Source organism: Colossoma macropomum, unplaced genomic scaffold, assembly GCF_904425465.1.
Source record: "Colossoma macropomum unplaced genomic scaffold, Colossoma_macropomum, whole genome shotgun sequence".
Lineage (NCBI taxonomy): Eukaryota > Metazoa > Chordata > Actinopteri > Characiformes > Serrasalmidae > Colossoma > Colossoma macropomum.
The window spans coordinates 18,414,038-18,558,027 of record NW_023494794.1 but is presented as its reverse complement, the minus strand read 5'-3'; the positions used below and the strand labels follow the sequence as shown (position 1 = coordinate 18,558,027).

Here is a 143,990-nt window from a genome sequence, read left to right as displayed (position 1 = left end):
TTCACGTCTCATATCTCGCACTCCTGCATTGCTTTATGAAGTGCTCTTAAGGACATGAGCGAAGATAATTTATATTTTATTCCGTTTCGTATTTAATACGCTCACCAAAATTTCAGCTTCGGCGGTTTCAGCAGGCAGGATCCAACTGATTTAGCCAAAATTTCATATATATATATATTTATATCGTGGTGAATTTTATGAGGAGGGCGAATACTTTCTGCCTTGTATTTATTATATTCAGAAACCGCTTTCGGCCTGTTTTTATCCTGCTGTCTGACACGGTCTCGGGTTCAGAGACTGATTCGCCCTCTGTATATCCAAATATCCATTAAATAAAAAAGAAAAGCGCCGTGTGGTGTCACTTTCATCATTTAAATCTGTTACAGACCATTTTTCATTTTGCCCTTTATTGATAAGTTTTTCTTTTCCAACAAAATTTAATTTTCCCTCCGAGATTACGGCCATTAAAATGTTAAGATTTGCCAAAACGGAAGGATTTATTTGGCGCACCGAACAGACCCATGGTCAGATTTTTTTTTCCTGCTTCTTTTTTCCCCATTTTTTCTCTCTTTTTTCGCAGTTTTCTGCGAGTCAAAATGTGGACTTAGACTATTTTGTACCCCCCTCATTTTAAGGCCAGTATTCGTGGATTTTTATTATTTTATGTTATTTATTATTTTTCGTCCTGTGCTGCTGTTCCACAGTGTGGAGACAGAAGAGCGCTGAAGTGGTTAAACGGAGCCGGTGGAGAGTAAAGTAGGCTACAACGAACCACAGCACCGGACTCAGTCAGGGAAGCAGGCAGTCTGTTAGGATAAATGGCGAGATTAGATTGCCCTCATGTCCTGGCACAACGCCTAATGAGGACTTAGTTGCTCATAAACCTGAAACCCGACATATGAGGCCGCAGTAAATCTATAAAAGTGCTTCACTCCGATCACTCCTCCAGCTCCTGCTCGGGTATTTTTAAATAGATCTCTTCGTTTACCTCAGGTCTAAATGCTAGGCTGTCAGCCGTGGCTCCCAGAAATAGGCGCAAAATAATAAAATAAATGAGCTGTTATGGGTAACCGTTAGACTGTCAGAGAAATAGGAATATAAAACTTAAATCTGCTCTTGATAATTTCTGTTGTAGCACTTTCTTAAAAGGCGCCAGGTAAACATAAAGAGCCACTGTCAGTAAAAAAAAAAAGATTGGAAAAATGAGCTGGAGTCACTCGGTGATGTTTTCGGTATGATGTGCTGAGTCTGTGCCCAGCTTAGCCTCCAAACCTCGTGGCTTGTTTCTGTAGCTCACTGCCGTGCCAGATACACACACACACACACACACACACACACACACACACACACACACACACATCAGCTTTCCAGCCTCTCCGATAAGCTTCAGAAATCTCACACACAGCCATCCATCAGCCCCCATATGCGTTACTGCTGACACAAATCACTTTTATTGGAATTAAAAAGAATGACAGGGAAATAAACACAAAGCAGTTGAAGTGGAGGTGATACATCGAAATGACTTCGTCGTTGTTGTTTTTAGCTGGTGTGAACATTATGTGGCTCAGTCGCGTAGCTCATAAATCTGAACACTCATATCTCAACTTCACAAGGTGACACGTACCACAACCGGCTATATTTCATACACATGATTGTATACCGCCAAGAGAAAAGCGTATTTGAAACCGATATGGTGCTTAGCTCTCTCAATATCTATGCTATGCTACTTATTTAGAAGGATTAAAAAATAGATGTATTGCTAGGTTTTAAGGTATACATGAATCTTCGATAAAATACCTTTAAAATGACAACCAAAAAAATATTAGGGGAGTAGAAAAGGTTCTAATTGCTTCTGGACTCCTCTACGTTTTTCTTGTGGCTCCCTATGTCTACATATTAGATATCACCAAACTAGCTATTGGATTTAAATATGCTGTAAACATGAAACCCCTAAAAGTGTTGAAGATTTATACACAATTTAATTTGCAATTAATAAATTATGTCAATGAAAATGTTGAGTAAATATTGCTAGGAACTTGAGCTGATACTACATGAAAGCTTGTTATATAGAAAAGCAGTGGAACTATAAAGATTTTCTGTTCTCCCCTTCAGACACGATTTGAAATTGAAATCGGAGCAAACAAGCCATATAAAATCACAAACCCTGATTGTTTTCGCAATTACAGCAGAGACATTGGGCCAAACAGTAGTTTGTGAAATCAAAAATGTCACTCATTCTATGAAATGACTAGGCAAAGAGGATATATAACAGGTCTTTAGCAGGAGAGATATGCTGAGATGTTCAACAAACGTCGTCCGAACCAACAAAAAGAACAAAAAAAAGGCATTCTTTTGAAAAAGCTGTGAACTCTTAGGCATGCAAGACTGAAACAATATGAAATCAACACGCATAACATTAGGCAGTGCCATATATCTTCAGCATCAAGTTACAAACTGACATACTTCCGTGACTTTGGACATAGATTGCATACCTGAGCTGCAGGACTAACCTAAATTGGGGATTTAAAAGAAAATCATCAGCCTTGTTCTTCCTGAGGGAATATTCATTTTGGAAAGAGTGATTCCCCTGAAAGTCAATATTGTTTTTGAAAGAGATTGCTTTTTGATATCAGTGCTTATTTCTTTTTGAATTGATGGAAGAATTACGCTATTGCCAAGTACTACAAACCTCAAAACGGCTTATAAATAATTTCAACAACGACAACAGATAATTATTTACGTTCGGATAAATTAAGATTTGTGCAGGTTGTATTCTGATGTGATAATAGATTATAGCCTTGTGTAAATGGAAAATAATGTGCTCAATCAGGTTTTCAGTGTCGATTAACATCAATCCTGAAAAGGACACGAGAAGAGGACCCGTTTTAGCTATTCTTCGAAAAAGGAGGCCCACACAAAAAGCCAACTGTCATTTAGGCCATGACAGAATCACAGTGCATATTTATTTGACTTTGAGTTGGAGCTGAAAAAGTGGAAGTTTGTGCTGCAGCTGTTGATGGACTTGTCAGTTTGTAACGAAAAAGTAAATGATTGGTTAACGTAACGTGCAATAGTATACACCCCTCCCCCATCCAAAAACATAAAAAAGAAAAACATTCGATCAGAAAACATTCCAACTTAAATTCCACTCTCTGTTAGAGCACTATCAATTCTACTTGCAGGGCCATCATCTTTGTCAGGCTACCAAGCTTCAGCTCAGGCGCTGGCCTCCTGTTTAAGGCGTTGACTGCGAGCCTTGTACACCTCAATCAGAAGGTCTTTGACGTACTGGATCTCCCGCTCCACCGACTCCGCCTTGTCCCGAAGTTCTCGATTTCTCCCCTCTAGGCCATGAAGCTGCTCCTCCAGTGAGTCTAACTCTGCTCTCTTCCTTTGGCGGTACCTGTTGAAGAAGGGTTTGTCAAAAATCAGTATGTTAAAAGATTGCTGTCACTGATTAGTCACGCTCTCAGTTCCCTATTTGTAGTACCTGCGAGGGTGTGGCCAATGTTGTCTACGTCAACTTTTATTTAGTCTGATGCAAGCAAGAGGTGTTTAGTTATGTCATACCCATCTTATACCTCCATGCACTGAAATTCTGATGTTTTCTAGCTTGCAGAATTAACAGTGTCTAGAAGTGTGTGATCTAATTTTGTCACCTAACACTAGTTACTGTTGGCTTTACTAGAAATCGTACAAAAACCTGGCAATTTCACAAGACTAGGCGGCAATAATATACCTATGAGCTGCGGTCTTGTTCTGATCTCTCTTCTTCTGCTTGCGTTCTCCGTGATTGGTTTCCATAAGGGGGACTTCCAGCTCTGGTTTCACAATGCAGGGTTCCTCCTTCAAGGAACGGACTCCTCTGGGACAAGGAGCGCCCATTTCGTGTCCGTGTCTGTCACCATTCAAGCAGTCAGGGCCTTGACCCTGCAGAAAGCCGCAATGATAGTCGCTGTGTTGACGATGCATCTCCACACTTTCTGCTTTCACAGGCTCGTTGATGGCCCCTAGGAAGTTATGGTAGGCCTCTTCTTGGGGTGTTCCTTGGATAAAGCAACCTTCATTGGACTCGGTCTTCCAGGGGATGCCAGCCTTGACCATGTCGTTGATGCCGGCCTTGCCTTCGCTCATCATCTCAATCTCTGAACCTCCACCCATTCCATTTAGGTTGACTTCCCTGACACCATACATCATCATGTCATCTTTCTTGTGGGGGACTTGGATGGGCCCGCTAAAGCCATAGCCGCCACTAACAACTTTGCTTATACCGACGGCCTCCTCTGTGTAGCGGCAATTCTTCTCTTCTTTGGGTAAAATGGCGCACCTTCTGATCTCCACCGCACTGCCCAGGCAGTACCCTTTGCCCACCACCCGTTCATCCTCTATACAGCTGTAGCTTCCACCAAGCGCAACAGCTGAGTTACCTGAGGTATTTCCTTTGGAACTCCAGATGCTATTCTCATAGCCTTCACTCACCCTCACCCCATCGGAAACTCTCTTGCGGCCGCAGACGTTGCCATTGGGGCGGTTGCAACTGTAAGGGGCGTGTCTAGGAATCTTGGAACGGCCAATGGGACCCCCACAAAAGCTCAGCAGGTCTAGTTCCCCAGTTGCTAGGGTAACAAGTAGGGGGCTAGATTCTGATTGGCTAGAAGCAGAATAGGATGCATAGGGCAACTGGTAGTATGATGGGGGACCCATTGGTGGTGGCCCTTTGTCGCATTTGCCCAGTTTGGAGGCTTTCTCTGGAAGCGGGTCAGACAGGAAGTAATCCTCCAGCTGAGCAAGCTCTTCCTGCAGCAGAGAGGTCATGACCTCCAAATCAGAGGGCACCTGGTTGTCATGCTGGAGGGGCGAAGGGGGAAGGGATGCATTGGGGGAGGGAGAGGAGTGAGGGGTTGGGAGGTATGAGGAGAAATCCACTTCTTCCGTCATCCAGTCACTGAGACCATCACCTATTTGGAAAAGAGAAAATTGGAAAAAAAGTAAATCTAATGCATTTCATAAACAGCGAAACAGTAATTCACAAGCAAAAAATTACCGAAAACAATCGACCGCCTTTGCGCTATTTAATGTTTCGTATTTCGGAATTTTGTTAAAATTGATAATGGGTGATCGATAGAATTCGTAAATGCAAAACGTTAAAAATGATAGCATTATTGTAGCTCCAATCAGTTCAAATGTAGACCACAAACAATTTAAAACAGACACACATTGGTAGTTTTACTCACTGTTCAAGGAGGAGGAAATGTGCTGCAGTGCGGTGCCCACCTGAAACTGGGAAAAATAAAAAACTGTACTCACTGCAACTCACCAATTAAGTGCTGGCTCTCCTCTGGCCCCTCCCCTCTGCGCCTCTCCAATTGGCTGTGGTTAGCCTGTGGGTGAGAGAGAGCGAGGGGGTCTGCCGGGCAGCCAAGTAGAGTCTTCCAAATGGGTGCTGACATTGCCATCATCCTGTCCGTTGGTCCTGTGATTCAAACGGCCGAGTTTATGGTGCACGATATTGTAGTTTGAGAGTTGAGCCACAGAAAACAGGGCTGGGTGAGCATTATGAAACCTAAAAAAAAGGAGGAGAGATCGATCAGAAAAGACTGTCCAAAAGCATCACTTAATGTAGAACGAGCAAAATGTGAGTGCACCGTGCTTTTTTTTTTTTCATGATTCTGAATGAACTGTCAAAAGTGAAGAAAAGAAAAAAAAAACAACAGTTAAGAGCAAACCCCTGCTTTTGAAGTGCTTTCCTTTTCCGACCTATATTATTTCGTTCTCGGTGCTCAAAAAAAAGCCTGTGACAACCTAAAAACAGTAAGCGCTCTTGGAGAATGAAAAGTCGCAAATTGATGAAGTAAATGATACTACGTCCACTGCCTTTCAGCATCACTCTGGAAACATCTGTGACTGTCAGGGGACCAATTTAGACTATCACTAGACCTGTTCCATCCATCTCAGTCTCCTGTGCCCACTTAGGAGTCTCAGCTGAGCTCCCAGTGAACCAAGCGGACGCTCATTCACTGCCAAATAAACTCGCAGCTCTAACCAAGACAGAGACATATACACCTACTTTCACCACCACTGCTGTTATCAGCACAACAAATCACTAAACCACCACAACAATAAAACAATTAGCCAAAAATGGTCATTAAAGCCTGGTATTAGTGGAATAACAAAACAGCTTTTGCTGCCTCCAAAGGCTTCTAACAGCCACAGCACACTCTAAAGTGGAGTGTGTTTTTTTGGGGGGGTTTGCAGTCCAATCTCAAACTCAAAACAACAGGCTCCATTGTTACCCACCACGCTTGGCACGGCTCTGCAAACTGCCCAAAAGCCCCAACAGCAGGAAGAGTCCAAAAACACAGCATTGTTACAAGCCTTATTACAACCAGTGTAAAATCTCTGCAGACATATGGCAGGTGCATAAGCCACAGAGCTGTATGTACTGAGACTCGAGGCACACGTGGGATGCAGCCAATGACGTAATGCAAGGTGTCAGTTCGTCCAGAAAGAGCTAAAACTGCTTCTCCCTTTGTTGCAGACCTACTCGGTGTCTTGCCAATACTTGAGGGAAAACTAGCAGAAAATCCATCTACTTGTTCATCTGAAACAGGTACTGCCACTTTAAAACAGCACACCAGCCAAGCAAACTTTGTTCTTAAGAAAAAATGACATGCAAAGACAATATCAGCTCAGTTCTTACAGCCAAGGTGTTCATTCTCATTGTTTTCAGAACCAGTTTAATAAGCTTTACGTAACATGTATGACAGTCTGTGAAAACCTGAATATGGACGCTACTGTGTCGTTACTATGTCATAAAAATAGATAACGACGCTGACAGCCAAATATTCTGCTAAAATGCTCAAAAATAACCGCTGCACTTGTAAGTAACGGGAACCAAAAGTCGCACACTGCAAGTTGCTGAACAGCGCCATATCGGTAGCAACAGTTGAATGAAGTGGTAGGAAAGTAGCGGAAACTTTCCTGACAGTCTGAAACAAAGCTCGAGCTATATAATAACTGGTTTGCTGTAGGTGACAACAGACGTACAGCAGCTCAGGAGAGCACAGGTACAGCACAAAAGCGAACACAGACTGGAAAACACGCCAGAAAAAGTCTAAGAGAAAAGTAAGAAGCGAGGTTCACTTACTCCATTATTGCTGAAAATGTGGTTGAGGTTTTTGGGGTGCGTTGCAAAAGCAAAGCACGGCGCTTTGTTGAGGACGGACGAAGACGAGCGAGTTTAAAAAGCCATGTTCTCCTGCGGAGTGTCCCTCTCCTGCTTCTTGCTTTGTTGTGACGGAGTTGATGACTGAGAATCGGGCTAATTGAGCGAAAGCATCGTGGGTCATCCACACCTAGCAACCGGCTGCGTCACGCGGTCACGGCGCCGTAGATTCCTCCGCCCCTGCACGCGAATGCGCGTGGTCCTTATTGGCGAAAAGGAAAAGTGGTAAACAACAACGCCCACACAGACAACTCAGACACGGACCGTACGTTTGCAGAGTCCAGAACTGTCTCGCTTCCACGACCAGTTAAATCACAAGCGTCTAGTCCACGCTGTCAGACATGATTTGAAAACTTATGCTAAACTGCTGGTTACTTCCATCAGTGGGACTGGTGAAAAGTATAAACACGCTAATCATATGCTAAGACTGTTTATTCATTCACTGTTTATTCAGCGAGACGCGCGGATTATCATGCCGTGCGTGGTTTCAAAGGGACTATTTAATTTCCAACATCGAGGAAGAACACTTTTTGCTACCCAGGAGATGCGTGGCTATTGTTGCAGGTTAGTTGCATCAGCGACGTAAAGCTGCTCGCCGATTCGCTGGCGGCAGGGAACCTGCCTCGCCGCCATTGGCTGCGTGCCTGATCTTCTCTTATCTGATTGGCTGTCGGCGGTCAGACGTTTCACCTTCAGTGTTTTGGGGGGTTTTTTTCTATCGTTTTTTTCTCTTTTCATTTTACCGCTCTCAGTGCACATGTTCCACGTAAACATCCCGAGAGTAAATCAACAGTGGCAAAGTTTTTCTGTACGGATACAGCTGAACTTTGTCAAAGTTTGATACGAATGGGGGGGATGTTTAATGTACTTGATTTCGAGGACCTGTGTCCTGCCGGTAACCTCATTCAGCCACGCGGCGTTCATTCTCATAGCAACCTTTTCATTCATTTCAATATTGACCGAGGTTACAGTTTCAAGGTTTATCTTTCAAGGTGATCGACCTCCCCGAGGTCACTGTTTTTGTATTCGTGGACTGTTTCATGGGCCTACAAACCTATTCACTTGTAAAGGTTAATCATTACCCGTACAAGGCTGTTGCAGCTTATCCTAGAACGATTGCAAGGAGAAAGGGACAAGCTAATGACCCAAATGGACCAGTTCCAGTTTGGGGGATATTCTTTTTTTTTCTGGTGTGTAACAGGTGGAATCCTTAAAGCCCACGCATCAGCATCTCTACGGCCGCCTTCTGTCCTCTTTAACCCCGAAATAATCTTGCGGAGCATAAACACTGTCTGGATAGAGACAGAACTAATGCTGCCAATGTGGGACACGACAAGGGCCACACAAGCCAAATTTCTGAGGTGATCTACACAACAGTATGGTTTTCATTTTTGCGTTATACTAACGCACAGAGCAGATTCACATGTCATCATTATTACACTAGGTAATGGGGCACTTTAAAGGGGAACTCCAACAATCTTTCAGAATTTCTGCATAATTGAATGGTTAACATGTCAACAAAATCAGAGTGGTTTGGTGTGAAATGCTTTGTTCCAGAAAAACTTTGGAGTCAGAATTGTTCATACTGGTGGCGATGGGAGCCAGACATCTGAGGAGTTAGCTCCCTCCCAGAAAGTTATAACACAAAATGGTTATAAATACACTGCCTGGTGTCTGAGACATTGCTTTACAGTAGTTCTGGGATAAAGTTTTGGTTTAAATTGTATTTTAAACAGTTTAAATCCATGCGTGGCGGAGGGATGCCTGCAGGGCGATGTAAGGCAAAATAGTCCCCAAATAAAACATATATCTTTTAGATTTATGACTATTTTACCATCATCAACATTACATATAAAACTCAGAAGATGCATGTAGTTTCACTGGTGATTTTCTGTAGTAAATAAAATGGCTATATTTGCATTGTAGACATCGGGACACCTGGTTCCTATCACTACCACTGTGAAGAAATCAGAGCCTCCAAGTTTCTCTGCAAATGAACCATTTCACATCAAACCACTCTAAATGACATTCTTTACATCTCAGCCACTGAATTATTCACGAATTTTGAAAAATCGGTGGAATTCCCCTTTAAGAAGCTCTGTTTATCCTAAGTTCAGATGGTGCTTACTACTGCAGACTGTTCTTTTTAAATGAGCAAAAGCAAACAGTAGGAAAGTGAATCAAAGCTTCATCATTCAGAAGCAATGACTCGCATGTCCCATATGACCTAACACACTGCCCCACATTACCTGATGTCCCATAATACACGAATAGCAGCCCTAATGCTGTTCCCGTGAACCACCCAACGTCGCTTTTCTTGTCTGCACTGGCTTAAAAACATTGCAAGTGTATCATTGACAACGAGAGTGAAGTTGGCTTCCTATTCGTCTGCATGTTTTTCGAATTTTCCGTTCCACCTTAAATGGTGCAGCAGTTACATTCTGGCGCCTGGAACTGCTGCACCATTTAAGGTGGAACGGGTAAATTCGAATAAGAAGCTGACTTTGTTAATAGTAGTTGTAATGTGTCTGGAGCAGTTTTCCCCTCACCACGTGTGTGTGTGTGTGTGTGTGTGTGTGTGTGTTTGTGTGTGTGTGTCCGGTTGAACGGGTGCTGGTCCCAAACAGTGACGCGAGGCACATTACGTCCGAATCAAGCCCCCATCTCATTAACTGCTTATCATTCCGGTTAATGACAGCCACGCAAAGAATCAATCTTTTGTTTTTTCCCCCGTCTCAGCAAATCCTAAAGCTGATTGAAGGAGCGCCGTCTTCCTGTTGCTATAGTAATAGTGAACACTGCCCCCTATTTTAGACGCGTTTCCTGGTTGCTGTTGCCATGGGATTTGCAGCGCGCGCTCTGGCGCTCCCTCTCGCGGCCTGTGTGCGTGTTTTGAACACAGTCTTGTCTCTCACATTGTGCAAAGTGACACTCCTCTGAAAAGTTGCTTCGCCCATTAAACAGGCAAGTTTGCGGTGTGCAGGCTTATGATAACACAGACACTTGATGTAGTTTTGTCCGAGTAATCGGGGTTTAATTACACTGTAGTATTAATTTACACTGAGGGCGATCCAAAGCAGGTAATACTGCTCGAGTATTTTTTTTTCTTTAAAAATCAGCAAAAAGGCTGAAAATGTATGAAAGCCCGTTTTCACCACTGGAAAAAAATGTATTGTAATTAAGTAAGTCATAATTTTGAGGAAGTTTTCTATAATTATGACGTAGAATCTCATTATAATAAGATCCCATCTCATAATTATGACTTTGCATCTCATAATTGACTTACCTTCTCAGAAATATGACAGTATCTCATAATTATAATAAATTATTATGAGATAGCAAGTCATAATAATGAGGTGGTATGTCATAATTATGAGATATTATGTCATAATAATGGAGAACTGTCTCATTATTATGACTCACTAAATGGCTATATATTTCATATGTTATATACTCCAGTGGTGGAAATGGGCTTCCATTGAGAAGGTGAACCTAGTGTATGACTTTCTACAGGGGAATTCCACCAATATTTCAAATTCTGCATAATTAAATGGATGAGGTATTGTGTCATTCAGGATCTCTGATGTAAAAGGAGAACCATTAGAATAGAAACATGATCGTTTTGCGTTCTAATGAGAACTTGATATATGGTTGCCATTAGAGACAACCTATTTTCCTGTAGGACACCTTTAGATTCCATTAGGAAACCATCAGATGCATCTGGAATCAGTCCTAGGGCACCTGTTAAACCACTGGAATCCATAACACTGTAATATCAACCCATCAGGAAAACAAAAAAGAACATTACTGACTATTGGACACCACCATAAACCTACAGAAACTTTTATTGGTCTCTATGATTTTTTTGTCAGCAGGGTATGATTTGAATGAAATGGTGCATTACAGAGAATCTCACCATCTCTGATATCTTTACAGTGGTTGTGATGTTTACAGTGCAGATATAGCCACTTTATTTACTCTCTCAAACAACCACTGAACCTACACGTGTATAGAGAGTTTTACTTGTATACAGTAGTAAATTGGCAATAAAACTGAAAAAAAGGTTCTTTTGGGATTCTTTTGCCGTACAACACCCTACATGTACAACTCTGCCATAAATTTGTTTTAAAAATATGATTTATGCCAAAACCTTATCTCAAAATGATTGTAAAACAATTTCTGTGGCATCAGGCAGCATATTTATAAACATTTCATGTAACTTTGTTTGAAGTATAAACACAATGCAGACTAAAGACATAGCTTTTTGAACAATTCCTTTCAAAATTGTATTTTGTCAATAAAACACAGTGGAATGTTATATAAAAAACTTTGAAATTTACTTTCCGGCAGTATTTGTATAGGTCCTTTTGGATGTGTTCAAATAGGATGTTATTTGTTTTGTCCTTTGGCCCTCGGCCCACCACAAACATTACACAAGACAAGAATTTTGTCCACCCCTGTTTTAGAGATATTGAACTCTTCAGACGTCTGGTTCCTATCACCACCACTGTGAACAGTTCTGACTTTCTAAGTTTCTCTATAACAAAGCATTTCACATCAAACCACTCTAAATGACCGTTTATTTTAAAAATATATATCTTTGCCATTTAATTAGGCAGAACAGTTTTTAAAAATCAGTGGAACACTGATTTGTTACACTGGTTTGACTAAACACAATGTGGTCAGCATTAAAGGTCGCTATTTAGGCTCAGGAGCTCATGAAAAACAAGTGGAATACTCTGAATTTAGGGAAGGGGCAGTGTGTTATAGGCCCTGACAAAGACTTTCTTTTATTCATTTTCTAACTCAAAATGACTACTTTTTGTGAATGAATCAGCCCGTTTACAGAATTTTCATTCACTTATTTTAAAAGAATGCTCTAGTGTGCACCAGAGAGTTTTTTTGAAATGTCTACACACTACATGTCTTTCAAAATCCCAAAATCGCTATGATGCTTTCACTATCTGATATGTATTACTTGGAATATGTTAGTTTGTCAATATAGAGTTCATTAAGCAGAGACGAGGCTCACGTATGCAGTGTGCCTGACCCCCAAATCTTGCTGTATCACGAAAATAAACAGGAGCTATCTAGCATTTGAGTTTGCCAGAATGGAGCCGGAGCAACTTTATGTTCTAGACATTTCTGCATTTACTTAAAGTGCATTCAGACTTGGCAGTTTTGGTTAGATTAACATGAATCAGGGTGCAATTGCTCTGCTAAAGTGGTTCGTTAGAGCAAGTGAGGACGCTGCCATCCGAACCAAATAAGTGGACTGAGACCCCCTAAGCAGGTCAGTCTCGGTTCACTTTGAACTTTGTTGCGGATGGTTTGAAATATGAATGCAGTACAGACCAAAGACATCTAATTGGACCAAAGACAGAATGGGCCATTGTCTCCTCTCATCATAACTTCTTTGGTTTGTGGAAAAGGCGAATTTCTTTAGACACATGCCTGTGATTTATCACCTCTTCATTAACCCTGAATCGGTAATTACAGAACAGATAGTTCTGTTTTTAAAACGAAGGTGAGGCACGTTTGAAGTCATTATTAAATACTTGATATTCATACATGTACATTCATAAATTATACCATGTATTAAGGCGCCAAGGTTTCTCTGTTGTGTAAAAGCAGTAAGCCACTCAAGGCTGTTACAAGGATTTCACCCTGCTTTGCATCGTGCAAAACCACAGCAACACAGCAGTCTCCTAGCATTTTGCTGTAATATTACAAGACAGATAAAACAAGACATAAATGAAACCAACAAGCCTGGATAGAACAGAGAACAGCATGATTGAGTAAGTTCATTGGACATTATCACAGTTATTGTATATCATAAAATCTGCACAGTCGGTTATGACCTTTTACTTGTGTAAACTTACGTTTACATCATTTGTACATCATATAAGTATGTTAGTGTGAGTGCTAAGCAAACCAAAACTAAAATGCTATGTATCATTTTCAGTTTTGGTAAAAAAAAATTACCCTTAATAGTTCTAGCGCTATCCATTCTTGACAAAGGTGATAACATACCTGTGGACCATTCTCAACACTGCCCTACAGAACAGGACAAAGCAGTGTTACTGGGTTTTTTAAACACTGTGAACCCTCACTGTCCACTCTTTTTGATGCACTTTGTTGGTCGACCTTGTAGATGTAAAGTCAGAGATGAAACTTCACCTGTTGCTGGACTATTCTCAGTCCTGCAGTGACACTGAGCTGTGTGTGATCCACTCTATGCAGCACACACACACTCACTAATATAGTACTACCAGTGTACCATGACAGTGTCACTGCAGTGCTGAGAATGATCCACCACCTAAATAATACCTGCTTAGTGGTGGTCCTGACCAATGATGAATGGGGTAAAGGGGGCTTTCTGGTACATATTTGAAGTGTTTTAAAGTCAGGGATAGAAACAGGCTGGCTCAGATTTCCAAAACATATGAAAAACATATAGTTGTTTCACTCTGCTCTATAGTGAGAGCATAAAGCAAAGTGTATGTTGAACACACTTTAGGTTCAACCTAGAGCCCATTCAGCCAATGAAAAGTCACAGTGCTGCAGTAGGTCCACCCACCCTGTCACCATGGTAACAACTGTCAGTATGCTGTGTGTTTGGAACGTGAAGGCAGCAAAGAAACTCCACAATCTGTAATAAAAGTGATATTTTGCTTTCTATTTATCTTTAAACCACGGTGGAAAGCTTTGGATTTGTGTGTTCTGTCACCAGTTACTGATAGTTTGTATCTTACAACAACAACAAAAAATCCCAGAGTTCCGGCCATAAAACCTGCCCATTTACACATCACCTTTATTTGTAGATAATGACTTCTACAACTCAGTGTCCCTCTTGTTTGGTCACTTTAGAGGGGCGGCCTGACCCAGGCAGTATGGCTGTAGTTTTAAGATGAACTGAACTGAGCTCCAAAATGTTTTCAGATGTTCTTGTATCCTTCCTCAGATGTTCTTGTATCCTTCCTTCTCAGTGATTAGATCCCCGACTCGTTTTGAATGCTCTTTTGTTTCATTTTGATATATTCAGTGTTCACTATACTGTTGCTCCTCACAAAATGAGAGTGTGTTTATCCTCATGAAGTCGTTATAAGCAGGCTTTCTACCCGTTTTTTACACAGGTGCTGACCATCAACAAAATGAGTGAGTGGCAATGTAATATACTGCATGTGGTCAAAGTTAATTTTTACAAAGTATATGAATGTGATTTAAGTCACACAACTTTGGTTTTGAATTTTTAGTTGGATTTCTTTTTAATTGCTGTTGACAGACTTTAATACTTTCCTGTTGATTTGATGTGATGTATATTGTTTTCTATACAACATCCTCTACAGAGAACACACTTCTTCACATTTTAATGCACAATAACTATGTATTTGCTAAATTTAACATATTTTGAAAAATAAAACACAAAATGTGGCCTGTACAAAAGTTATAGCACATTTTATATTTCACTTTATTTATTTAATATATTTTTCCTGTTTTCCAGTGTGTTAAACCCAGCAAATAAACTGTAATTGTTTATAGGAATTGTAATATTGAAGTGTGTTCTCTGTTGAAGATGTGGAAAGTTATTTTCACTTAGAAAATCTGTGTTATTTGACTTGGAGTGTTCAAACATTTGCAAACAACTGTATTGCAGTGAGCAATAAAAAAGTCTTGGACACTTCAGCAAAATTGTTTATCTTGGCAGCAAATGTGTTTATGCTTGTAAATGCACCATATAACATTAGAACACATTCAAACAAACATTTATGCAGCAGAAAGTAACAAGAAGTCAGAGGAATTGTAGTTCCCCAAATCTCTGGACATCCTTAGCCATTGCATGGACTTCAAACCTATTGTGTGAACTTCAAATCCATCACCAGCACACCAGATTTAACATAATGACAATTGATTGAGCCAAGCCTGAATCCACCCCAGACTTGTCACACCATGTCTTTGGTTGGGAACTATGTAGTGAGTGAAGCTACAGAGGATATATGGTGGCCCCTCTCTATGAGTTTGCATGGTCCACTGCTTTGTGGCTGAGCTATTGTTGCTCCTAGACGCTAATTCTGTTTCACAATAATTATTATGTTAATTATTATTATATAATAGCAATAAACAGATACAGACAAAAATAGTGGTGTTGTATTATATATATAAATATGATCTTGGGGCCCTCATGTGGCACTGCATTAAAAACAGACATGATTCTGTGGTGGAAATTACTTTATGGACTCAGAAATACTTCCAAAGTTTACTGTCTGTGAACAGAGTTTGTCACTGCATGCAGTTAAAACTCTAACATGCAAAGAAGACAGGATCCGAAATGCCGCCACCTTTTCTGGGCCCAAGCTCATTTACTATGGACTGAGGTAAAGTGGACAGGAGTCCTGTGGTCCAACGAATCAAAATTTTAAATAATTTTTGGAAAAAACGGGCGCTGTGTCCTTCTGGCTAAAGAGAAGAGGGACCATCCAGCTTGTTATTAGCACACAGTTCAAAAGTCAATATCCGTGATGATACAGGGGTGCATTAGTGCACATGGCATGGGTGACTGACGACACCACTAATGCTGAAAGATACATACAGGTTTTGTAGCAACAAATGCTGCCATCCAGACGACGTCTTTTCTAGGGAAGGCCTTGCTTAGTTTAGCAAAATAATGCCAAACCACATTCTGCACATATTACAACAGCATGGCTCAGTAGTAAAAGAGTCCGATAGCTAAACTGGCCAGCCTGCAGTCCAGACCAGTCAACCACTGAAAACATTTGGCACATTATGAAAATATGATAAAGGAGACCCCAAACTGTAAAGCAGATGAATTCAAGCAAGAATGGGAAAACATTTCACTTTCAAAACTACAGCAGTCAGTCTTCTCAGAAACCAAACACTTACACGCTGTTGTGAAAAGTAGAGGTGATGCAACACAGTGGTAAACATGCCCCTGTTCCAGCTTTTTTGAAATGCATTGCTGGTATCAAATTCAAAATGGGCAAATATTTTTAAAGAAACAATAAAATTTCTCAGTTTCAACATTTGATATGTTGTCTTTGTTCTATTTTCAATTAAATACAGGGTAAATGATTCGCACAGTGTCTCAACTTTTTTTTAATGGGGTAGAAAGTATTGATGGATATTAAGCTGATATCAGCTGAAAATGTTGGATTGGCTTTCAGAGGGGAAAAAAGATAATCAATACTCTCACCTTAGCGTCACTGCTGGACTGAGAACAGTCCACCAACCAAAAATATCCAGCTGACAGCGTCCTGTGGGCAGCATCCTGTGACCACTGATGAAGGACTAGAGGATGACCAACACAAACTGTGTAGGAACAGATGAGCTATCATCACTGACTTTACATCTACAAGGTGGACCAACAAGGTAGGAGTGTCTAATAGAGTGGACAGTGAGTGTTTAAAAACTCCAGCAGCACTGCTGTGTCTGATCTACTCGTACCAGCACAACACACACTAACACACCACCACATCAGGGTCACTGCAGTGCTGAAAATGATCCACCACCCAAATCATACCTTCTCTGCAATGGTCCTGTGGGGGTCCTGACCACTGGAAAACAGGGTGAAAGGGGACTAACAAAGTATGCAGAGAAATAGATGGACAACAGTCTGTAATTATAGAACTGCAAAGTGCTCCTATACAGTAAGTGGAGCTGATAAAATGGACAAAGAGTGTAAAAACAAGGAAGTGTATGTATTGCTAACTCTGATTGGTACGTTGGCAGATCTGATGTCACCTACACCAAATTTAGTCCTGCCCAGCTCAAATCTAACTGAAGAAAATGGCAGAAAAACTAACAGAATAGGCCAACATTTTTATAGACCATATTTTATTAGTAAAAATCTCTCAAAAACTTTAGATAATATGAGAAAATAAAGAAAATAAATATACATGGGCCTTAAATAACACACACTCACATTGAGATATTGACAGCTAGGCACTAAAGCCTGCTTTTTCTGAAGGGTCATGCTTCAGTTAAACACAACTACGCAGGAAGCAGCGAGTAATGGTTTATCATTGCTGAGAAAGGTAACAGGAACATTTACACATCAGTGATTACAAATCTCTTCAGGATCCCGTGGGTATTGTGTTTGATGATGATAGTGCAATTCCAAATGAAGGGATTTAATCAACTGGAGTTCCCTTAAGGACATCCTGTGATCAGTTCGTAGGGAACATAAGGACACTGTACAAGTCCCACTGGTGACATCCTTTCTTAATAAAAACAACATGTGGCCACAGTTTACTTAAGTTGTGGAAATGGTGTCCTAAAGCATGGTTATTTAAAGCTGCACTTTGTGAGTATTTTATTTTTGTTCAAATTAAAAGAAATAGGATTATTGATTCAGGAGGGGAAAAAAAAACACAAAAATATGGTCAAAAATATGGTTAAAAGTCAGAGGTGTCAAGTTGGAATTTGCAGGATTTTTTAAGGCCACATCACACGTCTTCATGAATTAACATCACACACACGGGCTCAAAAACAGGAGGTACTGCACAATGTTTAGGTCTCAAAAGCAAAATCAACATTATACTGATGAAGATATGATGACAACGATTTCTTAAGCAATCTTTACAATAGAATGCAGCCAGTATACAGTGCCCATCACCTGATTTCTTCTATATGTGCTAATTTGTCACACTTAAATGTTTCAGAGCATCCAACTAATTTTAAGATAAAGACAATGCGAGTAAACACAAAATCACTTCATTTATTGAAGATAAAGATTTATTCAAAATCTATATCACCCATGTGAAAAATGTAATTTCCTCCTAAACTTGGTAATAACTGGTTGTCGCACACTTAGCAGTAACAACTGCAATTAAATGATTGTAAAAACTTAAGATGAGTCTTTCACATCATTGTGGAGGCATTTTGGCCCACTATTCTTTGCAGAATTGTTTTAATTTGACTACATTGGAGGGTTTTCGAGCGTGAAATGGCCGTTTAAGGTCTTAGAGATAGGATTCAAGTCAGGACTTTGACTGGACCACTCCAAAAATGTTGTTTCTTTTGAGCCACTGAGCAGTGAACTTGCTTGTGTGCTTCAGATCATTGTCCTGCTTCATAACCCAAATGCGCTTGAGCTTTAGGTCACAAACTGACAGGGGAACATTCTTATGCAGGATTTTATGAAGAAGAATTCATGGTTACATCAGTTATAACAAGTCGTCCAGGTGCTGCAGAAACAAAGCAGCCCCACACCATCACACTACTACCATCATGCTTCACTGTTGGTGTGATGTTGTTATGGTGGAATGCAGTGTTAGCTTTACGCCAGATGTAACAGGACCCTTGCCTTCCAAAAAGTTTCACCTTTGACTGATGAGTCCACAGAATATTGTCCCAAAAGTCTTGGGGGTCGTCTAGATGTTTTTTTGCAAATGAGAGATGAGAATTTGTGTTTTTTTTGGTCAGCAGTGATTTGCGCCTTGCACTCTCCCATCGATGCCATTTTCGCACAGTGTCTTTCTTATTGTGGAATTGTATATATTGACCTTAACTGAGGCAAGTGAGGCCTGCAGTTCTTTAGTTGTTTGTCTGGGTTCTTTTGTGACCTCCTGGATGAGTTGCCGATGTGCTCTAGGTGAAATTTTGGTGAGCTGGCCACTCCTGGGAGGGTCACCACTGTTTCAAGTTTTTTCCATTGTGGATAATGGCTCTCACTGTGGTTTACTGGAGTCCCAGAGCCTTAGCAATGGCTTTGTAACCCTTTTACAGACTGGTAGATTTCAGTTACTGTTTCGCATCTGTGTTTGAATCTCTTTAGAACGTGGTATCAGCTGCTTCACATTGCCAGACAGGTTCTGTTTAGGTGATGTTTAAATTCAACAGGTCTGGCAGTAATCATGCCTTGGTCTGGCTAGTGAAATTAAACCTAGTAGCCCATTTAATTTGGTTAACTAGTTGATTTAGTAGCTGAGGGGGCAATTACTTTTTCACATAGGTCCAGGTAGGGCTGAACAGCATTTTTCCTTCAATAAATGTAATGACCATTTGAAAACAGCATTTTGTGTTCACTTAGGTTGTCATTGTCTGATATTAAAAGGCGTTTGTTGGTTTGCAAATATGCAAAAATAGAAGAAATTAGGAAGGGGCAAATACATTACATTTGAAACATTAATTATTCATCTGTTAACCATCTGATTTGCTGTAACTTAAAAAAAACTAAGCGCTAATTATTGTTTGTCATTGAGACTGCATAGCAGAGTGCCATCCTGCAGGGAAGTGACAGCGAGATGTTTTATCAGGGAAATGAAACTGTACTGTAGTAAATAAATCTGTGAATAAAAGCATATTTTTTCTGAGAGCAGTTCACTCAACCACACTGAGTTGTGTGCATCTAGTCTACAAATTTGATATGAATTCAGTTGATCAAAGAAGATGAGGGTGAGTGCACAACAGACTGTTGTTTTCTACTAAATTATGTGTAAATGCTGCTTTTTTGCAGGTTATAAACTGTGAATTTATTCCATTTCACATGGAACTGCGGGATTACCTTGGAGGTACACAAATAGACTAAGGAGTAGCAGATTTCCAGACCTACAGAAAAACTGCCTGTTCATATCTATATTCCTGCCTGTTTATAACACATTATCTGTTCATTACTAATAATTTATTTGTATCCAGTTACATTTCCAATATGTATGTATGAACATATATATATATATATATATATATATATATATATGTGTGTGTGTGTGTGTGTGTGTGTATATATATATATACATATGGATTGTTCTAATGAATTAGTTCAAACTGTTGTCCCACAGTAAAAAAAACAAAAAAAAACATTTGAAATACAATTAAGTATTCAGACTTTAGATATTTACAAGGACTGTGTCATGATCTGTTTATACCTAAAGCATAAAAACTTCTTCTACACACACACACACACGCACATCTTCTAAGCCGCTTATCCTTCTGGGTCGCGGGGGGATCTGGAGCCTATCCCAGCAGTCATTGGGTGGAAGGCAGGATACACACTGGACAGGTCACCAGTCCATCACAGGGCAAACAGACAGACATATACATTCACACACACACTCACACCTAGGGGCAATTTAGCATGTCCAGTTAGCCTGACTGCATGTCTTTGGACTGGAGAAACCCAGAGATAACCCACGCAGACACGGGGAGAACATGCAAACTCCACACAGAAAGGACCCCGGTCACCCAGTGCATAAAAACTTACAAAATCATAAATTAAAGAGGACTTTCTATTGAGAGGCATCTGTCCCAAACCCTAACCCCTAAATTTCTATTTCCAAAAATAATACTTACTTAAAAGTTTTTTTGATTTATTTTAAATTTAACAGATTTAAATTCATCATAAGTTTCATTTTTTAAATATACAAACTTTTATTTATTTTATTAAAAAATGCTTAGAGATGTAGTCCCTAGGCAGAGCCTTATCTCAGCCACACCCCTGCATTTTAGAGCAGGAAGTGATACAGCATTCCTGTCCCTCACGGCCACACAGTGAGCAGTTAGATCCTGTTGTTTTGAAGTAAATGTGAAAAGTATTATGATTTTGTGTGTGTTTTTGAGTTATGTGCGAAATATCCCTGGTATTTGGGGGGTCCCATGTCGGCTGGCTTCTCCAGCATTGGCTGGCAGCGAACTGTTTGGTTTAACAATTCTTTTTTTTTGGGAATGCTCTTCTACAGTTTGGTAATGCGCTCTTCCACACATTAACCGAGATCTTACACATCTCCCCATTTGTCTTTGGTTTGAGAAATGAGTAATGATTCACTCTTTCAACCAATCTTTTGTTCTGGGCAAATGGTTAGAAAATATTTAAACTTTTCGTTTTTAGCCATTTAGCTCCATTTACTCCCATTCATTGAGGACTCGCTGGCAGGTGCACTCTGGCATATTGCAGTCCTGTTCTTGATATAATGGGGGAAACAGGAAGAGGCCAGGCTCCTCATAAACCGGCTCTGGTTTTTCAGAGGTATCCCGGATATAGTTACAGTTGCTTGGCTACGAAGGACCAATTGGGTGAACCAATTTGTTATAGCCCCACCCTGAAGCAGACCAGTGCAGCATCTCTAGGCAGAAAGAAGACAGAAGCTTGCTGATTGTAGGTGAAGCAGGCCAAAGAATGGCCTCAATCACCAACTGTTCAAAAGCAGAAATTTCTTCTTAAAACCAATGTTTTCTTATTTGGGGGTTGTTCTTGGGTAAGAACAGTATCTACACACACTCAAGAGCACAAAAGGAACAGTTCTGCAGTTTTAGAACACGTTTGGAATCTGACACACACTTTTTCTTAGGATCTTTCTCAAGAACAAATTTAAGAAAAACTTGCTAAGATATTGGTGAATGAGGCCCAGTGGCTTTGCCTGAATGTGTATTTAAGCGTCTATTTTTCTCCTAACAGACAAAGTGAGTTTATTTTCAGGGAGCCCCCAGAATTTTGACTGAAACATTCAAGGAGGCCAAGAGGTTAATGAGGTGGTTGTGGACCCTCCAGGACCCCCTGTTTTCCGCACTTTGCATGTGGTTTCTGTTTTGTATACCCCCTATAGCGCCGCTCAGTGCGGATGAGAAAGGCGCTTTTGTTTATACCAGCTCGCGCTCTGCTCTTTGTCATGTGACCTTCCTGCCTATCTCCCGGATCAAAGCGATGTTAGTGTGATACTGTAAACCCCCCCACCACCCTTTCTCCCCCCTCCAAACCCTCCGTGTCTCTCGTAAGGCGGCTGAGCCTCGCAGTGGTAAAAGTGAGGCCCTGATGCAATCTTCGTGACCGCGGTCGTAACGCGCGCGGCGGTGAGATAATAACGGCGCGTTGAAGAGCACCAGCTCTCCCAGGAAAAGCGCTGACTCTCCCAGCTCACCGCGCGTTAATTGGTCCGCGGGGGCGCCGTGTTTGCGCAGAGCGTGAGAGAAAAGTCAGCACACACACTCAGACGGGTACCTCAATCACTGTGTGCAGAGACGGCTAGTAACTAGTTCCGTTTACTCAGTTCCAGCTACTTTCCTACACTACATGCTTTTTGATAGGCGTGTACTTTTCTGAGTACTTTCACATGATAATACCTTTACCTCTGCTCCACTGCAGGACCACCGGTGGGATTTTACTCTCACTTCCAATATAGTCCTTTAGTTCTTTCTGTTCTGTTGGATCAGCGCTTGGATGATCACATGCGTCTAAAATCCAAAAAGTGAATTTTTGGCTTTTTAATTTTTCCCTTCTTTATAAGTGAACTTTAAGCCTTAAGGCTCCAAAAAATGTTAATTGAATTGAAAAATTGAAAATATATATATATATATATATATATATATATATATATATATATATATTAATATATATATATATATATATATATATATATATATATATATTTACAGCTTTAAATTGCCCCCGAACCCATTTAGTTCACAGCTCACACAGCCCATGCATAGAAACTACTACCAAACCAGCCTAATTAAAATACCTTGTTTTTGTGATGTAATAAAAAGCAACAGATATCCACCCATACAGTAGTTTAGCCCTGCCCGTTCACGCTGAAGTTATAAGGAAGGTTTCAGCCCGAATGAGATGCGCAGTACAGGACAGCCAATCAGAACAAAGATCATTTACATAAATCAGTCTTAAATGCACGGTAAGAAAAACAGCCTGTTGAATTTTATGGGATAAAGAGAAGTTGGGAAAAAAGTCATGTTAAAATCAATTATGATTGTTTTGGGTACAAAAAGACATCATAGGTGGACCTCAGGGCAAAAAAAAAACAAAACAAGAAAAATGATGAGGGTTCTTTGAGATGTTTTCTACAAGTGACCACTCGACCGCTTTGCTGGGGGAAACGAACATGGAGTCAGACAATGCTGGTCAGCAGAATCCGTAACAGAATGTGTAACTTCCTAACGTGTGTGAACACGAACATCATTTTTACATACAACAATTCAGTAGTTTTTGGAACACAGAAAAGCATAAAATATTTAAAAACTGGTGTTATATTGTTAAGCACTTGACCTCGAGTTATAGGACTTTATAACAGTGCCTTATGTACATCTATGACCATAGTGAGCACAAATAGCTCCACTCAGCTCACCAATCAGCACTCAGGAACACTAATGTCAACAAATCAGCAGTAAGTAGCAGGAATGCCAACCAATAAGCACTTAGTAGCAGTACTGCTAACCAATCAGCAGTCAGTAGCAGTAATGTTAACCAATCAGCACTTAGTAGCAATAGTACTAAACAATCAGCAGTCAGTAGCAGTAATGTTAACCAATCAGCAATTAGTAGCAATAGTACTGAACAATCAGCACTCAGTAGCAGTAACAACCAATCAGCACTCAGTAGCAGTAATATTAACCAGTGAGCACTCAGTAACAATAACAACCAATCAGCACTCAGTAGCAGTAATACTAAACAGTCAGCACTCAGTAACAGTAACAACCAATCAGCACTCAGTAGCAGTAACAACCAATCAGGATGGAGTGCAGTTTAAGTTGCACAGTTTATATTTTCCACCTTCCAATGCATTATAACATCAATAAAACCACCATAACTACACTTTATCGTGGAATGTAATTATTAACATTGCATTATTTTTTCATGCTTGAAAAGGTTACAGGTTATGAAAAATGTACATTTTAGTGTTCTACAACACTCACTCAGCCCTGTAAGCTGAACACATTCAACACTATGGAAAATCTGTAAAGCTCCAAAGGTCTCAGATTCAACAGGAATTTGCATCATCCAAATTTCCTGAAGATCATGGGAAGAGGAAGAAAAGTCACTCTTTTTTCTTTGCTGTCAGTGATATTGCAATATTGACTCACGTGGACACTTTGAAAGCACAACCCTGCTGTCCAAATTATAGACTTAAAGTAAGTTATTCATTTAAAAACTAAATCAATACAATGTCCTTGATGTCCTCATGCCTTTTGTGTGGATGATAGTTAACCACATTTTGTGTATTTGCTAATTCTATGCTAATTCTGTGCTTTTTCACTGAAAATGTTTCAGTTTTAAGAGTTACAAGGGCTAAATGGCACCCCAGTCATGAAATCACCTCCTCAAAAAACTTCTGTTCTTATGCTGATATATGGTGAATGCAGTAAGAAGCAGGCGTGCTCAAAGGCAGGAAGGTAGCTCTCCAGGACCAGGGTTGGATACCACTGTTCTAGTCATTATGGGATAACAGAAAAGATTAGTTAAAAGTTACAACCCCATTTCCAAAAAAGTTGGAACGCTGTGCAAAATGTAAATAAAAACAAAATGCAATGATGTGCAAATGATTTAAACCATATATTACATTGAAAATAGTACAAAGACAACAAATCAAATGTTGAAACTAAGAAATTTTATTGTTTTTTTGAAAAATATATGCCTATTTTGCATTTTATGCCAACAACACGTTCCAAAAAAGTTGGGATGGGGGCAACAAAAGCCTGGTAAAGTTGTGTAATGCTAAAAAAAAACCTGGTGGTTAATTGGCAACAGGTCAGTAACATGATTAAGTATAAAAAGAGCATCCCAGAGAGGCTGAGTGTTTCAGAAGTAAAGATGAGGAGGAGTTCACCACTCTGTAAAAGACTGCATGATCAAATGGTGCAACATTTCAAGAATAATGTTTCTCAATGTAAAATAGCAAAGAACTTTGTCTTTTCATCATGTACAGTACATAATATCCTTTAAGGATTCAGAGAATCTGAAGAAAACTCTGTATGTAAATGACAAGTCTGACAAACAGTATTTGCTGGCTATGATCTTTGGACCCTCAGGCAGCACTGCATTTAAAACATGATTCTGTAGAGGAAATCACTGCATGGGCTGAGGATCACTTCTGAAAACCACTGTCTGTAAAAACAGTTGCTGCATCCACAGAAGCAAGTTAAAACTCTAAAATGCAAATAAGAAACTGTACATAAACAGGATCCAGAAATGCTGCCGCCTTCTCTGGGCCCGAGTACATATAAAATGGACTGAGGTGAAGTGGAAAAGTTGTCCTGTCGTCCGACAAATCAACATTTGAAATTGTTTTTGGAAATCATGGACACTGTGTCCTCTGGGCTAAAGACCACTCAGCTTGTTATCAGTGCACAGTTCAAAAGCCAGTATTCATGATGGTATAGGGGAGCATTAGTGCACATGGCATGGGTGGTGTGTACATCTGTGAAGGCACCATTAATGCTGAATGATATTTATAAGTTTTGACAACATATGCTGCCATCCAGGTGACGTTTTTTCCAGAAAAGGCCTTGATTATTTCAGCAAGAAAATGTCAAACCACATTCTACCTGTATTACAACAGCATTGCTCCGTATTAAAAGAGTCTGGGTGCTAAACTGGCCTGCCTACAATTGGTTTCCTCAGTTCCCAAATGCTTACAGAGTGGTGATGAAACACAGTGGTAAACATGCCCCTGTCCCAACTTTTTTGGAACGTGCTGTTGGCATTGAATTAAAAATGGGCATATAATTTTCAAAACAATAAAAATTCTCAGTTTCAATTTGATATGTTGTCTTTGTAGTATTTTCCTTTAAAAATATGGTTTACATGATTTGCATATTATTGCATTGTACTTTTATTTACATTCTGCACAGCATCCCAACTTTTTTGGAAATGAGATTGTATTAAAATAGAATTGAATAGCAAGAAATTTGTTGTGTGTCTTCAGTTTAGGAAATGGGTCAAATTTCACTTTTCCTTCTAAACTCTTGGAATACTGGTTGAGTAACTGAAAACTCCCCCACACAACATTATGGCATAAACTCTGACATGTTGTTAGAGGTGCCCAGGCCTCGTTAAAGGTGCCATAGAATGCATTTATTCAGTATTTTTAAATTATTCTCTGATGTCTACATAGAAGGTATGTGACTTTGGCCAGGGTGAAAAAAATGCCCAGATGTGGTTTTACACACCCATTCACAACCCTAGAATTTGGCCCTAGAATGAAACAAGCTGTTTTCCTTTTTTTGGTGGGCTCATAAGTAATTCCATGAGCTCTGCTCTGATTTGCTGGTTTACAGCAAGGTATCAACTTCTCAAATTAGACACAGGCAGGAAAATTAAATGAACCTCTGTGTAAATAAGCTAGCTTGGTCATCATATTATTTAGTTAGCAATGCTAGTTAGTTACTTGGAGGTAGCTATTAGCTAACATTACCTATACTAGCTCCCTGCTTTCAATCTCGTTGTTAGCTGACTACGAAACTTTTTTCTGGCTTCAACTGTCGAAAAGTAAATAAAATCACACAGCATGAGCAATATAGTTGTAAAAAAAGTCTCCTTATTCTATGCTAATGTAAATATAGTTTTCCATTCTATGGCACTGTTAACGTTCCTAGGCTATGATTGGACTGATAATAAGTGGGGGCGTGGTTTGGCGAAAAGTGTGTTATGATTGGTTTGCTTCGATATGAAAGGCCATCATATTAGTTTAGAAATATAAGGTTTTATTCTATTATACATTTGTGCAGAAAGGAGTAAAAACGTAGCATATTTGCTTTGAAACATAGTCGAAAAAGTAAGAAAGTAAAAGTTCTTGGGAAAAAAGTATGTACAGCAACTAAAATTTACATACTTCAGTGTCCACCACTGCAGTGGAAACTCAGTTTTTTTCACTTGTTCGCACTCAAGTTGGCTTATAGTAGCTAATTGTACTTCTCCTCAAATCATTGTTTCATCGAAGTAACACTACTTTTCCCTAAGCGTGGTTTAAGGCTACCTCCGACTGTGTGTGCATCTCTCTGCTTACTTTTAGTCTTTTTTCCCTCACAGTGTGAAACAATAGCTGATTCTGCAGCCACAGCCCAACTTCAGCCTTCAGCGTCGATTATCAGAGCTAGTCCGGATTAAAAGCGCCCTTTAGAAAGGTAAATCTCTCCTTAAGCCCTGCTGCCCATATGCTTAACCAAGTCAAACGCGCTCCTGTACACTTTCCACGGTGCTGTTTCTCCGAAGGGAAAGCTTAGCCTACCATAGGCTACATAGGGGGCGATAAATAATTGAAACGCTAAACTTCACCGAGAGCCCCCATTGGAGCCCTTTATGTGTGTATGTTTGTTTTTCTGGCCAATAAGAAGCGCAACCCTCCCTCGCCCCCCTTCTCCTTCAACTCATCATGTGTGTGAGTGAAAGTGTGGGTGAGGGAGTAAAGCACAGCACGCCAACTTCATGTATGGCACATATTAGTAGCAGTTACATCACAATTTCATCACCATCTCTCTCGGAATTCATTGTTGTCTCTAAGTTTCTCTCTCTCTCTCTCCCTCTCTCTCTCTCTCTCTTTCTCTCTCACTCTTGCACATTCGATCAAAACATCTGAAGTTTCAGAGTGACTTGATACTGTATCAAACGGCTAACCATACAATGTGTGTGTATGTTTTTTTTTTTTGGACCAACAGGGACCAGCAAGCCGAGAGAAATCTCAGCAGTATTTCTTTTGTTTCATTTTCTCTCACTCAACCAGGCTTTCTGGGGAGTTTCACTAAATAAGCACTACGTCTCCCTGCACAAACTACTCCTTTTCTTCTTCTTCCTCTTCTTCTTCTTGTTGCCCTCATAAAGCATCCACAGATCACATAATGAGTCTAACGAGTCTATTTAAACAAACACACTCCGGTTTAGGCAATTAACTAATAGCCTGCGCGGTGCAGGCAGAGGTGTAGTTTGCATGCGAGCGGTGCAGTGGTTCGGGCTCCTCGGAGAAGCAGAGAGGGGAGAATTAAAAGTTGTTTGATTGTGAGTGAAGCCCATTTGTCTCGCCGCTCCCGAGGGGTCGCACCGCTCTCGCTTTATCGTTTTTAACTCGCACAGCAAGGCGAGGGCAGATAGGCAGAGAGGAAAAGGCACTCAAGGACAACAAGCTCGCCGAGCTTTTCCCCGTGCCTAGCATTTTTTTTCTGCCATGCAGCACGGAGCGGTTAATTAGAGCGGATTCAGGCACTGTGGAACAGCAGGTAATGGCACAGGTAGTAAAATGCGAGTGTTCAGTGGGCGAATAACTGGGAGAGTTTGGGGGAGTCTCACCCAGACGTGAACTGCCCCAAAAAGCCGTAAACACAAAAGACTTTCTTACGAATTCCACGCACGAGATACTTTCTCAGGTTTCGAAACTGTGTTCCCCACCGTGAACCATTCGAACACCCCTACGGCGGACCGTACCATTTCATAACCGTTGTCACTGTAACTAGGTAAACGTTTTGGCAGTTAGCTAGCTTAGTCATTTATAATGTATGGAAGCCCGTTTCCGCCACTGGAGAAACATATATAGCCATTTAGTAAGTCATTATAATGAAAATGTTTTTCATTATTATAACTTAGTATCTCATGATAATGTCTGTCATAATTATGCCTTGGTACCTCAATGACTTAGCATCTCATAATTATGACTTAACCTACCTTCTCATGACTTAGCATCTTATAATCATGACCTATTTGCTCAAAATTATAACTTACCTGACTATAATTATGACCTAGCATCTCATAATTATGACTTGTCATCATATTATGACTTACCTATGCATAATTATGAATTAGTGTCTCATAATTATGACTTACCTGCTCATAATTATGACTTGGCATCTCATAATTATGATTTAGCATGTCATAATTATGACTTACTTGCTCAAAATTATAACTTACCTTATTATAATTATGACTTACCTTCTCATAATAATGAGAAAACTTTCTCATTGTTATGAGATAATGAATAATAATATTGAGAAAATGAGAATTTCATTATTATGAGATAATAAGTTGTGATCTCCTTACTGTGAGATAGCAAGTTACAGTAATGAGTGCTGTGTTATAATTAATTATGAGATCCTAAGACAAAATTTACAAATATGCTCCTTTGCCTGGGAAATTGCCTTAGTGCGTCTTTAAAACTCATTTAAGGGACACGGTTGGACCATAAGACCATTGTTGTACCATTGAGGGTCCATGTACATTGTTGTTTATGGTCTCTTCACTAAGCACAAGCTCACCAACACCATTGTAAGAAAAACAGCTCCAGATTGATGTTTCCACCTTTGTGTTTCACAGCACATTTAGTGCAGTCTGGTTGAAGTTCTTCTCCAGGCTCTCTCCACACAGAGTCTACCATCAGTTTAATGTGCTAAAAGTGTTTTTCGCCTGAAACACATAACCTAACCTAAAGAACATCACTAAAGTTTACCAAAGCCTTAATGGTTAAAATGTCTGAATACTTTTTGGGGCCACTGTGGGATTTTCTGCTGACTTTAGCTTGTAAACTTATCTTGATAGCCAGCTAGCCACTTGGTTGATAACCTGGTCTATAATGGAGCTAGTGTTCAGTCACCTTATACGTATAGCTAGGATCCCCGTACAATTACTATAACTGTGGGCAAAAGGAAGCGCTTAGTACACACTTGGTTCTTGAAGGGTTCTAGATTAAAAGCAGTGGTTCTATTTAGAACCTTAGCGTTTTATATAGAACCACTGTATGCTTTGCAGGGTGGAATGGTTCTTCAGATTGATGGAGGTGTTGTGTATGGTTTTATTTAGAACATTTTTAAAAACTGTATATATAACACCAAAAATAGTTTCTCTATTCTTACAAGCTTGGCATCACAACTAAATAGAATCATGAACAACACATTCTCTATCAATCTGAAGAATCATTTCACCAAACAAAGAACTATTTAAGCACTAAAATGGTTCTATATAGAAAGCAAGTTTCTAAATAGGACCATCGCCTTCACTAAAGAACCCTTAAAGAACCATTTTAAGTGTGTAAAATGGGGCACACATTATAGGCCAAAGCCATTCTTTTTATTAAGCTGCCCACTAAAATAAATTTTTCATTTAGTTTGCTGTTTGCTGTGGAGTTTTACAGTATTATACTTTTTCTCATTTAAAAATGCACAACTAAGCATCAGCTAAAATAGGAAATTGGAAGTTTCTTAAAGTGTCCTCTATTATCTGATGGTCCAGGGTACCTGGAAGTAGCCTACATTTTGCTGCATAGTTATTAATAGCCTAGTTAAATTGGCAAGCTTGCATGTGTCTTTCTCTAATGCTTGTGTGTGTGTGTGTGTGTGTGTGTGTGTGTATGTGTGTGAGTGAGTGTGTTTCTGTGTCTGGTGTTTGGATGTGTAATCCCTACTGTACTGGCGTGTACTGAGCTGCGGAGCCCCATGGTTCATTCAGTTGGGGGTGTCAGTCCCTTGAAGCAGCTTCAAAGTGGGACGTGTTTGACTCCCGTGTGGCTGCTAGTGTTATAAGATGAACTGCAATAGTGGCACTGCTCTCATAGCAGCTTAAAACGTGAGTCACTCAGTAGGTGTCGTTTTCACTTTGTGCATTGCGATGAATATACAGTCAAGTCCAAAGGCATTTAGGCTGTTTATTTAAAAAAAAAAAAAGACCTGAAGCACCTCATGAACTCACACTTTGACTCTCAGGTTGGTCACATTGAGTTATACACAGTGTGCTTCATTCTCTACGGCCTGTATCCTGGATTTTTGTAGAATTGTATAGTAGTCAAATTGAATGTTGGATGGCAGGTTACAGCACAGCACCTCACATCTTTGACAAGGCCAACTGAACAGCTTGGTGAGCATTTAAAGTAATTTTGTGGTTTTGTACTGTAACATTCAAAAAAAGAACTTAACTACTAGAAAATGAGCAGAAATTAACTGCCTGAGGTGAAATATATGTTGTGCATTGTTCACAGCAGCAGTTACATGCAGTGTCAATAATAACATAAATGAGGCTAGACTTAAATGTCTTAGGCAGCTGCATTAAAAAAACTAACTATAGCATACATTTAATAAAAGTCTTTTTAAAAAAAAAAACTTAATAAAAATTACTTGTCCGTAGAAAAAAAAGTTTCGTCTTTAAAAGAGTTCTGAGGTTGACACATCACTTCCAAGAGACCGTTGAGCCATTTCTTAGTTTCACAAGGGTCTGTTTTTGTTTTAGTGTCATTTTTGACAATCACCTAGTATCACTGCTACACATCACACAAAATAACATTTGGTGTTTGGTCATTTTGCATGTCAGTGAAATAGCCCCTCCCAGTCAAAGTAGATGGTTCACGAGTTTGATCCCTGGTGATGCTACAGCCATCCGTGGCTGGGAGTCCAAGAGAGAACAACTGGCCTCCCTCTTCCTGGGAGAATGGCCCTCCCTGTCCCTCTCCTCCCATGACCCAGTGCAGGCCTCTGTTAGCTGACAGACTGCGTTAGCGGCAGTTAGAAAAGATGCGGTGGCTGGCTTCACATGACTCAGATTCAGAGGCTTGTGTTTGCCCTCCTAGCGCTGGTGGTATCGTATGATTGGGGAAGTCCTAACTAGTGGGTGGAATTGGATATGACTAAATTGGGGAGACAATTGGACCCCCCAGAAAAAAAAAACAGAATCCAATCATGTGCAAATCATTTAAACCCTATATTAAATAAAAATAGTACAAAACCAACATATCAAATGTTGAAACTTAGAATTTTTTTTTTTAACAATGTATGCTGATTAATGAATCTGATGCCAGCAACACTTTTCAAAAAAGTTGGGATGGGGGCATGTTTACCACTGTGTTGCATCACCCTTTCTTTTAATACCACTCTGTAAGTGTGAAGACTGTAGTTTTGAAACTCGTGTTTTTCCATTCTTGCTCGATCTAGGATTTCAGCTGCTCAACAGTTCAGGGTTTCTTTTGTCATGTTTTTTTATGTTTTAATGTGGCAGATGTTTTCAATAGGTGACATGTCTGGACGCACCCGGATGCTTTTACAGTGGAGCCATGCTGTTGTAATACATGCAGAATGTGGTTTGGCATTGTCTTGCTGACATAAGTAAGGCCTTCCCTGAAAAAAGTGGCAGCATATACTGCTCCAAAACTCGTATATATCGCATTATTGGTGTCTTAACAGATCAAGTCACCCATGCCATGTGCACCCATGCCATGTGCACCCCCATACCATCATGTCACTGACCTGTTGTCAGTTAACCTAATTAGTTGAAAGATGTTCCACCAGGAGTGTGTTTTTTAGCATTACACAACTTTATCAGTGTTTTGTTGCCCCCGTCCCAACCTTTTTGAGAAGTGTTGCTAGCATCAAATTCAAGATGGGCATATATTTTTTAAAAACAATACAATTTCTCAGTTTCAACATTTGTTATGTTGTCTTTGTAAATAATTTGCACATCATTGCATTCTGTTTTTATTTACATTTTGCACAGCATCCCAACTTTTTGGAAACCACTGTAGAAATCTCTTTCAGTGACGTACTTTCAATAATGAACTTTAAAAAAACTGTTTTGAGGTGGATTTTTGGAGGCAAGCCATTTTTTAGCTGTTGAATGCAGAATAGTTCAGTCACTAGTTACAACTGGTTTACACCACACCAGTGTTTGTATGATGTATTTGCAGAATGCATACTGTGTATTGTAGTGAGAGAACACTGATGAATGAAAAAAAACAACAACAATGTAAAATTCTGTCAAATCAATGAGGCTAATTGATGGTAATGCTGTGCTACAGAACACTGCCTAACACAACAAATAGCATATAATGCTGTAGTTTTAAGCTGGAATGCCCCTTTAAGTCAAGCTTGTGAGGCTGCAGAAAAGGTAGCCTAGTAACACTTCCATGCCATGGACTCAGATTAAAGTGAATGTTTTATTCTGTTTGGTCTCAGGCCTCACAAGATCAATGTGCAAATTCAGAGTAGTGTTTTACTTGTCGACTAGGTGGCTACATAATGAGTACAACCAACTGCCACTTTAAAATAAGATGAAGATATCTAACTCACTATTGCACACTGTTTACACCATTTTCAAAAGTGCTGCAGCCTCTGATGCCCCTCCCCTTCCACTATATATGCAACAGAGTGCTGTACCATTCCAGTCATTTTTATGCAGTTCTAGCACATTATGCAGGTACACTGCATTACATTTCATTTTGTTTAGCTGCTCATGTGCTTATATCTCAGCTAAATAATCTTTTTTAACATTATAATCATAATTACTATTTTCATTTGCATACTGTTTCTCTTTTTTTGGCTGCAGAGTTTCATTAGGAGTTGGTGAAGTTCCATCAACTAGCATGAAAGACATTAACAAGTTCAAACAACATAATCTTTTGATGAAACTTAGTTTAAAATTAGCTTGTCTGCTTGTTTTCTGGATTGTTGGTTAGCCAAAAGCATGATCCAGGTGGCTGCTAAGCAGTTGAACTTTGTATGTCTGTAATAGCTGGACTTTGTAAGCTGCCTTTAGACTAAACTCACTTATTCCCAAAGTCCCGTTACTTATTCCCTGATAAGCCATGGCACAGCTCCAGCGGCTCTACACTCAGTTACACAAGACTTACTGCTGAGCCAAAGCACAACCTGTAGCATTTTTCAAAGTGTCAGTGTTGTTATTTTATTCAGAATTTAAATTTAAAATATGTTTTACACTTATCAGATGAGCCATATACAAACTCACTTCAATAGGAAAAGTGACAGCAATGATTTGCACCTTTTTGACCTGTATTCAATTAAAAACAAAGACCAAATATTTATTGTTTCAGCTGATCATCTTTATTGTGTAAATATGCTTATTCTAAATTTGATGACTGCAATGTGTTCCACAAAAATTTGGACAGGGGCACTTGGTAACACTGTGTTACATCACTCTTTCTTATAACAACATTCAGTAATTGTTTGGGAACGGAGGAGACCAATATTTGTAGTAGTGAAAGTGGATTTTTTCTCCAATTCCTGCTCGATATAACACTAAAGCAGCTCAGCAGTCTGGGGTCTCTGTCATTGTGTATTGCGCTTTATAATGCACCAAACTTTTTCAATGGGAGACTGGCCTGGACAGTAGGCAGGCCAGTCTAGCACCTGCACTATGAAGCCACACTGTTGTAAAACGTGCAGAATGTGGCCTGGCATTGTCTTGCTCAAACAAACAGGGACATCCCTGAAAAACATGGTATCTAGATGGCAGCATATGTTGCTCCAAAACTTTTAACCCCCTCAGCATTAATGGTGCCTTCACAGATGTGCAAGTTACCCACTAAAACACCCCATACCAAGACAGATGCTGGCTTTTGAACTTTGCATTGGTAACAACTGGGATGGTCTGTTTCCTCTTTGGCCCAGAGAACACGACATCCATTATTTCCAAAAACAATATGAAAGGCGAACTTATCAGACCACAGCACATTTTGCCAGTCTGTCCATCTTCCATCAGTCCATCATTGAGCTTTAGCCCAGAGAAGTCAGAGGTGTTTCTCGATGTTGTTGATATTTGGTTTCCACTTTGCTAGTAGAATCTTAACTTGCATTTGTGAATGCAATGACAAGCTGTGTTTACTAAAAAGGGTTTTCCAAAGTATTACCAAGGCCATGTGGGTGTATTCATTACAGGTGCATGCTGGTTTTCAATCTCTGAGAGATTGAATGTCACGGGCATTTAGTAAAGGTTTTCGGCTTTGCCCTTTATGCACAGAGATTTCTCTGGACTCCCTGTTGGACTATTCGTTCTCAGGGTTTTTCGCAAAGTGGCAATCCTTGACCTATCCCTCCTAAACAGTTCAGCATTTCATTATAGTATCACTAGCATCACCAATCATTATAGCATCACCTGTTTCCTATTCATCTATGGAAAGCTCCAAAACAGGTGTTTTTGATCATTCCACAAACTTTCCAGTCTTACATTACCCTGATTATAAATTTTGTGGAATGTGCCATAGGCATCAAATTTGGAATTAGTATATATTTGCTAAAATCAATAAAGATAAGGAAAATACTAAATATCTCTTACATGTGCTTCAGTTAAATACATTTTTTACATCTGTCTGGACACAATTTGCCAATAAAAAAAAATTGGCATTTAAATATGTATACAGTACTTTGAAACATGGATATTTATGATATTATATATATTTTTTCAATGTGCTTTGATGTTCATGCCATGTTGTGGTCACAGAGCACACAAGAGGACAAGTCAGCTTTATCAGCTTTGGCTCTTGGAGCCTATTGATGGTGTATAACAACAGGGGGACCAAGAATGTGATAATGCAATCAAAGCAAGCCACCATCAAGATGACTGGAATACATCAATCATGGAAATAGCCAAAACATTAGGAATGCTATGTGGTACATCATTAAGAAGAAAAAGCACCAGTGAGCTCAGCAAGGGCAAACAGGGGAAAAGAACAAAGAAGACTGCAGGTGAAAGACTGAGGAACCCTTTTAGTTGTAAAGAAAAGCCCAGTAATGGAAGTAGTTAATTCATTTGTTGATTGTTTGTGTTGTGTGTGTTTTTACAAATTGTCATTAAGGCTAGTGTACTATGTATGAGTTGTGTACTTGAATTAGATTCACTTAATTTAGTTTGTGATTGTGGTGAGTTATTCATTTGTAGCCTGCAGTATTTAAATGTTGTTTACGTATTTGTAATGCTCTTTTGCATTGTAATGCTGTTAAATGCCTAGCAGCATGTGTGCATGAACATTTTGTTAATTTGCTGTTCATTTTACCGCTAGAGACAATTTCACATGTGCATACAGTACTGTGCAAAAGTCAGAGACCACCTTCATTTATTTAATCTCCAGCCAAAACAACCATTAGGTACAAGTTAATCATTTTTCAGGAGATATTTTGGCCATTTGTATTATCCACTTGCATAAACAATTCAAAGAAAAAAATTGAAAAAACAGGATCTTCCAAAACCGGAGTTCTTATCTGAAAATTCCAGAAATGTTTCTGTCCATCCCTCCACTGTGAGAAGACAATTCAACACTGTAAGTCTGAAAGGATGTCTAGCTGTCAAGAGAACATTACTAAAAAAGAAAATACAACCCCATTTCCAAAAAAGTTGGGATGCTGTGCAAAATGTAAATAAAAATAAAATTCCTAAAAACCCTATATTTAATTGAAAATTGTACAAAAACAACGTATCAAATGTTGAAACTGAGAAATTATATTGTTTTTTGAAAAATATATGCCCATTTTGAATTTGATGCCAACAACACATTCCAAAAAAGTTGGGACAGGGGTATGTTTACCACTGTGTTTCATCACCTTTTCTTTTAACAACACGTTCGTAAACTGAGGAGACCAACTGCTGTAATTTTGAAAGTGAAATGTTTTCCCGTTCTTGGCAGCATATGTTGCCAAAACATGTATATATCGTTCAGCATTAATGGTGCCTTCACAGATGTGTACGTCACCCAAGCCACTTGCACTAGTGCACCCCTATACCATCATGAATACTGGCTTTTGAACTGTGCACTGATATCAAGCTGAGTGGTCTTTAGCCCGGAGGACACAGTGTCCATGATTTTCAAAAAGTTGATTTGTCGGACCACAGGACACTTTTCCACTTTGCCTCAGTCCATTTTAAATGAGCTTGTGCCCAGAGAAGGTGGCAGCATTCCGGGATCCTGTTTATATATGTTTTCGTCTTTGCATTTGAGAGTTTTAATTAGTATTTGTGGATGCAGCAACGAACCGTTTTCATAGACAGTGGTTTTCAGAAGTGTTTCTGAGCTCATGCAGTGATTTCTGCTATAGATCATGGCCAGCAAATACTGGCTTTTGGTCTTGTCCCTTGCATACAGAGTTTTCTCTGGTTTCTCTGAATCCTTTAATGATATTATGTACTGTAGATGATAAAAAGCCAAAGTTCTTTGCTATTTTACATCGACAAACGTTATTCTTGAATTGTTGCACCATTTGATCATGCAGTCTTTCACAGAGTGGTGAACCCCTCCTCATCTTTACTTCTGAAAGACTCTCTGAGATGCTCTTTTTATACCCAATCATGTTACTGACCTGTTGCCAATCAACCACGAGGAATTTTTTTGGCATTACACAACTTTACCAGCCTTTTGTTGCCACCCTGGAACCCAGAGCTCAACATCATTGACTGTGTTTGGGATTGCTTGGCCTTATAGCACACTGCATTCTCCATAAATGGATTTTAAAATATATGTTTTCAGCAAAACCTTACCTATAAACTATTGTAAAGCAGTATCTTAGGCATCAGGCATCATTTGTGCACATTTTGTGTAATACCTTTCTGTGAGGGAGCTTTTAGACACATTAAATGCTTTGGATCTGGTTCCCATCACCACCATTGTGAATTGTAAATTCCTCTAGTACAGCGCACTTCACAACAAATCCCTCTGAATGACTTTGTTTTACAACTATGTTTGGGATTACTTGAATCATGAGAAGCAGAAAATGCAAGCAGCTTCTAAGATTTCTTTGAAAAATTCAAATAACTCTCCTAAAAAAGAGGAAGCTGTAATAAAGGTGAAGGATGGACACAACTAAACACACCTAATGCTGAATATTTTGAAAGTTGTTGAAGCTTCTGTGTAATTTTCTGGTAAATATATGCTTCTTACTTTTTCCTGACACTGAAAAACCATTATTGTGTATTTAATGGTTGTTTTGATTGGATATTAAGTAAATAAAGGGTGGTCTCTGACTTTTGCACAGTACTCTATGCACCCTTAACTTTGACCACTACCTGTGCTGCTGCCTTTGTGAAGTAAGTTAATTCCTCTTCCTCATCCCGGTGCTCTGATAAGCACTCAAGCGTGAACCACCCCTGCAATACAGGCCTTACAAGCATTCCTAGCATTATTTATTCAGTATTATTCAGTACATCTGGTTTGTTGTGTCATTGCATCATAAATGAAATGTGCTTGATATATTAGGGGAGATTGATTTAACAAGGCTGAATGTCATACATATGCATCATGACAACAACGTGTAAGGAGCGAGAGGGGGTATGCAGCAGGAGGTTTAATGTCTGAGGGAATACGACACTATAAAAAGTTTGAGTACCACCGATCCAAGTTATTGAATAAGACAAATAATTTGAAACTCTAAAATGGAGGGGAGAGCGAGACAGAACATAACATATTTCAGTTTTTAATAATTTTGAAAGTGTTTGAGCAAGATTGTTTTTTTATACAACCAGCCTACACATCTGTGCCACACATGAATTCATACACTTTATTTCTGGTGCCTATTGTTTATGAAGAATTCAGCTGAAAGTGACAGGAGTGCAACCTTTAGAACGTACTCTATAGGTGGGGTTAACTGTAACAGAGGAGTTTGTTGTAACAGTAGCTGAAAAGCTTGGTCATTTTAATACAATATAAATTTAATACAATGCTATGTTGTTTTAACCAGACAAACTTTCCAACTTGAATGTATGAAAATATATTCATTAAAATAAATATGATTAGTAAAAATAGACTGAATTTGAGATGTATTTATTTACATAATATTTGAAGCATATTTTTTTATTAATCTGTGCATGAAAAGGTCCAAAAATGTACTGTTTTGAATTAATATGAGAGAATATGGACTTTTCTCATAGTTTACTTTAGAAGGCTTAGTTATTACACTGTGTTAGAACTAACCCTGCCGTGTGGGGGCTGTATTTTAGCATGCCCACCTCTCACTGCATGCTGTTACAGCCACCAAGAAGGTGAATAAAAATAATATAGGAGTGAATTCTGTGACTTGTACACACAATAATTGAAAATCAATTATGTTAAAAAAAAGTTAAGGTACAAAAAGTCTTTAGGGTGAATATTAGTCCAGTTGCTGTCAAAATTCACAAATGATGTTACAATGGAGATAGAAGAGCATGTATAAAAGCACAGTCAACCTGAACCTGTTTAGATACATTAAATATCCATGTTGCATTTTACCCCGTGTTAGTTTACGCCCCCCACCCCCAACTTATTAATTGTAAATGCAGTAATTGTAAAATATTGTAAAAAAGGAACTCCTCATTCCACTCCACAGTACCACAACTGAAATAAGCATGCATATATGATGGCCAATTGAGCTACCTGATCTATCTTCACTGGTGGTTTAGTGAGCAAGACAACTGTTTGAAAAGTCTTTTCTGCCCAGATACAGCCAAACGTCTTCAAGTCATTGAAATTCACCTCATGACACAGCATGGCAATGACACAAAACACACAACCCTGGCAACCAAGGAGATTTGCACGGCCACAAAGTATTGCGTTGACTAGCTAAGTGAAGTAGTCAATCTAGATCAAGTGAAGCACGTGTTTCACATGCTGAAAAAGAGCCTGAAGGCGGCGAGACCCAGCAACTAGTGGTCACTTATGAACATATCGCTACAGGCCTCGAAGTACATCACCAGAAAAAAACCTATGTACACTCACTGTATGTCCAAAAGGATCCAGACATCCCTTCTGATTACTGAATCCAGCTACTTTGCTGACACAGGCTCACCTGTGTAATTTCTGTTGAATGGGATTCTCTGGGGCAGTGGTACGTGAGCCTAAGGTCACCATGCCCAGTGCCAGGCATTGGCTAGAGGGGTATAAAGCTCCTTAGCATTCTCTGGAGTGATGGAGCTCCATAAGACACCTTAAGAATGAGCTAGAGTGCCGTTTGTGATCCAGAACTAATCATCCAACATCACTACCTGTCCTCACTAATGCTCTTGTGGTTGAATGCAGTCAGATCCTCACAGCAATATTCCAACATCTAGTGTAAAGCGTTCCAGAGGAGTAGAGGCTGTTACTGTAGCAAAGGGGGGGTCTTGACACTGTATTTACGATCCAAAATGACCAGTGAACCTACACGTGTCTTCTGAGTTTTTATATGTCATGTTGATAATGGTAAAAAAAAATGGACTTTGAAAATAATGGACTTTGAAAAAATGGACTTTGAAAAAAACTTTAAGCCAAAACTTTACCCCTACACTAATGTAAAACAGTGTCTTAGGCAGCATATTTGTACACATTTTGTTTAACCCTTTAAAGGGCCAGGGCCCATCAGCAGGCCCAAAGTTTTATTACACACTTCTATAACCTAAGAATAGCTCAGCCAGTGTGCGTTGAAGTCCCTGTACTTACCGAATAATTAGCCTTAGTATGTAATGAGCCTGGGATTTTATTGGATTAATAACTTTCTGTGAGGGAGCTTTTAGCCACATCAAATGCTTCGGACGTCTGGTTCCTATCACCACCACTGTGAATTCAGTACATTTCTCTAGAACAGAGCATTTCACATAAACCACTCTGAATGACTTTATTTACACCTCAATTAAATTATGCAAAACTGGTGGAATTCCTCTTTAAGCATGGAGTCCTTGCTGAACATTTTTGTTTAAGTACTTTTTGTGCCCCAAGACAAGGTGACTAAGTTATCGTATCATTTCTAAAAGGATGCAGTTTAGCTCCAGCAGGTGTTGAAGAACACAAAAAACATATGCTGACCGGTCATTCATTATAACCACCTCCTTGAATCTATTCTCATTGTCCATTGTATCAGCTCCACTTACTATATAGGAGCACTTTGTAATTCTACAATTACAGACTGTAGTCCATCTGTTTCTCTGCATACTTTCTTGGCCCCCTTTCACCCTGTTCTTCAATGGTCAGGACGCCCACTGGACCATCATAGAGCAGGTATTATTTGGGTGGTGGATCATTCTCAGCACTGCAGTAACATTGATGTGGTGGTGGTGTGTTAGTGTGTGTTGTGCTGGTGTGAGTAGATCAGACACAGCAGTGCTGCTGGAGTTTTTAAACACCGTGTCCACTCACTGTCCACTCAATTAGGCATCACCTTGTAGATGTAAAGTCAGAGTCAGTAGCTCATCTGTTGCTGCACTGTTGGCGTTGGTCATCCTCTAATCCTTCATCAGTGGTCACAGGACACTGTTGGCTGGATATTTTTGGTTCTCAGTCCAGCAGTGACACTGAAGTGTTTAAAACCTCCAGCCGCACTGCTGTGTCTGATCCACTCACACCAGCGCAACACTCAGTAATAATACCTGCTCTGTGGGGGTCCTGTGGGGGTCCTGACCAGTGAAGAACAGGGTAAAAGGGGTTAACAAAGTATGCAGAGAAACAGATGGACTACGGTCTGTGTTTGTAGAACTACAAAGTGCTCCTATATAGTAAGTGGAGCTGATATAATGGATGAGTGTAGAAACAAGGAGGTGGTCATGATGAAGTGGTTCGTGTGTATCTTCTTAAAAAAGACTTTTTTCTTTTAAAATTTAGAATTACTGAAATTACAAAGACCTGCTATACAGTTTTCTGTTTGCTGCACAAGCTCAGCTCTTTGTGCTGAACGCATTCGCGCGGAGTTCTGCTGCGCCGTGTTGCTAAAACTGCTCCGCTGCGAACTTTAAAGGCAGATGAAATTGTAACAAGTGATGAATTAATTGGTGAGGCTCCTCCGCCGCCGCAGACAGATGGGCTCGTTAAGAGCGCTGATGACATTTGTTAGTTGCACATTTAACTGTTGTGGTGATGGTGGAGGCGCAAAGGCGGCGAGGAAAACAAGCCCTGAGCCCCGAGGCCTCCACACGAGAGAGAGAGAGAGAGAGAGAGAGAGAGAGAGAGAGAGAGAGAGAGAGAGAGAGAGAGAGAGAGAGAGAGAGAGAGAGAGCGCCAGCCTCCCCCATCTGAAGCGCAGAGCCGAGCAGCAGCGTGAGCTGTGAAACAGCGCCCTCTAGTGGACGTTCACAGAAACTGTCACGTCTGTCACAGACTGAATTAAAATAAAAGGAAAGAAGAGCAAGTCAAAGGTAAACAGGAGCTCATATCACAGTGCTGCACATATATAATGCTGAATGCACTACTGTTGGTCCTTGCCGGGTGTGAATGCCGCACCATTTAAGGTGGAATGGATAAATTAGAATGAGAAGGGAGCGAATAGGAAACCAACTTCAGACTGTAGTTTCGCAGCAAGTGCCTCGGTTTAGACTTTGGCCAGCGTTTCCCGCCGGACTTGTGTTGTTTTCACGGGGCGTTTCCAGGTCTTTTTAACAGGCCTTTGCTGTGAATGAAGCTGAAGGCCGGACTGAAGTGAACTCTCACTCACAACTGTCATAAACTCACATGCTTAACCGAGCGCGCGGGACTCACAGCTTAATCCCAGGCAAAAACCCAGAGAAAAAACATCTTTCTTAAGACTGTCTCAAAGACATAAAGCAGATGTCAGTATTGTATTAATAAAGGATCACTGATTTCTGAGTTCCCACCTTTAAGAGAAGAGGTGAACATAAGCACTTCATTGTAAGAAGCTGTGGTGAAAAGTGTGAGTTCTCCTTCTTACACTGACTGAGTTCTGTGACAGAGAATAGAGCTGTATAAGAAAACAATGAGATTTTACACTTTTCTTATGGAAATATTACTCAGCTGAGACTGGGGTGAGATGAGTCAGACACAAAACAGCTCATCCACATGTGTGACAATATTTTAATCAAATTGAGAAAATCTTATTTCTCAGGAGCTAAATTTTACGGCTTTAGTCTCGCTCTGATTTCAAACAGGACTTAAGCATCTTTAGGACAAGTACATGAGATTAAGAGGAGATCTCATTTAGAATACTTCTTTGCTCTGGGTAATAGAGTTGTAATTGCCACTTATTCACCTGTAATTGTTATTATCCTAGATCATTTACCCTGTTAGACTAAAGACTTTTTGTTGTGGGACTCGAGGTGGAGCTGTTCTCTCTGCACTGATTTCATTTACAGAGAACACTGTTTGTGCTCTGAGGCTGAAAGTGAAAAATCGAATAAAATGCATTTGTGAATTACTGAAGAATTTACAGAAGAGAGAACTGCTGGATGGCTAATCTGTAAAAAAGTGCTGTTTTTATTCATAAAGTTTCATGAAAAGGATGTCATTCATTCAGGCCACACACAAAAAAAAAAACAAACAAATTTATGCAACACATTTCCATAGGCTGAGTAGGTTGAGTGTACATACACTTTTTTTACCACAACATAGAGTTCAATTGTTGATGGAACAATACTGATAGATTTCAGTGCAATTTATTTGGGTTTCATTGGTATTGGATTCTCTTTGGATCACTGTAAAGTTTTCATTCATTGAAATGTACTTTCATTAAATTTTGTCCATTTTACATGAACTGGTTCACTTATTTAATATCAATTTTAATATCAATTAATATCAATATCAGTTTTTGAGTGCACAGTGGAGGAAAGAATAAAAACAAAAATAACAGTAGTTTTTGTTACACATTTTATTTGGGTCTGGCATCCACACATTTATCACTGGAGCTTACAAATGTTACTATATATGACGTAAGAGTGCACTGGTGGAGTTTTGTTAGTCTATTGCTTCAGTCATAGTGGACAGGCTACTGCTATACAAGTTATACTGAGTTATTAAGAAGGCCGTAATACTCTTTTCAGTCAAATTATATATTATATTTCAATACATCTTTAAACTGATTATGCAATTAATCATGAGAACTCAACAGTGAAGTACTGCTGCATTGACACACGCCTGAAATGACAGAAGGCACGTTAGGCCGTTTTCCATAATCACTACTGTTCCACACTCACATATACATAACATTACTGCATCTGCCCATAATTTTCTCATACACCGTAATGCTGGACTTTTGAGGTTAACCTTTGGCATGACCTGCACTGTAACAACAAACACAAATAGGTAGAAAAAAATGTTGCAATGGTCCCCCACCAAACGTTTTTGAATCAGACGTACAAACCCAACAGCAAGCATACGTTTCTTATTATTTAACACAGTATAAAACATATTTAAAATATGTAAAAAAGCAGCTAATGTGCCTATTTCAGACAAACGAAGACAATATATATAACAGCATAGATTACAATAACACATGGAAAAAATGTCAGTTACTTTTCCATAGCGAACAAAAAACAAGTCTTTTCCTTACAACAGGATTTGGTAACATTAATACTCATTAATACTTGTCGTAATCACAAATTTTTCCTTTTCGTAGCTTCTATTCAGGATGGCAGTAACACACATGACATGATTTATAGTGAAATGATGTAACATGCTCTTGGCACCTGATGTTCATAAGGACTACTGTGGTCTGATTATGATATATATCGCACTGTTATTTGTCTTAATATTAATGCAAAATAAAAACTTCTTAACAGGCCCTAAGTGGTTTTAAACATTTGGCAGAGGAATCCCTTTTGTAATAATCCAAATAAAAAAATTTTCAAGGCAAAATGATAACATGGAAATGTTGGTATAGGCAGACCCAAAGTAATATATTTTTTTACATGAATGAGTAATAATAATAATAATAATAATTATAATAATAAAAAAGAGCAGGTTGTATAATAGTCTCTCTTGCGCTGCTTTGTTTCTTCTGAGCACCTTGTTATCTGCCCACAATAGCAGAACACTGTCCTCCTCCAGCCATTATGCGTCCATCCAAACTGAGTCCTGATACAGACCACATACAAGTCAATCAGTGTGGGTGAGAGCTCAAGTATAGCTGAAGTTCAGGTTTCCCTGAAAGAACCAATCGACTTGACGAGCGCTGCCCACTCTGGCGGTCTCGTGGCCAGTCTTCAGTCGTCTTTCCCTCAGGTCATAAACTGCGTGTAGCCCTCGGCACCTGTTACTATCACATCCATCCATATTCGCATGGCCTCTGGGGAAGGGGCCACCATGAAGTACAGCCGGTCGTGGGTCTTCACGCAAAAGGTCAGGGAGGGATTCGGACTCTGTTGGGACACAACAAAGAGAAAAGCGTGTGTAGGGTGAGGAGAAGTGACAGAATAACAGTAGACGGGGGGAAAAAAATGAAGCAGAGGGAAGCATGACGAAATGAACGTGAAGCTGCCTTTGATCTGCGTCTCTTTCTGCTTGCCGTAAGAAATTCTCTTTACAACGAGATGTCTGTGTTTAAACTTTCACTATAAACTCGCCGACCATCAGGACGAGATCGATGGCTCTGGCTTTGCGTGGCGTGGTAACTTATTGATGCTGATTCTAAACAGAGGGTGTAAATACAGTGCAGAGGTAAGACAGCGGGCGTTTTTACCTTTGTGGCGCTGCGTAGATGGTCATAATAGACTTCCTCGATGGCCTGGAAGTAGATGACTCCCTTTAGCTTGGTCTCATGCTTGTCTGAAAACAGAAAAGGGCTTTTAATGAATAATAGGAAAAAAAATAAGGCTTATTTGTTTTATTAAATTAATAATAATTTATTTTTACTATTATAATTTGTATCATTTTTACAAGTATGATGAGACGGTAACAAGTCTATTGCAAAGCTGTTTAAGAAACAACACAAGCTAAGAGGATAAGCAGTGGTCAATAATGCTTGTTAAATGGTTGCAGCTGTGGACAATTAATTATTTAACTGCTAATTTCCTAGTGCTGGTTTTACAAGAAAATGCTGCTCCATTCACATTTAACAAATGACTTTTATGACTTAAAGAGCCAAAAAAAAGAAAGAATAAAAGCATTTTTAAGGACATATTCGTAAACCCATAGGTTCTTGTAAGCATCTTGTAAATTCTGTATAATTTACAGCTCCTCCTATTATTGCAGTTTCCTTCAGGACTGATAAAAGTTTCTGTTTATCGACACATTCAAATGGTTTGGAGGCCACAGCTCATATAACACCTACCGCTTTGCATCTGTGCTCGCAGTGGAGATGTTTTGTTTTATTTATCGCTGACATAAATCTGTCAAAATCAGCATCGCCCCAGGGACTAAACCCAGCATTTACAGTATAAGCTATAGCACATACAGCGTGAGTCACCTAAAACCACCACTGACGCTTTTTAATGGAGTCTCAATGCCACCCACTGGAAACCATAATTCTAAGGAACTCCTCTTTTCAAGTTAAAGCCAATTTATTTTAATCTTTCAAAAAAAAATAGAGAGAGAAAAAAAAAAATCTCATAAGCACCGCGCCTGACGAATACTTCTGAAGCACCACAGTGCGCTGTAAGCTTCCTCACACCTGTATCTCTGGTTTAAACTTAATAGTTTCCTTTGAAACGGCTCCCGCCTGTTTTTTTTCCCTTTATTTTTACGATCCTGCCTCTTTTCATTATCCAAATGTGCTTAGTAATGGGCTAAATTGTTTTGGGCTTTTTTTCTGTTTTTGAAGAGTTGTAAGTCTGGTTTTGTTAGTCACGACCAAGCCGGGGGTAAATCTCCCTACCCCCTCCTCCCCACCTCCCTTGCACACCCCTCTCAAACGCAGGGCTGGAGAAAGTATTGCAGTTTATTTCATCATCATCATCACTACTACTAACATGGGGAGTGAGGGGGTGAAAAGGCTACACACATGAGCTACGTGTGTGTGTAAGATAGAGAGAGTGAAAAGCGAGAAAGGCAGGACAAGTGAAGAAAAAGAATGTATAGTGAGGAGAACGGCCAAAAACATCAGAACATGCCATGACTTCATTATAACGAGGGCGGGTCACGGGTTGCGAAGATATTGCTTGTTTTCTGCCTGCTGAAGCTCTGACATTCTCCAGTCGTTTTCGCAAATTATTCTATCGTTTAAAATGAAGCTCTATTCAAAATAATAAGAAATGAAGCGCGGCCAAAAAGTGAATCTGAACTGAATCATGCGCTTCTCTACAGTTTAATCCAAGGGCGCGCGCTTTTTCAGTGAGTTCTGCTTTAAAATTTCTCTTTTATTCAAAATATTTTATGTAACATAATATGTTTAGTATTTCTGGAATCTGGTGCATCAAATGTGATTAATGTCAAAAGTGATGCAGTAAATGGGATTTCATGACTGTCGCTCTGTTTTCAGCCACGGTGGGAGAAAACTTTATTTAATTTGACCGGGACCGGGTTCAGCAGAACATCTCCCTCTCAGAGCTACCACCTATTCACCTACCCACGTAGTAGGAGAAGGTCCTCTTTAGACGGTCAAAGACGAACCAGCGCTTCTTCCACGATTTGATCTTGCCGCCCATCTTAACCAAGTGGCCTTTGCACATTTTCTCGGTGACGATGACATAGGGGCAGGTGTCCACGCAGTGACCCGCTGACTCCACATGAGACCGCAGGTCAAACTCCTCCTTTCGGATGGGCAGGTAGCGTGTCATTGGACGAGCCTGGGAGAGGGTGGAGTTTAGATTTAGATGAGGAACAGGTTCTGTAATTTTTGGGCACACTGAAAAAAAAGATTCAGTCTTTTAACTTAAAAAGTAACCTGGCTGCCTTAAAATGTTGAGGTAATTGAAATTCTAATAGCAAGTTAACAACAACAATCTGTGCTTTACATTCTGTTAACCTATTATTTGAAGTTAATTAATTATTTAATTAAAAATTCTAAGGCAGCCTAGTAACTTCAAAAACATTAGATAATTTTTTACAATGCAGGCTTTTTAGTACACATGTAATGTGTACTGTAAGCAGGGCTGGGCAATATGACAATATTTAACATTAAATTATGTCACAATATGTCACCACACTGTTCTCTGAGCATACTGTGGATATCATCAGTAATTTGAAAGAAACACTTCCCAACTGCATGTTTAATTAGAAAGAGGGCATATTTAGGCCTGTTTAATTGAATTAAGGGCAGCACAGTGTGTGAAATGCTGAAAACAAATCACTGAATTTATATTTTTGATAATTTTTTTAAGTGGCAGTAATTAGTCTCTTACAACTTATTAGATGTCAGAAAAAAATAAATACTGTGACACGCTGCATCATGAAAATTTCTTTAAGTATGGTGATATTACATATTCATAGCCTAGTTCCAACTGGAAATGATTCTAAAAAGTTATTAACAATGTATTTTACAACACAATATTATTATCTAATAAATATTATTGTTATTGTTCTAACGTATCACTGTTGCAAATATTAAATGTGCACAATATTTATTTATTACTATTGTACTATTTATTACTAGCTGTCAGAATTACTTGATTTAAAAAAAAAAGAAATTAGATTGTACTCTTTTTGATGAATCAGCAGTGATTAGTCTGCAGTTTGTATGATGATTACGCATGTTAAACCCTCCTACTGGTCTCTCTTACAGTAAGAAACAGAACTTGATGAACACACCCATTTCTTGAGCTCCATTTTTGGCTTCTTTTAGATATTTATTTATATTTTTTCAAGATATAATCTCTTTAAAGTTGGTATAAAGTTTTTTACAGGCTACCTAGTTTATCTCTTTTTTTCATACAATGCATTGTTTTGGATTTTTTGATAGTTTATACATGGTTTGTTATCATTCAGTTAAGTCCATTGTTACTGTTTGGCCTTTAAAAACTTTACAATTTTACAATTTGTCAAAACTAATCAGTACTTGATTACTTCTTTAATTATTACTGACAGCCCTAATTACTACTTGTTGTGCGGTAATTTTCCATAACAATGTAAGTGACAAAATACATTATACAGTAAGTCCTTTTTGAAGCATGTACACATGGTGTTTTTATAGTAACATTTTTTTAAACAACCTACTCGCCGAACAGCGTTTTCCAAATTTCCATATCTGTGTGGACGGCTCGGAATACATTTGTAAGGTGTATTCATACAGCGTCCTACGGTATTGCCCTGCCCTCTGTAATTCCTCGCCTCAGCCTCCGCCCCTCCTTTTTCCTCTCGTCTTTTCATCTTTTCATCCTGTCTTCCTCTCACCATCTGTCTGAATGTCTCCTCTCATCTGCCTGCTGTGCAGAGTGGTGCAGCCCCTGCGCTCTTCCCACAGCAACCTACCCCTCACCTTCGTGTTTCCCCCCCTACCCCACCTCCACCCCCAGGATTCACAAGTTGACCTGATAAAGACTTCCCACTCCTGACTTTGGTTGCTTACTGCATACGTTCATTGACCTCCACGCTGTAGGCAGGGATAAGTCACTTAGCCATTCGATTCAATTTATTTTCCACCCCACCCCATGGCTCTTTAGATTGACTTTTTACTGATACGGTTACAGCTGTGAGTGCTCTGTCACTCTGAGATCAGTGCGCAAGCCTGTCTTTCTAAGTGCTTCCTTTTATTTGAAGCTATTAAGCAATGGAATAAAATGCCAGCTGATCTGAAAACCTGTACATACTTTTATACAGTACTATGCAAAAGTCTGAGACTGTCCTTCATTTATTTAATTTCCAGTCAATACAGCTATTAAGTAATAGAAAAGTTGTCAGTGTTCTCAGAACAATGGACAGGACTCTCCAGAGTCCAGACCTTAACATCACTGAATGTGTTTGGGATTACTTTAATCATGAAAAAGCAGAAAATGCAACCAACTGCTAAGACTGAACTTTGGAAAACTGAAAGCAAGTCTCACTAAAAGAATGGAAGCTGTAATGAAAGCAAAGGATAGACACACTAAAAAGTTTTTTTAAAAGTGAATAATACTGAGTTGCTGAGGCGTCTGTTATTTTCAGTTAACTATATGTTTTGTGCTGTTTTTTTCCAGATGGAACAATTAATCATTTGCACTTAATGGCTGTTTTGACTGGAAATTAAATAAGTGAAGGGAAGTCACTGACTATTGCACAGTACTCCACTATTCCTTTAAGTAAAATGGAATTTAAGTAATCAGTGTCTTCCTTCATTTAATTGGACCAAGGACTATTCCATCACTAGTGGAAAAAACACTTTTAGTTTAACACATTAACACATTTTAGTTAATACAGCCAATTAATATTATTCCAAATAATTGTATGCAATTTCTATTGGTCCATTCATCATGAGATGTTCATGCAATGTAAAGAGCAGCTGTCATTTTCAAATAGTTTGGAAAAAAAAGCATTTCTTGTGTCAGCAGTGATTTGAGTTTTATCTTTATAAACTAACAACTGTGATTATCAAGGTGTGCTTTTATTCAATCTTGTATTGCATTTGTCTCTATTGTATTTGTATATATTGTGTATTTTGTGCTTCGTATCTTTCCGCCCAAGGCTGCATATTCGAAACACATTTTTTTCAGCCACTTGAGATTAATGTTTTTGTATATGGTACCTGACAAATAGAATAATGATCTAAAACCAAACACAAACTCTGGACATTAAAAGAGCAAAAAGCCCTCCAACGCTTTATGTCTGAAAGAACTCTCAGGCAAGCTGCACTCTGAGGGTGCAATTGATCTCCAAGCAGCTGGTGCTCTTTCATGTCTGCTCCCTTTCATAGCCCTGTGCTGACCTGAGAACAGTGTTTCTCCCTCAGCTTGACCTCCTCCTCCACAAGCCTCTGCCGGTGCGCGGTCTCGTCCTGCAGCCTCCTCTCCACCTCCTCTCGCCTCCTCCTCTCCTCTTCCAGCAGCTGCCTCCGAGCCTGCACCTCCCTCTCCTGAGAGAGAGAGAGAGAGAGAGAGAGAGAGAGAGAGAGAGAGAGAGTGAGAAAGAGAAAGAGAGAGAGAAGGGCATTGAACTAATAGTGAGAAGATGAAACAGGCTGAAGGAGGAAAAAAATACATTTGCAAAAGCACACAGTGAGAAGTGACTGGGGATGTATGAAAAAATAATTTCACAGGAGAATGTCAATATGTGTATTACTGTAGGAGAACTTGTTAAGAGCCCGTCTTTCATGTCAGTCACCCTTTGTAGGTAAGAAACAATCTTCAATGCGGCGGAGGCAGAGGGAGTTGAGGCTCTGCTTTAAAATTCAGGAGAGAGATTATATTTCGCAGACAATTAAAGTTTAATGGGACTCACACGACTCTCCACCAGTCGGGCCTTTTCCTGCTGAGCTTCCTTCAACATCTTCTCCATCTCCTCCAGCCTCAGCCCGGCCAGGCCGCTGCCACTGAGACACAAACACATCCAGCCGCACTGTTACTGTGGGAGCTCAAAGACGAACATAAGCGCTTACGTTCAACCGGTTGTGTTTTTTTTATGCAACTGGAGCAGCTGCTAGAAGGATGTCAGACTGTTGGAAGCGCTTGTTTGAAACTAGATTTCTTTCCCCACTACAACTCATTCGGCAAGGAACAGCCAACATTTTACAACTGATCTAAGTGCTAGCGCTCAGTTAGGGTTTGTTTTACTATCTCAAACAGAGAAAGGGAAGCTGACCGTAGGTCGGGACCCGGGGCTGTAGCTCTGACATATTAAAACTTCAAAGGGGATGAAAACATTGGTGAGAAATGGAGCCAAAACCTTTTCTGAGCTCCGAATCTAACTACTAGAATTGAAAAGTAGGCTGGCATCAAGAGAACATCCTCTCACGGCTGACAAAATACCCGAATCCTCCCCTACTACGGGGGAATACATAATATGACAGTCTACCCTTGTTCCGCCTCGGGACAAGACACAACTCTGAACAGGTGAGGAATCTCTTGTCTCTTGTATGGTTGGGGGTTGTCATGGCAACAGGCTGGGCAACTTTTCAAAAGGAGAGAACCACAAAAAATGACATTTAGGGGGAAATTGGGCAGGATGACCCGTTGTCAGGGGAACAGAGGCAGACCAACGTTCCCATGGAAACTGTCTCTCACCTTTCGGGTGAACAGGCAGAGTTGTTGCCAGTGGATACGCTGGTCTCCAGGCTGTCTGAGCTTTCTAGACTCAGAGTGTCGTACGCAGGGCCGCCTGCTGAGGGCACCTGGTGGTGCAGGATGGAGTGGTGCACAATGGGACCTCCTGTGGAAGGGTAAGGGCCGGTGAGCTGGGGGTGCGAGCCCTGCGGCGCCCCCCAGTGGAACTGGGGCTCCATGTCAAGCCTCTGTTTCAGATCCATGGGGCGGATTCTGGAGTCGTCAGATGTTTGGAGCCCTGGGGAGACGCGTATAGAGAGCAGGTGAAGCTTGACAAGAGAACAAATGAGAAGTACCTATATGTATCTTGTTTATTAGAAGCTCTTTTCCAATTGCAGTACACAGTACAGCTTCAAGAGTCCTGAACCTTTATGTGTACAGGCAGCAATTAACACTCAGCATGATATACACAAGTGCTACTGTCACAAGAAAGCCTTGTAACGTTATTTTGGTTTTTATTGTGTTGTACCATTTGCCAGCTGCCTTTCACATTGTGTGAACATTTCATGACAAATGAATTGATAGACATGGTCCAAAATTACTTGGAATACATGGAAGTCTATTGGCTATGTTAAGAATATTTGTTATTTTTTCTATCAAATTACTGTTTACAGTTTTCTTATGACATTTATGACACTCTTGTGACTGGCAAGCTTTTTTACCTTTGCCCTCCAGAGCGAGTCTCTTGGTGTCTGTGTCCAGATGCGAGGTCGACAGGTCTGGCAGGCTCTGGAGGTTAAGGAACAGGGTGGTAATGAACGATAATTCTACACATGTAATTTGAAGTGAAAGATCTGCAATGACAAGCCTGACCATTATAAGATATTGGCTGCCACAGATTGAGCCAACAGCTGTCATAACATGGCCCTGCAAAAATTAGTAGTAGACAACTCTGACAGTTTGGACGCTGCAAAACACAGCATCTGTAACGACTATGACAAAATCTTTAACCAAAATGGAGGTAATATCATTAGAGGTAACATAATGCAGCCTGTAAGTAATTGTACAGTGACAACATTTGTTGTTTTGGCTCCAAAATCCAGCACATTGGATTTGAAACGCAACAATGACTATGAGGTTAAAGTACAGAATGTTGGCTTTCATTTATGGAATCACAACCTGTTTTGTACATAACCATAAGTAACTGGACAAACTAACATAAATAAAATTGTCATGTTTAGCGTTTGCCGCGCAATCAGTAACTGCCTGAATCCTGCAATCCACAGACAATCCCCCAATGTTGGGTATCTTCCCTGGTGAATTTCTGCCAGACCTGTAAATGCAGCCATTTTCACTTCCTGCTTGTTTTGGGCTTTTGTCTTTGGCCTTGTCTCCAGTAAGTGAAATGCATACCCAGTGGGGTTCAGGTTAGGTGATTGACTTGGCCAGTCAAGAACATATCACATTTTGGGTCTGAAAATATCCACAGTATATTTTGGTATGTTTCCTGGTGCAATGTTTAGAGCCGTCCACTGAGTTTTGAGGTTTTTGTTTGGATCTGGGCAGATAATGTAGTTCCATATGCTTTACAGCATGCTTTATGGCAGTCACATCATCAGTGGATCATGAGCAGTTGTTTTTTTTCTCCACACGTTACTCATTGCATCACTTTGATCTCATAACAAGAAATGCAACGAACTTTTAGAAATCAAAAACGTTTGAAAGAGAAAGCAAGCCAAAAATTCTGACCCAAAACAACAAGCATACAATGAGGTGTCAAAATCTAAGGCTATACAAATAATGTTTAAGTGAGCACTGAGTTAAGTATTCATTGTAATGTATTGTATCCCACTTATTGCAATGTATTGTATTGCACTGCGCTGTGTTTAACTCTGTTTCTTTTCTCTAGGTATTAACATGGGCTTTTGTTTCCTGCAGTATCTGAGCTCAGGACTAGATTTCTCTCCAACCTATTTGTAACTAGCAAAGATACTTTCTCTAGATAGACAAAGCACTTTTTGTAAGTCGCTCTGGATAAGAGAGTCTGCTAAATGCTGTAAATCTAAATGTAATGGTAATTGTGAAATAAAATGAGAAGTAGTGATTAAAAACACTGTTTTATTCAACAGTGCCAAAGAGCAAAGTCTAACAAGAAAATAACAGAATTCATTGCCTTGGATGTGCAATTATTCTCTGTTGTCTAGGACGTTTCATTTAGTGGCACAAGCTGTAGTCTACATACTGTAATAATTTTAGTAAGTATGTAAACTGTTTTTTTTTTTGTCAGCTTTCTGTTTTTGGCCCAGTGTTCATTTCCACTACTCATAATGGCCTGCTTTTCTGGCATCAACACTTTTTGGTTCTCATTTTAAGAGACACCAGCAGCAGCCTACACCTGTAAATGCCACTGAATCAACTCTAGACATTTTAATTTTGGGTTTGGAATATATTACTGGCTAATTTTTCTTTATTATTATCAGTATAATATTTCTATTACAACTGGAAATTAAAACCGATAACTTTATGTTCATAAAGGCAAACGCATATGGTGACTAGTCTTCTTAAATTCACAGAAATGAACGGCACAGTGGGCACACAAGGAAGACTGGGGTTTACTGGTCCAGGCAGAAATGCTACTCTTATACCAATAACAGGGTTGCTGATATGATTTCCTCCTCATGGCAACACACACAAACACAAATATTGCATGTATTACTTAAAGATAAGCAGTAATATCGGAATCATGTTGATTTCAGCAAATATTTGCTTAAAAAATTATTGCCATGGGACAGACGTTTAGATCAGAGCTATATATTTCAAACCGATATTTAATGACATACAAAAGAGCAGAATGTTTAGGTCACACTGGGCTACTGTGCTAAATTGTCTTCTAAAATGCATTTTATTCATTTTACTGCATATGTAACCTTCCAGAACAAAATTCTATTTCCTTATAATGCTAATCCCAATAAATGTTAAATTCTCTGCATCGGCACTGGGATCAGCAGATAAACACATAAAAAAACTATGTGCCCACAATTTCCATATAAGTATTATCACTAGTAAACAGATCGGTTGAAAATCAAGCATGTATATATACACTTCTGATATATCACTATTTAACTACACAAACTGCTCTCTTTACACAGTTCTGCATCTTTATTATGGGTCATGTTATGCCAGCTGCAACATCTTTTCAACCTGCAGCATCGTTGGGTAGTTCAACACGCTTTAAGGAGAAGACTAACTGGCAATTCTGTTACATCTGCCAACAGATGCCCACGTTGGCTAGTGCCGTGCTGAGTGATGGAACGAGAGGGCCATCCTACACACCCAGAGACAACGGGGCCTATTATATTATCTTGGACTCCTGGCCATGGATGGCAGTGTCGTTGCTGGAGAACGAATTTGCGTTCTCCTACTGACAGGGCGAACTTATAGTACTTTGACATTAGTAGGTGATAGAATGACAGGCAACTGGTCATTTTCTATGGGTATATTAGATTTGTAGTCACGATTTAGCAACAAAGCTGGGTTGAAATTTCTCAACCAATCGTACACAAAGAGGTCTGAGGTTCCCAGCCTCTGCTCTCTGAACTTTTTGTTCTTACTGCCATTTCGGTTCCTATTCCTAATAGTATCACACCAAAAAATGAAAGAGACACTTATAAACTTAGAATTGCGGTTCATACATTTAAAAAAAGGTGATACATCCACAGATACCTTTACATTTTCATGAAGCAGCTCAACACAGCACACGCTAACATGCAAAAACAAACGCCTAGAGCACAGTCACAAGAGACAAACTCGAAGCAACATTAGGAGATTTGACACCTGCTAATGTGACCATACACACAGGCGACTGGGCCACTTTGATGATTCATTTCATCTTGGTATTTAGCCATTATCTTAGAATTTAACACCTCTAATAGTAAAGTATACAACAATTTCAGACATTTTAAGACTTTATAAGACTTTTTAATGATTTGCAGGAACTCTGAATAAGAGTCCTTGCTGGATTCTTAACATTCAATTAGGCGAAAGTCGGTCTAAGAGCTTCTGCTAAATATGCAAATGCAAACAATTGTCATTACACTCATTTAGTTGTGTCATCACCATGTAAAAACAATCAATTATCCAGCTTTTAATCTGGTGTTTTAATCTGTTTTAAACTCACTGTACTTCTCATATGGATTGTTAATTATCCGTTATAGTTGTTGGCTCAGAAAGTCCATATTGGTGCATCACAAATCTGCACAACTGATGCAAGGACACACAGCTGGCCAAGAAACACATCAACAGACAATTATTTATTTACTTATGGTCCTGGAAATAGGACTGGCATGTAAAAAAGATTCTCTTATGGTTCAAATAACACAAAATAAAAAAACTCTCAAAACTCTAAACTCTCAAAAATCTAAAAAAACACTCCAAAACTCTCAAAAAACTTCATAATTATTTTATGTCAAAGCCAGTATGCTAGAGAACAAGGCCAGTCCTTTTACTTAAGAGACTGCAGTGAAGGACAGCAGGTTCTCTGTGTTACCTTAGTGGGGGTGTTTCTGCCCGGTGTAGCTGTGCTGGGCTGTGTGGAGCCGTTAGTCTGACAAATCCCTCCATCCTGCTTACACCTGTACATCTGAGAACACACCCATGAGAAACTCTGTCAGACTAAAGCAGCAAGATATACAGCACTATAACCACAGCGACAATCACAATCATCATGGACAACAAAGAGACAAGTGACCAAAAAGGCTTTAACTAGAAATGGCACGATATGATGCTGAGCTTGAGTAGTAGCTGATACTGATTCTTTTAAAAAAGAACCTACTAAGTTTTAAAACTGGCTTGTTTTTAACTAAAGCATTTCAAGATGGCCATCTGTTAGTGCCATGCTCAAACTGCTTAAACAAATACTTGTTACTGTTACCATGTGACCTACTTTACATTATGTTGGGCAAAGATAATAAAGATATGATAATGATATAATAATTCATTCTGATATTTCAGGCTAGATTTATTCCAGAATTGTGTTGGATTATTTCTTTCTTTCTCTAGTATCTTGCATTATATCGATACATCAGATCTGTGCCATGTCTGTCTTTAACACAACACAAAACGACACTTTCCAAGTAACAATTTTAAGAAGCTAAGGCAACTGTTAGTGGGCGATAACTCTTGTGCAAAGACAGAAAGGGACAGAGGGTGCAGGGATGGACATGAAAAAATGAAGCCACAGAGACGTAAAGCAGCAGAGTGGAGTTTACCTGCGTGGGCTTGCGTGTGGAGAAAGACTTAGCTGGCAGAGGAGGAGGACAAGCATGGCTCGGCTCTCCAGCAGCCATGATGTCCTGGTACCAGCGCTCTAAATCCAGCCTGGGGGCCAGAGGCCTGCTTCGCTCAGCCTGGGTCTTACATGCACGGCAAAGAAACGAGGGAGGAAGTAGAGAGGGAAGAAATGAAGGAGGAAATAGAATGATCGAACAGATGTAGCCGTATTTTCAGAGAGGAAAACAGATCTGCAATTGAAGACTGCAACTAGAAAACTGTAGTAGATCTTTACTAAAAGTACAAATCTCTGACTGATTCTAATTCTTTTCAAAACAATTCATTGCATCATGAAATCTAAATTTTTACCACAATACAAATTAATTATTTTTAAAACCTACTAAACACACATACAACAGGAACAGATCGTCATTATGTGACAATCAATCGCTAATCAGCAAGCCTAAAATGAAGAATGCAACCCATAAAAATATCAATTATAGACAGTTAATTCTAAAATCTGATTGGTTGAACGACGGTTAAAGCCATTGCAAAGTACTTGATATACATATACTTCTTAATGCACATATCAACTGAATGCACAAAGAAATAAAAAAGTGAAACCCAGAAAAACCCAGTTTAGATAGATGGGGCTAGGCATCAGCGTGTACATGAAGTAAACAGCTCAAAACCATATTAAACAAGCCCTACATGAGAACCAAGCTTTGACTAAACTGAGGGGCTCACAACTATAATATAAGCTTTTAAAAGCCATTGCCATCCACCATGTCTTTTTTCTCACACCACCGTGCATCACACTTTGTCTCTGAGAACATGGACAAAGTAGGTGTCTGTCTTATCGCTTGCAGATGTTTGCTTTCGATATGGTACGTTGTTGCAATTGTACTACTGTCTTCTCAAAACGTGATCACCACTATTTTTAGCTGCATACTTCATTTTTGTAGTAGGCCTGTCTAGTGGAGCCAACTGCCCATTGTGCCCTCATGCGCACAATTCAATAATGTTCCTCAACTTGAATGACATACCTACCCATTCAAATAGAATAATTTGTTGGATAATGGTTGCTCAATTAGTAATTTACTTCTCCAGAGCATACTTCATTTGACTATTGTTATAACTGATTAATAACGATGAATTATAACCTTCAAACCAGACGTCATGACGCATCAATGCATTTTTGCACCCCATTGTACTCAATATAAATGAAGCCATCGGTATCTTTTTCCCTTGTATGTATTTATGTGTATTTTTATGATGATGTTAACTAGGATGACACTAGAATTTTAGAAAGCACACAATAAATCACAGAAAACAGTATAGGAAGTAAACACACCTCAGCAGAGGGAGACTGGACTGGGCCACACTCTGATATGTGGCTACAGAAGGCGGGGTCAGCTACAATAGCTTGGAATGATTGGACAGGAGCCGTTGGGGAAGGATCGGCCTTGGGCATCCCAAAGATCTGGTTTAATTGACTAACTGTCACATACTCCTTTACACAAAGTATTGTGCACACATACACACACATACGTGCGCCCACACACACACAAACACACACACACACACAAACACCAGGATGAGAATGTGGTGAATGTGTTTTAGGTGGTAAAAAGCAGAAAAAATAGAAGGGTACTATGTTTAGAAACACCAAATAAGCAGTAAATAGACACAGGGAAAGCACTGAAAAGAAGGCAAAAGTGGCAGTAGCAAATAAAGTGAGAGATAAATGGGTTGGAAAAGTAAGTGAGAGAAAGGAAAAGAGAAAACTGAGAGAGTGGAGATCAGTCTGAGATCTTAATGAAAGATAATGAAGCAAAAAGAGAAGGAATGAGAATAAGAATTGAATACATCTGTGTATCAGTCAAAAGTTTGGATCTACCTATGGAAAGCTTTTCCCTGATTTGTACTATTTCCATATTTTCACATTAACAGTGAAGACAAACAAAACTATGAAATAACATATGAAATTACGTAGTGCCCTAAAAAGTGTGCTAAACAAATTCAAACTACAAATCTTCTACTGCGGATTCTTCAAGGAAGCCTCCCCCTTTGCCTTGAGCAGCTTTACACACTTTTGGCATTCTCTCAAGCAGCTTCATGAAAAGCCACTTGGGATACTTTTCTAACAGATTTGAAGTTCCACATATGATGAGAGCTGCTGAGGGGGTATTTAATATATTGAGAAGAAGGCATAAGTTTGGAATCACTTGTCATGTTAATAACTGCCTGAGATTTGACCACCACGTTTCAAATACGATGCATTCTGGATGTTAATTTCAATATATACTTAATTCCCAATGCTCTACAGTTTTCTCAGTCATTATATAATCATCTAGACCTCTTCATCATTCTGGACACATCTAACATTTCTGCTTTTGTCACAGCTTCCTACTAATTAGTTGGAATCTGTGAAGTTGCAGAGTAGTCACAGAATCATTTCATACATTTATCTGCATTTTTGTTTCATTTTATAGAAAAGATTGTAACTTTTAACTTCTGCTCCCAAACTTTCGAATTATACTTTCAAACTTTTGCATGCGAATGTATGTCAATGTCACTGTTTATTAGTGGTGACAATGTTAGCACATTAATAATGTGTAAACGCAATACATGATTAACGGCCAAAGTTTTTTCAATGCTGTTAGCATATTTTTCCAGCATTCCAAACTTTTGACTGCTACTGTAGAAGAGATGGGTAGGAAATGCACAGGAAGAGAAAGAGAGCTGCAAAATCATACCTCGCGAGGGGTATCTGGTGTTACAGAAAGAGAGAGGCAGGGAGTGTGAGGAGCAGGGGAGGTGGCTGGGGCTGGAATGCAACCACTGCCATACATCTTAAATACATCTGAAAGTCTGAGGTACTCCTGAACAAACACAGTACAAAATCCACTCACAAAAAAACACTAGTTCACAGGTCAGCTACCATATACTGCTGAATCTACTGTTACAGAATAGCCAACAGCAGGAACACATCAGTACATGCTCACATACACACTAGATAACACAAGCCCACCAAGGGGTGTCACAATACACATACTATTGTTAATTTTTGTAGATACAGGGGAGGAGAGACAATGCGAGCTGTGACTCAAAGTCCGTCACATTTTATGCGGTGTCACATATACTGACATAAATTTCTTCAGCTGTTCTATTAAAAAATGTTCCCTCCTAAAAGATAATTTTGAAGGAAAGTACTTGATTGTGTTAATTATGCATTCACCAAGCTTTGTTTTGTGCTCGTTTTGGCAATATACAGAACTGTCTAAAAGTCACAGATCACCCTTCATTCATTTAATCTCCAGTCAATAAGTACAGTTTGTCATTTTTCAGCACCGGGAAAAAAGAAGTAAACACATATTCATAAAAGATTGTACTGAAGCCTCAACAAATAAATATATAGCATGTCCAAAGTTCAGTCTTAGAAGTTGGTTACATTTACTTGGATCTCACAATCCAAGTAATCACAAACACATTCAGTGATATTGAGGTCTGGACTCTGGGTTGGACAGTCCATTGTTCTGAACACCAACAACTTCTTTGTTTACTTTGCCCATGTTCTTTTTTGTATATATCTTTTTCTTAGAAACGGCTGACAGCTACAGATTCTTTCATACGCGTAGCGCTGACTTGTCTCCTCACAATGGAAGGATGGACAGAAACAACTGTGGATTTTTTTCAGATCTGAGTTTCATTTTCTCCACTTTAACAAGGATGAAAGCTTTAAGTACTGTTTATCTTGTAATAGTTTTGGTGGTCTACCAGGTCTTGCATGGTTGCTAGGAGTTCCATGTTTTTCTGGCATTATTATTATTATTTTTTTTGTTCTGAAAACTCCTGGTTTTAAAATAAATGTAATTTACTTTCCTTTGACTTTCCCCTTGCTTATGCACATCTTCTCTTCTTAAAAATATCTCCAAAAAAATGAATAACTGTATTTAATGTTTTGACTGGAAATGTAATAAATAAATGGTGGTTTCTTACTTTTGCACAGTAAAAGCAAAATCAATGTGTCAGTACATTTCTTTTGCACTTTTATATATATATTGACAATGTGCCATATTGTGTTGCAGAAAGCACAAAGAATATCATATTGCGAAATTTGTGTATTGTTACACCCCTGCACACCATGCTATGAATATAATATATAATTGCATTCCTACATGAAAATACTCCCACGGTCTCTAAAATATCTGCCTACAACTAATGACTAACAACAGAGCTTAAGTCATGCAGGAACAAGGCCTGTGTCCACTGAAACTGTTGAGTATACATGTTTATCAGGCTTTACACTGAACCACAAGAGATGGTCAGCTGTATATGCATTACACAGTTCACAGGAAAGACAACCAAACAAGCCAGGACAACACTAAAACATGCACAACTATTTTCATCAATATATTACTACTTTAAAGCAATAGTTTGGCAACTATTGTTGAATGTACAAAATTTCACCCTTTCCTCAAACATGGTCAATCAGCCAAGACGTCTGGTGTTCGATGTTTGCTTCTTTAATTTTACATTTGAGCTACAAGCCTAATGTGGCTAACAAGTAATGGAAGCTTAAACTATCATCATGCAACACTGCATTTCTAAATCACACACAAGCCTCAAGTTGTCAAGTTGTAAAGTAATCTCAAATAAATGTTCTTATGACTCTCTACAACATACTACTGTCTATAAAATGGACATAAGTACTAGCATTAAATGCTGATATCTGATATTTTCATGTTTATTTTTGTATTTTTTTTGTATGTATATGCTTATGTGTCAATATAAACATTCATAAAATGTAGACATTTGGAATTCATCTGCCTGTATTAGCACTTTAGAGAAATAACATTTATTCCTATAGAGTTACAAATTCAGTAAAATAAATGCAAACTACATAGATTTTATTACAGTAGCCCAACATCACCTAAACATTCTTCTTCCAGAATAAAAAAAATACATCATCAAATTTTGGTTTGAAACTTTTGTCAAATATAACCGTCCGATGCTAATTTTTTAACCCCTTAAAATCCCAGGCTTATTACATACTATGGCTTATTATTCAGTAACTTCAATGCAAACGGGTTGAGCTATTCTTAGGTTATAGAAGTGTGCAATAAAACCATGGCCACGTAAAAGATTAAGCTGCTGCATTATCTGCTGATACCAGAATAATTCTGATATCCTCTGAGATCGTACATCTCCAAAAAGTACCTAATATAGATATAAATACAGTAGCAGCAGCTATCTTGAAGCCTGAATTTTGTTTGTATTTTTGTCCGTTATTTGAGATTACTTAAAAAGTTGACACTGGCTTCTATTACTTGTAAGCTTAATTGGCCTCTCAGCTCCAGTGCTAAACCAAAGAGCTCTTGGCCTATCGACTACATTTGGACAGGAGGAACATTGTGTAAATAGGTTTTTCACCAAACTATCTCTTTAAGTATCTTGTTAGACAATTACAACAATAGACGCACCTGCTTTAGAACTAAGATAAACATCACAATCAGTCATGATTAGGGCACACGAGGAGAGAAATCATGGTAAAGCACCATGCGGTTAAAGTTTCTTGAGTTAGGTTACTTAAACATTCTTCACAACCTGTATGAATCCATCACCCATTCAAGCATTTCTCCACCAACCACCTTTCTCTTATCATAAATGTAACATTAAAGATCCCAGATCGGCTCTGAAGGCCATAAAGCACTAGCATGCCACTCGTTTACCTCCTGAGGTTTGATGGGGCAGGTCTGAGAGGTGGGGCTTTGGGTGCAGGGAGCAGCGAGTGGGGAATGCTGGGTAGAGACTTCATTGTAAAGTTCAGGTTCGCTGATATGTAGAACTTCCTGTTTTGAATATCAGTCACAAGGTCAGAATGAACGGTGGGGGTCGTTTTCACACACACACACACACACATACACACACACGAGCACCATTTCTAAAAGCCGCTGTGCTTTATAATTCTACCCCCCTACTCCTTTTACATATTTAATGGCCAAGCGGAGAGGCATTGCCATGGAGCTTATCGCCAACGGCAACAGTCGAGACTGAATTTTTACATCGCTGCCCGGAGACAGAGTGAAGCGGATCCCTATAGATACCAGTAGCACCACGAAAAGTACACAAGATAAGGGTGAGTATTTCAACAGCCAGTACAAAGCACCCAGCTATCAAACAAACAGCAACTCATGAATATTGATGACGCTCCAGAAGAAAACAAGTTCAAGTCATGCAGCCGTTCTATATACTCTGCTCTACAGAAGAGGGCCTGTCAGATCAATGACAGTGAAGAGTGACAGGAGCTTAATATCATCAGACAGCGCTGCAGTAAAGATTCTTGGATCCTTAGCCTGTGACGGATAAAGAACTCGGCTGGTGCCAGTAGTGAGTTCTCACCTCCTTCATGGTGGTAGAGGATTTTGGGAAACTCTTCCCCCCAGTCAAGCTGTAGTATCTCTTTTCCAGGGCAGCCAGTCGCTCCCTCTCCTACAGGGGTCATACAAAATGTGGTAATTAGAGTCTATGGCTGTGTATCTAATTGATTTATGTTTTAAAACAAGAGGGTCTGTTTTACTGACACTGGCACTGATATGGTCCTCAACAGCAACAGATGCAAATGCCACATTTAGAATCAATGCCAGACCCTGTGTGGCCTGGCCACTGTGACAGTTTTGTCACTGATATTGATACAAATTTTAAGGAGCTGAGAAGCTGCATGACTCGGTCGGCTGCAATAGACAACACCACGGTCATGGGGCCTTGTGTACGAAATAAGCTGTGGACCTGCTGGTACTGAAGTATAAAGGACTGTAATATACTGTGCAAGTGTCAGAATATAACTGCTGCACCATTTAAGGTGGAGCAGAAAATTTAAACAACAATCAGCCGAATAAGAAGTGAGCTTCTTTAGAGTTAAACAATATTTAACTCTATTTTTTTCAGGCCCACAGGGCTAGTGTTAAAATCAGTACTGACAGCATTATCTGTTTGTTCAGTTTTGTTTTTACTATTTTGCAAAAATTAAAATATTTGAGATTTACACTGGCTGTTGAATATGTTTCTTAGTAAGAAGTGTAAGAATTTCCCAGAATAACAAAAACAGATTTACATAAGCTTCTAAAGTGGTATTTTTTCTAAAACATATATATATTCTTATTGGTTTGGCTGGTTTCTGTTAATTTTCTCTTCAGAGAAATGTTTTTTGGTTGTTTTATAATGTGTATCCTAATTCTTAACGTTAGGTTTGGATGTGTTTTACATGTTTTAACCATGATGGTGTTTTGTGTTCAAGTTTCCCAGTTCAGCCTAGGCTACTATAATAAAAGTGACAAGTGACTGGTGAGATCAGGAATTTTCCTCACGTTAGAGATGTATGTTCATTATAATATAAAACAACCAATTTCAAAGCAACACTTATCAGGGTTTTATTGATAAACATACAGAACCTTAATAACAGCCAAATGATATTTGGTAATATGTTGAGCCCCACTTAAGATAAAGTTTATGCAAATGACCATGCAAAGAATCTAAAAACTGATTTCAGCATGAATGAAGTGGTCATGGTTTCAGGCAAACCTTTTGCAGCATCTGTAGGGCCAGGGTCCGGTCTTTGGCCATCCTCTCGCAGTCCTGAGCCGCCTGCACACCTAGCTGGTTGGCCTGAATCTCAAGTGCTGCCATTTTCTCCTAGGGGTTTATGTTAAATGCAGTTTCAGGCATGACTCACAAAGTCCCAATCTGATCATTGATCTGTACCACCTTCTTCAGGTCAACCCCTGCATTACCAACTACAAAAGCTTGGAATGACTGAACGGGACCGAACTAGGGGAAGATTCATAAAAACGTCCTGCAATCATACCTTCCTCTTTGCCACGCTGCGTTGGTACTCTGCCTTCTCCTGCAGCAGCTGCCGGCTCAGTGTCTCCTTTTCCTCCTCCAGGCTGCTCTCGCGCTCCAGCTGGCGGAACTCCAGGTCTTCAAAGCGCTTGGAGCTCGACTCCAGCGCCTCTGCTTTCTGCAGATGGATGGGGGAGATGGAAAGAGTGGACGCAGACAGTGGGACAGACCAACAGATGGACAAGACAAACAGGCAGATGGACAAAAAAAGCCTCAATGGCAAGCTCACACTGGTCACTCGGTGTGGTAAACAGTGTTTCTGAGTGTTTACATTTAAAGCTGTAAATATCTGCCCTTATTTTGGTCTAATTCAGAATTCTTTTTAAAAATACACTGAATATGCAAATGCTGAACTTTTTTAAACCAAATTTTAGAAACTCATTTTGTTTTAGGCCATAAATTCTGCATACATTACTGAATATTTTGGTAACTAATTAAAAATTGTCAAATTTGATGGAGCTGATTGGCCACCTTCAGATGCATTTTTATTATGTTTCTCACAGCCAGTCACAAAACCGTGGTTTAATAAACACTGCATAATAACATTCAGATGTGGTAGTGATGAAGAAGAGAGGCTCCTTGAATCCTGTGTGATATCAGTCGATTAGTGAGGTGGTTTGGTTAAAACATACAAAGCAAGCAAGCAGCTGAATTTGCTAGCATATAAAGATTAGGTGTGCAATAGTAATGGAACTTCATGCAAGGACTGAGAAAAACAACTACATGCTCAGGAGTAAACAAGAGTGATTCTGCCTATTAAAAGAGTGAAAATGGAAAAACAGCCAACATTCCCAGACATATCATTATTTCAATAAAGCTTTCCTGTGCAAAACATGACTTGGTGTTGGTGTTATGGAAGAAAAGTTTCAGAGCATTTAACATTCTCTGTGTTCATTTTTTTCACCTTTTCAAACCTCTTACATGTTCAGTTTGTTACTGTTATATTACTAGTTCTTTCCTGAGATGTACATTACTGTGCAAAAGTCTTAAGACTACCTGAAAAAATTAAATGTAAAGCTTTTTATCTGTGCAGTAAGATAAATTTACTCAGAAAAACATTAACATGAGAGTAAATACAAATAAACATCAGTTTATTAACTGATTTTATGCGTTTCTGTGTGTTACCCCAGTACTTACAATTAGAAACCAGAACCTGTGGCTAATCAATACTTCATTATGTCATACTGCCATAAGTTAAATCAGGAGAAATCAATGGCAGGAATACAGAGGAGAAGAGGAGCCAAGCCTACTTTTATCTAACATATACATACAGCCATGAGCCAAAAACATTATGTCCACCTGCTTAATATGCTTTGTGGTAAAAGAAAACAGGACTCATTGGATCAGGCTACCTTCTTTGATTGCGACAAGGTCCAGTTCTAACACTAACATGCCCATTTTAGGTTTTTTTTGTTGGAGGACAGAGGTTAGCATGGGCACTCTGAGCATCTGCAGCTATGCAGCCCTATATGCAGCGGAGTATGATGAGCACGTGTCATGACACATTCTTCCCATTAAAATTTCTGTGACTTGTGCTATGGCAGCCCTTGTGTCAGTCAGATCAGATGAGATAGACTTGGTTTGCCCTCATGCTTCAATGAGCCTTAGGCGCCCAACACCCTATCGCCAGATCATGGTGTGTCCCTCCTCTGGCCACTGTCGGTACGTACTCACCACTGTAGACCGGAAGCCCCCCACAAGCCTTGCCATTTCAGGCATGCGCAGACTCACTTGTCTGTCCATATTGATTTGGCCGTTGTCAAAGGCAGGTCTTTACACACTTTTTCCGCATCCATTCATTTATCATTTAATATGTCCTGCACCTTGATATGCGTTGTCGCTACACGATAATCAGTGTGAGTGGTCATAATGTTTTTGGCTCTTTAGTGTACATCAATAACTAGAAAATGTAATGTTATATGTTGTTTCTAGAAGCAAAAATACACTTACTGCCCAGATAGGCAGTAATAAACAATTTCCTCATGTGGCCTAAGACTTTAACACATTACTCTACTTCTTATTCACTCTAACTATTCCCTTGGTTCTTCTTGGACTGACTCGATTTAATCCATAACGAGCTCTTATGTATGCACTCTGTACTCCATTAGGCAGCAGGAGTGAAGACTGACCCTGGCAAGCTGTTCTTGTAAGTGTTCCCTCAGAGACTCGGGGCATTTGTGAAGCTGGCTCTTCAGCTCACTGTACCCATCCCTCAGCCTGGCCAGGATGTCCCGCTCAGCCGAGACATTAGCCCTCCCCTATGGAACAACACACATACACAAACACACACACATACATGCACAAACACAGAGCCAGCCAGGGACAGAGGAGAGGGAGAAACAAAAATAACACACTGCTCAAAAGCTCACCATACAGAGGTAGGACCAGGGCCTCCGTATAAATCTTTTCATATTGTGTCTATGAGGTTTATACTGCAGCCTGCACTTCTTCTATAGTGTAAATTCATAGCATGAAAGAGTTATGTCATGCAGTGACCTCATACAATCTCAGTCTTTCTCTTTCGGAAGCAATGTACTATGTTGAAATAATGTCTTACGTTCTGTGAAATGTGACATAATCTTACTCTTTTTATTTATTGTGTTAAAAATCTGACTTATTGTGACAAAATAATGACATTTTCTCTTGTGTTGACAAATACTTTCTTTAATAACTTACTATTTTGTCACTGTAAGTATTTCAAAATATTACACAACGAACCAAGAATCTCAAGAATCTCAAGCCAAAATAAAAAAAATCTGTCATTATTTTGAGATAGTAAGTCTACTGACAGTATTAAAGTATTTTGCCAGAAACAACAAAGAAAAAAACAAACACTATTTTTAAAATTTTTTTTTTTAAAAAACAAACACTATTTTTCCTACTACCTGGTGGAAATGGGGTTCCCTCCTTTTTCACTAATGGTTCACCAAAAACAAATCTCTTTCTCTGAACCCATCACCCAATTAAACACCAGTCACAACACAAATAAAGACAACCCCGTTTGGAGAAAGCATAGCGTTAGGTTGTTAAAGGTTAGAAAGAGGTTAGACAAGAGCGCCCACAAACATCTTTCAAGAGAAAAATGCAGGAAACAGGAAATTTAAGGAAGGCAAATTTGTTCTTCCTTACTAACGACAAAGCAAAATGCTCCTAGGTAGGAAGGGATGCCTTAATTAACTTGTGCAAGCGGTATATGCACACTGTTTACCTTATCTTTCTCCCTCTGGATAGTTTTCTCCACTTCACTCAGTTTGAGCTGAAGCTGATTGATGATCTCCAATTCTGCCTCCACTTGATCTAACTCTGCCCTCCTCTCCCCCTGCAGCAATGCCCTCTCCATCTCGGCCTGCAGAAGAAAGCAAAACACAACTGTTGTTCTGATAACACTCTAAGCATGTCCTATAAATCCTCATTCCTATCACCATCTAATCATTCAATCAAAATATCGGTTACATTTATATAATATTTAAATTCCATTCAATTTTCTGACCAATTCTGATTAATGCTGTAAGTAACAAAAACACGTTGTAATTAATTTCTTATCATTCAAAATGACCCAAATTCTACTTCTACCCTCTAACTACATTGAAAACACACTCAGCATTCAACATATTCCTAAAGACGGTGCTTCTGCTGATTGTACAAAATTTACTATTCATATCAACACCATTCATTAATATTCAACAACACTAATGACAGTAAGCATATCTAGCTATGTAAACATCCAACCTCTATGGTGTTACTCAAATAGAGAAATGGAAGAACGGGGCCAACTAGTTTATTCAAGGAAATAATCTGAAATAATTTTAGGCCTATATGTTTCTCTGTCTTTTGTTTGGTGCCATAATACTACAAAAGCTCTGCAAGGCTTAATTAAAAAACATATTGCTCAATTCTCTTTTTTTACTAGAATGTGATTTTTCTGCATTGACAGTTCACATTTACATCTGTTAGTGATCCATATCTGTTTGTTAGTGTTAACACACCTCTGTAGTTTGCATGCACACATTCTGTCATCATGAGCTGCTATCAATTCCCACTGATGACAAACACTGGATAATGATGACAGTTATATACACAAGCGCAGTTACAGGAAAACACATAGAGTCCTTTGTAGTAAAAAAAAATCATTTTGTTTCATAAAAATAATAAAAAACAAAAAATAAATGTTTCAATCACTTTTCATGTACATCAAAATATAAAATTAGAGATCAGAGATTGTTTCATCAAAGCGTTTTTTTCACAGACCTTACAAACTTGAAGTCACTATTATTGACATTACTGTTGCTGCTATAATTAGCTACAATATCTATTAAGATCTACCATATCTATACCACATCTGTCTACCATGTATGATTATTCTTGTAAAAATGGATTACCCTTAAAGCTGCCTGCAAACACCACTCCACTTATTTTTCATATTGTTTATGGCTTGCCTACAAGACGACTCGTTAACAAATTGGAACTGTTTACAATTAGAGGTGCACAGAAATTTCTGTCACTGAAACATTTTGGCCAAAAGTGGCTATAAGTGGCTCATTTGGTTTTCACCTGAAAGAGAAAAAAGAGATTAAAAAGAGGGGAAAAAAATTAAAAAGAGAAAAAAAAGAGAAAAAAGATTAAATAGGACTTTCATGAAGCTTTTAAACCTAAAACCTAAGAAACCATAGAATTGATAATGGAAATGAGAAAAAAATGATTAGAGAAATGAATGTTGTTTTTTTCCCTCGCACTCCTGCGCTGGTCAGCGCGGGTGTGTTCAAACAGTTTAGGCAGTAGCAGATAAACAGTTAAAAAAAAGCTGTATAACTACTTTTTTGGTTTCTAAGAGGGACACCAGACAAGCAATTTGTAATCACTGTTTATGCTCAGTATGATGAGAGGGTACAACACTCAAGAATTACTTCACTACAGGTTTGATAGCACTGGAAAAAATGACATCTTCGATACGCAGACTAAAGCAAAACAGCAGAAGCCCCTGCTAGAACACTGATGCTGATCTGTAGGCTCAGGTTTTGAAATGAAGAAAGAAATCCCAACAACAGTGTCAGTGCAAATATAACTAAACAATAATGTAATTCATTGCCTTGAATGACCAGCCAATCTCTGTTGCTGGATTTCATGAGCACGTACTACAATAATTTAATCAATTTAATTTAATATCATGTTTTAATTTACTGGCAGCTCAGTTTTGTCCTACTGAAAGCCTATTTTATTAATAATAAAAATGTATTTTTTATTACTTTATGTTTTTTATATTAAGTATTTAAAAGGATAAATAAAACAGCAAATAAAAAAAATATTTCTTTTAGTTTTGGGTTTTCGTTCAAGTGTTTTAAATTTCAGTTTTGGTTTCAGCCAAGAATTTTCATTCGGTGTATCTCTACTTACACAAAGAACCTACTGGTTCTGTTTGGTTCACTGAGTACTGCAACAGGCATTCCTACAGTAAGAGCAAACAGCACCTGATAACTGCTAAAACTTCAAGTTTAATGTTTATCTGTTCAGTTGTTAGCTGCTAGTTAGGTCCCTAAGTTCTGTCCTAATGAATTAATGACTAGCAGAAGAACACACAGTAGTGACCTCTGGAACAAGACAATGGTTTATGAATATTCCAATGTTTTCCAACGATTCTGCCGCTTTCAATGTGATGTTATTACAGTTGCCAAATACTAAATATGTATCCAATCTAGGAGTACATATGAAAGAGGCTTGAATCTGATTGAAAAAATGCTATATGTGAACCCTGTAATGTGAATGCAGATTCATTTATTGTTGGACTGCTGAGATGGGTTTAGCTGGATGACCAACCTCCTGTCTGGAATCCTGAAGCTGCTGTTCCAGCTCGGTGACACGGGCCTTCAGCTCATCCACTCGAGCCAGAACCCTGACCCGCTCCTCTACCAGATAGCCTGCCTCCTTAGGCCCCAGACCAGCAGTGTCCTCATGCTGAAGGAGAGAGACAGAGAGAGAAACAGAGAAAGGGTTGTAAAAATATAGTACTGTGTGAAAGTCTTGTTTACGTGTTGGCGTAAAAAATACCATTGTTCCAACCAACAGCAGCATGCAGCCATGGAAACACTGCCATGGTAACAGTGACAAAAATGGACTATTATCAGAGAGAGTTTGCAGTGTTGACTGTTTATTTCGGGTAAAAAGGCTAAATTATTTTTGTTGTATAAGACTGGGTGTGCCTGGATTTTTTTATTGTACAATACTGAGTGTATCCACCGCTGACAAAAAGTCAACATCTAATTTATTTCACCACCATGGCTGATGGCAAAAGTTGGAAAAACATTTTGACATTCCGCTGACCGTCACTGCATCATTGAAAACAACAGAATGTCGAGTTTGTCATTGACCATCTAGAGTCATAATGTAAATGTAGCATTAGGCTAGCCAAGAAAAGCGTTTTAGGTTATTTATCAGGGCAGTAAATCAGAATTTGCTTGTATAACCCCAAGTAGTATTAGAATAAATAAAAATAAACATTAAAACAGTAAAACGCAACAAGCATTTCTTGGAATCTCAACCATTGCACAGATTTGTCCAATTACACCTCCAGCACACCTGATTTAACTTAATGGAATATAATATAAAGGAATTCTCTGGCATTTTACAGCCTTTGATGTGTTCCTCTGAACTAGAAGGATAGACAACTCATTGACCTAAAATATACTTAAAATAGAAGCTAATGGGCAGGTCCCAATGCAACTGCCTACTGGCTTCTATTATAAGTATGTTTTGAGCTTTTAATGAAGTACTGATTAGCCAAACAAATAATAGGCTGCCTTGAGGAGCGGTATGAAAATGGTTAATCTAATACACTGAAAAATAAAATCACCATTATGTTTACTTTGCATTTGATTAGTGTTATTTAAGCAAATAAACACTTAACTCCCAGATGACTAGCTTTAAATATAGTTTTCTCAGGTGGCCTACGCCCAGTTGGCTCAGAATAGTATGTGTGAAAAGTTTTAACAGGTATTTTACAGTAGAAAGAGACAGCAGAAGTGACTCAGTACAGACACTAGGGAGGGGTTTGGATTTTATATTTAGGACTGAAAGAGCATTTACTGTGTAAGTGTGTCTCACCTCCTGGTGCTGGCTCTCAGTGCTGCTGCACTCCTCCTTCAGGTTCTCTTCATCGCTCTCTCTCTGTCGGTGTGTGTGAGTGTGTGTGCGCTGCCCTGCCACACCCACGGGGTCAGGGCAGGGTCGCAGGACAGACGCCTCCTCCATCCCAGGGAACTGACCTGCCCTCGCCGTTTCCATGTCTATCAGAGGGTCTCCTTTATTATACTCAGCACACAAACTCAGAATGGTCTCCAGCCTCTGTCTCTCCTGTATACACACACACACACAGAGTTCAGCATCAAGGTGGTCTTAGAGTGGTCTTCTGTGTAAACACACGAATACAAACAGACACACTCACACTTCAGAATTCATCCCAAAAAATGTCTTCTCCACAGACATAGATAGCAGAAAACACTGGTCATGTTGATAATTCTAGAATGAAATACTGTGTACTAGACAAAGTGTTTTATTAGATATTTCAAGCATGCTAGTAGTATATGATAATAACAGAATCACACTGGTATTGGCACATATTTTCTTAAAAATATTCTGGAATGAAACCGACCGATTTGACCAATATTTCATACTGAAACTCGATGGCATATTTGTTGTGTTTCAGAAGCACAGAATGTTTAATACGCTATCAGTATTCATTTAACTGCATTGGTAACTTTCGGCAATTAAGTGCTCTTTTTCTCTGTAATGCTAATCCAAGAGGATGTAGTCCCAATTTCTACTAAAATCTAAAAATTATAAACCATTATAAAACGTTATTTCATAAATGTTTACGTACCAGCATCAGAAAAAATAAAAAACATTGACATCAGCCCACATTCCTATATATTATAATTATTCATAACGAAGTTAACTTCCTTGAAATTTGATCACCACTTCTGTAATTATTGCCATTTTGGATAACATCATTCTTTTATTATAACTTCACTCTCGTTGTTACAGTTTTCTCAGTCATTTTAAAATCATCTACAGATGATTCTGGACACGTCTTTATTTTTCTTCTACAGCTCCTCCTATTGATTATATGATGGTTGCACAGGAATAGCGTATTAGAATCATTTTATACATTTATCTACAACCAATCGGCTTTCATATTACTGAAAACACTAATTCCAGTCTTTTGAAGGGTGATTTCAAAGTTTCAAAGTTTCAGTAGTATAGATAGAGATGTGCACTTATGACCTTTTATGGCTTCAGAAGTGCAATTATGTCTTTGTGCAACAAGCTTTGTTCTAAGCAGCCAGACTCTGCTGACTGAAATCTGATTGTGGCACAATTCACTAACATACCATGCCACCGTTCTGACAACTTAACATGAACACTAGTTTTAAGTGTGATATACAGAACATGCATAGAAACTATACACAAGTACCAAGTCACAAATTAGCATGCATGCACAGAAATATGTGAATACACATTTGCCTGCCTTGTTTGAGCTTGAAGAATGCTTGGGTCCCCTGACAGCTGTGGGAAATCATCCTTGCACACACACCCTTGAAGACCAGCTCCCCCGCACCTCAGTAACTGTCTATGACCCCCCAACTTGTGAACTCATGTGGCTTCTCACCCGGCTACAGTCAGCAGCTGCTACTGCCACTCTTCATCTATTACCAATAGCAAGCATATTTTGTGTGCTTGTAGTTGATCTCTACCTCTCTTTAGAGCTTCATTATTTTCTCCGCGAATCTCTTGCTAGTTGGTTGCAGCCCTTCGTCCAATATCCTCTCTGTACTTTGCACAGACAGCTGACAATACCCAAAGCTGCCTGGCTAGCTGACACCAGTGCTAAATAGCACGACTAGCATGACTAAAATAACACGGCAGGCCAGCATGTTCTTACACGAGCTGCACTACAGAGAACACACAGGAGACCATTTTGGCTAATTTAAAAAAAAAAAAATTAAGTATTCACTTACACATGTATAATTAACAAAGAGACATGTGGCCATTTGAGACTGAACATGCTAAAGTGTGAGTAAGCCACTGCACTACAAGGCAACATTTTTAAGGAGACAAATACAGTAACAGTAATTGTAATGGTTGGGGCTGGTACAATACTAATTTTCACATCCCAATATTTAGTTTTATGGAGGTTTGCAAATAAGTTGGAATCGACAGAACATGGCAACAAATGTACCAGTAGTCCTACCATTAAAACTGGCCCTAATTACAATACAGTACAATATTTTTTTTTCATTCAAACTAGTTCAGAAGCAGCTGGAGGAAAAACCAAACAACTGGTAAAAACAAATCAATAAATTCAGACAATGGCATCAGATCAGCTACTTGTTACTCATTAAGAATTAAAGTGTTATTTGTTTATGCAGTTAAACACTGATTGCTGTTGTTCACAGGTTCTCTATAATTGGTCTGAATCTGTCTTTTTATGATACATGCAGTTGTTTAGTGTTCAAGAACTACTAACTATACACAAAATACTCAGAAAAGCATGTTGGCTTGTAATTTAAAAACCTGTATTCCATAATAATCCTGAGTATTTCATTTAGCCTGCCGACTACAGAACTGCTGTACTTTTTAAATTAACCGACAGTAGTCATTACACGTACCTGTGGGAGGAAAAATTACTCAAAAGGTTTAATGAAAATTGAAAAACTGGTCTCCACCAGGTTCTACCACTGATTATTCCAATAAGCATACCTGTGAAAATAGTCCACCTTTGGCTAATTGGTATATGCAACTTGTTATTATCTACTGAGAGAAAATTCAGTCTTCAAATGTCAAATCCAATTCAGTCTGGAGTGGGTGCTGTCTGCTACACGTAACTGTATATGGACCTCATTTTCAAACAGAATCCGAACAAGATCTACCAAATTCCATCTGAAATGTGTGAACGCATTTTACACTTTCATTACAATTATGTCATTAATAAACTGAAATTTGGGGTGAATCGTGTCACTGGAAGCCCTCCATTTCTGGAAGGCTGCCAGTGACACGATTCCTGAATGTGTAAATATTCAAATCTGTACCTTATTTTGCAAACGCAACATCACATTGTATGCAAACTCCCCTCTCAGCCGCTTCCCCTTTAACTGACAGTTTCTGTTGACATTCCACCTAATGAAATTATCAACGTGTCCAGAGCTGAAGTACGGTTCTATAAATTCACTAAGTTCTTTATGGTGAAATCAATAACAGCTCTTAAAAAGACCGGCTGGTTTTTCACACATGCTCTCTTTCTGAAGAGGTCTTCCCTGTCAAGAGAGTGGAGACACAGAGGCTGCTGTGGTAAACGCTATCCGCGGGGTAGCTAAGCAACAGCATTCTCCTTAACAAAGAGAGTGTCAGCTCAGCTGGCAAAGCCCAGGGAAGATGCCTCTGCCCAAACAAACACAAAAAAGGCAATGCACAAAACGTCTGTGTGCACAGCTCACTTTATGGCAAGAGCTCTCTGCTGGAATACAATACACACTGTCTTGGGGTCTTTAAGTGGAAGACCGAACAAATAAAAGGGTCAAATGATGATTTTACACACCCTATGTGTTCAAGCTTATTTCCAAACTGAAATGTCAGACTTTTAATGAGAGAGTGGTTGTGTAATGTAAGAGATCTGACTTGGTTTTACTGATTTGGGTTATTAGGGATGTGTATTCTGACTAATACTGATACTCAAGTATGAGAGACATTGATGAACAGATATTCTGTTAACTATCATAAAGGAAAAGAAGACTTAGGTCGATAAAAATGTGTCATAAAAAATGATATGAAAAAAAAGAGACAATTAATTGAACTGAAGTTCAATAACAAATTTACTGAATGTCAACACAATCACAAAAGATGCAACTTATGTTTTCTCCCCGATTTCTCATAATGCAACGTTTTCCAATATCTAAGCAGTGTTTTCAGTACTTAAATACTAGTAGCTGGAACTAGGTATTCCATTAGCCATAAGAACCTCTAAATCGTATGGAATAACCTTTCCTAAATTGTCATAGACTGAAAGGTAACAGACTGTATGTTTATATCAACAAGATTTTTCAGTTTAGCCAGACAACTTAAGCCTAAAATCAAGTCTGTCAAATAAGAAAACAGCAGAGAGATATTCCTATTGGACAATCATTAGTTGTCAGCTTAGGTTATCTGGCTCTTGCTTTGTGAAATACTCCACAGGGTCCACTCTCAATAACAATAACAACACAGCGCATTGTCATCTCTACAAACAGGTTGTATTATTACATTACTGTGGATTCAAACAGGACTACTGTTACTGAGGGAGCTCCACATTTGTAAAGTACTTCACTCCAAATTTATTTTGTAAAAACTGTAAACTGTAAAAAATACAGACACTGCATGCTGGATCACTTAAAATAAAGCACCAACTTGAATAGAGCTGTACACATATATGCAGAGACATACACACAAGCAGAGTCACAGCCAGACAGACACACACACTCACACAGAAACTATGGCTGCAGCATGTATGAGGGTATAAGGGTGGGAGGGGGATGCTGAAAGCATAAAACAAGATTCAGTTACTATCTATCCAGAATTAACTTAGTACAGACCAGTGTCTATATGTTACAGTATTCTACAGTCATTTTCCCCATTAAGACAGGTCCTGGATCAGCAGTGAGGCAGGTCATTTACTTACATACTTACATTTACATACAGGGAAATACATAAAATAATGATGTGCTCTCTGTATAAAGATGCTTCAATAGAACAAAAGGACTCTGCAGTGTCTAAGGACTTGAACTGCATGTCAAATAATTTTCTGAAAAACAAGTAAACAATGAAATGAGTATTCACGTCGCTTTCTGGTCCACAAAATGTGGTGATAGGCTGCCCTCTAGTGGTGAGCACTAGAATCCGCATGCAGTGGCAATCTTCTCAGTTTCCACGGTGACACCAGGAAGAATAAGGAGTGACCTCCAATACCGAACCACCGCCTTAGGAGGCAGAGCTACCTTGGGATGAACGTAAAAGAGAGGAGAGTGTAGAGTGTAGAGCTGTACTGAACTTTGATGTTGGGAGGGAGTGTGTGTGGTGTGTCCGTGAGTGTGTGTGTGTGTGTGTGTGTGTGTGTTTGTGTGTGTGTGTGTGGTACTTCCAAGATAATACAGGCGGGGCACAGACTGGGGCATCGCAAAACAGCCATGGCTCTGAGCCAAGTGGGCCATGGCCCAGAATCTCTACTCACACATGCTTACACAGTCCACTCACACTCTCTCTCTCACACACACACACACACACACAGCTACTCCACTATTGTTGATTCATTCACCTTTATCAATCTCATCACATCTCAAGCCTTTTTCCTTTCATCTTACACGTTCCTTCCAATATCTCCCCCTACAATAGAGTATCATAATCGACATCACAGACTTTGTCAATTAATTACTACAACTTTTGATTAAAACAACACCAAGCTATTCTTTGAAAAATTCTCCCTCCACTTCATTTGGGTCTCTTCTTTCTGTCTCTCTTTTCCTCCCACTTTCCCTCAGCCATTCTCTCTCTCTAATCCCACAACCAGCTTACACTCCCACGATGTGAGTTTATCACTGAAGAGAGTGATCATAAACACAGGGTTTGATGTCAGTACATCAGATCTGATATAAGATGAATGGAACACAAAATGTGTTCCATAAATAATTCAACTACACAGACCACATCAACAGAAAATCTGACCGCTTTTTAAAAAGTGCAACAAAGTCAAGAACCATGACACTAACAGAATAAGACAACTGTTGACTACTCCCCTACAATGAGAATAGTGGCTGATTTGTCGGAGTGGTGGTTGATGTGTGGTTTATTTAACCACGTCATAAGTGATAGCGAAAGAAGTTCAGCAAAAAAAATCAAATTAAGAACAAAAGTACAAACAAAGTTCAGGCTTCAAGAAAGATGCTGACTTCAGCCATGCAGTATACTTTTGTTCATTCTTACAGATTACAGTATTTCATACTGTGTTAGAAACCACAAAAACAATCTATCTGAGATTACTGCACAAGTAAACACTGCTCTTGCTAACTGGTTTACATTATATTTTAGCTACATTAGTCTTGCAGCTCCAGAGCAAAACTAAAGAATCAAACTTCAGACACTAAACACGTCTTGGTTAGTTAAGTACTACAAGCCAAGCCCCTGTTCTTAGTTGTTTTAAAATACCACACTACTGTAACTTGTTACAGCAGAGGGCTAAAGGGGCTTCAAGGCTGCTTCCAGACTACTGATTATTTATTTCATGGAAAATTACTTCCTGCTTGTATTAATTTCACTGTTGTCCTAAAGGACTCATCTCCTAAAATAGCTTTTCTGCAGGGAATAAGAGGAATGTGTCTCTGCTGTGACAGCTGCTCGACTGTACATAATTAGGGCTCTGGGTGTGCTCGTGCTTATGCATGTGTCTCTACTTACAGAGTAGAGTGTGGACATCAGAATCTATTTGCCTTTACAGACAGGTAGACCAGAGCTAAATATGTCATGTGGTGAAATAATACTAATGAAGAAGGAAGAATACTCATGAACTGAAGAAGAAAGGTCATATATGACAGGCGTTTTGTAGCTGGATTGGCTTCGGAATTGAAGAGCCATCTGGGTACATAATGTGTGCAGAGAATTACAGGGTTACTGATGGAGTGAGTGTGGAGGCAGTTAAATGAGGGGGACGTGAGCTAGTGTGTGTGTGTGTGTGTGTGTGTGTGTGTGTGTGTGTGGAAGTGGTCTGAGGCTTTGAGACTGTGTTGGGTAAATATAGCATTCAGATAGCCACACCCTCTGCCCATGGTTCTTTACAAGACACTTAGGAATTTACACCAATGTGTTACTCTTGTCTACGCCTTAGCTATAAACCTCCCACTGCCACCCACCACCAACCAATCACAGTTTTCAGAGCCCTGAAAAATCTACCTTACAATCTAAACATTAACCAACAAATCCTTCTTTACACACACAGTCTTCACTTCAAAAACTTAAAAATCTCAGTTAGTTCAGCTTTCAGTTCAGGTAAAGCTGACCCTTGCTCCAGGCAAAATCACACCACTCCACTTTCACTCTATATCACTCACATACTCTGGCTGCTCTAGTGACATAAAAAAGCAAAGCTGCAGGAGAAAGAAAGAATAAAACTGCATTTGTTCTAATCAATTACTACAATATTTTCAAAAAGTGAAAAAAGTCTGTGTGTATTTTTTGTTTATTGTCTGTGTTTCACTACTAAAAAGTATATATCACTGTTGTCAGAAGAAAACCTCGTATCTCCATTTTTGACGTTTTTGACATAATTTGAAAATACCTGTTACCTTTTCATTGGATGTAAATTTCATGATGAATAGACTAAAAGAAATGACCTAAAACGACTTAGAAAAAATGTCGGTCCATTGACTTACATTAAAAGTAAAGTAGGTTTTTTCCTTCTCCTGTAAAGTTGTGATTTTGGAGATGAGAGGTTTTCTTCTGACAACAGCGATAAGTATGTATTGCAGTGTACTTTTAAAAATGATTCTGAATCGTAACAAAAGAATCAATGACACACTGAATTGTTACTTAAAGAGTCTTAATCAAATTACTCTGAGGTCACCATGAATGACCTACAATACACACACTCATACAGACATAGAGAACAGCACACACACACACAGACACACTCACCAGTCTCTCCATCTCTTGTTCTCTCATCCTCTCCTCCCGCTGCCAGCGATGGTACTCTAGAAGTTCATCCTCGTTGTCACTGATTTCAGAGATGCTGTTCTTGCGCTCCCGTGCACGAGGCTGAACCGGCCGCTGCTCTCTGGAGCTCTTCCTCTGGCTGTGGGGGCTGGTGAGGGGAGAAACCCCAGCCTGGGCACTCAGTGCAGGGCTTAAAGAGGCTCCAACAGGTCCCTTCTGCCTCCCAGCATGGTCCTTCAGGAGCACAGATACAGGAGAAGGGCTTCTGGTCCTAAGCCTTCTCGTTCCTGCTCTATCTTCTTCTGCTGTGGTTCGCCTGTTGAGTCGAGGGCTCTCTGCTACGGCCTTTCCTGATTGGCTACGAGTGGTCAAAGAGACACCAGGTAAAGCTCCAGGTAGGACAGGAACTCCTTGAAGCACACGACGTGATGTAGAGGGGCTGGGAGGTGGACGTTCCAGCACTGAAACTGCATTGGACGATTCCAGGCATCTATGAGCTGACTGAGGGCTTTCTGGGGGCAAAATTGAGCGTGGCTGGGGCTGGATTGTACGGTCCACTGGAGGAGTCTCCTGGCCCAGGCTGGATCTAGGACTTGAGGAGGCTGGAGATGAGGACGTTGTGAGCCTGATGCTGTTCTGCCTGCTTGTATCTCCAGATGCTGAAGAGGATGAGGCTGAGGAGGAACTCAGAATTGACCTTGGACTTTCTAGACCTCCTCTAGAAAAGACATCCTGGTTTTGGCCTTGGCGGTTGGGTGAAGAGCTTGGTGGTGTCTCTGTCAAGGCCTTCCTTGAAAGTCTAGGACTTTCCTGAACTTTCTGCCCCATGCTGCTATTGTTATTCCGAGGTACTGACGCCCTTGGCTGAGGAACTGGGACCTGGACTTTATGACTAGCTGAATGTGAAGGTACAGGCGGATTACTTGGACTGCTGGCAACCGAGGGAGACGAAAGAGGAGAATAGGGAGGAGTGGCATTTTCATAGCTGGAGCCCACTGACATAGCTCCTGGGCTGGTTGGAGGGGAAAGGACATAACGCCCGCCCCCATTGAGCATCGGGGAAAGGGGAGACTGTGGGATGGGGTGGTGAGAGAGCTTGGCAGCCTCAGATGAGGAAGCCTGAGAGTCAGTCATAGACAGAGAGTCCATGATGTCCTGGAGGTCTTTCTCTATGGAACGGACCAGCGTGCCATGGCCAGGACGAACTCTCTCATGAGGAACAGGCTGGTGGTTTCCATTCAGTAGTCCATGGGGTTCTAAGGGAAAAAGAATAATAGCTAATGTTGATATCAAATATCCATCCATATTAAGCAAATTTTTACTGGTAAAGACAGAGGAACATAATTCTTAGAAAATATGGTCGCTAGGGAAAACCACAAACACACGCTGAATACTTACTGTGTTCATTTTAAATAAAATTTACGATCCTCCTTTTCTTTCACATAATATATAATAATGTACAGTACCAGTATAAAGTTTGGAGACACATCTACTTATGGAAAAGCTAAACTTTATTTTTGCTACTTTGTACATTTTAGAATAATAGTCAATATACCAAAACTATGAAAAATAACAAATGGAATTATACAGTCTAACATTTTAGATTCTAAAAGTAGCCTCTCTTTGCCTTGATGCAGCTTTGCATTCTCTCAAGCAGATTCATGAGGAGGCACTTTGGATTTTCCAAAAAGGCGTGAAGAAGCAGGAGATAACTTTACTCAGGCCTATAAAAACTACATGTTGAGGGGACATTTCAAAAATAATTTTTTCTTCATTTAAATTTTTTTTTAATAAATTACAATTTTAGCACTCTCAAAATGTGTTCCATTTTTATGTATTTTCCTAGTGTGTGTACTGCGTACTCATTGTAGTGTACGCCGAAGTCTAGTGCACAGTTGCTATAACTCACAAATACTAGCAATTTTTAGATGTTCCTTTGAAGGCTCTCTTTTTAGGCATTATCTGGTAGTGCAATGGCATGCAAAACTAACGGCTTATTAGGCTACGGAACTGAAATATGGATAAATCAATGAGACGTAAGCTAACAAAAGTAGCAGCTAAGTGTAATGCTACAGTTCCCGATCGGTGATTGACTGATTATGACTGCAGTTTCGCTACAACTAACCCGGTTATTATTCTATATAAGACCATCAATTCATTAAATCTGCCTTTGTGGATTCAGTCACGAGATGTGGTAGATACAGTATGTTCAAACTGACAGGAAATATGAAACAAATCCACTGAGAACGCAGATTAACTGCCCATACTTTACCAATACTTCACAATCAGGATTAGCACCATTGCTATTACAATATGAATCCCGTTTAATTCTACTGTTAATATACTTGATTTAATTAAACACTAAAATATTTATTAAACAATTCATGTATTTATACTACCGATAATAATAACAATAATAATATTGATGATAATTAAGAAGAAGAATTAGTAGTAGTAAATAGTAGTATTAACAGTAGTAGTAGTTAGTGTGCTTTGTATTCTGAAAAACCGCTAATAAACCCTGAGGTAATAAACCCAGGCGCACTTATATGTGTATGTCTGTATATTTGTATATGTTATGTAGTTAAAATGCATACTTTGCATTTGTTTCAACCGCGTCCCCCTTTTGAGAGGACCACCCGGCTAGATTTAAGCTAATGAAAAAACATGCATTTATTAGGTGTGTCCAAACCTTAGACTGGCACTGTACATCACTTTACTGGCATCATCAAAAGCTGTTTAAGTGCCTAAAAAATTGCACTTACAGCACATGTACTCTATGCTCAGTCACAAGAAGGTTAGGGAAATACAGGCGAAAACTCTCCATCCCTTCCTCCCTCTCTCTCTTTTTTAACAAACACACATGTCTGCGGACACACAGTTCCTCCACCTCTTTTTTCCTGCCACACAACACACACACACACACACAGGAGACGTGGGTGTGTCATGCAGGCTTCCCTCCCTCGGTACAAAGGTTGGTGTGGACAGAGGAGAACAGAGCCTGAATTACAGCATGACTCACACTCCTCACACTTTGCCACTCTTCACCACACTCCACACAACTCCCCACACTCACTGCCTCAGTCATGGCCCATCAATCTCCTTCCTACACTCAAGTTATTTAGCAAGTCTTTCTTGGATAAAGTCTTGGTAAATCATCCCTCCACAATCCACTGTACACTCTACAGTAGAGCCCAACTAAAATTTGGCAGATAAAATCAACCAATATTAAGGTTCCATTAATTTAACTCCATAATCCAGTGCTTGGGTGGCTATTTCCGCTTGTTAACTATGTTACACTTTTCTATTAAAGGATTTTTTTTTCAATTAAATAGAGTTTCCTGTGCTTGCTGCAAGACAGCTATGAACAGTATAAAACAGATAATACTTGAATTTAGTCTTTGTTCGTGTTTCACTCTGTCCTTTACTCCTCTGTTAAGAACATGTCAAATTCTAAGAGTTGATTTTGTATGCTAATGACCTCTGCTCTCATTGGCTGTCTCAGTAGTGGGGACAGGTGTAGTCACTGTGCCACGCTAAAGTGCTCAATAGTGGCTGCAGCAAAGGACGATATAAAGAGGCTGCAGGTTCGACTTGTTTACCTGTTTTGGTGCTTCTAAGATAATGATAATTTCTGCTAGCCTGATAAAAGAGATTTCTGTGTCTTAGCTTCAGTTTATTTGTGGTTAATACTTGCATCTTATAGCATCTAATGGCTTTTTATTTTTCTCTCACGAAACAAATAATTAGCAGTCCATAGGGATCTAAATTCAGCGCATCCAACAAAAAAGGCAGCATGGCGCTTATTTTACATCTAGAAAACACGGTAGCACAAAAATGCCACTTGCTGTTTGATTTTACTATTGATGCATGCATCACAACTAATCATTTGCAGAATTTAATGGGTTAAAATGAAACAACTCCAAAGTCTCTGAATGTATCCAAGATCAGACATTAAGTATGACAGTGTTAAAGCACTGACAAAGCTTTTTTAAGGTAATATAAGGAATAATATTCGGGACTATAACGCTATTTGGAATAACATCATCTTTTATCATCTTCTATAATCGGTCATGTTCATTTTAGCTCCTTAAAATCGGTGTTGGTGACAAAATTCTCAAGAATGTTTGAGAACTGTATTTGCTAAAGAGTACTGAACTCTCTCTGAACTTTCCTTTAAAAAATGTTTATTATGACAAATCTACTACACATGTATTAGCTGGACATAAGGCTAAAAATCTCATCGTGTGTGCCCCACACAGACCGTCCCCTTCGTCAGTAAACAAAGCAACAGATTTCTGAACTCTGACCCTGCACCTGCCAGGTCATGCCCTCAACAGTCTAAACATCTTTATCGTGATGACGTCATACTGGCTCACACATCCAACAGGGAATTCACCCTGATAGGGTCAAAGAATCTGAAGGGGCTTTCCAGTGACTACACACACACATATAGACAAGTGCCTTAGGCCATTTAGCTTCTTATTCATTCCACTGGAGCTACATGTCTCCTTACAGACTCACATCCTGTGCACAGCCGAACAATTAGTGGATAAAGCACTGAGTGGGAGTCATTGCTGTGTTAAGTGATCTCATCTAAGGCCAGGATTGTAACCATCATAATGAAAATTAATAGATCAGCCTACGGTTGTCAAATTTTGGGTATTTTTCAGTCATCTAAATGTAGCCTGTGAGCAGCCTAAATAAAGGATTATGGCTTCTTTATGTGTACTCCACTATAGCATAGACATACATATTTCAGTAAGTTTAAGCTTACATCATCATACTGAAACAGTAAACTGAACAATGTATGTTAAATAAAATCTGCCATCACCAAGAACTGTAAATAAATAGCTGTGCTTAGAGCCAGTTGTGCAGTGAGTGCAGCTCAGAAGCTGTACCTGAATGGCCTTTGTAGGTGCTTGTGGGGCCGGGGTTTCCTCCTGGCATCATACTCTTCATCCTGAGAGCCTCCTCTGGGTGGTTGAAACGGAAAAAGGCAGACTGACCAAAACAAAGCATACACCCTGTGAAAAAAGTGGAGAAAGGCAGAAGAATGAGAATACTGAAACTCTGGTCAAACTCTGGACATCGCTGGTTGGAGTCCAGCATAGTTTGGTGATTTCTCTGCTCACGCACACTAGATTCGATTCATCAGTTAATTACCAGGTGTAGTTGATGTGTTAAAGCAGGGAAACAATAAGCAGGGTTTAGGTTTCAAAATAGTTGAATAATAAAAGTCCTAAGATTAGTAACAGAATAATAAGCCTGAATAAGGCAAACAAAGAGTGTAAAAATGAGCTACATATGAAATACTTTAATCGTGGACCTGAGTTGGGTGGAATTGGATTGGTTCCGGCCACAACACACACAATGAAATGGCCTTTACTGACAAACCAGGTAAAGGTTAATGGGAAACCTTTTCCAACAGAGAAACAGTGTTTTGGAAACACAGCAGATGTGGCATTATCTGGATTGCATGTGCGTATATGTGTGTGCCCGCCAGAGTCTAAAATAACAGCTAATCCAAAACTAAGAACAAAGTACACACAGGCTCAAATGAGAAGCTTTCACCAAGGGTAGCTCCTTTGGAGCTAGAGTAGGAAAAACACAGTCCACTTAGCAACATAGGTGATGACATTTGGTTCCAGAACTTGTTCTTTTATTATATGACTGAATTAATGTATATAATACATATATATAATAAGTAAAACACAATCTTAGCAAAAAAATCTACAAAAGGTTTGGATTGTCAACACTTAAAAAGGTCCAATACACAACACATTAACCTCCCCATTCATTCACCCACTTAGTATTCTGCCATTATGACGGTGCTGTGATTAAGGACCCAGATGAATCAATACTGCCTGCTCAAGAATTATGGCCTCCATTTCATAATGAATACTGGCCTGGGCTGGTCTGAGGACAGGAAGTACTGACTGTGAGAAGAAGGATACACATCATGATGCTGCTTTAGATACCAGACATGAGCCTTATCATCTACATCAGCTCAAATGACTTCCATTTAACCCTGCAATAACTGAGTCATTCAGGACCAACAGATTGGTTTTGCGTTCATAACAACGTAATTCATATTCAGGCCATGTCCTGTCTTATCTTACAGGAAATTAATATTGATACCGCCTTTCTTTTGGATAAAAGGCTTTAAAGCATATATCCAGATTGTTTCATATTTATTTAAGGCAGCAATCACTGCAATAAAATGGCAAACAAATAATGCAGGCGAACTGATATCAGTGGGCTGTGTCTCACAAGTTGTAATTTGCCTGCAAGCTTAATACTTGTTACACAAGCACAATGAATTAGGTCATCTCTCCTAGAGCTTCTGTTTTCACACTTAGAGCAGAATGTCTACTTTTCTTCTTATCAGACAACAAAACACACAAAAGAGTAGGGTAGCCTGAGGTAAGCCATTGTGAGTGTTCAGGGTTCAACAAAAAAAAAAAAAACCTGAAAAATAAAAATGTTCCAGCCATCACTGTTATGCTCCATTAGGTCACGTACTGACAGAAAAAAGCTAACTGGCTGGAAATTAAGGTTAAAATGCGAATGACAGCAGGTGTCTATGACTGCAGTACAGTAGATAAGAACCTACAAAACAGCACGAAGCTTAAGTTAGACTATTCTTTTTTTTTTTAATTTTCCGTTCCACCTTAAATTGAGCGGCGGTTGTATTCTGGAACACGTACAGGCTCCAGAATGCAACTAGTAACTGTTACACACTTTAAGGTGGAACGGAAAGTTCGAATAATAATAGGGTGTCAGCTTCGTCAAAACTTCATAGCACTTCAGCACTTATTACTGTAGTCTATAATTCTGTTTCACATTCTCATGTGAGGACAATTAACATTTATATAAACCATTTACTAACTATAAAGCAATGTAATAAACCCCCAAAACCTCTTAAATTAGCCCACTGTAACGTTACTTGTCATGGCTAACATGGCTAACGAACATGAAAACAACAAGCCAATACAGAAATACTAAACAAATCACTGTACCACATTATTGCCTTGTAAAAAAAAACTTTCAAAAAAACAAAAGTCCCAGAAAACTGCGAAAAGCGATAAAAAGCTTACATTTCACAAACTAAACACAGAAACAGTGAAAGCCTTACATTTAAAGCCGTTTGTTTCCAGTCATTAGCGAGCGCCAGAGATGCTAACTTTCATCCTCTCAGGAGAGAAACATCCAAACGTCTTTCTTCTGAGCAGCCTTTGCTCGTGTGCCGCTGTCTAGCGCCTTTTGTAATGTTAATGTCACTTATTGACTTTCTCTTTCACACAGAAGAGGCCAGATGTCCACCTGCCAAACTGTTAAGCAAACCACACACGAGCAAAGAGCATAAAGCCGACGGAAAACGTGAGGCTGCAACGTTAACGTTACTCCACCGTGGCCATGTGCTGCTCTCAGCCCGACATCAACAACAGTTAGTTAACTAACATACCGGCATCCACCTCTCAGGGGGAAACCTGCTGCTCGCGCTTCTTTTTATCCTCCTCTCCAGACTTCAGTGATGTCGAAACAGAGAGAACTTAAATAAAGCGAGTTTTTAAAAAGAGCCAGGCTCAGTAGTGGCACTGCTGAGGAGCAGAGAGTGGAGTGTGTGTGTGTGTGTGTGTGTGTGTGTGAGGGCGGTGCGTCGAGCAGCTGTTGCAGCAACACCGGCTGCTGTCTGTGCCATTAGGGATGATAATATTGTGGTGCGCTGCGGGAGAGCAGAGCAGCAGGCGGGGCTGTAATCTGCTGAATAACATTAACACCCCGCTTTAGTGTGGAACTTACAGAGGAATTCTGTGGAGCTTTCTAAATTTCTGTGTAATTCAGCCGTTGAGATTTAAGTCATTCAGAGTGGTTTGATGTGACGTGGTTCATTGTAGAGCAACTTACAGACCCAGGCTTCTTTACAGTGGTGGTGACAGGAACCAGGGGCTGTTATGTCTACAACACAAGTATAGCCATTTTGCATTCTATCCAAAATGACCTGTGACCCTAGAGGTTTTCTTCCTAGACGAGTTCTTACATGTAGCGCTGATTATGGTAAGTAAAATAGCAGTACATCTATTATTTGTGTACTGTTTTGCCTCATCTGTTGGAGCCCTGTTTGCATTGGTCATCCTCTAGTCCTTCATCAGTGGTCACAAGATGCTGCTCACAGGTCTCTGTTGGCTGTGGGGGTTCTTACCATTGAAGAACAGGGTAAAAGTGGGGTAAGAAAATATGCAGAGAAACAGAAGGACTACAGTCTGTAATTGAGGAACTGCAAAGTGCATCTGAAAATGTTTTTTCAAACTACTAAAACACTGAACAATAGTAGATTTAGCCACCTGCCACGCTAAATGCTAATAGCCTGTGTATTCATGCTAGCCTCCTTCTCCAGAAGAACATCTAAATTAAATTCAACCTAGATTTGTAATTACCAAACCTGTCAGAAAACAAAGCTAGAAAGTTGTAGAACTTGGCGAACTAGGTAGATTAACAGCTTATGGCCAACTAAAGTAACACACTTTAAGGTCAATGTCAAAGGCAATATGCTGAATTGTCCATCTATTTTTATCTTTTCCTGAGGCGTTTCAAGGCTGAGCTGTTAAGAACAACATTATTTTAATAATAGCTTGGTTTTAACAAAAAGTGCATTTGCTTTTGGCTCACTATGTCATTTTCATTCACAAAAATTCTCCAGAATCCAAATCAAATCCTGGTTACAGTCATGCAGCCAGCTCTACAGTATGAAGAACATTAACCTCTATGAGTTCTTTTTATACTATTTTTCCTGTGATAGCTGTTTGCTTTGTTGGAGCATCATATTTTTGAATTGTATACGATTTGCTTAACCAACCACCCTTTTACAGTGTACAGCACTCTGTTATATTTGTCCACTGTATCTACATAAAGTCTATATACAGACCCGTGACATTCCAGGCTGGGCAGCCTTAAATAGCCATAGAGAATATAGCAAGGTCAATGTCTTTCAAAGGAAGTTCAAACACATCTCCATACCATGGATATTCGGTGGGTCTGTAGTACATGTTTTGTTACATACTCTGAAGCAGAGAATGATGTCTCAGTAGTTTAACCCCTTACAAGGCCAGGGCCCACCAGCTGGCCCAAACTTTTATAACCCAAGAATAGCAGTTAGCATTGAAGTCCCTGTAGTTACTGAATAATAAGTGTTAGCCTGTAACAAGCCTGGGGTTTTAAGGGGTTAAATGAATAAGAGGACATACTGAAGCTGAAAATGGCAATGTTTGACTCAAATCAGAACTGGCATTGGAGTGGTGACATTTGGCCTAGCATTGTTTTCATCTGACTGAATCTATTGATTTACTGCTTTAGAAGTCCCTGTTATATAAAAACACAGGTCCATACAAGTGACCTGCCATCTTACCTGAGCTTAAAATATTAAGATTAAAACACAATGTGGATTTATTTAGATAAAAGTCACATTTGCATTCCTTGTGCTGCTACGTCTTGATTATAATTGTTAAATTAAAAGTTAAATTAAAAGTTAAATAAAAGTATATTAAGAGGTTTGAATAAAAGCCTTATGTGAAACGAGTTTGAGTCAAAGAGTTATGAAATTCAATGTTTAAGAGAAGAAAGGGAACTTAAAACTGTGTTTTAGATTAATCGTTCTTTCTTAGTTCACTAGTAGAAAGTATGCCTTATAAATAACATTCCAGTGTTCAATTAATGACTGATGTATTTAGCCCATGTGACGTTTTACCATCACCACTCACAAGGCTGATGTGGCTTTTCGAGCCCAAACAGCTTTAACTCCCTAAAATCCCAGGCTAATTACATACTAAGTCTTATTATTAAGTAAATACAAGGACTTCAGTGCAAACTGGGTGACCTATTCTTAGGTTAAAGAAGTGTGTAATAAAATGTTGGGCCCGCTGGTGGCCATTTAAGGGGTTAACAAAACCACATTTCCAAATATCTCTCTCTATTCCAATCAGAGTTAGTGACCAAAAGCTAACCACCAAGCGAAAGCTAACCTAGTAAGCACATCAGAGCTGTCAGGCTAGCTCATCTGCCCCTTCATTTGTTCTTCCTACCAGCTACAGCAGCAGTACATGTGAGTGCATAGAGATCTGAACCTTTCTGATATAGTCTTAACTTCTTCAAGAGGTTGCAACATAAAAGCTGGATAATATTTTTAGTGAACTGTGGACACAGTGTGGTCTAAAGTACCACCTGCAGCAGTGTTTAAGCAGTGTTTTATTCTATTTTGATTTTTGTTTTTTTTTAGGTCAAACTTTGAAAAATGCTCAATATAACTCTATGTAATGTAATTAGAGTATGATACAAATATTTAAAATATTTTACTCAGTGTCCCTGTCAGTGTTCCAATGTAAACTAACAAAGAGGAGATTTGAGCATTCAAAACTGAATGTAAAAGAAACAGGACCACCTTCTTATTCCTTCTGGAGTTCTGGAGGGACTTTCACACATTTTTATTGTTCTCAGGCCATTTAACATTAGCAGCATGTGTATACCTTGAGAGAGTCGTACAGGCTTGGTGACTGCAAGGCCGTCCATGGAGCAGAGGTTGCCGCAGGGGAAGAGAGTAATGGTCCCTGCCTGGTTCTCAATGTAGCAGTGCAGAGCAGCCACGCCTGGACCCTGGATATTAATGTCAGTGTTCCCATGACCCAGAGTGGTTTTCCCTGCAGTCACAAACAACAAATGGTATTTTTAGTCTTTGCCTATCACTAAATGAGATGACATTATTTAACTAATACTTTAACATTACATGCAATATTTCCCTCTTAAAAACATGCTCACTTACACCTACTTAGATATAAATATTATAAACTAGACACCAATGACATTTTCATATGTTTTATTCCATATTTCAAGTATTTTGGTAAAAGCAAGAAGTTACTACATGCTGCAATTTTAGGGGGGTAACTGTTCACAGATTTGACTATTCAATTTGATATGACACAGTGAAACACTTGATTTGATAGATTTTTGACACATGCCACAATAATTAATGGCTAAATATATGCCATATATTAATATGTTAATGTTTGCATTTTCAATTTATTAGAGCATTCAACAAATATATATATATATGTATAATATCTGAAACAAAAGTTGTATTTTAGTGTCTCTAGCCACAAGCTACTATGTTGGCCCTAAGCTAACAAAATAGTCACAAGTGATTTTAGTCCCAAGCTAACACACTAGCCAAAGCTAATATGTTAGCCTTAAGCTAACACACTAGCCAAAAGTTAATATTTTAACCCTAAGGCAACAAAGTAGCCACAAGTTAAGATGTTAGCCCCAAGCTAACGCTCTACCCACCAGCCAATATGTTAGCTCTAAGTGAACACTCTTGCCACAAGCTAATATGTTAGCCCCAAGCAAACACACTAATCACAAGCTAAGCAATTATGAATTAATATCTTTAAGTCAAAGGACCTGGTACAAAGCATCCTGGATATTAATTGTATTATGACTTTGTTCTTCACGCTTTCTTAGTTATTTGGAGTCATCGACAGCTCTGTTTATCATTCTGGACTCATCTAAAAGTTTTTCTTCATAACTTCATTGCTTCCTATTTAAGAAGTTGCACAGGACAAACATAAGAACATAGGGTGAACCAGACGTCCCTGTTTTCTGGGAACAGTCCCCGTTTTTGGTGGCCTATCCCCGGCTGGAGCTGTCCCCAAAAATGTCCCCGTTTATAACTATGAATTAAAAAAAGAAAGTTGTAAGAAAGTCCTGGCAGCAGAGCAGACAGCCAGACTTTTCACATTGTGCTTGTTTTGGCCAACAGAGGGGCCTGGCTGCTGCTATCTATCACTTCTAACCACTTCTACTACTTGCTTACCTAGTTTTAAAGAATACTGCTATGTAAAACTCGACCAGAAGCTAGCAAGTGTCATGTAAGTCCACAACATTTTAGTGGTAAACCAGGGATTAAAAGCAGGGGTGGGGTTACAGAACTTGAATCGTACTGCCAGGGTATAGGTATCTAATTTGTATAGGCAAACAGTTTACTTATATGTAGGCTACCATGCAATGTACAAACAGTGCATCATTCTTTAAAAACTTTTTTTCACTTTTGTCACCATATATTAGCCATCCATATACATATATAACATATGGTATATGTTAATAGAAGCTGTCTCTGTCTCTCCGGAACTGGAGCTAGCCTAGGGGTGTGATTAGGGTCTGGCTATTGAGCTACAGCCACGAGTCTCTTTTTACTGCCAAAATATTTAATATGACTATGAATTATAGGCTCATACAACCACTGAATCTTTTGTGGTAAATGTATCCCTGCCTCATCCCTGCCTAAGCCGCTGGACTTTTAAGACCTTTTATACTTCGCAATTTTATTTTATTTCTATAAGCATCAAGAGACAAATCTCACAAAGGGGGAGAGCAAGAAATATAAATCTCTTATAGGACTACTGTAATTTATTCCCATGCATGCTGGCCATTTTCTTTACTGAGTGTTCCATAGTTTACCATAGCTTCACTTACCATGGTAGGCTACTGTATGATTTTGTGACACAGTTTACAGGTTTCTTACAATTCAATGGTTACCATGGTCAAAACACATGAAATTGCAACTGTTCCCCCTTTTTATTTCATAGATAAAAACATTGGATATTTTACTGATATATTGACCAATATGCCAAACTGGAAATGCCCAGATTTCATTTCAGTAATCTGGTCACCTTATATTAACAACTGTTTTATACATTTACCTGCTACTAAATTGTTTTTTATTACTGTATTATATTAGAACTTTAATTCCAAAAATCCTCTTGAAACAGTGACTTTAAACACAGAACAGTACTGTATGTCTAATACTGAAAAAGCTTCACTCCAACATTTTGAATGGGAATGTATGTCCTATACAGTCATATGCAAACGTTAGGGCACCCTGTTCAAATGACATATTTTATTGATTTTCCACAGACAACAGACATCTATACATTTTAATGCACAATTACTGTTTATTTGCTGAATTTAACATATTAGAAATAAAAATTAAGCCTTATGAAAAGTAAAAAACATTTATATAAATATACATTTATATAAATATATTTATGGAAATATATTATATATTTATATAAAGTTAAAGACATTTTATATTTAATGTTTTCCCCCCACTATATCAGCAAATAAATGGAAATTGTGCATTAAAATGTGCAGAACAAAATTATGGTTGTTGTCTGTTCACTTAGAAAATCAGTATTCACATAACTTTATATACAAAGCTGTGTTTTTTTTGGGTTTTTTTTTTGTTTTTTTTTGTTATGTTCAGAAAATGGCTGCATATATTCCTGTCCCTCCTTCAGTCAGATTCCTGACTTGGCAGACAGAGCTGCTCCCCTCCTCTGTCTGACCCTCAGTCGTGCCCACCATGTCTCTGTCTAGCTGGCTAGACTGACAGATGTGCATAAAGGATAAGTAACTCAAGTTCATTGTGCTGGAGACTGGGGTGTCTATGTAGGCATTCAGGCATTGTGTACACATTTGTTTGTGTGCGTGTGCTGCGTTTGATGTGGAATAAGGTTTTAATTCACTTCCCCTTAACCCCTTAGAGTAAACCCACACTTCAGTTCAACACTCTAATAATCACAGAACTTATATATTAATTAAATAGTAGTTACCAAGTAATTCATAAGCCTCACTGATTAATACATTTTAAGATCAATAACTGAAAAATATGCCAGCAGTTTAACATATGAAAATATATACATTTGTTAATTTAATGAAAACAAAAACACACAAGCATATAGAGTGTGTGTATGAGAGCAACTGGAGACAAAAGGGGTCAGTTGAGGGTCCAGTCATGGACCTATAAATTTCCCTTCTGCTCTAAAGAGGTGTATTAAATCACACACAGACCCAAAGGAAGTATGCAAACATACTTGAATTGCTCGATCGCTAAAGCACATACTGAAGTATGATGTCCATGTGAAAAAAAGTTAAATTTTATGCCACAACACAGAAGAGTTTATTAATTTGGAAGGCCATTCCCAGAAGATAGAGGAGGAATATTTAACATTGAAATGATTTTTTTGAAATAATATCTTCTTTTCTTGAGATTTTGACTGATTCTGTCAAAATAGTGTCTTATTTTCTCAAGATTTTGACAGATTATGTCAAAATAATGTCTTATTTGCAACAGGACACATCCACAATGTTATGAAGAGTAAATATAGCACTGATCTTATTACTTCACTATATCACTAAACACTCTTATATGTAAGCATTATAGCTGACTAATGTTTGATAGCTAACACATTTTAGCACCAGTTAACACCCTCATTCAAAGCCCCAAGAGCCAATGGAACTGTGTATTTTTATAAAATCAATTTTATCATTCCAAAGTGGACGCAGTTGAATCACTACCTTCCCCTTCACATTACATCAATGCATTTTAATATCCCTAATAAGAACTCTTTGGTTAGCCACTTAATAACTGGGTCACATTTTCCGTATTCATTCATATAATAAATTAGATGAATCCAAAGTTCAATCTCGCAGAATATAAAAAGGCAAGTCAGCTGAGTAGTGTACTACATTTAGCACTCTTGGGACTAGCTTCTGCATGCACGTTCCCATTCCTCTTCAGTGTCAGGGGAAAGAAAGTCCTCTATTTGTCATTGTTTGAGTGATGAGATAGTATAGCGTAGCTATGAATACAGCAAATGAGATGCCCTACCACTCTGCTGCCTGTGGTAAACATCCCTGCATGGGCATAAGTACACACACACACACACACACACACACACACACACACACACACACATACACACACACGCACACACACACTCACGCACACATACACTCATGCACGTGATTGCTGTCTCGTACCTTCCATCTCATTTCTAGCTTGGCCAGCTGCCAAGGCACGTTTGTACAGAGAGAGTGGCGTCATTAGCAGTAATGGAACTGCGGTTTTTACAGGTAACATGAAGGGATCTGCTGAATGCAGCAAAACGATCAGTGACAATCATGCTGTGCCTAATGGAATGAGAGCACATTTCATAGAATCGCTCACGTCCTAATCTACAGAGACATTTCTGCAGCAGTGGATGACGTAATCTGTGTAGGCAAGCTATGTAGATACAGTTGAAATGGAAAAGTTTGGTCAAATTACAGGTTTTGCTGGTTCTCTAAGTAAAAACAAGTACACATTTTCCACAGAGAACACAAATATTAATGTTAGCACTGTCGCCTCACAGCAAGACAGGCCTGTGTTCGATTCCCGGCCCGGCGACCAGGGTCTTTTCTGTGTTCTCCCTGTGTCTGCAAGGGTTTCCTCCAGGTACTCCAGTTTCCTCCCACAGTCCAAAGACATGTGGTCAGGCCAACCGGACACACTAAATTGCCCCTAGGTGTGAATGCGTGTGTGCTTGTGAGTGTGTGTGGATATATTTCTGTCTATCTGTCTGTCTGCCCTGCGGTGGACTGGTGACCTGTCCAGGGTGTATCCTGCCTTCAGCCCAGTGACAGCTGGGACAGGTTCCAGCACCTTCCTGTGACTTTTTCAAATATGTTAAACTTAGAAAATATATAATATTAATAATAATAATAAGAAGAAGAAGAAGAAGAAAAATATTTTTTATTTATATAGCACTTTTCATGCCGGTGGCAGCTCAAAGTGCTTTACAAACAGGTGATAAAGCTTAAGAGTAATACAAGAGATTCTAAGTATTCATGTAGAATCATATAAGAAAATGACACAGATCAAATTAAAAGATAATTACCACAAGATATAGATTTTTTATTTAATACTAAGTTAAAGAGATACATTTTAGATGCTTCTTAAAAGTGAGCACTGAGCTTGACTATCTAATAAAAGGTGGAATTGAGTTCCACAGTTTAGAAGCACAATAATTGAACGAGGCCTCTTCATGTTTTCTGTATTTTAGAGAAGGTATTTGCAGAAGGCCAGTATCTGCAGATCTAAGATCTGTGATGTAAGCAGGTGCCAGGTCATTTAGAGCCTTAAAAACTAGTAGCAGAACGTTAAAATCTATCCTGAACGATACAGGTAGCCAGTGCATTTCTTTTAAAATGGGAGTGACATGATCTCTCTTTTTTATTTTTGATAGGATGTGTGCTGATTAATTTTGTATGAGTTGTGGAGGATGTATTGTTTTCTTAGGAAGTCCAGTAAGAAGAGCATTACAGTAATCAACTTTCTCTGCATCACTCTGAGATAAAAAAAGGCAGAACTTTAGTGATACTTCTAAAATGACAGAAAGCTACTTTAGTGACTGTGTTTACATGCAGGATAAAACAGAGCTTAGCGGACAGAATAAAGCAGGTTTTGTACTTCAGGTTTGGTATATGAAGCTAAAGAATCAAGTTGCTCATAAAGCAGCTTCATCTGAGTTTTCAGTATTTCCATTTTTTCATGATTTAATTGTAGAAAATTTCCACTGAGAAATATCTGACACAGCTGGTTAGTTTGTCTACAGAGTCTTAATCATCAGAAGGAATGGAAATGTATAACTGGGTGTCATCAGCATAGCTATGAAAATTTATATTATGTTTCATAATGACATCACCTAGAGGTAGCATGAACAAAGAGAAGGCCCTAAAACTGATCCTTGAGGGACTCCACAAGAAATGCCAAATCTTTTTGATGAATGATATAGAATATATTGTGCAATGAGATTAACAGAAAAAAGCCATATTTAGTTTGTTCCATGTAGAGGATGAGGTAATTTATTTCAGAAATTTATCAAAGCGTACTTTGAAAAGGGGTGATCAAACTTTTGCATATGATAGTATAAGCCAATCTAAAAGACTGAAGTACTATGCCAAATGAAAGTTCTCCTAATGACTTCCAATAACATCTTCCAATAAAGGGAAGTTCTCCTTCCAATAACATCTTCCAATAAAGGGAAGTTCTCCTTCCAATAACATCTTCCAATAAAGGGAAGTGTGTCAGATTTACAGCAAGTATGATTTTTAAAATGAAAAAAGCGGACCTTCACACCAGGTCTGATGTGTATTTTTGTCCAAACCCTCTTAAAATATAGGGAAGAAGAAATTGATTCCTGCATTAGCAGCGTTTATGAATCATTTTTCTTTTAAGCACCCCTTTTAACTTCAGCATTAATGGGAGGGGCTAAACTGCTGAAGATTGCACAGGTAGTAATATTGAAATATGTTTATTCCAATAATATCACAACCACATTAACTGGCAGTTCAGTTTTTTATATATGGACCATGTGGACTGGGGAAATAAGACTTTGATAACTACCAATTATCAAACTCTAGTTAAAAAATCAAGTTGTCAATTTTATGACCCCTTTTAATGAGTAACTATAAGCATATAAGTTGAGCATTCACCTTCTGGTAAGGGCAACAGTGTGATGGCCGTGCTCAGACGTCCACTTCCCAAACTGACCAGATGGGGGCGCTCTGCTTGGACCTTGAGGGTCTTGCCAGTCTCAATCAGGTCCAGTGGGGTACTCTGGGAAACACATGAAAACAAAAGAAAAAACATATTAATGTTTATAATAGGTCTATTTTCTTTTTTGGTTGAAATAAGTAAAGATTACCCTTCCTTAGCTACAATAACTGGATGCCTCCTTAGAGGTGAAATTGAATGTTGAACACCAACAATCTTTGACCATTCAATGTACAAACTGACTTAACCTCCACCGATGACCACTCAGAAGCATCGATGCACTGTTTAATATAGCCTATACAGCAAAGTAATTCAGTCTACATTCAGGGTCCATTGATGTCCAATTACAGCACAGTCCAAAAAATCCACCAAAATGACCTGCCCTGTTTTGGATGACTGCTTGCGGTGCTCCAAACAGGATTAGGCTGATTCGATTAGGGCCATGGAGTGAAGCAGGGGTAAGCTAAAAGGCTAACGGGGCTAACCAGGTTTGTCTCCATTAGATACAGCCACACACGGTGGGAGGCTAACAGGATTTCACCGCCGAGATGAAAGGAAAAGAGGCTGGGTCATGACTGACAGAGTGGACAGATTCAAAGACATGGCCTGAGGTTTTCAAGGGCAACATGATGAGAATGATTTGCACAAAAGCATCTTTTGACATTCTAGTAGAACAAGACTAAGGCTAACAAGATAGCAAGTTAGCATTTGACATTATAGTGAATACCAGTTTCGGGAGATAATTTAGCATTAATCTGTTTAGCATTTTTAGATTGAATTGGGAAACAGATTCAGCTGCTGTCAGAAGAACATGCTAATAGTTTTAGGCTGGAAACTTCTCCTCAGCCTCTGGATCGTATTCAGAGCAGAAGCTAGCACATTGGTTTGGTGTAAAAAACCGTGTTCAGAGTATTGGCCTGGAAATTCCTCCTCAGTCTGTACCCCCTCTGAGATAGAATGACTGGTCAGTCTGAATAAAAGAGCTCTCTGTGGGTTTAGTTACTTATTCCATTTCACAATTGTAGCCAATGAGTCAATTTCCCCCTCTTTAGAACATTTTACTGACATACTGAGGAATAGTTCTACAAATAAATCAAATTTACACAGTTTCCCCCCCTTACTCTAAATGTATTAAATCAGCCAAGTCATATTTGGTCTCAGTACTTTGCTTCTTTTGTTTTGTACTGAAGTTACGAGGCTCTTGTAGCTAACAAGCAATGGATGCTTATTCTCCAATTAGCACTGTGCTAAATGCACACCTAACACACACCTGCCTCAGAATGCAGAATGTTGTCAAGTAGTCTCCAATAGTCTTACTTATGTAGTTTCTGACACTAAATGACATACAGAAATGGCCAAAAATGGACATTGCATAGCTTAAAGAGTAGCAGCAGCCATCTTGAAGCTTTCATTTTGTCCATACTGCTGAAAAAGGACTGTTAGAACCATTAGGAAATGTTTTCTTCTAATGGGAATTGGTTTAATGGTTACTGTTAGAGACCAGTTTCCTAAAATATATATATATATATATATATATATATAGCACTGGAACATCATAGACAAGTTTGTTTATATATATAGCACCAGACCATCATAGCCCAGCACGTTTTTTCAGTAGGGTATTGACTATTTGGACACCACCAGGAACCAACAGAAACTTTTAATGGTTTCTATGATTTATTTCAGCCGGATACACTTTAAAGTACAGGAAAAATTGTGCTTTTGATTTTTTGATTTGCCAAACTTCTTATTCTCTCAGCCATTATGAAAGAAATGCCAAGACTGCATCTCTATTCATCTTGAGCTCCCAGCTAACTATGAAGCATGCTAACCCTTTGTTGAAAGCTCAAAGGCCATGGTGGTTGGTTTTAGTTCTCATATCTTTCCTTGTAATCTCCTAACACTGGTACTATGTATAGTGTTTAATTGCTTCTATTGTCAACTGACATTTCTTTCACCAGTCACATTGTGTGCCAGCTGACCACTGGCCATGCTTCAGAGCCTGCATGTGTTATTTGTGACTGGATGTATTGTTTTATTGTTGTAATCTGCCCTGGGTCACCTTTGTCTTGGAAATGTCCAATAAATAGGCAAGCTAAACTAATTCTGTGCTAGATTTTACAAAATAGGTTAAGAAGGAGATCTGAAATACAGTGTTTTTGTTCAGTTAATGGCTTTGAGAACCAAATATTTAAGCATACAATGTTTGTTTGAATCAAGATTAATTACTTCACTTAATTATATCTTAATGCAAATATATCTTTCCCCACTAATCTTAGGGGCAATGCAGGACTACCTTTATAGATAATCTGCTTCTTGACTACATATATATATCAAGTTTGCTCTTTATGTTAGCATCCTGTGATTTGTTTCTGACTGTTGTGGACCTGTAGTCCACTCAGGTTACTCACCTGTAGGACCTGATGGGTCTGGCGGCCATGTTCAGGAATGTTCCTGTTCAGGCTGTCCATGTCTTCTGCGTTATCGATCACTTCATCATAATCATAAAGGTCCTGTATTAAAAAAAAGGGGAGATAAAGTGTGAGGAGATAAATGCAGGGCTATATTACAAACTGTGGCTTCCTTTGCGATTACTATCTGAGCTCAATCCACAACTCCAGTCCAGTCTAGCACAGTTTGGTAGTTTCACCTACTCATAACACGCCCACCAAACCTGGCAATTAGCAGATGAGTGTAATCAGGTGTGTTTGAGCAGGTAAATCACCAACCTCTGCTGGACACCAGCCCTCCAGGACCACAGCTGTGCAAACCTGCTCTGGACTAAACGCTAAAACAGGGTGTCCAATCTTATCTACAAAGGGCTGGTGTGGCTACAGGTTTTCTATGAGCAGGAACACACCTGATTCTGCTTGTTTATTCAATTGATTAGTCTACAAAAAACTGATCATGTGTGCTCCTGCTTTGCTCGAGTGAAAACCTGCAGGCCCTTTATGGATGAGGTTGGACACCCCTGCATTAAAAGAATACAGCAGCTTTTTTCTATCTAATCTGTAACATCTGTTGTTTATATCAGTACATCTCTACTCACATATTTCACACATTAATTCACTTCTATTAGCTTCTGCTAAATGTATTCCAAGTCAGTGTGTTTTCAGTACAGGTGATCGAGAATAGATTTAGTCCTATTCCTGGCATAATTGGCATAATTACAATACATTTAGGTATTCAGATCTTTGATCCTCTTTTTATTGGGTTTTTAGAAAACATGGCCCACGGGTGGTGGCTTGTTTTAGCCCGCGGGCCATGCCAACACATCTAACACACAGACTAGAAATGACCAGCTGTTAGGACGGGTTGAAGCGTGTAGTTCAGAAGCTGCGCACAGCGTGGCTCAGTGTGACTCATCTGAAATGCACACACTTGGAACAGATGCTGCTGATTATCCATGGCGCAGGCATATGCACATTACAGTATAAATAGGCAGGTACAGGTCAGTAGATAGTTCAGCAGACACTTCACAACAGATCAGTCAACCGAACCAATCACTGAGCCGGAATCCCCCCCAACTCTACTCTCTCTGACTCACACAAATGTCTGTGACTGACACCAGGGAAAACACACACAGATGAAATTCTGTGCGCTCACTTGCCACTTTATTAGAAACTATTGTACTATTGTATTGTACTGTGTTGTACTGGTCGCTTTCTTAGGCCCACCTGCACTGGGTAAAAGTCAGAGACCACCATTCATTTGTTTCATTGCCAGTCAAAATGGCCATTAAATATACATTTATTAGCAGGAAAAAAGGAGAAAACACATGTTTACTAGAAAATGACAAGCCTCCAAAACTACTTAGAATATTTTAGTAATAATTTTTAGCAGTGTGTCCACCACACTTATTATAGCTTCTGTTTTTTCAGGAGACTTTCACTTTTTCAAAGAAATCTGCAGAGATATTTTTCCACACCTCCAAAGCTCAGTCTAATAAGTTGCATTTTCTGCTGCTCACAATTCATGTAATCCCAAACACGTTCACTGCTTTTAAGGTCTGCTCTCTGGAGTGGAGAGGTCCACTCTTCTGAGAACACCAGCAACTTCAGTTTTGGAAGCTTCTGTTTTTTTTCCACTTATTTCTTTTTTGACTGTCCTCTTCCTTACGCAAGTGGATAATCTTACACATAATTTCTTCAGAAATATCTCCTGTAAAATGAATGCGTGTCAGACACAGCAGTGTTGATGTGGTTTTTACATGTGTCAGCGTCAGTGCTAGGTTGCGGGTGGTCCACCAGCCACAAATATTGAGCCAACAGTGGTCCTGCAATCCAAATGTTTATGCCTTCAAAAAACTGAGGTCTTTAATAAGGGCAGTGGTTATGTGCTGACACATGACAACTCAAAGAACTGCTTTAATGTTTAAATGGTTCATTGCATGGTTAAATGGTTCTTCCACGTGATGAAAAGTTTTATGTATACAAAGAGTTTTGTATCAAAAAGGATTCCGCTATTGTCCTAGAACCTTTTTGGGTTCTGTATAGACTTCTTTTCGCTAAGAGTATAGCATAGCAGCACTCTCCCTAGAGATCAACTGGCAGAAGAGACAGACAGTATTGATCCTTTAAAGAGAACTTGGGACATCAATCTGAACATGACAACTACTTCAGTTTTGGAAATCACAGCAGTGATGTTATTTTTGATAACTCACAACCTTGAGTGTTCTGTTGCTTTTATACAACTGCTATGCAAAATAAATAAAAAAACCCAGAATATTATTTCAAACATGCTTTAACACTGGCAAGTCCTTCTGCCAAAGAAAGTAGTTCGCAAAAGTTAGTTTTATATCAGACATTCACTGGATATTAGCTTTTCTCCCCTCGATTTCTCATAAAATAAACATCCAAAAATGATCAAACCAAAAGACAGAGAACAAACTACAACCAAGTATATTTAAAAAACGTCCATTGTTAAAGTTCGCTGAACATAATGGTTCAGAAACACAGATCACTGATGCTTTCGTCATTAAGGGGCCTAAAAAATAGCTGCAAAGCCGTTGTTACTTAGCAAGGGCTCAGTGAAATGATACAGTTGTTGCAAGAAAAACATGATGTTATTTGTGGCTAGAACGCGTTTCACCAAGCAGATTGTGCCATCAGAACTAACTGTTGTATAGTCAGTTATAATAATATTCAATTAAGGAGGTGCTCATTCAGTTCTCATTCAGTTCTCGGGCTGTTTTCAAACAGGTCCTCCATTCACATTTATGTACTAAGGGATTTCTTTAATACTTCTGGATCTACACTAATGTATCAAATTTGAATGAAATTCCTGAAGAATTTAACTGAATCATTATAAATCTAATAATTGTGAATGAGTTACTCCTTCAGAAGAGAGAAATCCTCTCTGTTGGCGTGTTCAGTCAGGGGAACTGTAAGAATGTGAAGCTTCGCTTCCTCATACAAGCAAAGACAGACCGCTTACAGGATATGAATATTAACTGGGAGTGATATTTGAGAATAACTTGGTGAAAGGCACATATATAATCTCAGAAAACATTCCATAATGGCTTTATGCCTTAAACTGTTCCAGCACGTTCAACTTTCCCTTTTCCAACTTTCTAAAGGACTCAGGTCAGACAACAGTTCAAAACTTTGGCATCAGCATTCAAATGTTTGAAATGAATGTTTTCATTAATATAAAATCAGTTTGGTTGCAGATAGAAGTTGTACAATAACTGAAAGCTCTATGTTATTATATTAAATGCTGAAATATAATTAAGATCCAGAATGCATCATATTTCTAAAGTGGTGGTCAAATCTAAAGACTTTAGTTTATCCAAGACTAAACTAAACTACATAAAAAATAGTGATTTCAAACTTTCAAATGGTACTGTAGCTCTAACACTGACCTGTCTATGGTCACCAGTCCCATCAGGGGACATATGATTAGTACTGGAGAATCCAGCCACACGAATGGCCCTACTATGGAATAGAACAGATCTGCACTAACAGTAAAAATGCACACACAACGCACTCACAGTTCTCTGATCAAGGTCACTTTGTAGTAGCAACTGTACAATTAAGACCTGGGTGGGAAAATAGCCCGTGATTTGGTGAGATTGCTTGTGTTGGTGTTCCTCTCTCCAACAAATAAAACACACTCACAGGTTTTTATACAGTGTCAGGATGTGAGTTAAACAAACATTCCATGGATGTGTACGTGGATGTGTGTGTGTGCAATGATATGCTCCCTAACATACATATATATATATATATACATATATATATATACACACACACACACAGATCAGGCATAACATTATGACCACCTCCTTGTTTCTACGCTCATTGTCCATTCTATCAGCTCCACTTACTACATAGGTGCACTTTGTAGTGCTACAATTACAGACTGTAGTCCATACTCCAGCAGCACTGCTGTGTCTGATCCACTCGTACCAGCGCAACACACACTAACACACCACCACCATGTCAGTGTTTCTGCAGTGCTGAGAATGATTCACCACCCAAATAGTACCTGCTCTGTGAGGGTCCATGGGGGTTCTGACCACTGAAGAACAGGGTAAAAGGGGGCTAACAAAGTATACAGAGAAACAGATGGACTACAGTCTGTAATTGTAGAACTACAAAGTGCTCCTATATAGTAAGTGGAGCTGATCAAATGGACAATGAGCATAGAAACAAGGAGGTGGTCATAATGTTGTGCCTGACCGGTGTACATTTATCTATGTATATATATCTACATATATCTATATATGTCTATATATATATATATATATATATATAGACATATATATATATATATATATATATATATATATATATATATACATATATATATATATATATATAGACATATATATATATATATATATATATATATATATATATATTGCCTACATTTGATAATGATAGGTTATACAGTGTCTCCTTGTAATAAGACTTTTTAAAGGGTAGCTAAACAGAAACAGTTTAAAAAAAAAGAAATATTTTTCTTCTTTTCCTACAAAATCAGGAATGTTTGTCCTGAAAATGCATAAAAACAAACGCAAACACGGCACACAGTCTCACAGTGCTCCTCCGCGGGGCGATGGCTCATGCGGCTAAACGGAGTGCCATGCCTCTGAAACATGTCATTAAGTCTGCAGCCATGCCACTGTGTCCTGGCCCAAGCAGCAGAAAATAGCCTCAGCCCAACCACACTGTGTGCTCCACAGGGCTCCTCTTACAGGGGTTATAATCATACACACACACACACACACACACACACACACACATAGAGCACTTCAGTACATTAGTGTTACAGAGAAAACCACAGTGGGAAAATGTAGCTAATGCAGCTCCACAGGCAGAACGTGGCATAAGGAATACCAGAATGGAGAGCAGCTATGGATGAATGTGAACTGGTAGAGAAGTATGATAAGCACGTGGGGCCAAAATATAGCTGAGAATAGTTTCGGACTTTAAATCTAATAGGTGCATGACATCCAGTTGTTGTAGGCCGGCCAATTAAATTCTGACACCTTAACTTAAACATAAAAAGTTGTCAAGCTGATACGAAGCCAATAAACTTGCTCAACTAACTCTGATTCAGTGAACAGCAGTGGCAGAGCAGTCCGCTGATTCTCCCTCTCAAGCCAAAATAAAGAAACACAGCTTTAATGTTCCCAGCAGAACTGGATATGACAGGAAGTCATATACTCACCATCTTTTCTACTCAAAGCTGTCCAAATATTGATCCATCACCTTGTATGGCCTTAGTCTAAATGTTATGTGCTCTGTTTACTTCTGCTCTTGTTTGTTCCTGCGTCTTCTTCTGCAGCTCGTGTACAGTCCATGTCTCTGACTAAACACTGCTAAACACTCAGGAGTTCCAGAGCGCAGAGTTACGACTACTGTCACCACCACAGCTGGGGAGGGAGAGAGAGAGAGAGAGAGAGAGAGAGAGAGAGAGAGAGAGAGAAACAGAAAGAGACAAAGAGAGAGAGAGAGAGACAGAGAGAGACAGAGAGACAGAGACAGTGAGAGAGAGAGAGAGAGAGAGAGACAGTGAGAGAGAAACAGAGAGAGAGAGAGACACAGAAGGAAAGAGAGAGAGACAGAAAGAGAGAGAGAGACACAGAGGGAAAGAGAGAGAGACAGAAAGAGATAAATACAGAGACAGTGAGAGAGAGACAGAAAGACAGTGAGAGAGAGAGAAAATAGAAAAGAAGAAGACAGAAGAGAGAAAATGAAAAGGAGAAGAGAAGAGAAGAGAAGAGAAGAGAAGGGGAAGAAAACAATAGAGAAAAGAGAAGAAAAGAGAAGATGATGAAAAAGAAGATAAGAGCAGAGAACAGAAGAAAATAGAGGGAAGAGAAGAGAAGAGAAGAGAAGAGAAGAGAAGAGAAGAAGCTTTTTGGGATTCTCTTGTCTGTTGTTTCGGTTGCAACAAGCTCAGCAGCCTCCGAGTTAGCAGCTAAAATTAGCAAGCTATTAGCAAGCTAGCACCAGTGTCAAAACATGGTGGATAAATATTGATGAGGTTGAGCAGAGGTCGCCCTCAGAGTCAACTTGACCTCACTGTTTACTAACTTTTCTCAAATATTGTCCTCAAACATTGTCCACTTATCAGAGTGACTGGACTGGAGATCTGTGTCAATATGTTTACTTTAAAAAACAATAATAAAAAAAATACTTTTTTGAAATTACCTTAATTCTAAAAAAAATATTGGGGAGTTTTAACACCCCCACTCAAATTACATGTGTTTTTATTGTCTAAGTGAATTATAATCATAATTAGTGCTTGTGTCACCATTTATTTCTATTTCATATATTTATATTCTCGCGATTTATGTGATCTAGCTAGATGCTTTTTCCCCTCCCCTCTAAATTTACAAAGAGTTTAAATTCATTTGGGATCCAAATGGTGAAACTTAATACAGAAAGGAAGCTTCTAGCACCTGATGAGCCAGTCATCAAGTAGGCTACACATTAATTTGAAACATTAATGTGTAGGTTTTAGATAAACTCAACAGATACAAAAACTTATACTATATAACAAAAAAGCCTAGATCAAATAGATCTAGATGTAAAATATATAGATGTGTAGAAAAAAAACGTTATGACGTGAAAAAATATATAAAGATGATAAAAATTCTGGAAATATGTAAATTATACCATTTATAGTGAGAAAAAATATGGTGTATAAAAATAAGAAGCTCTAATCTGGTTAACTAGTGGAATAAGTGGATGCATGCAACTTTAATTGGTATGTAACATCAAGTTGCAAGAAAATTATGTTGCAGACAACTTACAACATGCAACTAGTTGCATGTAAGTTTCTCCTTAGTGAAAACTTCATAAGCAACCCAAAAAAGTATGAAGCTTTAGATGGAGCTTTTCTTTTTATGTATTTGTAATAACTTTAAATTGTAATTGAGGGTTAAACTTTTTTGAAAGTTTGTTCTTCTCATTTTGCTTAACGTTTACAAGGGGGGTGGGGGGGTGGACTTAGCCTACATTGTGATCTCCAAGGTGTCAAAACTAGGATGTATTACTGAGACTCTAAGACTATTATTGGCTGATTAGCAGTAACAGGTTGTGCTGTCACTGGTGCTTTGAGATTTGGATAAAAGAGCCTCAATTCATGCTGTTTTGATTGAGGTGGAGATGGAGAGATGTAAAAGGCCTTGATATTCCATGTAGAGTTCCTCTCAGTGGCTTCCTGTTCCTCCATCACTCTGACAAAACACCATGGTGTTTTCCTAGCCGGCGTTAAAACAGCTGCGGAAAGTGCTGATCTGTGCTCTCCAAATGAGTCACCTAAAGACTGGAGTGTTCATTACTGAATGACTCATTTTATTCAAAGAAACAATGCATCTCCTAAGGATTCCCCCACGCGGCACAGTCACCATGGAACTTTGGAGTAAACAGCGTGTGGGACTCTGAGCTACACATGTGGACCGAACTGGCTGTTGATAAAGCTTAACCAAGGTTACATGGCCAGAGATGAAGGCCAAATTGGGAAAAGGACATGGGAAAAAGCTTTAGAGTCACAGGGCAGTCTCGCAGGAAATGAGCAGAACACTCTTTGATAGCAAGAAGAAGAAATCGCAAAAGAAAAAGAGAAGGAATATCTATCAATAATATGGATTTTTCCCCTGACCATTGCCAGCAAAGCTGGAGATAGTGTGTGAGACAGATGTCAAAGACAAAAAAGCCCAAACAAATGAAACGAAGACACAAACAAAGTCGAGCTGAAACCAAGCAACCACAGCTGGATCCGAAGATGGCTCTTCCGGTGCTGCCTCCAGAGCAGGGGGTGTTTCCTGTGCGTTGACCCCCGGACCAAATAACTCTCATGAGGAAGAAACATGGTCCAACAGCCCTCTTTTTTTCTTGAACGCTCTCGATAACATCTACAATCCAAAATTTATGGTCAAAACAAAAGGAAATTTCCATGACTTAACTGCTACGGATGAATGTCAAGGGCCTTTGGTCGAACTGCCCTCAGGGGAATCCCTGCCACCTTCTTGGAGGGCATTCAGATTCTCAAAAGAGTTGAAGTTTCTACTAAAAGTCCCTTGAATGCTCATCAGTGGTGGCATTATAATTGGGCCCAGAGGGCCAAGGCCCACCCAAAATGACTGCTTAATGAAATTTCAATATTAAAATCTTATAAATAAATAAACCAAAAACTCTGAAAGCTGATATTGACCAATCAAAATCCCAGTTGAACCAAAAACGATAACCGTGAGGCATTTGCTAAGCTCTTAGACATACAGCTTCAGTTCAGCATTGAATTTTGGTGCTTCTCATTTTGCTGCAAGAAGTATGAGTTTATCAAGTCCTGCATCAACAGTAATGAACGGCTTGTTTTAAGCACAAAAGTAGTTGAGAACATCATATAGTAGCTACAGTTTTCCAAGTGGATGTGGCACAATCGTCAATAGGACAGGGGGTCGCTTATATCATATCACAATATAAGCATCATATGACACAGTGACATAACACACCAGATATACAACAGACATTTTGGTCAATTTATCAGTAATTTGCAAAATTTGTTCTAAATCTTCAATAATAATGAATGAATAAATAACTAAGGTTGGGGAGAATTATAATGACTTTTTTTGTATTATTGCATACCCAAAATGTTTAGTGTATCTTTAAAACAAAAACAAATGATAATGAATACATTACTCATGCTGAGGGAGTTTCTAAGAACAATATTATAGGTGTAGTTCACTCTGAAGCACTGAGCACAGAGAGGCAGAAGAGAGAACTTTCTGCACTTTCAATCTCAAAGGCAGCAGCACAGGCAGTAGGCACTATTTGAGCTAACATAAGTGTATGTGAGAGCATCTGTGGCTGTAAAACTGTCAATGAACAACTAAATCTTCACTAACCCAAGCCACAGATTACATAAAGCATGGTATCATCATCTGTTTTGTTTTTAACAGTGCTACAACATGAAGCAGCTGTACAAGCAGGTACAGCTACGGTATAGTAATAGCTAAGTGCTAATCACAGCAGCTACAAACTAATACCCCATTACAACTGCAAACTAAACCACTTAAAATAAGTAAACATGTCTAGAAACAAGTTAAACAATCTTATAATAAGCTGACAATGAAAAGATTGTAATCTTATTAAATATATGAACTAGATTTAAGATTATTTCACTTGCCAAAATATGATTTTTTGCAGTGAGCCCATTAACTCCGAAGCCATAAATGCTAGAAATCGACACAATATTAAAATGATCTTGGTTGTTATTGCTCCTGTGTGCAAAACAAGAATTTATTTTGTTATTTTGTCCTAATATGAGTTATGAATTCTTTGAATTTGGTTGACAAACCAGTGTCAACGAGCCTTTTTACTGCACCATTTGAACAGTGTTTAGCACTGCCTCAGCTAAGGTTATACATTTGTCGTAGCTTATGTAACCCTCGGCATAGAAATACAAGTTTTGGCCTACCTGTGAATTTGCCGTGACCATTCAAAATGGCACTATTGACCCCCATTAACCACACAACATATGTACTTTCAGCTAACATTAAATAGCTGAAAGCCATGTGAAGTTATTTTAACCTTGTCTATGCATGCTGATTGCAAATGCTTTCCTTTAAATGCCAGCCTACTGAAGCGACAGCAGAGGTGGGCAGTAACTAGTTACATTTACTAGTTACATTTACATTTGCTCATGTAATATACTGCTGGATATATACTTGCCTGAGTATTTTCAAATTATAATACTTTTACCTCTTCTCAAGTACATTAAAGAGTAAAGGAATCAATTTTTTACCCAGTTACATTTTAGCCATCTATATTTAGTTACAATTTCCTTTTTTGTGGTTAATTTCAATATATTTTGCTAGTGTCCTCTGTAGTGCATTATGATTGGTCATATCTTTCACTTTGGAGCTTTAGCACTTTATTTTTTGACCAAAAGAATCCCAAAAAGAGAAGAGCAAAGCATAACAATCCTTAGTTCCTATGCTGATGGATGTGGGATCCACTAAGAAATTCCACTGCAGTTTTATAAGTTAGTTAGAACTTGTAGTTTTTTAACCAGATGCATTTGTACTTCTACTCAAGTTGTTTTTTACTTTTATTTGTGCCATTATTTTACCTGAGTATCAATACTTTTTCTTATATTGATTTAGGCTAGTCTACTCACCTCTGAATGACAATAGATGCTAGTTAGGATGATAGCTAAACTAAGGTTATCTTACATTACCGATCAACTCTTACTAATAAGCTCCCGCCCACATTTAATAAACTAAAACACAGCTTACAAATAACCTTAAGTATCATGTCAAACCTTGCTAAAGATGATGAAAAAAAGACAATGAAAAGGTAAAAATAGCACTGAAGCACCACTTGTTACCTTCATTTTCTCACTTATGGATTTTAAGACATGTTTTACATTGGCAGTTGTAGGTGTCAATCACTGTTATCAGAGTCTCTTGCCACTTTGGCTGCTGTCTATGTCAGTTAATGGTTTTGAATTGTAACAGCATTTTCACTCATTTTTTGATGGATAATTTGAAGTTCAGTGATCCAGTACCCATTCTTTGATTGTCCACTATAAAACAAACTACTCAAGGCCCAACTCCACTATTAATCCCAGGCTTAAATGATGTTCTAAGTGCTCCAAAGTTAGGCAGAAACAGGAACACGGGTTAGAAATGAACAAGAAGAAAGATATTATTAAAAAAACTGGAACTTGAAATATATTTTGTGTATACAAAATTGATTTATCTCAGAATTAGATGTATGCAATCTCTAAACTAAGCCAGCTCTGACTCATGAATTACTAACAGACCCATAAGGTTTTTCAGCTCTTTCAGCATTTTTCCAAAAGTCAGCTCCTTCATTATGGTATCAGCTTAAAGCAAGGAGGCGTCATAAAGTGTACTCACAGCTCCCTTTACAGACAAATGTGCATCTGCATACGTGGCTTAAACATTCTTCACTACTCAGACCAGGGGACTGTTAGTGTGTGTGTGTGTGTGATGGGACTGGGTCTGCTTCTTTGGCACTGTGGTATGGAGGCAAAATGTTCTCTCTGTCTGGCCAAGAGAGTCCACGGAATTTCTGCATCATCTGTTTTCATTCGATTAACAAGTTTTTTTCCCCTTGAACTATACACAGACATGCAACCAACTATCAGAAGTTCTATCTTCTATCTTAAATTTTTTGCTCTAATGTGCAGTTTACGATGGAAAGATGGCACCTTTTTGGGTTGGGCTGTGGAATTTGGAATTCTGTCTGGATCCTGAAATACACCTGTGCACACTCTCTCTCTCTCTCTCTCTCTCTCTCTCTCTCTCTCTCGCACACACACACACACACACACACACACACACACACACACACACACACACACACACACACTTTATCCCAGCCAAGACGTTTGGTGTCCAAAGTTTTCTTCTTTAGCTTTTCGCTGGAGCTACAAGGGTAATGTAGCCAACAAGTCATGTCAGTTTATGCCCCACCAATCAGCACTACGTAAACTGCACACGTAAATCATCACATTGAGTCATTAAGTAATCTCAAATAGACTTGCTTATGTGGTTTTTAATTCTCTATGTCATACTGTTATCTATAAAAATGGACAAACATTACAGATAATTAGACTATTTCATACAACTGATCAGCCGATCAATTACAGCAAACACGTCTTGGCTGACTGACTACATCTAAGGTAAAGGGAAAATTTAAAAAATAATATTTTTTTCACCAAACAATTGTGCAACCCAGGGGTGCAAGACTGATATATGTAAATGACCTCTGCTCTGATTGGCTTCCCTGTGTTGTGCAACACTCTTTATATCTTCAGCATAAATGGGAGGGGTAAGCTGTTGTAGGCTGAATAGTCAGATAGATATAAATTGTTATTGCATGACATCACAAAAACAATAAATTCAAAAGAGGCTGTTTTCATTAGAGTTATCTGGGGGGCTTTAGTCATGCTAACTTAGATTGCATCCATGGACTAACAACAAGCTTGTTATCTGTTGGAAAGTGTTAAAGCCACAGTGTTGGATTGGTTCAAACATTTCAAAGTTTGTGTCCACCCCAATTAGTCCCCACCCACATTCAGCCCAGAATTTCTCATGGTTACACATTATGAGATTGTGTCTGGCCTGCGACACTATGCATGGGGGCACCAGACAAAAGGGGGAGAGGGTGCCAAAGCCACATCTTAATAAACTATACAGCTCAAAAACAACTCTAAGCACAAGGAAATGAAAAGGTAAAGTGAACATGTTTTCTTTGTTTATAACATTTCCTTTTTCGAATCAGTTGCTCAGACTCGAAAACCATTACTGCAAACAGTGAAGATTCCGTGAGTCTATTTTTTGCCACTTGCCACGAGTTGCACACCACTAGATACATGTACCGAATACAGTGTAATGGCTTGCAATGGCTTTTACTCACGTTGTAGCAAACAACAGCATCATGCAAATGAATGCTTTAGCAGCCGTGCTGCACCACTTCTGGCAGATGATACTGAGGTTGATGTAACATGAAGGCTAAGCTAAATTATGTCTAATATATTGTCACTGTCCAAAAAAAAACAAGGATCTTTCAGGATCTTCTTCCACATGGAGCCATATGGCAGCCTTCATTACATCCTCCACCTGGAGCAAGGAAGCTAGACACTTGAGTTAATGCAGTATGACTCAACCCCAAGCTAGATACTTAGCTTAGGGGCACATGTTTTCCAGATTTGTGTGACTGAGTGTCTGCATTCAGCAGTCCAACCAACATTCCAGCAAGACCTGTTTCTAATTCTTCCTTCTCAGAAGGACAGATTTAAAAAGCTGTGCGACAACAGACGAGTGAAGCAATACACACCATCCAGCCAGGAAAATAACATGCATGAGAAGTGGCCTGGGAACAGATGAAAAGTTGGAAATAGTTGCATATCAGCAGCCCAGGCCAGGCAAGTATGACAACATGAAAAGCTAACCGTGCCTGAAGCCTACTGTTTTTGGTGATTTGATTCCTAAAGCCTAGATAAGCGGGGGGAAATCCTTGGTGGAAATTTGAGTTCCCACCTGTAGAAAGGGAAGAATGCAGTGGCTCACGTAGCCATGGCCAGGTTTACACAGCACCTGTCTTTTAGGCTGGTGTGAACAGGGATGAATAAAGGAATAGACAGAGAGCAGGAAATTGTGCCAGAGCAACCGTAACCCTCTTGGTTCCCTCTCACCTGCTCCAACTCGGCATTAAATAACCCCTTATTGTTCTCCTTCTCCACCACACACACACACACATACACGTTTGTTTTCATACCTTTTCTGGACACGGACTCAAAAAATCCACAGGTGCTTCTGTTCATCCTTCCACTGTGAGAAGACAACTCAACACTATGGGTCTGATAGGATGTGCAGCTGTCAAGAAGCTGTTACTGAGAAAAGGAAGATGCTGGTGTTCTCAGAACAATGGACTGATGTGTTTGGGATTACTTGGTAAGAAGCACAAAAAGGTGCAAAATACAGGGGGTCCTTGGGGGTCCGGTACTGCCTAATTATCCACTTGGACACCCTAAAAGTCAAAATCAAAGTTCTAGGGGATGCCCTGACAACAAACTTATTATGATATTATGCTGTTCATTAGGGTAAAATAGACACTCAAATACAAATTCAGTTGTATTGTTTAACCTGCTTAAACCACAAAATGGCAAAGTAGGCCTATTCTTGGTATCATTAACTAACAAGAGATGCCCTGGTCTGCCTCGGGGGGGGCACTGTAGCAATCTGTCTTGCCTCATTAGTTCTTCATAGCCTAGATACTCTAACTATGGCCAGGATACCACAGAAAAAATTACAATATGCCTTAGCATATTTTGAAAATCTGAAAACTTGCCAGATTTCTTAAGAGACTGGCTGGAAATTATTGTAGAGGAGAAGTTGTAAGATCTCAAATAATTTGTTGAAGACTGCATACTGACCAAGCCTTTTTTTGCCATTGAAGCTAGCCTCAGTGCTGCTAAGGCAAGTGAGTTAGCAGGCAGCCAATACTAGAGTAGTCAACCAACATGGGACCCCCGAATACCAAGGGGTATTTTGCACACTGGACGAATTTCTATTTGATGTTATTGTGAAGGTGTCCTCAAACATTTGACAGAAAGTGTACATAGACCAGTGATTTATGTGACCACTGTCTCTCTCTCTCGCTCTCTCTCTCTCTCTCTCTCTCTCTTTCTTCGCACTATTCCATTACAGCTCAGAGAAACAATTCATTAAAGGAGCACAAAGCTGCTTCACATTAGTGCCCAGTTTATGTGGCCTGATCTCTCTGTCTTGTATGAAAGCTTCCATTCAGACAGACCTGCTGTGCTTGGCTTGTAATCTCCCTATGCTCTCCACACACACACACACACACACACACACACACACACACACACTGACTGCAGCAGGTATTAGGAGTGTGTGGAATTTGGCTGATATCTGTGTCACAAGTACATTGCCTTAGCTACTCCATACACACATATACACACAATATTATTCTGTCATTTTAAGTTCTTTGCCTTCAAGTCTGAAATTTCCTTAAGTGTGTCATAGGTATACACTCTCATACTAATGTATATTAACGGTGGGAGGCAACTACAACTGCTTTGGGGTGGATTTTTGGGGTCGAGCTTTTTTTTTTATTTATTAGCCTATAGATCAGTGACTAGGCTAGCGGTCAGTACTGGTTGACACCACAGAGATTCCCAATGGTTCTTTGGTGTATTTGCCTAATGCATGTTGAGTATTGTAGGGAGAGAGCACTGATGAATAAAAAAAAAGGAAAATTATATAAAATTGTTCATTCTCTCAAACAGCTCTACACTCTTAAGGCTTCTTTGGAGTGATGCCATAGAAGAACCACTGTCAGATAGCTGGCTCTTTGAGGAACTGTTAAATGAGATGGGTAAGTGTGAAAAACCTTTAGAAGATGCTGAAAGAATTGACACATAATCTAAAGATTTTACACTAATATGCAGCCGCTAGTGGCTTATAGTATTCATTTATGGTAGTTACTGAATAATAAGCATTAGGATTCCTGATTAAAAAGTCTAAAAGTTAATATGTCCAAGGTTTAAGGAGTTATTAAGGTATCCATGAAATGGTCAAATCCATATTAAGGGAAAGTGACAAATACATATTCACTTTTATGCTCCCACCTCTAAGTGGAGGAAGATGGATCTTCTGGAGATCTGCTGGAATGGACAGGTGAGTAATCTGTGGGACATCCCTAACTGACCGTAGGTCTCTCATAGCCACAGTGTGTAACTGGGATGACAGGTACTGCAAATGTGTGTCAGTGGACCAGTCATATATATATATATATATATATACACACACACATCTCCAGTGCTGTCTCCACTGGGACAGTAGGCTCATTGTTTGTGCTGAGGTCAGCACTATGATCTGTGGGCTATGCTGGGTCCAGAGTGGTCCAGTTTCTCACTGACTCGCACTGTTCCATTACTCACTCTCTCACACCCATCTTTTATATTACACTTACAAAAATTAAGATTCCTAAATGGATCTTGGCTTGCAGATCAGAGACACTTCTAAACACAGAATGTTTATCCTTTGAAATCCATCCATTGAAAGGTTATTTAGGTGGTTAAGTGACTCTCCTATGAAGTTCATGTGTGCCTTGTCATCAATTAGTTATTGATTAGTTTGTTATCTATATACAGATATAATCCATTTACAATACATCCATACACTGTGCTATAATGTTGTTCTTACAATTATGGCCAGCTTCCTAGACCCAGATGAATCTAAACCTAGACTAAATAGGACTTTAAGAGCCACTTTTCCAGACCCAGATTAAGCCTAAGACTGGTCTAAATGGGATTAATGATGCTGAGGACCATCAACATTGCAACTTAGTCCTTAATTTGCTGACATTCCTCCATTTGTTGAATTTGATGTAGGCGCTCTAGGAAACCTTGGGCCACAGAAACATTCCCAAGGACTCTTTTAATCCTGAAGTGATTTCTCTGCTGAATTCCTGGGTTATTTAATAATCTGATAGATGTTTGCTGCTCCTGCTGTCGTATGCAGAAGTTTGGGCACCGCTGGTCAAGTTCCATTTTGTTGAAGAGAAAATAAGAACAAATCCTCTACAGTGAATACTGTAAACAGAGCAAATAACTTGAAATTGTGCACGACAGTTGGCAGAAATTAAGCCATATTTCAGTTCCCTGTAGAATGTTAACTTATTTTCTCAAAGAATCAACGAAGTCATTTGAGTAGGAGTGTCCAAACTTTTGCATATGACAATATAGTTGTATGTTTTTTTTGCTATTTTATTTATCATATGCAACTTATTTATCATATTAAGCCAGAAATGAATTTCCAAAAGTGATTAATAATGTTTTATTCTATTCTATGACCATAAAACTGCCTCTACATAGTGGAACACAATTGCCATTTCAATTCAATCTAAGTTAATCTAAATCAGGCACTAAAATATCCCCTAGAATTACATAATGCTAAATGACATAAAAATACAGAGTTTTTCTGCTCACTCCATATTATTTATTTCCTCTTCCTGCCCAGATTCTTCCTCTTGTGCTAATTCTGACACTGACTCATGAGGAAATTGCAAAACTAGCAATTTGACACAGACAGACTCATAGGCAAGTATATATTATCTTTGTCTCACACACACAAAGGAGAGAGGGAGACCACACATGTTTGTTTTAGGACGCAGAATTAGACAAGCTAACGCAAGACAAACCCCAAATCTATTCCTCGAGGCTCTGGCCATGATTGTCTACAAAACAGGAGAAGCCAAAACTGCACATGAAGTTGATCCAGCTGTCAGTCAAACTCACCTCACCAATTCTAGAAGTCTTGGAGAAAAAACACGGAGTAACCAGGCAAACTCCTTAGTGGCGATACGCTATTCCACCACTTAATCCCATGAAGACAGGGATTATAATCCAAATGAACCTGGACTGGACTTTGTCTCTGGAGCTGAACAGAGAACCAAAACTTAACACAAATCACTTGCAACTAGTGATGGGAGACAAATATGCTCTTTAACTCCCCTCACCCTCCCTCTCTGTCTTTTCCTCCACCCACACAGCCTCTCTTTCTCTCTCTGCCCACCCCTTTTTCTCGTTCCCTCTCTCTAATTCAACCTCAGGCTCTGTCTGCCTCTCTCTCTCTCTCTCTCTCTCTCTCTCTCTCATTCTGCGGACACAAGGCCGCCTTTTATCCTCGCAGCTGAAGAGGTCGACACTTGTTCAGGCTCTGGAACAGAGACTAAGAGGGATGGACAGACAGACAGATGGGGAGAAAGACAGGACATAGGAGGCATTGACAGTGGACAGAGAGATGTGGGGTACAATAGGGTCAATTAGGGCTGGGCGATATGATGATATCTCTATTGTGATAAATAATGTCACAATATGCTTTTTTCTGTATGCTGTGGGCATCGTCAGCGCTTCTAGAACATCAAAAAAATGTATGTATCATAAAAATACAGATTTAGATCGACTGACCTATGCTCCACCCACAAATGTGGGTGTTAGGAACTGTTGCAAGACTGGCAAACTAATTTCTAAATTTAGAGTGTGTTATTACATTCTATTCATTTCGTACATGTATAAAAGTTCACACTATTAGGATAGAGCTAGTGGAGTGTTCATTTTGTGCAATCTAGCTAACGTGAATTTGATGTCATCTTTTCCAATCTGCAGTGTTTTGATTTGCTTCAAGTTCAACTCAGAAGCATTTAGCATAGCATATAGCATAGTATAGCACTGTAGCCTCTTTCTGCAGGCCCCCAGTGGTTATTTCATTTGTGGAATGGAAATCAGAATAACAGACACTGTTGGCTCTCTGTATGAGAATTGCTGTGACTTAATGCTGCTAGTGAGTAATGAGGGGCGAAATGGGGGAATGAGAACCACCCCGGCATAAAACAATTCACATCTCTCCACAAAGACAGCCGGACAATGCATTATTATGGATTATATACTGTATACAATTTGTATATTATATTTTGATTCTTTCTATTAAAATATATTCCATCAATGTTATTGAAAAAAAGTTTTTTATACTTCAATACTTTATATATACTTCAACAAAGGACCTTCAAAACGAACAGAAATAGATTTAACTGGAAAGTCAATGATGTGTAGCCACCCTAAATAAACATTGTAGCAGCCAGATATGAATAACTTACATATTCTGACAAAAACTGAGTTAGAAGTGCTATGATGTACCATTCTATAAAGCTTGCCCAAGCTTACAACAGTCGCTAAAATAGAATGCTTTTGTGGGCGGAGCACTGATAAATCTATTATAGAGAGCTTGTAAACAATAACAACCAGTGTATAGTAACTGCAAAAACACAGCAACAAATAGCTTTGCTTGTTAAATAGTATTTTCTGTTCCAACTTGGGTGCAAACTTTAGAAAAACAGAATTACTTAGTACAGATTATATGTTTGAAAAAATGACAAAATATTACCATCAGAGGGAAACCAACTGGGCCTTCCTGGCCTTCAGAGAAGGCCAAATAATTCTGGGAACTGAAAAATATGTCTAATTTTTAGTTCATTTTTATTTAATGGAATCATGCTTGTATTTGCATTCTGCAAGTATATCGCTCATACTCTTGTTTCATTGTTAAGTTTTGGATAGAAATAAAAGATTGAAACTCTTTAAATGCCCAGCAAAAATTGACCAATCAGGAATTGTTTTTGTCTGTGGTATCTAGGTAGATACAGCTAAGCAAGCTTTCCTATTGGTCAGGACATCAAGAGCTGAAGAGACAGCCCAACACATCAGATTAATTAACAGCATACAACAGCGTTACAAAGTGACACAGTAATCAAGCAAACACATTTTGATTTTCAGTTGGCAGAAGTAATTTAGAAAAAAAGGGTTCCTTCTGGCCTTCTGGAAGTCCTAGATAAGGCAGCCTAAGCAATGGGTTGTTAGAAATTGAAAACAGTGGCGGCTACGCTACACCAAAGTTCACTCTGAAAGAGTGACTGCGAAACTGCAACAAGGTAAAAAATATGCTAATATGTCTGTGACAAGTAAAGCTTCAAGTAAAACTTGGAATGTCTTTTAGAAGCTTTAACTGTCTGTGTTTAATCTAGTACTGCCAAAACCACCATTAGCTTAGTGCTAATAAGCTACTTCAATCCCAGAGGGACTCTAGCAGAAGTTAGCATTATGGTAGAGGTGGATTTTTCCTTCCGGTTATGAATGAGCTTTGACATTTATGGCCTGAATTGAAGGCCTAGCACTGTCCAAATGGTCATAATTTTAGGGTCAGTTCACTCATACGACAGTACAGATGTAAGAGATCACCACACAGTGTCCATACGCTAGCTGCTTACTTACACACAGCAAGTGGAAAGCAGAACAGCACTCAATTTACATTTCATCAGCATCATTTTGCAAAGTGGAGAAGCAAAGCACTCTATCATTGTGTCATTCCAGTGACAAGTTGGTTTAGTATAGAAAGGTTTCATTTCCATGCCACTTCCATAGCTTTAACCAAGCCAGACAGAGCAAAACATAGCATTAAATTCAATTACGTTAAAACAAGAAGGCCATAAAACGGCCCTTCCAAGAAAAGCTTTCTGTCAAGTGCTCTATGGAAGAAAAAAAGGATGCAAATAGGCACAGCAGTGACTTGAGAATATCATGTTTTTTTTTTCCCTTCTGAAGAAGGGAAATGAGGAACTCATGCTGTTTTTGGACTTATGTATGTTCTCTGCTGGTGTAATGTGTTCAAGCTGGCCTGGCCTTGTTTAGCCCATGATGTGTCATCCTGAGGTTTGCTACAAATAAAACCCCCTGACACTCCAAGTGAGACATGCGCCATTCCGCCCACCCGTGTCTGGAGCATGCACTGGCGTGGGACGAACTACATGGTGAAACAGGGTGGGGGAAACTTTGAGGCAAATAAACAGTCTGGACTGTAAATCTAACAAACACTTAGAACTTGCTGAAGGGGCTCCTGCCCAGTCACAATAACTGCATGTACATGGTTCAGATACTTTAAAAAGCAACTGACTGTAAGGTATTTACCTTGAGGAATGACCTTCAGACTTGCAGAGGATGACATGATGTGATCAGACAAGTGAGGACTTAAATACTGCCAGCTCACTTGCCAAGAGGGATGTCACAATACCAGATCTTTGAATTTGATACCAATACCAAAACAATACAAGGGGGAAAAGTGTTTGCAATGTCTGCTGGACCGAACACTGAAAATGTTTAAATTGTTGCAGCTTCATAAAAGTGAAATTTCACCAAATTAAATGGCTAAAATGTAAACAAAGTAATTCAGAGTGAGCAGACGTGAAATGCGCCATTCTAGAGAAACTTACCCTGTTAGAATTGTTCACGTTGTTGGTAATAGGAACCAGACATCCAAAGCACTGAACACCTCTGAAGCTATCTTACAGAAAGTTATGACGCAAAACAGGTAAGTATATGCTGCCTGATGTCTAGGAGGATGATTTACGACAGCTCTGTGGTATGGTTTTGGCCAAAAGGTATTTTAAAATTACATTAATAATGAGATACATGCAGGGTTTCGCCAGGAAAAATAGCCCCCCCCAAAAATCACTAATTTCTACGTGTTGACTATTATCTATATTACCTATAATAACTCAGAAGACACATGCAGGTTCACTGATTGTTGTGGATAGTAAATAAAATGTCCATATTTGCATTAAAGACATGGTGACCCCTGGTCCCCATCACCACCACTGTAAAGAAATCTGGGTTGGTAAATTTCTACACAGTGAACCATTTTAAATCGAACCATTCAGTCTCAATGACTTCTTATGCAGAACTGTAGGGGAAAAAAATCAAGGGAATTTTCCTTCTTTTCCAATTCAATCTCTTTTTTCTCTACACAAAATAAATAATTTAAACTAATTTAACCCTTGTGTGGTGTTCATGTTTTTGATACTCAGTGGGTCTGATGGATCCACCACGTTATTGGCTTTTACAATTTATGTAAAAATACCAGATGTGTAAAATATCACAAGTGTCCAGTGTAAGGTTCTCCTTTAGCAGCTGTAGACAGTCAGCAGCCTGTCCATGTTGTCCACCCTCACACCCATGCATATAGACACACACACACTAACAGCAGGCCATGTAGGAGGAGAACACAGTGAATGGACACAGCACCTCCACACTTTTATTCCCAGTGGGTTCACCCCAACACCACATGTGTAACATAAATGTTTAGGGGGTATTCAGTGGTAAGTCAATAATAATGTGACATTTTATATGTTCTTGACAGAAAATGAGCAAAGGCCAAGGAGTCTGGGGTTGAAATAATAACAAATCATATCATTTTTGTCTTTTGGTAAACCTTGAAAATGTGTCCCGCAGACCCAACACCACACAAGGGTCACAAACTTCACAACATGAAACAAAACTCTTTCAAAGCCAATATATTTTGTTCTGTGTACACCTTTCCCCTGAATATCACTGTTTCCACTGAATTATGATTGTCTTTGTTAACCACAAGACACAATAGCAGCGATTTTCAACAACCTCAAAGAAATAATGTGTATACAGCAAAACATACCAAGAGAAACATTTCTGTTTGCCTCGTGGCACAACAGTTGTAATGTTTTTTTAAAAAAAGGCCATTCATTTTTCCAATAGAGATAAACTGCTTACAGCCAGAGTTCCTAATATGGGGATGACGGCAAAAACAAAATGTCAACACAACTTCAGAGGTCTATTGAAAGAGCACTGAACTTTCAAAACAATGCTTTTGGGAGATATAAAGTGCATCTAAGTAAAACAACTTACTATCATGTAAAAACGTTCTGATCATTATCAATGTTCACAAAGTGCTGAGGTGAGAGTCAGCTAAGCTGAAGAGATCACGCTGATCTGCTACATATTAGTGGTTTTGAATACACACTTTGCTAATTTCATAAAGTCTAACAGTAGGAAATACGGACTCTAAACTGAACTGATGTCAGACTCAAACAGTTTATAAAGTTTGTGTTAAAGCATCAGTTTGCATTCATATAACTGTGGATGACCTGTCATTTGTGGTCAAAATCTCTTCCTTTTTCATCCATCTCACCATCTTATTCTGTCCTGAAGCTGTTACAAACCAAAAATTAACCTAGACATATGATTTAAAAACTTCTTATTGAGCTCTTTATTTTCACTGACTAATGTAACAGCTAGTGGGGTCATCGCTATGTTCCCAGAGTCCTTTATTTGCTCACTGAAACATCTAGAAAACAGTCTTATTATTTTTGGTTTGTAATTTTGAAATATATATTTTTGTATATTTCCAGGGTGCTATGCTCCCTCATTACAATTTTCAAGGTAACAGCTATCCCATGGCCATGTTTCAACCCCAAGTTGCCTCAACAGGAAAATAAGACTAATATCTAATTAGTACTAATATTTGTACATTTCTGTGAAGAAGAATAAGAAACTATTCAGTGAAAGGTGAGATTTATATTATTTCAACTTCACAATATCAACAGCATCGTACATGTTCATTCCAAAGTTGGTATTCATGTTAACAATGGAATCTTTGAGGACACCTATAAGGAAAACATACATTCTAATATCATTTCTACATACCATGCTCTGGAGACTCGCTCTCACCACTCCACCTTTAGGGAATCCCTTATGCCATCTTGGGCTGTGCCATTTCTGTATTAGCTTAAATGACCAATTGGAGTGGCGAGGGGTCAAATTAACATAAATGTAGTCTTCAGGTGCAGAACTTGCCCAGAAATCATTGCAGTCTGACACAAAATCCTTAATATTCCAAAACTATGATATTTGATTTGCTGCGTAGAAATTGGGCTTTATGCATTAAATCCCTCATTTTCTTTACTCTGCTAGCTTGCTTGGCAAAAAAAGACCACTGCACCATGCTGAAACCAGACAAACTGATCGCAAAAGGTATGTACACTAGGCCCTGACTTCTGATAAAAAAAAAAAAGAAGAAAGAAGAGAAAGCATGTTTTGCATTACATCGTTTGCTTATCTACTTCATTAGTTCACTAAAAGCTGAGGGCAAATGTGCTTCTGTTGAACATTTTGCTCTTTGTTCTCCCCTGTAAGACCACAGTGACCCATTGTCCCTAACCATGACCTCAGGAACCTCCTCTTAGGTTTCCTTAATGTATCAGGTTGAGGTATTATGTGTCATTAGTATTATAGCTTGTTAGCACAGAAAAAAAAAAATCATGGATCATTTTTTTCCCCACTCTCTCCGACCTGTCAATGGATAGCTGTTAAACTGATTAAACAGTGTTTCTCCATTTTTCCCCATTCACCTCATAAATGCTACATTAGCTTAGGGCTAGTTACATTTCCTCTATGTACTTATGTACATTTTTAATGAGGTCTGTACTTTTCAAATGATAATACATTCACTTCAACTCAAATATACTTGTGAAGAATCTCTTTCCTGAGCTCAATTTTAGCTCTTCACATTTAATTCCTAATTCTTTTGTTTGAGGTGTAATTTCATTCTCTTCTGCAGGTTCAGCACCTTAGCTGCAGCTGTAGATCACACCTTTCACATTTCACGCTTTAAAATTTTAGTTTTTAGAGCAGAGTCTATATTCATCAGACGTATAAGAGTATGAATGCTGATCTGAGATCAGTTTGTTTCTTTTCCACACCACTGAAGAGGGTTACACGGACTGATGAGACCTGATCGTAGATCAGTGTTCTTACTCTGAGACGCTTGATAAATAGTGGAATCTCAAGAGAAACATAGCATCTAACAAACTTGTTTCCTTACCCTGATGGGGAAAAGAGTACTAAGCAGGTCTATGGTGGTTTAGCTAGACACCCAGCATGGTCATGCTGGTTGACCAGTATACCAGCATCCAAAACACAACCTATGCTGTTTTTTCTAGCAAGATACTGATAAGGGCTGGATGTAAGTTCCACTACAGCTCCATAGGGGACTCAGCACTTTTAAGGATGATTTTAGACTACTCTACTGTATCCACCTCTGACTGGGATTGAAGGTGAAATGACTCCATTGAAAAAACTTCAAAGCGATGCTGCTAGCAGGGGGTGGAAATAATAGTTTAAGAGAAAGTTTCCAGCTTTGGTAAGACGTAGCTTTTCCAGAATTTATATGACAGTAAATTAGTCTGAACACAGGGTGGTGGTGATCCATACAGGGTAAAACACAAACACATTTGCCTTTAATAAGCACCAGTCTGTTAAAAACGTGTTAACAAGCGCCCTCTTATGGTCATACAAAGGTATTTCATTAGGCACATACACTATACAGTGCATGAGTGTCCCAAAATTTCTCAGAAATGCTAATTAGATACCTACACAGAAAGGTTGTTAAAAGAAATTAACAGTTATATATCTGGATCATAAAAATATAAAAATCATCAACTTCATGAATCAAAACCTGCTAACTTACCTGAAAGCGGACTCTCTTAGGAGCCACCCTGTCGCTCTTGTTGGCCTGGTAGACACTGCAGATCATGCTGGACACTCTGGGTTAAATGAGATCCACAGCTGAATCCACTACCATCCTGAGAAACTTTAAAACAGCTCAGTAGCATTCATTCTTCTTAACAGTAGAGTCCACATTCAAGACAAGAACTAGACTGAACTGATTCCACTGACGTCCAGGGCTTGCTCTGTTTTGCTGTAGAGGACTGTATGGTTATTCATTTAAAAGTGGGAGGAAAAAATGAAAAGGCAGGCACACCTTCTCCTTCCTCTCCTCCCCAGCTCCAAATAAGGGCATTCATGATGAACTTCACATGCCCAGCCTGATGGCGCAGACAAAAGCCTGTACTATACACCGCAGAAATTATTGCTCAAGCTGTGCATGTCCCTCTTGGACATCCAGTTATATAAATAGCAAACCATCAGGACAGCTCATTGTGACGCTTCCTGAGTGATTTCAATTCCCTGTGGTTTGTGGGTTTGTTGCCTTCTTCATCTCACACACATACACAACATTAATCTCTCACTTTGATCAACTACATGCCCACACTCTCCTCTCGTTCTCATCTCCCCACCCTGTGGACATATTACAATGAGGAAAAAACAGATAAAAATCTGTACTCTAGCTATCGCAAGCCCCCTTTCTCGTCCGTAAAATCTCTTTAGAGATGGATTTTACGGCAGGAAACGCTGCACAAGTGATTTGTTTGGTGGGCTCAATCAGAGGGAGCTTCACAGTGAGTCAAGCCAGCTGTGCTAGAAACATGAAATAAATATAGATTAGGTAAAGTTGGGGGTGGCTGACACTAGAAAGTGTTACAGTGAAATTCTAAAGAACTGGACAGAGAAATGAGACTTGAGTCATAGACTAATTTTAACAAACAAAAATGTATAAAATTTCATTAAAAAAATAGTAAATCTCATCAGAATAACGACTGCTTGTTCTTCCTAAGAGAACCCATCAGAGTAAAGAGATCTTTTTAAATCGGGTCTTTTTATACACTTTAATAATTTCTTTAATAAGTTTACACTGGAATGTTATTCACCATGACCCTATTCATTATTTTACAGGGTTACAAAAACAGAAATTCTGATCTATCTTTCCATTTTCCACCAGCAATATGATTCCAACAAAACAGACATAACAAAAAAAACGAAAACTCAAACATTTAGTATCTCTTTTTTTCTTTTTCCCTCGTCAAGCTATGGAGAGACTCAAGGCATAAGTGTACAGAGAAAGAGATGGGGGGGCAATCTTCTGTGTTTCTTCTGCACAAGCATAAGAGCTCGAGACTGAGAAAGAGGCCCAGGGCTAAGCAGGCCTGATCTGAGGTAAGTTATGCATTACGCCAATCCCAACCACAGTTATAAGCAACCAAGAGGCAAGACTGGCGTAGGGCCTGCACTGGGAGTCAGCTGCTAGCAACAGCAGGTAAAACTGAAACTACTAAAACATTTTCCACAGTGCTCGCAATCAACTTTACCTTAAGCTAAGTCAGTGGATGCTAGCACTTCTGATATTCTGGAATGGACAAACACATTTGTCTTTTAATAAATGCAACAAATAAGATCTACGTGAGCCGGATTTCAGGTGGTTCTTCCAGGTCCTTCTAACATGTCAGAACTAACACGTTACACCACAGCTGAGTACACAATCACCAAAACTACAGGCAGCAAAGCTGTCGGCTCTCTGAATTACAGATAAAAGTAGCCCCAGGTGTTTTCAAAACAGCAATGTGTGTATTGCACTCTCTACAACAGCACCAGCACACAAAGCTGAGTGGTTGTGGATTTATCACCACTTGCTGGCGCAAAAGACAGATTATAGTTTGTAAATGAATTTCCCTAACACAGAAGAAAAGAAGAAGCCCAAATGCACATTCACTGGTATTACAAACGGGTTGAAACCTTTACAGTGACTTCAAAAAGGGACCCGAAAACGCCGAGTCCAACATGCTAACAAGACACTAATAAAAAAACAAAACAAAAAAAGATAATGTAGACAAAACAGACAGGAAACAGACACATACAAGCAAGACCACTTCACAGCAGATGAAAGATAGATGTATAAAAAAAAAATCCAGACATAAGATACATGAAAAAAGAGCCTTGCCATCAGACCTAGACAAAACAATGAGGTCCATCTGATAACACATGGTCCTGCCAACGCAAGCATGAACAGACCGTGGAACAGATCAACGGCGGATCATCCAGTCAAGGACCATTAGCAGGAAAAGACAAGCATGTCTTAGAAGAGAATTCAGAGCAGTACCCCAGTACACGTGAGATCAGAAAAAAAAAAACATCACCCTACCCAATTAACTTTACCCTTAATGCTAAATTAGATCAACCATCAATAAAACTCCATCATCTATACAACTGATTAAACAAAAGGTGGATTCATATAAATTATTCTTCTCAAGAATGGTACAGTCCCCCTTCATGGTTTGGCGCCTCCAGTTAAAACGCATCATCGGTTTGGCTGCGGCGTTCCTTTTCCTCATCTCAATAAGTCAATCCCTTTATAGAATGATTCACTTTTGTACAAAGATACAAATACAGCCAACACTGCCAGCCACGGTGAAAAGGGTCATTTTTCTTTTGGAGGAGAAAGAAGAAAGGTTCAAGTCCTGTTTAAGTACTGCTGAAGGCGAAAAGGTTCTCAACAACCTCTTCATGCCCTCTCTCTCTCACTCTAGCCTGTACTGTGTTTGTATTCATGTATTCAAGTCTACTGAATTGGTTTTCTTTGAAGTTGCTTTTGGGCTTTTCATTGGCAAAGGTTCTTCTTTTTATAGGATCTCGTACTTGTCGACAACAAATGATGTTTCTGTGGAGAACCGTACCGGACTGCTCCCGTCCACCTGAGACACTTTAGTGACCTAGAAGGGGCAAGGAAAGACAGAGCGATATTAAAAAATGACCGAAGTATAAATGAATTAACAGTGCCTCATTACTGATGATAGATAGGGGTCAAAAATATCACGGTTTCACAGCGTAGCAGTACTAAGCAGGAGGTGAAGATAAAAGGAAAACAATTATGAAACACGAACGTTACCAGTCACTTATGCATTCATTTCAGCATATTACATTGGTATTTTCCTTAAACAATAAAAGCTTGAACTACTTCTTTAACCTTTAAACAAGACATTTTTTTTATATTTCTGTGGGTTGAAGGCTTCAAGCGCAAAACCCCTGCATATGAAACGAGGATACCCAAAAGGAAACAAAAGTTTTCATCTTTAGTACATTTATAGTATTAGAAATCATTTGTAGTAGGAATGTGCAGCGAAATGTGACCGTTTTGCTCATATTTTCACGCATGTTATGTTATCCCTTTATGTTACTCTGAAACACGAGAGCCTGAACTTCAGCGCATTGCCAAGGTCTCACTGTTAAGGACATGGCTAAGAAAACAGAGATAGCGTGGCTAACTAGGCTAACTATTCTAGCTGATGTTAGCTAGGTCTAAAAACATACACAGATAATTATAGATAGAGACATAAATATATGATTCCATTACATCTCCCAGCTAGAGCTGGGCGATATGGCCAAAAATGTTATCACGATAAACAAAATTCATATCGTTCGATATCGATACATGCAGCGATAAATGTCAAATCATTATTTCTTTCAAGTTTGAAGGCTGAATTTTGCTCCTGGGTGGTTAATTGCTGTTTTAAGCTATCCTTTATGATCAGAACATGACAAACACTCGCTAAACAGTGGAACATTTCACAAGTCTGTCATGGGAGAGTGGGAGAGAGTGTCTGGTGAGCTGTTTTTACCAGCTGGAAAAGCATGGCTATTTTGTATAGTCATAATTTAAGAAAGAAAACAGATTATTTTTAGATGGTGGCGAGCGCTCGGCTACCCCGTTACAAATGACATCACAGTATTCAGACACCAGCTAGCGACGACTGGATTTCTCGTATCTATCGTAGTAGTTTGAGGGGTGAACCGCAAAATATCTAACACCAGACAAACGGAGTCCTCTTTTTAGCAACGTTTAAACTGAAAGCGGTGCTTTTGTGTCTCATTTGATCTACAGTATCATCAATTCTCCGTGCTGTGTGAGTGACGAAGTGCTGCTTCAAGTTAGCCGGCTGCTAAAAACAGCTAGCCCGGAAAGATAGCGCTCTCCCACTCTCCAATGCCTCACAGCGTCCTCAGTTTACTTTTGTTTAAATCAGGGCTGTAACTGACATGAACTCACTTCTTTCTTTCACTTTCGTTGCTTGGGAATGCACCAATACTAAAATATGACTTTTTAAGCGCTGTAACAGCGCTATAGTTGTGATGAGCAGACGTGATTTAACGCTGCTAAAGCTGGTTAGGATGTTAGTAAAGAGGTGAGTTCACTGTAGGACAGTACAGTTACACCACTGACCTCGTCACTCACACTCGGTCACAGGAGAACAGATCGCCTGTCGCTCCACTCAAACAGGGAATGTATAACTCAGCGTTTCAGCCGTTGCTAAAGACCCATCTTACTCGTGGCCCCCTCCCTGTCTAATCATGTCGAAAAACTCAGAAGTACACCCTCTCCTGGTGACAACAAAATAGTGTCACTTTCCTTGCAGTATAAAACGCCACCAGGGCTTTCGCTAGGAAGTGTAAGAATGGAGTATTATATCGAACATTTATCGAACATGTCGCATCGCTCTATCGAGGAAAAGTTGCATCGCGATAATTATCGATATCGTTTTATCGCCCAGCCCTACTCCCAGCTCAATATTTTTTTTTCTGTCATTATAAATCAAGAGGGCCTAAGTCAAAGTGAAAAAGTATTTAAAGGAATAAAAATAAAAAAAAATTCTCTCACTGATGTTGCTGGCTGGCAACATGCAGGTCTAAGCCAACAGCCGGAAAAATCTGCTAACTTCATGTACATCAACATTATGTGATTATTAGCTACCTAATAATAAGGAGAGAGCAAAGTTGAGAAAGACCTTGCATAGCCGCTGTTTGGGGTATTTATGGCCGATAATTCCATGTTTTCTGTATGTTTGGGAGCCAGCGTGTGTAAGATTACTAACTAGCAACGCAACATGCGTTTACAAAAGACATGGACTGCAAAGCCAATCTCCCAGCACTATGAAGTTCATGTCCCTAGCACACACCAAAACGTGAAGAAAGCTGCTGGAGCGAGTTTCAGGGGAAAATCGAGAAGGAGGGATTGCGCCAATAACAGGCTGAGAACCACTCATTTAAGGAACTATAATTCATAAACAGACAGAAATGGATTTTAATTTGTATTTTGGCAAAGTTAAATGGTGAGGTAACTGTCTAATTGTAAACTGTGACTTACCGTGAAACCATTACTCTAACAACCCTACTGATCATGCAGGGACAGACCATAATTAAATCAGTGTTGTGTTCTTAAGAAAAACAAATCTCTATTTATAATCTCAATGTGTGGATTCGTCTGGGAGCATACTAAACCAAAGTCCATGAACAAAGTCATTCTTTTATTCAACTACATGAGGTAGATGTTGTATATCGTTTACTGCCACAGGCAAATCTCTTTTGTTGCATGGTGTGAACATTCATGACAATTTGACAAGAAAAAAATCCAAAAATGGTCCAAAATTACCTGGAATGAAATATCATAATAATTTACATTAAATTAAGAATTGTTTTCATTCTTCTCCAAAGACACCATTTGGAAGATTTTCTTGTGGCATTGATAATATACTTTTATTTATTTGCCTCTGTACCTGAATGTCACAGTAGTTGCCCTTGGAGACGAAGGAGACATTGACAGGGAAGAAATCGTTCGGCTGGCCAGCTATGCTAAACTCTAGACTGCCAGTCTTATTCTTCACGTCCACCACAGGCAGACACCACTCCAGAACATTCCGTCTGCTGTCGTGACGATACTCTCCATCCAGGTCACCAATTACAGGAGCACCCACCCCTGACCTGTAATGAGCCATAAATAGCAAATATGCATTAGCAAATTACAAAACAAATTTATATCAAATATATAAAATTTATATCAAGAATTTGATATGGTCAGTGTTACTGAAGATGAACTAGGAATCCTCCAGGCTTTTGTGGCTAAAAAATAAATACTGCAAGCACACACCATACCACCCATGCTCCAGCACTGATGTGTTGTTTGTGTGTCCTTATGTGCCTTGTTAGTTCTTACGATTTTTTACTTTAGTTCTCAGTCTGCCTTTGTTTGTTGATGGATTTGCCTTTCTCGGATTTTGGCAATAATTTCCCCTGAACGGTTCACTAGCATTTGCATTGTGTCTCTAATCGCTTAATACACAGTCCATCACATGCAGAGCAAATTTACTGCATCTTATTCAGTTACGTCCAAATCTAGCAAGAATGGTGAGATGTTTTTTTTGCTTAATTCTCACTGTAATCTCTTAATAGGTTTAGATTTATGTAAGTAGTTTTTAAACAAATATAATGTTAATCTTTTTATTAATCAGAAAGCAAGTTAGGGCTTTACTGAACATTAAATGATAGATACCATTGCTAACTTGGCTAAAAATGGGAAAAAAACTGCCAAACGCTCCTAAAAGCAAAGTTGTTTGGGAGCTGAAAAGGCCAGCTTATACTGGTGAGCTGAACAAACTGATCTGACTCACCGAAAAAAGACAGAATGTCCAACACTAATTTGCAGTCTTTAATGAAAAGGGCTGTCAATGAAAACTAGGCATCTGGGTGCATCCTATCACAGTAAAATGAACTGGCAGGAGCAGATGTTAATACTTTGCATGCATTCTTGCTTGAATAATAATTTATACAGCTCGTTATACAAAGCATGAACCAAATTCTCCCATCAGTAATATTAAACAGACGTACGGTATGGGGATTGAGATAACAACATCATTGAGTTCCAGGGATTCTTCCTGCAGCTCGTACTCTATGTTAACATCACAGCCTGATCCACTTTCTGAGGGCCAGCAGTTTACTGCAGGAAAACAGAGCAGGAAAAAAAAACATTAATTGAGTCATCAGTACAACACTACAAACATAAAACTGTTGAGTTGGTGAACAATAACACTAACTTGTTAGCGGTATAAGGGACTCGTCTGTGGTCTGTAGTCTCCACTTCAGCACTCCCACGTCATTGTTCAGGGGGAAGGACTTGTCTGGGTTCTTTAGACCAATTAATGACTCTGCTGTGAACAGCTTCTTGTCCACATTGGGATGGGTCTGTAGGACAGAATTTCAGTTTCTCAAGGGATCTTGCAAGCCAGGGAAAACTGATGTAGACCAGAGTTCCATTACAGGTCATTATTGCCCTGAAGCAAGCATTCACATCTAACCATATACTGTAAGTTAGGCCTGCAGCTATTGATCATTTTCATTTTTAAATACTCTTTGTAATATCACCTTAAAAACTTAAATATGCTTTAAGAATAAGAAAGGCTCAAGACATGTTCCACCTTCATGACTAAAAGGAAAAATATATATTCTTATTGTTGCTTTGATCACTGTTATTGTTGTTACTGCATTATTGCTACATTGTGATTACTGTTATCATTATATTGCACCGTTTATTTATTTAGATTTCTTAGTAAATATTTATTGAATTAAATTTGTATTTTTTATTTATACATTTGAAAAAATATTTTCAGAGTTAAATTAATATGTATAAAGTAAAAGGGTCAAAATATAATTACAGAATATTACTGATCAAAGTACTCACAGAATTGTTAAAATACGAATTAAAACATCTAAAAATACCTTCTGGGAATAGTCTATGATATTAAATCCAAACTTAAATCCAAGCTGTCTCCAAACCTTTAAACGGTTCAGTGAAAGATGTTGTGAATAATGACCAACTGGTCTGAACTCTCAAAATCAGAGGTCCAAATACTTATATAAAACATTTATTGTCATGCTGACCTTACGGATCTTGCAGTCAACAATGAGAGACTCAAGAGTGCCAGATTAAAGACTGTTCAAGTAGTTCAAAACAGAGAGAAATAAAACATAGGGATAGCAGGGGTAAAAGCCAAAATCTGATAAAGGTGGGAGACGGGTTGTAAGACCTGCCACGTGAATTGTAAAACTGACCCTTTATTAAGAAATTATGTTTGAACCAGAAAATGAATTGTTGGGTCACGTCAGGTTCAGATAAATGTAAGACAAAGCCCACCTGCAGCTGGACGCCCCTCTTGTCATTGTTGTTGATGAGCAGTCGGATTCGCCCGTTTTTCTCGTCAGACACCCGGAGTGTGATCATGCCCAGCACCTCCAAGTTCTGCAGTCCTCCGTCACGGCCACATGTGAGCGTGATCTTCTCCTCCACTCGCAGATGCACACTGCAACCAGCAGAGGGCAGTAGTCAAATAAACACTGCTAAGACACTACACTAATAGGATTTTATCATTTTTGATCAACATTCAATCATCACTACTAAACTGAGGTGGATTGCTAAAGGGAGGCCCAAAAGAAAAAACTGTTTTTGTATTTATTGCAGCCATACCCAACAAATAGTCTAAACTGGAATTCTACGGCACCTTAAAAGGTCTGCAATGTTGAACAACATGTTTTTATACATGGAAGTTGACCCATGTCAAACCATATGTCTCAGAATGCAGTCTTGAGCAGACAATGTGGAGGGTTACAAGTTAATTTGAATTTTACAGACATCACTAAGGCTATGATGAGGAATACTCCTGCACAATATCATTCAACCAAAGCATTAGTCATACTTCAGCATAATCAAACAACAGAATATCCCTCTGCAAACAAAAGAATACCTCTCTAACTATACTGGGTGGGTGCATCCTGTCTAGCTTGTTTCTAAACGTCACATGGACAACCTCTACAAACCAGCAAGTTATTCAATTTCACCTTCTTTCTGTAAGTACTTCCTTGGGAAGGTGCAGGTTTTACATGGTTCTAATTTAGTTTTTAATTTCACCTTCTGTCTAAAAGTACTTCATAGAGAAGGTGCAGGTTTTATGTGAATCTATAACCTCTTTTTCCTTAGGATTTTCCTTAAGTTAGGATGCTGTGCAAAATGTAAACAAATATAGAATGCAATCCTCTAATTAACTGAAATTAGTATACAACTCATTTTACTGTTGTTTTTTTTTTTAAATGCCCAAAAAAAAACAGAAGAACAAACTGGGAACAAACTGGGTTAATTGGCCACAGGTCAGTAACATGAATGGGTATAAAGGGAAATGTTCAAATTGTTATTTGAATTTGATGAGAAGTTATTTCTGTCTACACAGTCTAATTTCGAAGAGAGATAACCGAATTTTTAAATGCTTTCCGTCTTTCTTTGGCATCAAAAAGAAAAAAAAAATTAGAAATGCAGACCTGATCCTGTCGATAGAGAAAGTAAATCAAAGGTAAATTACTATATTGCGTAATTATTATGTAGTAAAATTATGTAATTATGCAGTTACAAGTCAATAGTATAGCAATAATGAATTCCGTATGGTTCACAATCACAATGCAAGCAGCCGTAAGCAACTGGCCTCCCTGCTGACAGCTGTGACGTACCTTTCTGTGTTAACAGGGGCAGGCAGAGATTTAGAGGCCTCAGAGGGTCTTTTGCCAGTATTTGGTAGGATAATGTTCTCGCCCTCGGACTTCAGCTTGTCCACAAAGTCGTCCACCTCCTTCCCCCTAGCCCCCAGTTTGAGGGCTTTGCTAGAACCGCTAGGCCTGTGGGAGAACGTGGACAGTGAAAGACTTAGCACAGTGAAAGCATCTGCATTATAGTCTATGAAAAACATATCTAAGGCTCTACCAAAATTGTAGCTGTACTCAAGGCTGTTGTGTCTGGTTTTAAGTAGAAGGCTAATTCTACCATTAAAATCTACAACATAAGTGTGCCATTTCTTATAAAGTAGTTGTGTAGCTGTGTGGATACAAAATTAGTTTGGCCAAAATACTGTTAGCTTAGCCTGGCACTACAATCTGTTAGTAAAAGGGGAACTCCACTGATTTTATTTTTTTAAATTTCTGAATAATTTAATGTTTAAGATGTAAACAACGTCATTCAGAGTGGTTTTACAGAAAGTGCTCCATCCTTAAGAACTTTCTTTTAGCAGTGTTGATAGCAATGGATGGCTAAAGAGGTTTATGGCTGTGAAAGCTCCTTCACAGAAAGTTATTATATGAAACTGTTATGAATATGCTGCCTGATGCCTGAAACACTTTTATGATAGTTTTCAGGTTTTTGGCCTAAAATGCATGATTTTAAGTCCATTCATGGCAGAGACATGCATGTAGGACATTGTAAGCAAATTACCACTATTTTAACATTATCAACATTATATATAAAACTCAAAGATGTGTGATGTGTGATGCCTGGTTCCTATCACCACTACAAAAAACCTGAGTTGGCAAGTTTCTCTAGAATGGCACATTTCACATCAATCCACTCTGAATGAATCTCAAACACTATAATAATAAATGCAGATTTTTTAAAAATTCCACTATACCTAATATGTATTGGTTAAATAAGCAAGCGTGAGCATGCATTTTGAAAATGACAGCACTTGCACGGGGGTACCTGACAGGTGCTGGAGCAGGTTTGGGTTTCTCTGCCTCGATCAGTGTGTCTGTTATTATGGCTGTGCTGCTGCTGCTACTGCTGCTGCTACCAAAGCCACCAAAGCCAGGAGACTTCTTTCCTCGCTCAGCATCCCTCCTCGCCTGCTGCAGCTCCTTCGCCTTCCGCCTCATCTCTGCCTTCGCCTCCCGTTCCTGGGTCTAAGGAGACATGAAGAGAGAAACAGTTAAATGGTGAAATTAAGCCATGATGGATTCCTTCTGCAAATAAAACATCTATACTACATGATGTATAGTTTCATCATAAGGTTATTAGGTATAGACCTGCAACGTAAAGTCAGCAAAGTCAATTAGCTGTCATGAACAATTATGGGAAAAAGTTGAGGCATAATTTTTTACAAAGAGAAACATTATGATGTTCTGTAATGTTCATTTAACACGTTCAGTCATTCTCCCAGATTGTATTACACTACCAAACCACTGGAATAGCTTCTATTGTTTCATTAAAGAAGCTCTGTGAGAAAGTATAAAAAATTTTAATGGTGCGATTAGTCAACTGACAGGCGGCTGTACAAATTTTAAAATTAAATTCAATGTCTTTTTTAATACTTTTTATAAGACCTCAACATAGCAAGTAGCAAGAACAATACTATTTCTACCACACAAATTCTACAAACTCAAAATCTTGCCTGGTTTTGAATTGGTTTAATATATAAAATGACCTGTTTTGTTCTGAATCATCTGAGAATTTAATTAAGGATGTCATGATTTGCCCCTTTCCCCCTGCCCTCCATTCTGAGACCTTTAATATGGAGTATCAGCTGATCCTTTGCGCAATCTAGTTTTTGTGTTTTCACAGATAATACAGCTGCATAGTCTAGGCAAGATCTGCTAGGCTATCAGTTAGTACTACAGTAAAAGCACTTCATTTCCAGTATGTGCACAATGTAGCATTCTAGACTTATATGTTTAAGTTTATGGCTTAATGATTTATTATGACCTAGTTTTATTGACCTGATGGGGCTACCAATTACTTTAATATACAATAAAACTTAATATATGTGTATGTTAGTAAGCTTGAAACTATATATGTAATGTTTTTCGAGGACTACTTGTGTGAAATAACCATTATATAGTGTTGTGAATTCACAGATTTTACACTGCTGTAACACCTCCTTTCTTTTGGTTTTGAATGGTAAAGAAAAATGTCTATTTTGTTTTCAATGAGTTACAACTTGCAAGAGAAAAATATGTTTTTTAAAGGATTTTATGCATTTTTTTTCTCTCTGTGGTGTTTACATGAAGGGCAGTTAGTTCAAACACCACGTAGGGCTTATTTTAGTTGATATGCCAGAATCAGACATCTTTAAATTTATTTGAAAAAATGAGACACTTTCAGACTTTTTAATTTTCCATATGTATTTTAAGACTGTATATGCCTTTTTAAGGACCCTGTTAAAGAATCCTATGTCAATGAAAATTGATTATCCATATAATCGTTAGTTGCAGCCCTAATTGAGAACCAAATCAAATCAAGTATGTGCTGAATTCGTTTAGATTCTTGAATAAACTGCAGACATAACTGCCAAGCAGTGGTCTATTTCTTGCTTTCAGCGATGCAGTACTCGACATTTCCTGGAGTGAGTGAAGACGCACCTCAATCCACATTTCATTTGAACTATGAATAAATGTTAATTAAGCACATGAAGCAGGGCAAATTACCCAGCATCTGCATTGCTGTGGATCAGCAGGTCTGAATGATCACTTTTCTTTGCAGCTATGCCAAAGGGCTTAGCCAAGCAGAATCAGCAGACTGCACACTGCTACATATATCAAAGTGCCACTTTTTCCCCGCTCTGCTCTCTCACCTCTCTGACAGCACGGAACACCTTCTCCTCATGCGAGTCCATCTCTGTGAAGGTTCTGATCTGCGCCAGGTTGACGTTCTCTCTGTAACCAAGGGCAACGATCTCATCGAAGGCAAAGATGAGGTCAAAGCAGTGCTCCGAGATTTCACTCTCCTCCAGCACACGACAGTACTCGGGAATCTGCACAATAAACGTAACACTCAGTTTCATAGCAATAAACATTCTTCATCATTTAGATCAATGTTACAAAAGATGAACATAAATCATTTTGATCACATGAAGAGCTGCATGCAAACCACAGTAAGACACAAAAGAGCATCGACATTCACAGAGATGTTGCTCATCTAATAAGTATCTAATAACTACATCATCACAGTAGTATCTCGGCACATATCAAATAGGGAGCTTACAACAATGCGATTTCATTACATCTCTATGCAAAACGATTCAATGCACCATGACATCTCTTGGACTTCAAAATTCAAAATAATTGTTAAAATACATTGAACACACAAAAGCAACCTGAGGAACTATGTACAGAATAGTACAGACAAAATTTTATCTATTTTGGCCAAAAAATGAGGGCCTTTTATTAATCATTATTATTAAGGATGCATTGACAACAATGCTCATGTCAAGTTTTTTTAACAGTCATAGGGAGACCGTATTGTCCTACCCATTTACAAAAACTGATTCTTCGCCACTGCAACGTTACTGTAGTTAAGGTAACTAATGTAGCACAGCTAGCTAATGTATATTATTTAAAAATCAGATGAATTTTTTAATGATTTAACTGATAAGGCGGCACTCATTTACATTAACAACTACTAAGTAAGGTATGTTATTTTGTAAGGACAAGTACCTAAAAACATGTACGAGTACTTGTTCTCAGTCTGAAAAATGGTACCGATGCATCCCTAATTACTATGATCAATTCTAACTAAAATCAATGCGACTGAACCACCAGCTTCAGCATCACCCCTAATATCAAAGCATTCATGTTTACATGTGTCCATCTGATACTTCATACTTACCACGCGTGAGAAGAGACGCAGAGTCTCCAGATCTTCCAGGATGTTGCTGTTCTTGGTGGTGACCAGCACCATGTAGAGCTTCTCCAGAGGCTGGTAGACATAGCGCACACTCTCTGTCTCCACAAACGTGTGCTGCTTCCCCGTGTTCATTAGTTTAGGGAAGGCGGCCAGCAGGCCCTCCACGCGCGTCCGTGTCATCTCCACAAACTGCCGTGACACCAGAGCCTTCCCCGCCTTGGTGCATACTGCTGCAGCCAACAGCACCTGTACATGCAATAAGAACAGTCAGTACATCTGATCCAGCAGCAATGCTACTAGGAAACTCCAGGACTGCAGAATGTATGATTTGTTAAACGATATCAGAACACCTGCCTCCTCACTAATGTTAATGTCATCACAGAGGATTACAACATGCAAATTAGCATTCAATTACTGCATGCAGCGGTATTTTTCATTCATAAGAAGGCAATAATTTCGGTAAAGATAATGCAGGTGATTTATAATGACATCATTAAGTGTTTCAAATATATCACAACAGACACTGCAATGGAAAAATGTCCTCACGTTAGCAGCCCTAACATGCAGCTCAACTGTATAGCTGATTATTGATACACCAAAATTATTCTTGGCTGAAAAACAAATTCAGTACATGCTGGGCTAAAACGAATGCCCCTAATAGAAACTTGAAATAGTTCCATGCAACTAAAATTTTCACTGGTTATCTGCTGCCGCTTAAATAGTTTGACCACATCCACACTGACCAGCAAAGGAAAGTGAAAGAAACTAAAAGTGTTTTTTAAAGTTGTTTTTTATTTTTATTATTATTAAGTCACTTTGTTGTATGTCATTTTTTTAAGTTCACAATTTTTGGCCCAAAAACCAAAAGTGGTACTGTTTTCCATTTTCAGACAAAAATTTTCAGCGGCCAATATTCTGGTGCATCCTTACAGCCGATGTGTCATAGATTCCAGTACAAACAGAGCACCAACTGGGGGATGTAAAGACTAAGAAACAATATTACACACAGAGCTGCTCAATTTATCACTTGTTAATTGTTACAACACTGGCCTTTTACAATACTGACTATGCAGAAGGCTAAAATATGCAACTGAACACTAAAAAATCATTTTACTATGTGTTGTAAGCATGTTAATCAATCTAGATGAGCATTCTGGAGAACTATGTTATACATATAACCCAATAAACAACTCACTTTGGTCAAAGAAATGCAGGCTGATTTTTATCATTATTACTGATTATTGTAAATACTGTATTAAATATATTGCAATAGATTACACTCTGTAATATGTAGTAATACAACTGCAATATGGGACTTTGGAAATACTAAGTAACACTAGACCACTCCTCAAAAAGAGAAAACCCATGTATACAACTATGTGCTCCTTTTTTAGACATTTATCAGCCCATGACTGAGACACACAGCTTCTCCAGATGCATGTGAAAGCTGCTATAACATCTTTCCAAGCTAAGTGCTAATTATTCAGCTTTTTTATAAGATCACGTTGACACTTTGGTTGGCTGATGTTAGGCAGAGTGGAAGCGCCATCCTCTTTCAATCCAGTGAGAACACAGTCAGCTGAACTTTCAAGAATCAGTAACACAACTAGAATGCAAATCCTGACCTCTGCCCTTTAGCCAGCTAAACTACCTTTCAGGGGCCATTAACTCCACACTTCTTGAAGACAGAAGTGCATTCCAACAAGCAGCTAACAGTCCTTTGACGATGAATAAAGGAAACGTCACCAATTACAAAAGTCAGTCTCAGCTAACATTACTGTCCGTGCAAGACCAACCCAAGACTAAACATAAAGGGAAAAAGCCTACAACTTCAAATGATTCAGGTAAAAATTTTTTGCCAAGGCCAGAAATAATCTGGCTGGAACCCGCAATAAATAACACCTCAAATTCTGGTAAAAGATGCTAATGATTATTAGAACGCAGACAACAGATCATAATATTGTTGCACGTGAAAGTAACTTGCATATTAAGTGACCTGGCCATCTAATATTACAGAACACAGAGTACTGGATTTGAAAAAGCTAATGTTTGTTCCCAATCCTATCCTGTAAATTACATAATCCTCCAAGTAAGAATCCAACTACAACATACACCATATGTTCAACAGTCTGAAGACACCTGCTTACCCAAGGTTTCTTTAGAAATCAAGGTTATTAATACAGCTCCTGTCCCTCCTTTCCTGCAGTAAAAGCCTCTACTCATCTGGACAGGCTTTACTCTAGATGTTGGAAGACTGCCGTGAGGATCTGATTGCATTCAGCCAAGAAAGCATTAGTAAGATGTTAAATGATTAGCTCTGAATCACAAATGTCACTTCAACTCATCCCAAATGAACTGGATGGTGCTCCATCACTCCACTGTAATCCAGACAACGCAGTTTCAGTGCTCCACAGCAAAATGATGGTGGGCTTTACGCCCCTCTATCTGAGGCTTAGCATTGGGCATTATGACCTTAGGCTCATCTCCAGCGTGTTTAATTCTATTGGTCAATGCTTTTCTATGGAAATTTTACAAGCTATGTGAAACTTTGTCAGCAATGGGTGAGCCTTGAGGTAACTGAATTTAATAATTTGAAGAAGTGTCTAAATACTTCTTGTCATATAGATAGTACTGGTTTCCCAGGCGTAGATTAAGCCTAATCTCGGACTAAATATTAGGTGGCAGTGAAGAAGAGCGTTTTAGTCCAGGCGTAGACTTAATCTGGATTTGTGAAACTGCCTCATGTATGACACGACACCAGCTCCAGCTGGAAGGCAGCTGTTTTATATGAATGAAGAATGAAGAGAAGTCTGCAGTGAACCGACTGTGCAAATGCTAACGTTAGTTCCCTACAGACACCGAATGCTAGAAACCAAAAGTTGGCACAATAAAACAAACGACCAACATAATACAACGCTATCATCACTCGTTCAATGCAAAATTAAACTGTCTATCGACAATATACCAGCTACGATTACCTGAGACTGTTAGTTAGCTACCAAACCCGCGCTAGCCCTGGCCTACAGTCGCACACTGAGTTGACACTGATGTGGACAGTTAGCTTAGCGCAGCAAGCTAATGAGCAATGTTGACGTTTGCAACAGCAGCTCGTCCTCTTGTAACCTAAATAGAGGATAAAAACAGCTGTCATATTGAGTGGCTGGGCTCCATATTTTGCTTCAACACCACCATAAAAGTGGCCTAATTCAGTTTAACCGGGATGCTAATTTAAAGTGGTTTAAGTCCGTATTTTTTAGCCGCTAGCTCGCTATTAGCTTCGTATGTGCATCGCGTCTGACTGAAAAACCTAAACCCGTCGCTCGATTTTCAACCGTTCATTCAGCAACAAAATGAGACGGACTCACCATTTTTCAGCGTCTGCTATCTTCTTTCGTGTCTAAGCTCCTGACGTCGGCTGTCCTGTGTAATAAAACCGGGGTCGCGGTGAATAAAGGGGTAGTTTGTGCGCGGCGGTCTGCTTGCCTGTCTGCAGCTTCAATATGGCAGAAGCGCTGAGCCACGTCTCCACCGGAAAAGCCCCGTCAGCGGGGTAAAAGGGCAGCAGCACATGTGGAGGATTCAGCATCAGCAGCGTTAGTGCTGTAGATGGGAAGCAAGCAGGACACGTCCTGAAGGGGGAGCACAGGAGAGCCTGTACACGGATACAACTCAGAAAAGTAAGCAATGTCTCAAATGTTTGCTGTTCACAGGGTTGGGCGAAATACTTCGAAAGAGTAATGATGGCTGAATACTGAATACACTGCTCTGAATGTATTCAGTAACGTATTCCATTACAATACATAAAAAAGTAACGTACTGTATGTCTTCTTAATGTATTCAGAATACACTATATGGGAAAAACACTGCTGTAATTTTCACTTAATTCACACTGTTCCTCGCTATTTCTGGCAGGCAGTTTTGTTCATGTACTCGTTCTGATGATATTGTAGCATGTTCGAGAAATTTCTGGGTATTGTTCTCCTGCAGTTATCTGGGCAAAACATTGAGTACCAGTGAGAATTAAATAAAACGTAATTTTTCAAATAGATTACTTTATTAATCCCAGAGGGAAATTCCTCTATTGCTGTAGTACACAGCACAGTAAAGAGCAAAACAAGAGCAAAATGAACAGGAGCGAAGTATCATCTTACAGTATTTACAGATGCATAAATAGAAAGTAAAGATAAACAATGGAATAAAATAAAAATACTAATTTTCTCTTATTCCGATATAACTTTATTAGTCTTTTTTTTCTATTTACTGATTTTGCTAATACATTTTTGCTTCTTGAATCGCTTTTTTGCTTCTTAAAAATGTTTCTTTTGCTTCTGACTTATGGCACTTTTTAAACAGGGGGCGGGTCTTAGAAGAGGGCGTTCACCTGCACCCTCTATTGGTCAACTGATTTGGAGTGACAGGTCTTCTGAACAGTAGCCACTCAGTGGAACCGCCCCCAGCATGGCAGAACACGTCTTGTCTTCTGCTTTAGGTGCAGCTTTGAGCTGGCATATCTGACATTAGGAGCAATGTGTGTCATATTCGTTTTTAAATTATTAACGAAATGTATGTTTATGGGATTCTGTGTTGACCTGTGTAAAAGGATATAATAGTTATTTTGGGCATGGATGAAGCTGCACCACTTTTCCAGTTTGCAGCTCTTTGCGCAGTGTCCTCTAAAGCCAGGGTTCTCAACCTTTTCCACCCCAAGGCCCACCTGCTTATGACTACAAAGCATAGTGGCCCACAGGAAAACTAGAATCATGGGCTGAAAAAGATCAGATGGTCCACTTTGGTTCAATCACAGAAACCACAATTTGCAGTTATATTAAAAAGCATAATAAGTTAAAAAACACATATGTGCAGTGACATTAAAAAAGGTGCTAGGTAGATTTGGACTGTGATTTGGAGCTGCAGTTTACCATGTTTTTGCTGAAAGTAATCCACTGGCTTTCCCAAAAGAGTATTTGTTCTGTCTCGAGATGCATCTTTAGTTTTGAGGCTTTTTGTGATTCATTTGAAATTTCCAAATCTTACTCCACTCACTGGGCTTTTAGATTAGCATCCTAATAATCAACAATAATAATAAACCTTAATATCTGTTTTTTAAGATAGTTCATCAGTTTGATTTTAACCACTCAGGGCCAAAAATATGTCCCCATCCATGAGCCAAAGTCAAACGCATCTCTTCACTATTATTATATTTTACAGCAGCTCGTGCTGCAGAAATGATATAAAAGCAAATGAGAGTCTGTAAAGAGTCAGATGTTAAAACAGGCAGATTATGCTGACAGTACAGCCCCGACATGCTCCTAGACAGAGAAGAAAGCCAGCTCTACTGATGATTTCCCTCATTTCATCACTGGATGCATTTCCCACCAGCAGTGAAGAGGGTTCACTTAGAAGTGGACCGAGACTGGCGTTTTTTGCCAGAGCTATTCAGTCACTAAGTCACCTAAGTACGGGTGGAGTGTTCACAGATGCTAAAATGGAACGAACTAAAAAAAATCTGATGGGTTCACACCAAACAAGGAAGGTGTGAAAGTGCCCTTCTCTGGCATCTGTCTGCATCGTGCGCCTGCTGCTGTGTTGTCGCAAAGTGATGATGTTTATTTAGCTCACTCCTGCAATGTTTTTATTTGTATGTATGTTGGTTATGAATTGAAAATGTTTGATTTTTTGATACTTAATTATTAAGTTAATGTTTTTTCCAATTTTTTATGACTCAAAGTGATGCTACTGGCCCATTACGAACTACTGTCTCCCCAAAGTACAGGCCGGCTGACCACTACAGGATGCTTCAGGCCCACTGGTTGAGAAACCCTGCTCTAAAGGACTAACTAGGCAAGCCATACTGGTAATAAAACTAAACTGCAGTATCTGAAAGTATCTGAAGCTAATTCACTGTACTACTGCGTGAATGTGTGAAGACAAGAATTCAGTTACATTTTGCTAATTAACATCGGTCACACCTGTAACTTTTTAGCTTTATCATTTTATTTTAGGCCAAGAGGGCATCAAAAAGACTTACCCCAAGGATTCCCCTTAAAATAACAAAAAACTTTGACTTGTGTACGTGTAGGAGGGTGTAGGCTCATCGACACATCTGTACTTATTAAGGATGGATAGTACTGCTAGATAAATTCTCTTTAAACATGTAAGAACTAAATTTATACATGCAATAGTTTAAATTTCAATTTTTGTTCAAGTACAAAATGTAATATTTACATTCACGGCATTTGGCAGACGTTCTTATCCAGAGCGACTTACAATTTGATCATTTTACACAGGCAGTGTTAGGAGTCTTGCTCAAGTATTGGTGCTGCCCAGGTGTGGATCGAACCCCACTCTACGGCATAGAAGGCAGAGGTGTTACCCACTACACTATACCAACCACAGAATTGAAATTTAACATGTCAAAATAAAATTTACCAGGAAAATAAAATCTTTCTTCCATTAAAATGAACAGGGGGAAAAAAACATGAATTCTGACAAGTGAAAACTGTTTTCTTACACAATAACGTTACTTAAATAAAGGCTAAATTTTGACATTTTAAATGTTACAATTTATTTTTAAATCATTTAAATGTTTAAATTTAAATTTGATGTACTAATAATATTTAAACAGTTTCAAAAATTAATTTATGATATCAAAAATCCATATAATCCATTAGTATGCGCAGCGCAGCGCCAGCAGGACGCCCTTAAACACTGATACCAATTCCACACTCTTGCATTGTGGTGGCCGGAGACGGAAGCAGCGATGTCCGACTCGTGAACGAATCGATTCGTTTGAACCGGTTCTTTTCAATAAACATTTCGAACCGAGTCAAACTGAATCAAAGTGTTTGACGTCTACACAAGGGTTTTTCAATCACTGGGC

General features: G+C 39.0%; 3 protein-coding genes across 13 annotated transcripts; all 3 read right to left on the bottom strand.

Moving 5' to 3' along the window:
• Positions 1-1,432: 1,432 nt before the first annotated feature.
• atf5a (activating transcription factor 5a) lies at positions 1,433-7,713 on the bottom strand. 2 transcript variants are annotated; one of them, XM_036580479.1, is made up of 4 exons: positions 7,148-7,713; positions 5,318-5,563; positions 3,740-4,958; positions 1,433-3,403 (listed from the first exon to the last, which is right to left on the bottom strand). In XM_036580479.1, the coding sequence occupies exons 2-4, from the start codon at positions 5,457-5,459 to the stop codon at positions 3,217-3,219; spliced, it is 1,548 nt and encodes a 515-aa protein (XP_036436372.1). In that variant the 5' UTR covers positions 5,460-5,563; positions 7,148-7,713; the 3' UTR covers positions 1,433-3,216. The 2 variants fall into 2 exon arrangements, with proteins under 2 accessions (XP_036436372.1, XP_036436373.1); XM_036580480.1 differs by lacking the exon at positions 7,148-7,713 and adding an exon at positions 6,298-6,390.
• A 35,515-nt stretch (positions 7,714-43,228) lies between these two features.
• Positions 43,229-123,930, bottom strand: phldb1a (pleckstrin homology-like domain, family B, member 1a). 10 transcript variants are annotated; one of them, XM_036580467.1, is made up of 25 exons: positions 123,647-123,930; positions 99,153-99,254; positions 96,681-96,804; positions 89,837-90,007; positions 84,215-84,340; positions 79,296-80,569; positions 71,688-71,936; positions 70,404-70,541; positions 67,801-67,938; positions 66,722-66,850; positions 64,555-64,710; positions 64,272-64,382; positions 63,093-63,182; positions 62,423-62,542; positions 59,447-59,572; positions 58,042-58,200; positions 56,687-56,830; positions 55,966-56,058; positions 52,142-52,208; positions 51,441-51,717; positions 50,659-50,749; positions 50,147-50,293; positions 46,877-47,096; positions 45,053-45,138; positions 43,229-44,732 (listed from the first exon to the last, which is right to left on the bottom strand). In XM_036580467.1, the coding sequence occupies exons 1-25, from the start codon at positions 123,710-123,712 to the stop codon at positions 44,592-44,594; spliced, it is 4,545 nt and encodes a 1,514-aa protein (XP_036436360.1). In that variant the 5' UTR covers positions 123,713-123,930; the 3' UTR covers positions 43,229-44,591. The 10 variants fall into 10 exon arrangements, with proteins under 10 accessions (XP_036436360.1, XP_036436361.1, XP_036436363.1 ...); XM_036580468.1 differs by having other exon boundaries at positions 44,335-44,732; positions 56,687-56,824; XM_036580470.1 differs by lacking the exon at positions 123,647-123,930 and adding an exon at positions 116,056-116,284 and having other exon boundaries at positions 44,335-44,732.
• Positions 123,931-124,671: 741 nt separating this feature from the next.
• Positions 124,672-140,656, bottom strand: arcn1a (archain 1a). Its single transcript, XM_036580478.1, has 10 exons — positions 140,476-140,656; positions 137,093-137,356; positions 136,059-136,238; positions 134,192-134,391; positions 133,174-133,338; positions 131,813-131,978; positions 130,716-130,863; positions 130,510-130,618; positions 129,402-129,606; positions 124,672-126,563 (listed from the first exon to the last, which is right to left on the bottom strand). The coding sequence occupies exons 1-10, from the start codon at positions 140,476-140,478 to the stop codon at positions 126,474-126,476; spliced, it is 1,530 nt and encodes a 509-aa protein (XP_036436371.1). The 5' UTR covers positions 140,479-140,656; the 3' UTR covers positions 124,672-126,473.
• Between the last annotated feature and the right edge of the window lie 3,334 nt (positions 140,657-143,990).

Bases quoted from the DNA above. Each gene is read 5' to 3' on its own strand.
- arcn1a (XM_036580478.1), bottom strand. The intron at 133,339-134,191 runs GTACCCCCGTGC...GTTCTCCCACAG, and splicing joins CCTGCTCCAGCACCTGTCAG to GCCTAGCGGTTCTAGCAAAG. The intron at 130,864-131,812 runs GTGGGCTTTGTC...TCTGTCCTACAG, and splicing joins AGAGGGGCGTCCAGCTGCAG to ACCCATCCCAATGTGGACAA.
- phldb1a (XM_036580467.1), bottom strand. From the start codon at position 123,712: ATGATCTGCAGTGTCTACCAGGCCAACAAGAGCGACAGGGTGGCTCCT. The intron at 67,939-70,403 runs GTTGGTCATCCA...TTTCTTCTGCAG, and splicing joins TTCAGGATTCCAGACAGGAG to GCCGAGATGGAGAGGGCATT. The intron at 59,573-62,422 runs GTAAACGAGTGG...GTGTTTGTTCAG, and splicing joins GCCCCATCAAACCTCAGGAG to GAGTACCTCAGACTTTCAGA.
- atf5a (XM_036580479.1), bottom strand. From the start codon at position 5,459: ATGATGGCAATGTCAGCACCCATTTGGAAGACTCTACTTGGCTGCCCG. The intron at 4,959-5,317 runs GTGAGTTGCAGT...TTTTCCAAATAG, and splicing joins GGAGAGCCAGCACTTAATTG to GTGATGGTCTCAGTGACTGG. The intron at 3,404-3,739 runs GTATATTATTGC...CTTCTTCAACAG, and splicing joins AACAAGACCGCAGCTCATAG to GTACCGCCAAAGGAAGAGAG.